Source organism: Mugil cephalus, chromosome 19 (genome assembly GCF_022458985.1).
Source record: "Mugil cephalus isolate CIBA_MC_2020 chromosome 19, CIBA_Mcephalus_1.1, whole genome shotgun sequence".
In the NCBI taxonomy this organism is placed as follows: Eukaryota; Metazoa; Chordata; class Actinopteri; order Mugiliformes; family Mugilidae; genus Mugil; species Mugil cephalus.
The window spans coordinates 4,898,984-5,043,162 of NC_061788.1; the positions used below are offsets into that span (position 1 = coordinate 4,898,984).

Sequence of the window (144,179 nt, forward strand, 5' to 3'; positions counted from 1 at the left end):
GGTTATTAATTGTTTTACTCTCAGGGCCATTACCCTTCACACAGAATAAAAAGTTCAGATCTCTGGCGGATGTTTCCGCAAGACTGACCGCGGCTCTGCAGATTTTTAACTGCCGGATCTTTGCAGCAAAGTATCGCAGCTAGTTGCAGATCGGAGCAGCAGACAAGTGCAATGATGTGCCAAGGAACAGTAGGTTCCTTGGTAGGAATTTAACACCATCTGTGTGTCGTTTGACTCTTTTAAGGAGGAATTATAAATGCTTGGAGGACGACAAATCATCTCACACAGCTTCTCCTCGAATGTTAGCTTTGCACGTGCAGATGAGAAAATGTGCATCGCGCTGCCCCCACCAGACATATTGTAAATGTGGTTGGGATGAATTGGTGTCTTACGCCGCCATTTTTTTCTTGCTTGCTTGAGAAAAGTGAGTAATGATGTTGTATATGAATGTGAAAATGGAAATATAAACATTGACACAGAAATGGAAAAACTTTGGTTGATTAGACATTTTTTGTATATGTTTTTAGTAATTTCCCCCCACAAATTTAAATGTCTTTAAATACACATTAGCATGAATCCAACATATTTTAGCAAAGGAGTTGGAAAACGTAACAGCCATGGTTTAACTGAATTAGACTTTTTTCTTAAATGCTACACCCTTCGCCTTTCTGCATTCACGCACACACAATGAATAATGAAAACGTCATCCACTTAGAAAGGAAGTGGTGTTTTCATCCACATTCAAAACCAGATCGAATAAATTACCGATTCCAGGTCTTGACCGTGAGCCGACGCTGTGGTCGTTTGTTGTAAATTCATCCCTTGTATGGTAGGGCTTTAAACCACAGAGTCTGTGGTTCCCTATTGCGTTCTGTTACTGTAACCTCAAGGTTTGGGTGCTACGGCGTGTTGTGCTTTTCCTCAAATTATGAATGACATGCCTGGGCTCAGTTAGCATGCGTCTTAGCGAGGCACCAGGCTGAAAACACCAGCGGAGGCCAGAATGATTGGCAACAGATACATTTCCATTTGGTGGGAGAGGCAGGGATTCTGGTGTTCCTTTGTGTTGTCCTTAGTCTGAGGATGGTTAGCTTTTCTCGGTCAGTAGCCTTGATGGAGGGTTTCAACACATGGCAGCTCTGTTTTAAATTCCATATTGCGGCAGCGGCGCCCTTTGACGCTTTCAGCGGGGCCCGATCAATGCCATACTCAGCCTGATTGGTTCAAAACATTGTTTAGCTGTAAAATTGAACAAAACAATTATCAGTTTTACTGAACTTTACTTCTTTGGTTTTACGAGTGGGACTGGCTCTCATTTTGAGGTTGCACACGCTACAACATAAATAACCTGAATTATTCTCTGGGGTATGAGAGAATATTTCTGTGTAAGAACACAGAAACCGAGTTAAACTCGTAGCAGGAGGAAACGTGGAAGCTGTGACTGTGATGCTGTTCAGCGCGCAGAACGTCTTTTTATGGTTGATTTAAGCTTTTGTTTTTGTAAATCCAGAGAACTGAGCATTGCAATAAATGGCAGTGATAGCTTATGGTATGCAAATTGCACCATCAGAGAGGAATACAACACATTTCTTTAAGTTACGGTCATTTATTTTCATATTGATAAATGATAAATAAGATGTTGCTCTGCATTTCTTCTATATTTTTAAGCTGTCGAGTAACATTCATCTAAGGATGAAGCTGAGGAATATTCTGTTTGTGTGGTTTCGACAACATTACAACTTGTGCCTCCAAAACAGTTGTGGACTCATCAGAGAATGGATGTGGGCCTTCTGAGGGCGTCCTGTGGTGTCTGGAAACAGGATGTTGTTAGTTAGTGGGGGTGCTTTGGAGGGTCCTCTGCGGATCATCCCACAGATACTTAACCAGTTTTGGAGCCGTTTGTTTGAGTTGTTGCCGGGGATGGCTGCTACTATCACGGAGTCTAAGTAACATCCACATGAATGAATGCCAGGTCCAAACGTTTCCCAGCACAATCGTCACAACATGGTCAGCGTTATTTACTTCTCCTGTCAGTGGTCATAATGTTGTGGTTGATTGGTGTATACTGAATTTAATGATCCCTTAAACTGCTTGCAACTACATTTTTTTTTCTTCCTTTTAGCAAACCAAACTAGTCATAGCGTCTTTTTCAGCCAAGGGCTTGATGTAGTTATTGAATAGCTATCACTTTCTTGGACACCAGTGGAGCGCTGAGGCACAGAGCAATAAAACACATCAGGCAGATGGATGCGTAGGCTCAGATCATTGTTGGATTTGGTCTTTTCTGGGGATTTGTGGATATAACTGCGCAGAGCATTACCAAAATCCATCCTTTTTAACTAAGAGTTCTGTGTATTTTATAGACTACCGGGAACATTTCAGGCTTTCAGTGAGCTCTCCGACTATTTCAGAATAATGTAAAGATAACAAAGAGACCCCCGTATTGTAAATTTATGGCCAGAGAAACCTGCTGCTCATTATCGCCGCTCACTGATGTCAGCTTTTCATATGACGTAAACACAGTTTAAGCTGTTAGCGTTCATGTGTGCAATCAGTTTTACGATCCTCATCACACGGAAAATGGATGACACTGTTGTCACCCACCCTCCACAGTTGGTTCATACTTGACTGATGGCGTCTCGCGCTGGGCCGCTGCACGCGCATTCGCGTCCTTTAACGCGAGCGCAGACACGCGAGGACAGCAGGACGGACGCGCGCTTGTGTGTGTGTGTGTGTATGGAAGCGTACTGTAAATGTGCCACAAGTGATTTAGAAAGTCGTATTTTTCTTGCCGTTGACCAGCAACATGTGGTGCTCATAGACAGCACATGAAGCGGGACATAATGGATGCTTTCAGGATGGCTTTGTCGAGAGTGGTTCCTTCTCTCCTTTTAAAAGTTAAAAACACACACACGCACAAAACATTTCCTTAACCATAATTCAGCCGGACCACCAGCTAAGTCGAGCGAGAGCGTGGGCCACGCTCGGCATTTAACTCGCACCAATGTTCCTCTCACATTATGAATTATAGCGGCTGTCGAAAAAGTGAAGGAGAGGAATGGAGAGAGCCTCTCCACCCATCGTAATGAGCATCATCCCCACTTTTTCCTAACCATAATTGGATGAGACTAATGTCAGATGAGTATGTGCACGAGGAAGATTGATCACGTTTAACATCTTGTTTGTGAACCAGGCGCAACGCAGAGCAAAAAAGATTAATTTCCTTCTCCAACAACGAAAATACTCTTAGCATTTGATAATGGTTTGTGTACACGCTGTTGGACTGATCACCCTCTCTGTGAAGTTTTGATTCATTGGTTGTTTGTCCCCCCCCGCTGATGAAAATGAGCGTCCTCTTCCTCTTCTTTGAATTCGCGCTCTGCGGCAAAGCAGTAACATTCTCGCCTTTTTTGCGCCACGATCTTGTTGCATTCTAAATTGCGTCTTGATGCGTTTTGATTTGCACCGATTTGCGGGGGCCGATACCAGGCAGCTGAGGAACATTACCGCCGGTTAACTGCGCATTCCGCAACATTCATTTCCTACTTGTTTACATATTCCTAGCCGTTACGCCGAACCATTAAACGTCGTAAAATCTACATCTAAAAACAACTCAAACTTTAGCGCAATTTGCTCATTACGTATAGGCAACACAAACCCTCTTTCACCGTCTTGGAGGTGGTCCCAGTCCACCTCAGAGCAATCCTGGCTGACATGAGAGGCTCGTCGGCTAATGCGGCTCACCTGGGCCTTCCAGGCTATAAAAGCTGCCCCATGTGCTCGGCTTTCTTTTCCGTCTTTGCAATTACAAGAACTCCACTGCACACAAACACACATGCACATCAATCCGCTGCCTGTACTGTTGCAGTCGTTGGCTTTCACATTCATTGTTGCTTTCTGTTAAATTTAATTAACTATAACTAAATTAAGTCAACGTATTGTTTGTTTCTGCTTTAAGACGGTTTATTGCCGTGTAAAGTAGAACGTGCTTATCGTTTGACATCCCCCCAGGTGCTTATAATGGCTTGACACAACAACGGTACAAACATCTGGTTACCTGACCTAGGACTGACTCCGGTTAACTCGGTAGAATGACGCCGATCTATTTTGTTGTCGGGTGATTGTTTGGGCGGTTGCTAATCAGATGTATTTGCGAAACAAACATTTTCTAACGTCGTTATATTAAGAGAAGAAAGGCAAAGAGTCTACAGTGATGCAGCTAACGTCAAATCCCAAGAGCTTGACGCCACGACGCCTAGAAACCTGAATAAATAAGAGAATAATCCTCCAGTCCGGTGGTTTGAGAATCATGCAAACAATGTGAATCAGTTTTAACAGTGATTTCCACCGAGGCCAGAGCTGAGCTTTCTTTTCACCATGCAATCGTATCATGGCTGCCACAAGTATCCTGCATCTATTTGGAGCATACAAGATGCATATGAACTGTAGGGTCAGTGTCGTTGCCTTAAGGGCAGAGCCATATATTAGAGTCTGGTCAACTCAAATCATGGGCGCCATGTTTGCTACATCAGAGGGAAGATTCTACAGTGTAACCCTATGGGGTGGATGTGCTATGATGAAATAAATGTCTTATTTTCACCATTAACGGGCCTATAAATGTTATAGCCAATGTGTGTCAATATGTAAAAGGTCCTCACTTAAATATCCCTCCGTCTACTTCTTTTAAATATCTTAAATGAGCCTGAATGAGCCTCATGTTCCTACATGAACACATGGGTTTCACAGTATATATGACGCTAGCTGTCTTTGGTCTAAATAACTAGCTAACATAAGGCTAGCATAAGGTTTGGTTAACTTCAAACTTCATTCATTTCAGAGGCACTGACATTCACCTCACATAATAGTTAGAAATCAGTTGACATCCAGTTCTTCCTTTTAATCTTCTGCTCCCATGACTTTCTCTTTTTTTTCTTCACTGGGGAAACGATGGGTTTCAACACATGGCTGGAGCCCTGTGGCATAGTTTAACTTTTAATCCAACTTTATTCTCTGTTATTGTCACTTCTCTATGGGTGAATATTGGTTAGATGTAGCAAACATGGCGCCCATGAAACGTGACCAGCTGAGAACCATTCCCTCGTTGACCAGATTCCCTCTAATATACGGCTCTGATTAAGAGAACGGGACTGGATGAGCTTATTGACCAAATTTGGGGTCTTCTTACTGCTGCACAGTGACAAGGCACTAAAAAATAATTATCAGGAACAAGTGTAAGACCATTGACTTGATCACCAGTCCGCCGAGGCCAATTTCCCACTGATTAATAAAGTGTGTGAATAATATAAAAAACGTTTTAAAACGGTGTGGCCTCTAGAGCAATCCTCCACTAACAAGGGTTCCACGTGGGCAAATATGTGAACAATTACGCTGACGACGCGGCCGGTCGTTACAGAGCATGTGCATCTCTCGCACCATTAAAATGCTAAATGAAGACATAGGTTTTGGAATAATGGCATTCATAAATCCAGACGGAGGCACCAAAGCTGCTCTGAAGGCTCACAGAGGCCTATTTTATTATTATTTTTTTATTTTAATTCGTCCGTGTGTTAGAATCTCACTTAACAAATAAGTCTTTTGTTGAACACATGATGAAAATACTCTGTTTCCCATAGCGATTCAACGAGTATATGCCCCTTTATGCAACAGAAAATCTAAGAAATGACCTCTTCGCTGTGGAAGCACTTCAATTAAGAAGCAATTAATTAAGAATCTCGAGCTTTCAGACTGTTTATAGTTTGTCAAATTTCATTAAGAGCGGGCCGTTGCCATTGAGTGATAGAGGGTTAATCCAGACGTGGAGTAAAAACTCCTCCGAGAAGCCTGTAGGTGACACATAAAGCATGGGAAAACTGCCATCGCTGTAGGTGGGGTCCATGAAGTAGCCCCCTTCCTGCCAAATTTGCTGCCGTGCATGCTATTAATATCGTGCAGGTTTTATGCCGCTGCGTGCTCTCGCCGTGCACATGCTCGTACGTAATGGGAAAAACCACAACTTAAGGCGACTATCACTGGGCTATAATTTTTCTAAATTGTTTTAAAAGCCACATAATGTCGAACGCTTGTATAAATCCAACCAGAACCAGACTCTGGGGGTATTTTAGCGCAGCCCTGGGCCTAATTATTATCTATCAGCTGGGGAGCACGCAGCGAGTGGGAAACCCCTGTGGCACCACCCGCATAGAATACAGCAAGAGTCATTTGCGCAGACACAGGTTGCCTCGTCCTAATGAGAGCTGGGTGGGTGGAGGGCGAGCGACTTGCTTGGCCTATGTGTACGCGGCCCACTGCACCCAAACTAAAGAGGGGATGGTGGTCTCCGCCATCGGCAGACATTAGGCTCCAGTGGGGAGAACGAGCCGGCTGCATCAGGTGTCGGTGGGTGCTCGGCGGCTGCGGAGGTCAGCGCGCAGACGACCAGCGCTGGTTAGATCCCCGCTTATCAGAGAACGAGGGCTCCGTGGTCAGCGAAAGAGCCCGAAAGAGTCGCCCTGATCCAATTAGGGATGATTTTGTTTGCGTTTGTGTGTGTTCCTGTGCGTCTCTCGTGTGCATCTGTCTCTTTATTTTCGTAAGCCGTAAATCCCTCGCAGACCAAAGGCTGCTCTTTTGATTTCTCTTTTAAAATAATCAAACAGCGTTCCCGTTGTTTCAGCTCGTGCTGCGAGATGCAACCGAGGCACTTTTTCGCAGTTAAACAGGAAAATAACAAAGGCACTTGTGTATACCAGCCCCACCGAGCACCGTGGGATCCAAGGCGCATTTATTTCCCAAACCATCTCTCTGTCAACATCGAGTCGGTCACACAGTAAGCAAAAAGCCCTGCCAGATTTCCTTGTGTGTTCCTCTCATCAGATAACCACCTCAGTACCCCCGAACATTCATGAATGAAGGCCCAGATGTGCGCCATATGCAGATTTGTAGCCGCGGAGGGTGGGAAACGCGTTGAAGTCAATGACTGGCGAGGGGGGGAAACTCGCATACACGGAAACACATCTCCTCTGGCAAGGGTGATTCTTGAAATGGCTAATTAGGCTACAGCAGCTGGCAAGGGAGAAAGCTGGCAGCCGGGGTGGCCATACATATTCGAGGCGTTCAGTCACTTCCAGCGATCGCTTCGGTTTCAGTTTCTGCTGGTTGCGCGGCACTTGTGTGGGGGGGGACATCATTTGTTGAGGGTTAAAACGCCACGGGTCGACATGCGAGGAGGCTAAAAGGGGATTCTGTTCTCAACTCGCCTCGTGATGTAAAACATTTTTTTTATATATTTCATTTTAGGGCCCATCACTCAACGTTTTCCCGACTTAGGAAAGACCCAACTTCGGAGCTCATTAAACACCTTAGACGGCTAAAAATGAGAACTTTTTTACAACCTTGTTACAGCTCGAAAGAAACGCATCCAAGCTACACAGAGACCGAGAAAGAAAACTCTAAAATCATGCACAGATGCAGCCATGTGCACACGCGGCGTTGTTTTCAGTGTGTGACAAACTGCAGACGCATCTGTTCTATTTTATTATGTTTCGACTTTTGGTCTCGTGATTTTTTTATTTTTTTTTTTCTACGTCGACCAAAATTACTTTTTTTTTTTTATAATTTAGCACCTATCTGCAAGGCAGTTTTTCTTCAAAGTGCTTTAAGACTGACTGTCAGTGTTGCCAGAGTTACCACAATTATCGTATCTATAGAGTGTATGCACGTGACATCACAGCAAGATGATGTCTCCATGGTTACGGCCACCGAGTGGCAAAAAGTGACAGTTGAACATGGAGGATAGCAGCATTAAGTTGAATCATAGGCTTTAATAGCATCTTAATTATAAAATGAACTTAAAAGTGGTGAAGAGCTGTTGTGTGATTGACTGAACCAACAGATTTGAAAAGCAGTTGGATTTATTTTTACAGATATCTGTGACAAAGAAAAGAGAAGTAAATGTATCGCTGGATTAGGAAGAAACAACTGGAATCCAGGAACAGAAACCTGGTGTTGTGGTTCACATTTATTGTCAGGTAATATTAATTTATGCTGAATTTTTTTTTAGATGAAGTCAAACCTTAAGTTACTTATTAAGTTACATTCGTCATCCTTTTAACGCTACAGTATTTTATGGCTAACGTTACTTCTCATTAAAGCTCTTAACATAAGCATCTTTTATTCAGCTACATTTATCATAACTTAAATAAAACTAACTGAAACTGAGGCTAATCCACTTTTCCAAATCCATTCTAGTTGGTATGGATCATGTTTTAGTACGTACCATAGTTTGGGTCAAAATACCATCATTTTAAAGCAACAGTATAATATTTGTCCATTTCCCATCTGACAACACTGCTCCTGTGTAAAGAGAGAATGTTAAGATCCTTCCTGACAGACAATAGTCACAGCGACTAGCAATAATGATCACTTTTGACCTTCAATCACAAGAGATATGCTGTTGAGTTTTCTCGTGCTTCGTGAAACTACGAATTCATTCATCCCACTTCTTTCTCCATCTTCGCTATCGGGACAAACTCCAGATTGAAACCTGTCCTCAATTTCGGTCCCTTTTCTCCACCTCGCCCAGGCCCTGCACCTCTTCTCCATCCTGTTCAAGAAAACAAAGCCGCACAACGGAGCCAAGCACATTTTCTCTAAGTACCTCTATTGTAATTTGAAACATACTTGAGTACTCCACCACCACCACCGCCACCGCCACCGACGCCGCCTCCAACCCCACGGCTTCCCTCCACGCCCATTGTCGAGAGCAGCGAGACAATTAAGACCACATTAGATCTTTTCAAGTACTTGTAATTTCATAAGAGAAGGTTTTCTCTTTTTTCTTCTTTTTTCCTCCCCTTTTTTTTGAAAATGAAATGGGGCAAACCCGCAGTTCCTCAAGAGCCACTTGGAAAAGATGGGAAACAGATATTAACCCTGCTGGTGATGGTTCTTCAAGAGGCCCCCCACCCCACCCCAAACCCACCCCACCCGACTACAACCAGCACCTCCGCTATGAGACCACACACAAACCAGACACCTGCGCCTTCTGAGACCCGCTCACAAACACACACTCGAGTCTAGGGCCCCCGTATTGAAACAGAATGACACGAAACTCCCTTTTCAGTTGTCTGTTTGAAGAAGAAACGGCAGCAGATCTTGACTGATTTCCTGTCCCACGTTGCCCGGGATGTAATCTGCGTCTACGGTTGCACCAATTAACCAAAACTAGTCATGTTTTTGTTAAAAATAATTGCACGTGGTCTGTATATTTAATACGTTTGCTTCATTTTCCTTGGCTTACACTTACCTCATGTTGGGCAACCCGGGCCTCTCCATTTGGTCCCATTCCACCATGTGAAATGTAAATGATGTATTGTCCTAATTAGATGAAAAAATATGAGTAATCCCTCTAGCATGCAGCACTTCTGAGGGGGTTTATTATTGTAGCCGAAGGTGCTACTCTGTTTTATTTACTTTGATCCTGCATGTTTCGGACCCTTTGTAATCAGGGGTAGAAAGTCATTATGTTGTTATCACAACTGCAGCCACGCCGGCCGAGGCTTGACACAAGACGTTAACCCGCCCGTAATGGAGAGGCCTTCCCTTGCTCAGCGGCGCGGCCCACACGGCCCGCTGCCTCGGAGGAACATACATCAGAGAGGGCGAGGACTTCATTACAACCCGCCCCTGAAATGAGACCAGGATCAGCAGAGGTGTGGAGAGTGGCTGCGGGGGACCCGAGGGGAAAGAGGAGGGTGGGGGGGGGGGGGGAGTCAAAAGTGCTGGCTGGTCTTTGAGGATTGAACCCTGAAAATCAAAAGAGAATGAGCGATGGGTGTGATTTGAACCCATTCCTCCTCGCTCGGCCTTCGCCGTAATCACCACTTTAAATCATCGTGTTTGAAAAAAAAAAAAAAAAAAGGAATATGCCCAGGGATTTCTGAGCCCGCAGATTTTCATTAGGAGGAGCCCCTCCCAGAACGAGTGGAAAGTCGCTCGGCTTTGTTTGTTTTCGCTCGGTTGTGTTCTGTCATTCCACTTCCCTTCCCCTCCTCTCCCCCCTTTTAAGAGTGGCGTTGCGTGAGTGGCAGCCATTTCACCTTGACCCGCCTGATTGACCCCGGCGACGCCGATGAGAAAAAAAATAAAAACCTCATCAGTGTGAAACGTTGCCATGGTTTCGGCTGAGCTAAAAAACCCCTGGCTGCTGGTAACAGGGATGGTGTTTTTTTTTTTTTTTTTTTTTTTTGTGGCACCCCTCCCCTCTGCACTTTCCCTCTCTCTCTGCCTGTCTCTTCCGTGGCTCCACGCCACGGCCATGTGGGGCAGCACCACGTCTACCGGCCTTCTCACACGAACTAAGCACTATTGCGTGCAGAGGCTGCGCTGAGAGCATGGCATTTTCACCCGGCTACCTTACGCTTGAGTAGGCCTGGGAGGGGCCGAGTGATAGAAAGAGGGGGGAGGGAGGGGGAAGAAGGAGCGGCGATGTGGATTGATGGCGGAAGGATGAGCCACAGAACAAAGGTCGCGCAACTAGGTGAATATTCGACAAACAAACAAATGAGCGAGAGATTAGAGGTTCAGACGAGCGAAGGGGGACGGGGATGAGAAATTAGAGAAGAAGGGAATCTCTTGATGCATTATTCAGCTCAGGCACAGACAGTGGGTCGAGCACTCTCCGAGGTATTACACACACACACATACACACACACGCACAGTATGAGAGAATGGTCTGGCACTCAAACCACAGACAAAACACTGTACACACATGCTTCCTTTCTCCCCTTCTCACACAAAGGTACAGTTACTCACCCACCCACACAAACACACACTCACTGCAACAGGAATTCAGAGCTAACGGCAAAACACACGTGCATGCCCACTCTTGATTTATGTGTTTCCAATTTTGCCTTCAAACACACAAAAAAAAAAACCATCTTGTTTTAATTGTGCAGTTTATATCATCACATATATATATATATATTTCGATCCCTGCATTTTTGTTTAAAATTTATTATAGCAGGAGTTACAGTATACAGTATGTGATGTAATCGTGATGCGCAGAAGCTAGCTTGTAAGGTTAGCTATTAGTCTGACATCTGGAACTGCTACATTGTCTGATGCCCAGACAAAAGTTCCTGTGGCTCGTCTTAAACATGCAAAATGCAATACACGACCGCGTGCGTAATCCCACAAGGATAGGCATAATGGTCCCAGTTAAAATGTCAGCATCCTTGCGACTCCTTGCTAAGCTGGTAAATACGTTTACCAGCTTAGCTTTGGCATTATAAGATTGCACGGGGCTTCGCTTCCAAAAACACACAGTACCTGGCAAACGGAGGACACGCAAACGCTTTTCTGATTTTTGCTTTTCCAAAAGTAGAGGATTTTAAGATTAGGAACAAACAGTCAGTTTGGCAAGCGAACTTCAAATACAGAGCCGAGAAGCTACTCTGTATTTCCTTTGGGGAACACCGCCACACACACACACACACACAAAGCATAGCGGGTTATGTAATCTAATATAATCTGTAAACCCACAAAATTAATGCAATGTTAGCTAATATGTGCTCAGTGGCCTTTTTGGAGGAGAATTAGTGTTAGTAAACGAGAATTACCGGATATGTTTGCAGCTTAGAGATACTAATATGCAGTATTGAACCCAAAACTGATTAAAATCCACCCTGTGACTTCTGGGGCTGAAAATGCCGAAACATGCAGTTTCACTGCTTCAATGAAAATGTCCAGTTGAAATAAAGATGCTTAAAGCCAAAGCAAAAAAGAAAAAAAAAAAAAAAAAAAGTTTGGGTCCATTTGGCTGATTTAATCTGGGTCATTTCAGGGCGTGTTTACTTTGTAGCGATAGGTGGAGGCCATCATAGGTCGCTAGCGGTAACCTCAGCGGTGCAAGCATTATTAAACATGTTTACAGCCTGGTACGAAAAACGATTTTGGTCTCAATAGTTTATTTCACTATTCATGACAACTGTGCAGGGGGTTAATTTTTTCATTTGTTTATTTTTTCATTAAGGTCTAAAATTCTGTATAATTAAGGGCTTTGAGTGACAAGAGATAATGAAGCTGATCCAACATGGCGGCCGCGGGTTCCACCCACATCGGGCTTCTTTTTCGAGGTTCAGAATCCAATGGGTGACGTCACGATGGGTTTGTCCATAATATATACAGTCAATGGTTGAAAGCTGTCTCCCATGACATCACACTTTCCCCATTTTTCAATCAGCGGGGGAGTCAATGGCAAGATGGCGGCGGCTAAAGACACCACACTGAGCTTCAAAACCAAAAAAAAAACGTTATGGAGGGTTCATCTACTACGTCACCAAGCACACCTCTTTGACACATTGTGTTAGATTGCCAGTGGTTCAATAATTGGTTCATTAATTTGAAGTTAAATTAAATTTATTAGAGGCTAAGCTAAACACATCTGAATGCATGTGATAAATTCTAATGAACCGTTCCGCACAGCGTTTCACCATCACAGCGTGACAGTTACTTGTTACTGTAATCCACCAATTACCTGCACTCGGTGACCTTTTAAAAACGTCTCTTAAAAAGTTCGGTTTTGTTTTTTTGCAGCCTGCCACATCTGCTCGAGAAAAGGACGGGCAGGTGTTACCAAAACCGTCACGTTGCTTTAATTGTGAGAGTAAATGAAACACCACGGTGAATGAGTAATTTGGCAGCCACCGGTTAGTACATGTGGTTTCTTAACATATCCTACCTCCTCTTTTTTCTCTCTCTTTCTTAAGTGTTTTTTCCACCATTTGCACCACTTTCACCCCTTTAGAATAACATTATTATCACAAGCATGAAGAGCACCACAATTATTCACAGCCCGCTCTTTCTCAAGTTAGGAAATCGCCTTGAAAATTGGGCAGGCCTGCAGAGTGTTCGCCACTTAAGTCCCCGGTCCTGTGCTTTTGAGAAGTGTGTGTGTGTGTGTGTGTGTGTATGTGTGTGTGTGTTTGGACATGGAAACTCCACACCATGCATGCTGTCAGATCTCAAACCGTAACATAAACCAATTTTCAGCAGTGTTTTCTCCTTTAATCTTGTTAAGTGACAATAACAACACTCTAAGAAAATGTAAGTGTACTAATAATTTCATGACCAAAATGGGGTCAAATGCAGGTGGCATATATTTTTTTTTTAATTGTAAAATTACTAAAAATGACGTGGAAGAGATATAGAGTTACTAATCCCGCTGTTGGTCTGGAACTCACTCAAATCGTGGGTTAGCTTCATGATCATACCTTTTTAAAGTCCAGTCAGAGCTTGTCTGGCTAATACGGTGTCCAGATAAATGGTTTGACTTTTAAAACTGTAAATAGGTTTTTTGGCATACCAAGTTTATACACTGACCAATTTGGGAAAGTCTAAACAGCAAACAAAAACACACAAAATCCAATATCTTTGCAAAGCAGCACTACTGCTGCTACTCTGCTTTTTAAGCTTGTTTGAAATGTGACTCCATTAACATTTCTACAGACTGACGGTTCAAAGTGTCTTTGGATGCAACTTCAAATCCGGACTGACATGAATACTGAGAAGTATCCCCTCTGCAGCTCTAGTAATGGAGCCAATGGAGGACAACACGGAGAACAACTGTCTGTGGACGGACGCCAACATAAATTGTCTGCTGGCTCTTTGCAGGGAGGCTTCTGTACAAGCAAAGCTGGGAGAAATCTACAGGAACAAGAGGGATGAGAGTGTGAAGCTTTTGTAGTTAGTTAACAACTGCCTCGCTGGGGTCCAGACTCATGAATCCGATCTGATTAATTCAGGATTAATTGCCTTTAGGCTTTGAAAAGTCTACCTGGGAGTTAAGTGTGGTTTATACACAGTGTAACCTAACCATTCGTATAAATGAGCATAGTCATTCATACGAATCAGTCTGACTCGCTCTGTAAAAACACCACCCAAACACCAGTGGGCGCTGTGTCTTGGTTAATTCTTGTTTCTACTTCCTGTTTCACTTTCAACAACGGTGAATCATACAAATGTTTATATCTCCTATACCACTGTCTTATGTCAGTGTGACCTATTTTAACTGATGCAAAAGAATCAATTCAAAAATTGCGAAGACGGAGAAGCGGTCGGAAAATACTGAAGCAGAAACAAGCTAATATCAAGCGGACCAGTCACAGCTCTTGGGGTCTGTGTTGCTGTGATGCGTGGTTACGTTTCTGGGAAGGTGCACGTCTGTGTGTGGTGCTAGGGCTATTCAGTACCCAGCTAAAATCCCAGGGGCATGCTGCAGTATTAGCAGAAGAGAAGCTAATAGCGCGGCTAGCTCCCATCAGCCAACTACAGAGGCCAAGAGGGATCACTAAAAACAAAAAATAGAAATTAAAATGAGTATTTTAACTTGTGTATTATTTGAGTAGCTTAATATTGAATGCAAAATGATATAATAATAATGTATATTTATAATTTGCACTAGGCAGAGTTTAATATAGAACAGCTGGTAGGGGAAAACATTGAAGACCCCTGCAGTAGAGCAAATAAAAAATCTGTACTTATGTAAATTATTGTGTGTTTGAGTGTGTTTTTTCTTTTAACCTTCAATGTCTTATTTGCCATTTTCTGTATCAGGCAGCAGGTGCTAACAATAGTAGCAGTACTGATTTTATTGATTCTGCTTAGTTTTAGCTTTTACTTCCTTCTTCTCTAACCTTTTCTACTTATGTATTATTTTATAATCTCATTTGAAGCTTTTCTTTACTTAAATATCAGATATTATACAGATTAAATGCTTCTGCTAACTCCTCACGTTACACTAACGTCCGTAAAAACGCAACTTTTACATAACGTGGATTTAATCTACAGCGTCACTTCTTCTTGTATACGTTCCGGCAACACATTCATGAAGTGATTCTTGTGCGTCTGATTGATGGAGTGCTTCAGTCTAAAAACATAACCAATAACTTTTTCTACCCCCGCCGCCCTCTACGGCTATATTTCATATCTTAATGCATTTCCACAAAACCACACACATGCAATAAACACATCAAGAGTCCGCGGCTCGGGACAATCTGTTTGACTTTCCATGTACACAACAAAGAGAGCCCTTTCCCACCTTACGAGTTCACAGGCTCTGCTTCGACAGAGCTGGCCCCTCGTTGTTTAGAGAAGGGAGTTAAGTTGTATCCCTTAACTTCTGGCACGGCGCGACTCGACTTTGGATTCAAAAGGAGAAAAGCCGAACAGCGAGGAAATGATGTCACGCTGCGCGGCGAGCTATTTGTCGACAAATCATAAAAACAGAAGACAGAAAGCAGAAATGTGTCACCTCCCACAAGGAAAGCAACGAAGCACACAGCTAATGGGTCACAGAACCCAGATGACTCTAGTTTCTCTTCCATGTTTGCGCTCTTTTCCCTCCGCGTTTACATCTCAGTGGCATCTGGTGAACCGACGTTTAACCAAGAGTGTTTATTCGGAGTACGGACACTTGGATCAATATTATCCTTTAGATGTGATTTTTCACTTTTTTTTCTTTTCTTTTTTTTTTTTTTTGCCAAACTGTACCCCGCATAGTTTAAGGAACATTTACAGAGATGTGAATCCAGTTTTGATTTCTATTTCAAACAAAACAGCACAAATAAACAAGACGTTCTGTGCATCAGGCAAACACACATTCACTGTGGTGTGTGAACCGGTTGCAGAACAGAATGTGTTTGAACTCCGTAGAGCTTGATTTCGAGATTTACGCTACAGATTCACGGAGCTTAAGCAAATAAATACGATAATGCTCATTAAAACTAAAAGAACACAGCCATGCTAGCAGCTCTGCGAGTAGACATGGCAGCTAAATGCTCAATGTGCTCACAAAGGTGATGCTAATTTAGCTAGCCACAAAGTGTTGACGGGTTACACCGATCAACCACATCATTAAGACCACTGACAGGAGAAGTAAATAAGATTTAAACCAGGGGTCTTCAACATTTTTCAGGCCAAGGAGCCCAAACTGATGGAAAAGCCTCATCCTAGTGCTATTTATAAATATACATTATTGTCATCATCATTTTGCATTCAATATTGAGCCATCCCTTATCCCTTTACTAAAATGTGTTGGATTCATGTTAATGTGTATTTAAAGAATTCCAATTTGGAGGGAAAATTAATTTTTTTTTTTATATAAAAATGTCTAATCAACCAAAGACCCCCCTGCAGTACCCCCTAGGGGTCGGACCTGGTATTAATTCATGTGGATGTTCCTTAGACATAAATCACCCACCTAGACAAGACCAGGCGCCAACAATTAAAAAAAAAATAAAATAAATGAAAACAGGAGAAGGTGTTGAACTGGCCTCTGAATTCACTAGAACCCAAACTCATCAAGTATCAGTGTTGATGATCCACAGAGGCCCCTCCCCTCAACACATAGGACCCACTAACTGGAGGATACCTGCACAAAATTAGGCAGGTGGTCATAATGTTATGCCTGGTTATTGTGTTTTATGTGTATTTTTTTTCATGAACCAAAGTCTGAATGCAGTATGTGAGATATTCACTCAACACGGTTACTTTCTCACAAATTGCCTGATAATGTGTTCACTTTAACAACGTGTCCACGGTTTATGGTCCTCGTGTGGTTTTTGCTGTCTGTCTGAAAACTGTAAAAGCACTTTTTTTTTTTTAAATCAGAATAACGCTTTAATGTCAGCAGTTTAAAGTTTCCTGCCAACATTTGGCCTCTTTAAAAAAAAAAAAAAAAAAAAGCAAAGCACATTTTTTTTCCTCCTTTTGTTATTAGCGAGGATTCAGTTTGTTCTCACCAAGGCCTTTGTGCATCAAAGAGATAAAACGGGCCATCGTCTTTGAACTGTGACCAGAGACGAGAGCTGAAATGATTATGTGAAGCAATGAAATCCTTAATGTGGCGAATGGATGTCCTCCTGCTGTGTTCATGATTTCAGAATAATACCGGGCTTGGATAAACACACGCACGCACACACACACACACACACACAAACACAAACACACATTACTGCATGCACATTTCATTTTCTATAAGGAGCTTTTTTGCAAGAAAAAAGGAGGATAAATTAACAGTTTTTGACCACGTACATGCACAAATATTTCCACACACACACACATATTCGCTGTCTGTCTTTTGCTCCCTCACACACACTTAAACACACATTGTTCCTTTGGGATCTGAGCTTATTCATGAGTCTTATTATGCCGCGGTTCTCAGGTTTTTCCTTTTGATGTGTCATTGTGCTTCTCAGGCCTTTTAGGTGGTTTTCTTCTCTTCTGAGTAACGTTTCATGAACACCCCTTTCCACCACCACCACTACCATGCACACACACTTATACACCCCACTCCACCTCCCTAACCTCCACCGCCCTCAAACGCCCACTTCACCTCCACTATCCCTTTTGGCACTAATGATGCCATGTTGTGCATTTGTCTAATTTTCTGAAACGTTCCTCTCCCCCCTCCTCCCCCCACCCCCCTCGGGGACCCGAGCTCCGGCAGGTTCCTTGCGTTGCTCCGAGTTGACTGATTCCAGATTTCTAGAGATGAATCACGGTCGGTTGTGCGTGAGAAGAGCCGGCCGTCGGTTAATTTGTTTCGAGGTTTGTTTGTCTTCCTCGTCCATGTGCGCCTGTGTGTGTGTGTGTGTGTGCGAGGCGGCAGCAGCAGAATCCAAACAGTGTGTGTATATTGTAAATATCCCCTACATTAAAAACATGTCTTTGAATTTATGTAGCGTTACACATTTATTACACATCCATTCGCTCCCATGTGGGTTCCCCCTGAAAGGCTCTTAATTTGAAAATGACTGCGAAGGACCGACTTCTTGTGAAATGTGTTTTTGCCTTCAAAATCGGAATGCTTTATGATTTTTTTTTTTACACAATTTCAAGACATCATTCATACTGATTGGGCTCGTGCGACCGCCACCGACATCAATCTGCGGACGGAACCAAAGCGAAACGCGATCTCCGACACTTTGGAGTCTATTGATGCACATGTTGCAGCTGAACGACTCATCGGGATCCCGCTTGGGCCTCCTCCTGCAAGATGCATATGCACATGAGCTCTTGTGAAAAAAAAAAAAAAAAAGGCACTTGTGGTGAAGGGTCTGAAAAGTCTCCTGAAGTGGTAGACTCCGCGGCCTAATTAACATGCCATAGGTGTTAATTGGCAGCTGGCAGCAGTCAAAGCAGTAGCAGGTGAGCGCCGGCGCTCGTTGAACTCGGACGCGCTGAATGGCACGAGGAGTCAGCGGAGGTTTGCGTGGCAGAGATTTGCAAATCAATGCCCACGGCTGGAGGTTAATTTGGATGTGGAGAAGTCTGACATCATGTTTTCCAACCTCATCCGAGAGGTTAAAGCAGCATATTTGTGCCCGGAGAATTCGATTAGCATTTTAATCTGATCGCTTTTCGAGCACGGGTTGGGTTGAGTTTTTCTTAATTAAATCCGGGGAATATTATGCTATGTGGATTTTAATGTTGAGTGGCGGGTCAGACTTGAAAAGAAACCTGTTATTGGGAAACAAATCTCTCACATAAACTTGATTTTTGTGTGTGATGTACGGGAATAGCACTCAGTGGTGCAAAAAAGAGAGAAAAAAAAAGCCCTTTAGTCCAGAATAGTCAGAGAAAGGCAAAGCAGAGGCTTAGTAGACTCTCATTAGGAAGTAAGAAATGCATGTGGACTGTTTTGAAATGAAACTTCATATGTTATTAAATCCATTAAACACAGATTCATTTTATAGGACTTGAAAAGAAAGATGTCCTCCTGAGCCGTATTACTGATTTGGAAGCATCAATAGTTTTATTTATCTCTGAATTCTGTGAAACTGTGCAAAACAAACAAACAAACAAAAAACATTATTATTAGCCTCAAACTGCAGGAGTGATTGAAGATGAAGTAAAACAATCAAATTATTAAATTAACCAGAGATAGTTTGTGTACATGAAGCGCCCCCTGTGAGCTTCACCGTTGCTCGTAATTTACAGTATTATTATTATTATTTAGTCTGTATTTAATTGTCACTTCACGGTATCAACTTTCATCCGGGGTTTGTCTGAGTTCTGCCTCGCGGTGTCTCGGTCTCCTCCTCCACGGAGCCTCGGGGGAGCTGTGGCCCACATTCACCCACATCCACAGCCTCCCTGTGGACACCGAGCTCTGCGACCAGTCAATTAGGAGAGCAAACAAAAAAAAAAAAAAAAAAAAAAAAAAAAACTAGCTGCAACCAAACACAGCTATCGCGTGCAGCGCCAGCTTTGAGCCAATAGACGCACTCACGCATGCGTCACGTGGATCCTGCGACAGTGATTTACTTTGAGCCGCGACCGTTTTATCTCATCACTCCACTTCATTTCGGTTTGTTTTGACACTAATAATAGGTATATATTTGCTCCAAATTAGACTTTCTAAATGTCTGTTTTGGCTTGTAAAGGCAAATTAAAGTACTTTAAATGGAAGAACTGATGCAGAACTTTTAATTTACGTGGAATATATATATAGCCTATATATTATATTATTTAAAAATACAAAAAAAAGTTCTATTTGTGTGCTAGAAGCTTAAAGTTTCCACGTTACGCGTTTAAGTTAATGCATTTGGATCGAGATTCTTCAAAAGATAAATTTATGTTCGTAAATGACCGAGACAAGTTTTTCCCCTTTACAATGTTAAATACATCATTTAAGGTTAAGCACACACACACACGGACTGTGGGATTGTCAAAATAAAAAGAAAGCAAACTAATTAGGCCGGACAATGTGTTGTGATGAAAAAATACCCAAAAGTCATTCATTAAAAATAAATAATTAAATAAATACAGCGACTAAGGCTGGGAAACAACAACAACAAACAAAAACACAAACAAACAAACACTAGGCCGGGTCACAGATGTAATTACTGCAGACACGGAGCTTGTTGCGTGTCTTTCTTCTTCTTCTTCTTCTTCCTTTCTTTCTTTTTCTTTTTGTTTTGATCTGATGCGAACAAAAAAAAAAAAGTGAGCCTCTTTACAGACGGTCGGTGAAGGAGAAGTGGGGGAACCGCTTCCTTAGCTCTGGGGCAAAACACACTCGTTCTCTTTCGTCAATTAGCCCTACCTCCCACCACGACGCGGGGGCCCCCACATGGAGTTTCCACCCGTAACATATTTAGCTCAGAGCGTGGCAAAACAAAACATCCATTTTTAAACAGATTTTTTCATCAGCTTGACTGTTCGGCATTAATATTTTACTTGTGATGGTAAAGCCAAGCAACACAGTTTAGACCTGCGAGTCAGATGTGTTTGCCTCCAAACATATGAGCCTGATTGGTGGTGGTGACGGTGGCGGCGGTGGGGAAAAAGAAAGAAGGCGCATTTCATCGATTTATTTAATTGCAACATTATTTTTTTGCCAATCCCTTTGCACTGAGAGCATTGTTTCGCGATTCTTTTCCTTTTCTCTTTCTTCCTTCACGGGGCATTATAATAATCAGAGGCCTAACACACAATCCTGATTAAGGGACACCGGGAATGACCTGCTCCGCGCTGAGGAGCTTGTGCCAATGCCAAAACCAGAAACCATAAACTATAAGCAGCTGCGAGAGATCAATAATTAATATACACCGGTCGCGCATGGGCGACGCTGGATGTGGATGTGTGCCCCCCACCACCCACCCTACCCAACCCCATTCTGGAAAGCCTCCCGTGAGCCTGTGGTGGTGGCGGTGGAAGCATTCAGATTTATTACATAAAAGCAGGAACATCCCACTGCGTAAAAAAACTCCCGTTACAAGTTCAGAGACTGCCACCAAACTAAACCTCTCTCAAGCACCAAAGGTTTAATCCCTCAGCGGCAGCGTAATTAGTGAGATATCATTATTTATCATTTCATCACGCTGTTATTCATACGAGAAGTTGCTTTTCGTGGTTTGGTCGAGACGAAAAGGAGCTAAATTTAAACGCAGGGAGTAAAAAAAGTGGAATATTTCTCATCGAAATGTGACACGGCACTGGAGTAAATACTTGAGGGAAACATTTAATAAACGAAAATCTGAATAGTGGTGTGTGTTTTATTTTCTCAGTGTGTAACATAACTAAGAAAAAGCAAAAAAATAAAATAAAAAAATAGAGGAGGTTGAGATTCTTTTCTTTTAGTTTTTTAAAGCATGGATAAAATATATCAGGATATGTGCAATTCTGGCACCTGAACGCACCACTTTAACGCTCCGCCAACGACAGACGTCAGTGCGCGTATGGTAACTTTAATAAATATAAATTTTCCGGTTATTATTCTTCGCGTGAGGTGTTAAAATTTTAATCTAGCCCCTTCTAATTAACTTTTTGACATATGTTGTAATTGGACCAAAGAAACATCCAAACCTGCTTGGCTCCCCTCCCTTAAGAGCTGCTAAACTGTTTCTAATCAGGTCAGTTTGCAGAGTTTTAGCTGGAAGAGCTCCAGTCCGCGGGTTTACCTCAGATGAACTAAACGATTCCGTGACTGCTCCTGCTCCACCTCTGGAGAACAATTCAATAAGTAATCTTAACAAAAATCTTGTGAAGAAAATCCCACGTAGGTAGGCAGGCTGCAGGGGAATATTTGTGAAAGAAGGGAGAAAAAAAAATGACTTGGGAAACTACAGGCACGATAAGCTGCTTTGTGAATCTAAAGCACTAGTTTCCACTTTATCCTGAAGTTTAATTCACAATAAAATCTTGAAAGGTTTTCTGTGATTGCACCGTTTATATTTTAAGAGTTCGCCTACAAGTGCCACCAGGTGTTTCTTGACAGAAGGCAGCGATGTGTCTCTGTGATTTGTAAGACACTTGTTTCCAATTTCTGTCACACGTAAACTGACAGCAGCGGCGATTCTCAGCCCTCCTCTCGGTACTGAAGAAAGTTTTTCGGAGGTGGGTAAGAGGTTAAAACAACTCGTAAAGTGAACGTTTTTGCTGCGCGCACACCCACAGAAATCCAGAGTTTTTTTTTTTTTTTTTTTTTTTTAATTTCTGTCCGTGCACTGTGATGTTAAAGTCGAGGCTGTGACAAAGCACGGAGGAAATTCCATTTTCCCCCGTGGGAGCCGACGGGTGCCCGCTCACAGAAGCGATCTGCTGTAGTTTGCAAGAAGAAACGTTCCCAAGATGTTTATCGGTGAAATGATCCAGTAGATGCAGCCCTGCTCAGCAGATGACTTCAGACTATCTGATACGTTTGTGCAGCCTAAATAGAACCGTTGTCGGCTACTCGTCTGAAAAGATAAGGTGCGTTTGGGAAATGTTTGTTTCTGTGTTTAGTCAGATTTAATGACAACATAAACTTATCTTGAAAACCATAATGAATGGCCATTACAACTACAAAGGTTTCCAAATGGTGCGCGTTCAAGGGAATATTTTAGTGTCATATCAAAATTACAACTCGAGTAAACCAATTTTCTCCACACAGGAATAAACACAGACTCAAGTGAACCGCAACGATCAAGCTCAGGGAATATCACAAAGTGTTTTCCAAACTGCAGCAGACTTCTTGAGCAATTAAGAGCGTTTGGCTTTGAATGGTAAAGGAAATAGCTTTCCTTGCTGTTAAATGTCACCAGAAACGCGCCCGGGGCATAAAGTGACCACTTTGTTTTTGTTTTGTGTGCTTAAATCCCTCTCACTTAACAGAGATGGCGACAGGGGAGCGCTGGTGTTGGGTCAAATCAATGTCTGCCCGGCGCGTAAAGTGGATTTAATTAACCGATGGTGGGCGACTAAAGGTGAGCATTAAAATAAAATAATAATAAAAAAGCATTTAATTAGGTTATGGCATCAAAATATCTTTTTTGTTTGCACAACAATCCAAATCATTTGAACTTTGACACCGAGGGTCAAACTGCCCCCCCTCCCCCTCTTTCTTTTTCTCTAAGCCCGAAGTGTGTGGAAATAATTATGAGACTCTATTAATGTCTCGAGAAACCACAAGTGTGCTGACTGACTTATCAGAATGACAATGCGACGAGATGAGAGCTCAGACACAGACTGAAAGGAAATGAACTGGAATCCGGTAAACTTTGGCACCAAGAGTGACTCTTTTAAAGAAGAAAAGCATAAAAATGAAACTTGTTTCTTGGTGCGTTCACTCTTTTTTTTTTTTTTTTTTAACACCACTTTGCAACAAACTCGGGTCACGAGCACAAAGAGAAGTATCTGCGGGAATTCCCTCAGGTCAGGGAGAAAGCTGTGTTTGGAGGACCTTCTCAGCAGCCTTTGCCTCACTGGCCTTTGACCCCGGCCAGCCCTCTTTCATGAAGGAGCATAATCCACCTAACATGGATTTAAACAAACAGTGTAATCCATAACACTCCGTGGCCGTGGCTGTGGCACACCATCTCTGCTCTGGGTACGTGTGGGTGTGGGTTTCTCTCGTCCCTTGGAAGCAGGAGCGGCGTCACCGTCAAGCGTGGTCCCTTGCAGGAGCGTCCGATTTAAAAAAAAAAAAAAAAAAAAAGTGCATCCGTGATGATATTGAGCTTCGGAGCGACTTGAGAAGCCGTTCTTTCATTCCTTCCCAGTGGACGGCCCGGCTGGCTCTGTTTGCTCCGGTACAGCTGTGTTTGTGGCCCTCGCACCTTTGCCCTCGGCTGCCTCCCCGCCGCTTCAAGCCTCCCCCACCCCCATCATCCCCCCCAACCTCCCTTTAAAAAAAAAGTTCATCAATATTTTGCCCGACCTTTGACTTGACCCGGCGCAATTAAACAATGGGATTTTGGGTACACTAAATGGCCTGGCTTTGCTACAGAGGGCAGACTAATGAGAGGATGTCGTCTTTAGTTTATAGCTGAGTCCAGAAAGCAGCCGAGCGGAAAAACAACCCGACGTTCCGTTAAGCTGCCTCACGCAAACTTTCAAAGCCGGGGAGCTCGGAATCAGGCTGAGCCTTTCCAGCGGCGACGTTCACCTACGCTCGTAAAAAAAAAAAAAAAAAAACGAGCCAGTTCACGTGCCTCCTCTGCATCATCTGGGTTTTACTTGCTGGTCCAAGAGAAACAAATATATTGCAGGTTTATGTGAACAAATGGTTTAGGCAGCATTGTGGTGCATGTGCTATCTTATTGTGTGTGTGTGTGTGTGTGTGAGTGTGTTAGAGAGAGAGAGAGAGAGCGATAGAGGGAGAAACAGACCAAGGCTGTTTTTTGTGTGTTTAGCTGTGTTATTGATGTGCTTTTCCCTCGGTCTCATCGGTGCTGCTTTTTCAGTCTCTCAGCTGGAGTAACAACTGACTGCTGCGCCATTTTTTTTTTTATTAAAATGTGTTTCTTGACCAGCAGTCACACAGATGTGAAACTCCAGAGCAAGTAGTAAATAAGTTAAGTAAGTGATGAGCGTATTTAGGACATATTAGAGACACTTTTTACTACTATTGTATCCAACTTTGTACATATATTTCACAATATTTATGAGGTAAATGTGGTAATTCTTACTGAGTAGAAGATATATTATTCTATAGTTTTTTCTTTACATCATAAAAGCCCCAAATAATTTTGGTTTTCCAATCATTTTTGGTCTGTTGAAGATTTTATCCTCCACATGTGACAACTTTCGAATCGTTTTAATTGTTTTTAGAGCATTAAACTGTAAGATGTGTATTTCAAACGCACAAAAAAGCTACTTATATAAAACCATGCAATTAAAAACATCCTTTTTGTCACAAATCCTGACTAGAGGAGCCTCAAAACTTTTTTTAATGACCACATCAGGAGTCTTGACCCTCAGATTGGGAACCACAACATTAAGTAGCCCAAACCAACAGCTCCGGTGTGTGACTTTTCTGCACAATGTGTCCCACTGGGTGTTATCGTTTTATTTTGAATGTGTAGATTTTGTGGCAGACTAGTTGGAACACTTTAAAATCACTTTAAAAGTTTTACAAGGTGGACGCGCGATACGCACGAGAAGCTTCGGCCCCACGGAGTTGAACCTTGCAGTGAACCGCGTCTGGCCTCAGACTCGCTTTAATGGCACAAAACAACCATGTGTTCAGCTGGAAATTTTTAAGGTGGGCGCGGAAGAAACGCGTCAGATGCGCGTGGAAAACAGCTACGCGTTCATCAGTGTGCAATGCTGAAATAAACTTCAAATTTGACCAAAAAATAGACCAAATGGCCTGAATGTGATCCCGTTCCCTCCATTCATGAGGCTTTGAACTCAGGCCTGTCGCAGAGCGCAAACGTGGAGGATTGGTAACAGAAAAAGAATAAATATGATTAAAATGTTTTTTGTTTTTTTCGCAGGAAACCGGTTTCAGATCTCCGCACATGAAGAGCGAATTTAAATTTTAAAGCGGTTTTGATGTGTGCGTTTAATTATTCCGCCGACAAAGACAGTTTTAATCTGCGCAGTGTTGCAGCTGCAGTTCTGCGCGCCCAAGGTTTTCAAGAATGAAGCTGAGCAGGCCCAGCTCTGCGCATAAATGATTTATTAGCGCATCGGGCGCGTGTTTACGCAGCATAATGTCAGTGAATCTATCACTGTCGTAGTATTGTCACAATGGGAACATGTGTGCTGCTGTTATATATCTGAACGCCGCTAATATTGTAACTACTGCTGCCCCTCCCCCCTTCATATAAACACACACTCGAACACACACACTAACCCTATGTTGCACATGCACGCACTGGCTTCGTCTCCGTCCGCGGGTTCAGTCTTTCTAGGAACCTCCTCCCAGAGACAGACTCGATATCTCTCGCTCTAATAACCTCTCACAAACGCTGCGTGTGGCTATAGTGTCCCTGGGTGCTCTACGCACGAGATGGCTCATGTGGGACTCACCGTGCGACCAAACAAACGCACTGTACGCACACATGGACATCACGCCAGCCAGCCCACGTCCTTTGGATCAACATGCCCGGGACTAGGCGGCAGCAGCGACGTCGGCTCGGCCGCGTCTTTCATGATATCCGGTGAAACACATGCATTTGCTCATCTTCCTAATGCACTTGAAGGCTTTTATTCACACCGGGATAAAAGCCCCCGGAGCATCACCTGATGCGTTAGCCGAGGGGACGGGCAGCATGAGAAACAGCGGCGACAATGGCCCGAGATGAATGGGTTTTTTGGAGAGGGAGGACCAGAGGGGAGGAGGGCTGTGTCACGGACGTGGTTGTGTGTTGGGAGATGAAATGGACAAGACGCATTATGGGTATTCTTGGTATTATGGGGTGCTGGACTAATGAGGAGGGGGGGGTGAGATGATTTGGTCGTCTTGGTGCGAGAGAGTCTTTAAAAAAAAAAAAAAAAAAGAGATCATCACCAACAAAGCTCGAAGGCAGAACAGATTCATGAATATTAAATATTGGACAGAAAAAGGTGTCTTAAAAATAAGGAAATGTGTCTTTTCTTTTTTGGTGCGTTGTGATGCGTTCAGGGCTTTCAGAGTGGATGATTTACTGGTGGCTCCGTGCTCTCTGGCTCTTTGCCCAAGCTAGGGGGTTCATTACCAGCGAATCAGTTACAGCAGACTGACACCCAGACTTCAACTCACTGCTTGGACTCCTCCTCCTCCTCCTCCTCCTCCTCCTGAGACCTCCCTTTTTCATGCATCAGGCAGCTTACAGTCCTGTGACCTCTGAGCCAAGAAACAAACACCTAGAAGTGAACGTAGACTGGAGTATTTATGTCAGTATTATTTATGAGGTAACAAATTCAGAGGTTTGAAAATACACTTATTCGCCTTCTTGTTGCAAGTAACGATGAGGACGTGCCTGTCAGCCATGTGATGACAAGGTTCAGAGAGATGCAGCAGTGACAGGCGAAACAATCTTGAACTGATCTCAAATTTGGCGTCAACCGACGTCTGCGTCCAATATGTTTGGCTTAAATATGGCGCAAGCCTCAAACAGAATCCCCGGACATTAACCGGAAATATTGTCCACAACTTTGGACCCTAATCAGACCAAATTCACCTCGGACTGATGAGTGGAAGCAGCTGCGTTTCCATCCGTGCACTTCAAGAAATCTAATACTTCTACGTCTACTAGTGACCAACCACCGGCTGCAAAGAGATCAATATACACAGATCAGCTCAGAGCAGACCAGATACCCCCGCTACCCCATAGCAATGACACTCCTCGATGGCAGCAGCCATCTCCAGCAGGATGCAGCCTGCAGGGGTGTAGGCGTAGGGGTGGACAACAATAAGATTTTATTGATAATGATGCCATTATGGATTCTGCTCATCGATCTGATTCTTTATCGACTAACTTATCAATTCCTCCTGTGAGGTTTTTGGTCTAGAAAAAGGTGGTTTCGTGTAAACAACAGCAGTTTTATTGAGTTATTGAGATTGTGTAAGAAAACAAATAGGAAATTGGACAAATTATTGTATTTTGAGGAAAATGATCGTATACACCTGATCTGACGTTGCTCAGGACCATCTGCTACAGTAAAACATTTCCACAGACTGTGTGTAGTGTAGCTTATTACGCAGTTTCACCTCAGTAAATTAACCGTTGTGTTTGGTAATATCCATGTATTGAAGGGGTTAAATTATTGTACTTTATGGGATTTTTGGAACTACTGATCGTACGTCTGGTAATGCTGGTACTCGACGCTTCGACGTTAACATTCTTCTTCTTCTTACACTTCTTTCGTTTTATGGCAGTTGCAAACAACTTTTAAGTGCATTACCGCCACCATCCCGACTGGGATGTAAAGATTTGGCAGGAAAAGCATCGATGAGGGGAATCAATAAGCATGAACATGAAGGCCAACGACATCGATGAGCTGAGCCAGTTGGAACCGGTTATCGCTGGAAGTGGTATCAGTCTTTTATCAAACGACGAGCACTGGGTGACGGCCCAGATTGTCACCGTGAGGTCGACCTTGGCCGGACGGACCGAACAGGCCTGCAGGAGAACCTACCACCAAGCATAATAAATGAAAACATATGCAGCGGGCCTGTTAGGAGGGGAAAAATGATTGAGGGCCGCAATTGAAAGAGGAAGTAAAGAAGGTCAAAAAGTGATCCTTATTTTCTTAAGCATCCTTACCTCTGCTATTAGCCAGTGGTAGTTTCTTAACCTTTTTGGTCTCGTAAAAAGGGCCTGTTCAGTTGAACCCACGCCCCCCCCCCTCCTCTCACCCCCCCCTGAATGGAATTAGACTAAAATTACAGCATGAGGTCATGGCTCCCTCCCAATGAACTCAACAACTGAGAAAAAAAGACGTTCACTTTGAAGAGCACGGCTTCTTGGTATAGAAATAATCATAAAAAATAAAGCAAATTATATTTACCGAAGTATGTCAGAGCGCACGTTAAAGCCAGAAACCTCAGAGTGGGAGGACTACAGCAGGAGTTTTATAGAAGCGGCCAGTTTAGGCATTCTTGTGATATTCCCAAGAAGCTAAAGATAGCATGGGTGTAAAGCCCACATGAACGCTCGTGTGCAACAAAGACGTATGCACGAAGTACCTTATAAGTTACAGTTTGTTCAGATAGGTGCCTAAAATATCAGATCTGTTTCATTGTTTTTACAGTGACAGCCACTCGCCTACTCATTATGTGATCTTGCAGAATGATTGTGGTTTTGCATAAATTGCACAGTGTGAGGACGGGAGTAAGCAGGAGAAAAAAAAAATCCTCACCGTCCCCGCGGTGCTGGTGCACGATGGTGGGAAAGCGTGTTTTTTCATTGTGCTGCATCTGGTTTTTAACAACATTAAAGTGCAGGTTCCTTTGCTTTGCTTGTGGTTTGTCTTTGTCCAACGGCCTCACTTATGGGGATTTTAAAATAAACATCCTGGGGCATCACTCACCGCAGCACCTTCTTATGCAGCGGACTCTCTCTCCGGAGAGCGGTGGAGCCCTTCGCCGACTTCCAAGAGCCAGCGTCGAGAAGGAAACGGCCTCACGTGTTTACTTAACTGGATTCACCTCGCACCGAATCCTCGCTGCAGAAGTTTTTCTTGGGCTTTGAGGAGGATTGTAACTCATCGGCGGTGCGATGAGTGCTGTATGACGACTCCCGCAGAGCCGATCTGCTGCTGGGCTGGAAGAATGTTTTCAGTGCTGTGGCAACATGGCAACGCGCCCAAAGCGACAACGAATTCTACGTGTCTGCCGAGGGAAGACACGGTGGCACTCGTCTCCTTATAAACTGTATGTAATGGTCAAGTCACTTTAAATGAAGACAGAACATGCAAAAAAAAAAAAAAGAAGAAATATAAGTAAACTGGTTTGAAGGACTCCTGTCAATGTAAATGCTTTGTGGTTTCAGTTCATCAAAGAAACATCAGAGGAAGTAGATGTCACTGCCACTTCTTTACTTGTTGCATCAGCTCTACAATATGAGGGATCTAATGTATCTGCAGGCAGGTCAACACCTTGTGCTGCTCCCTTTTTTTTTTTTAAGTTGTTCCTAAAGCATCCACATGAATGAATGAACGCCAGGTCCAAAGTTTCCCAGCAGAACTTTGAATTGTCAAAAGATGGTTTAAATGTTATTTAATTCTCCTGTCAGGGGTTTTAATTTTTTGCCTGATTGGTGCGTATTTAACATGACAAAAAAAAGTAAAAAGAAAAAAGCAGCACAACAGTTTAAACACTGAAACGACTCAAAGACATGTGATGGTAAAAGTCCTCACTGTCTACATTTTATAATATATATTATATCCAGATATTCCTCCATATATGTTCCAGAGCGCTGTTATTTTTTTTGTATATTTTTCAAATTTGAAAAATGGCTGCAACACACTCCACACTGGCTGCAGTATGGAGTGTGTTGGATATATCTGGGTTATTTTTTCTTATTTGACTTAAAACCATAAAAACATATGAAACACGATCCACACCACTGTTGCTATGCAACAGACCAAACAACCGCATCACCCTGGACACTGTTTTACCAACTACTTCTGTACATTGATTCATAATGCTAATTCTGTATTTTTTTATTTTACTAGATAATATTTAATTTAATCTTATTTTATCTTTCTTGTGGTTTTTAACAGTGTTACTTTTACGTGCAACAAAGCTACTGTGACCAAGTCATTTCCCCGGTGGATCATTAAAGTCTATTAAAGGATGATTTGCACTGCAGATGCTGTATCATTCATAAATCGCTGCAAAAGGAAGGAGAACTCTTCACGTTCTCCCTATTTAACATCAGCCCATGTGCATTTCTGTGACCATCTGGATGGTAAACTTCTTACCTCTCGCCATCGTTACGAAAACATTTTCTCAGCATCCCTCACCGCGCCGCACTGATTGATGCGACGTCAATTTGTCAGGAACACTCAGACCGCGCGACGTAAACAAACTCATTAAAACGTATCGGCTCCGGCTAAAACGAATGGAAAGTTTTAACTGAACAAGTCCTGTTTTCCCCGGTTGGAGTCGAGCTCGTATCAGGTTGTAGACAGGTCCATTACAGCGTGAGTGTTGCTGGAAGTGCACGCTGTAATGGATGTTTGGGTTCATCTCTGCCGGTGGTTGTTTGGCCAGTGTGAACAGAAGGATTGTTAAAAACAAAACAAGACAAAAAACATCCTGCTCGCGTTACTCATTCCACCGACTCCTTATTATGTTCCTTTTATTTGATTTACCGTCACCAAGCAGGGACGTAAAGTACATTTTGTCTGTGGTCGTATGACTTCGTTCTCCTCTGCCTCGCCGGCTCAACTTCAATTTAGTTGTGGTTTTCCAACTCCTAAACAATTTATCTGAAATGTTTTGTCCGATGTCGGTGCCTCGTAAGGAAACCAATGTTCTCATATTTTGAGCTGGAAAAAGTAAATTACACTTTTATTCTCTAAATCCTAGACCTCCGTAGCACAAACAGAAAGTAACTCGGGTCTCTCAGTTATAATTTACATCACACTACGGGCCAGAAAAAATCTGAGGCCAATCCCCAACACAGATCAGGCTTAACATTATGATCACCTTCCTAATACTGTGTAGGTCAAAACAGCTGTGACTCATCGGAGAATGGACGTGGGTCTTCTGAGGGCGTCCTCATTATGTCCCTGTGACTCTTCCGTCCATCGCCACCTAAAGCCCACCCACGCAATCTGACTGCACAGACAGATCTTTGCCGGCGCATATTCAGGTCTCAGTGGAGAGACTCCAGGCCGAATTACCACCACCGACAAATGATCTGACCGAGGAGATGTGTCTCGCAGGATGACTGCGCACATGAAAGCGTTTTTTAAATCTGACTGAAAGTCTTCTGATCACATTCCAATTTTTCTGTTTACTTGGACACTAAATTAAAAGGACGTGATATTTGCCAGAAGTCGTTTTTTTCCCCAACTTTACTGAATTCATCGACACTTGTTTGAACAACTGGCTGCTTTAACTGCCTCGGTGCCTCGGTCCCTCCTCCAAACTCATCGGTCGATGCATAGAAGTCGTGTATTTATTCCAATCTAAAAGAAACGAACAGATCAAGCGTGTAGCTCATACTTTACTACTGAGCACAGAATCAAAGGTTTGGACCAAACCTGTGAATCTGACTGACAGACTCTTCTAATCGAGCCAGTCTGTTCTCGTTTAGATGGGTTACGTGAGGCATTTTTATTCAGATTATTATTATTATTAAGTCATTTATAGCTGCGTTTCCATTGTATTTTTTCGCAAAATAAATCTCGTGTTTCGATTGAATGAGCTGTGAGTCTTGTTAAGTCTTTTTCTCGTCACGCGAGACTTCACTTTCAGGAAGACTGACTTCAAATGAACCGGTCACATGACTGGATATAGATATAGATATCAGAGATTCTTTAAAATGTAGGTATTTCCGTTACCGGTTTTTACCGTGTTTTGCGCATTTCTGAGGCAAACGCTCACACGCTCGACGCGTTACTTTTGACTGAACGCGGTCAGACTCACGTCCAGCGCGCTTCTTTTTGGACGAAGCGCGAATGCGGACGCCGCCGATCACTCGCAACACGATGCACATCAATCGTTCACTCGCTCTTGCATGTCATGCGCTTGCAGATTGTGTCCCGCGTATGCGAATCTTGCCTGGAGACATCACCCACCCTGCTCTGCACGGCTCTGCTCTTTGTCTAATCCTGCACGTACAACTTTAATGACCTCAGCTGTAAAAACAAAGCGTGTACGCATCTCCTCCTCCTCCTCCTCCTCGCCCTGTCCTACGGCAGCTCCCCGGAGGCCGGTGTTGGCGAGGGGGAGTTTGCAGGAGTCAGAGTTTGGAAGGTGGTTGGGATGGGAGGAGGAGTGGTGGCGGGGGTGGGGGGTTCCAGATGCTTGGTTCGAAGGAAACTAAATAACTTCAAGGTTCACTTGGTTAAGCGCCGTAAGACATACTTCAACACTTCCTTCACTTTCTCCTTCTCACTCTCGGTGGGTGCGCCTCAGCTGTATGTTTGTCTAAGGCAGTGTGAGAGAGCGAAAGTTTGTGTTATTCTTCGGCGCGTATCAATCCTCCTCCATTTATGCGGCCAAAAGATGTCTTGTTGAAAGAGAGGATATCAGGAATCAGGTGCATTATAACACCATTTTAGGGCAAAGAGAAGAAAAACAAGCAAGCACTAAAGGGGTGAACAGAAATGTTATCGTGTGTGAGCAGTTAAAGGCCTCCGCCGCGCTCTCCTCCGCTCTCCTCCAGCCCCTCAGGCTCCATAAAATGGCAGTGGATAGGGGTCCGTCCCTGCGGAGCATCACTAGGATAAACACACACTCATGAATGGCCCGCATTGAGCCCAGGCTGGAAGGGGATGCAGGGGGATGCAGGGGAATACAGGGGTCAACTGTGGACCCCTCCTACCGGGGAGAGGTCACCACACTGACCGCCCTCATAACTGCGCCACGCAGAAAGCCAAAGACAAGGAGGATAAATTCTTTGTTCAGGCCCTTCTCTCTGGCCCCTCTGCTGCCGTGAAGCCCCGTTCCCCTCCATCCCGACCATCTGAAGGGAGAATTGATAGCCTCATGAATCCCGCTGCTCGGCTACTGAGAGACTGATTATTTGTTTGGACTGGGAAAGTCATTAAGAATTAACGAGAGAGAATCAATCTGTCAGGCGGTTTAACTGCCAGCTTGTGCGGCTCTGAACTGGAAGTCCGGTAACAACAGTGGAAAGTGGTCGTGTAGCTAAATATGCACACGAGTCGATTTGAAAGAAAAGCAATGTTAACGAATGGACCACTCGGTGTCTTCTAAAGGCAAGAATGGAAGAACAGACTCGTTGTCAGCGAGTGAAACTGACACGATACGATTCGAAGTGAAGTAGCTACCATGAAATTACAGGTTCAGTCTCCCTCTGCGTCTACGTCCAACCACTGAATTCCCCCAAGAGGCATTAATCAAAGAAAATAAAGGACAACAGCACCGATTTGTAATAAGTACTATTTTTAAAAAACTCTCCAAATAGATCTGGTCGTCATTGTTCGTCAGAAACGTAATGCTCACATTGAACAGTGTTTGTGTGACTGTACATTTAGCCACTTGTGTTAATGCACAGTTTAAAGATACCAAGCAAGATAAAAGGTGATTAAAGTTCTGGTTTGATACTGACTTCAAAAAAAGTGAATTTGTGGGCGGTACGACCAAATATATCACGATATTTTTCTAAATTCTGATGGTATCACTGTATTTTTCTTTTTTTTTCATGTATAATCAGAGAGAGGAACTAATGCAGTAGGTTGACTAAGGATGGACTATTTTCATGTGATGATGAGTAAATATTGTAGAATAATCCCACACTAGTAGAAAAACAGGTGATGATGTGGAAATCCGCAGACCTTTCCAGCTAGGAAATAAATAAAAACAAAACAATTAGGTGTTGTTAAGTAAAATGAAAAAACAGGGACAACTACAGTTTAATTTATATTGACATATTTAGTCATATTTAAACTGTTATGTCTGTAATGTCAATAGCAACGCAACAGGCTACCGTAATAACTGTAGTCTGCATGCAACATTTTTTTTCTCATTCATAAAAAGATAAAATTGGGGACATTTCTTTCTTGCGTCTGTACAGACATGGGAAGTGTGAATAATAATATCAGAGTGTTATTTTTGTGAGCTTCACCTGTGCTGGAAGGATTATTGTTTTGTGCCTGTTGTGCATCACCCTTAAATCTGAAGGCTAACAACCCAAACCTAACCATCAGTACGTTTACATGCACGTGAAAAAAAAACAAAAAACTAATTATTGCCTTAATCCGACTTTAACTGGACAACTTAAGAGCATGTAAACACGTTACTCCGACTAAAATCAGAGTTCTCCTTATTCGATTAACACACTCAGATAATGCAACTGGAAATCAATTTTCTCTGGTATGTATACGCCTTAATCGGACTTTAACTGGATAATGTGTGCATGCACTGGCATATGACCCTGGAACATAAACATCCAAGAAAGCCGGTCACAGACGAAGAAGGTAAACTGAGGTGGTAGAAGAGCCGCCTGAGGGATAGCGGCCATCGATTTTCTCCGTTGCATGTAAACTGGGACATGGGCCGCATTCAGAAAGTCAAATTTCGAGCAGAGCTTGATGTAAATGCACTGAATGTGGACTTAATTCAAAACGTCTGAACTATTAAAACAGATGGATGTAAGATTTCAGCCAGTAAAACAGTTTAAATGAAGAAATGGCTACTGTAATGCACATCAGGGTGATCTCATTAATGTCTAAATTTGCAGATGGATCTACGAACATAACTTTTTTTTAACCTTTTCAGAACATTTAAACGCTCTTATATCTTATAAATGACCATGAACTAAGTTTTCACTGCGCTGCATTTTTAAACTGGACAAAGAGACACGTGGAAGAGCCCTGGTACATTTCATTTCCTCAGAATACGAAAAGAAATATAACCAGTTTACCAGGTGCCAAAGGAAGATGTGAGTTGCGGGTGGGGGGGGCAGACTAATGACCAGGGTTCAGATTTATGCGTTTGCTCTGCGACCGTCCCGGCACCGTCCGAGCAGCAACTGCACTTCGCAACCTCTTCCCTCATCAGCGCGCGGTAACCCTATCCCTTCTGGTGACGGGCAGAGAAATGGGAACGCGCTGATCTGTGTAACACATGTGCTCGCGCTGGACTCGGAGACTGCGTCCCGGACCCCCCACCCCCCAAAAAACTCCCCACCCCTACCGCCGCCTCGTCCCACCTGAGTGGAGAGTGACGAGGGAGGATGGAGGCATCAAGAAGAAGAAGAGGAGGAGGAAAAGGAGACCGGTTAACGAGCAGAGAATCAATTAAGCTACTGTGACTGCTTGGAGCTGGCAGAGAAGCCACGGTTGCTGGAGCTGGTGCCGTTTCAGGCTTGTTTCTGGGCTCCCTTCAGCAGAGCGGCATTGCTCATTAGCGAACACGGGGGTGGGCTCCTTCAGATGACTCTCAGGAAATAAAACGAGAAGGCTTCACTCTTTTCAAAGCCGTTTTCCTATAAGCTGTCTTACTCAGACTTCTAAACTATGTTTGTCTGGCACCTAATTTCTTTGCTTTTATAACAAGAGCTCACCATGTAATCCAGTTTTGCTGAAAGTTTCCAAATGTATTATTCTACCGTGTTTGAGTTGGCTTCCCGACCTGCAGCGCCGTACATGAATCAGTAAAACATAAACAGCCACTGAAGACCATCCGGGGCATCGTTCGAGAAACTGCCACGGCTAAAGAAACAAATACAGACTTTAAACAAATTAGATGTTGTTTTCTCAGGCTTCGTGTACGCACCGTAATTAGTGAGGCACTGCATATGTTCAGCATAACCCACTCAGAATATTATTAGACAGAGATGAGGCCATGTCACATTGCCTTAGATGCCATATATAGTTACAATTCAAGTTGTGCTCCATTTGGCGAGCTGCATGCGCTCTGGAGTTTTTCTTCTAATCTTTCATTTTACTTTTACACAGTATGAGAACCAAAGAGGAGAGTTTAAAGGGACTAAATCTGCTCAGAGGCTCGGTTTTAAGAAGGGCTGAGGTCACCGATCCTTACTGTTCGGGTGGCGACACGTCACCCCCCCAAAAGCAATTCTTTGCTAGGAAAGCATTTATTTTACACAAATGCACTTCTTTTTAATCATTTCTTTTCGAGGCCTCCACTGCAGTCGTCTCTAAGGTGGAATATTTAAAGAACACTGTGCAGCATCGCTCATCTGAAAACGTGTCGTTGCAAAATGTGCGCATAAATATAAGATTTGCTACAAACAAAAAAAACAATAAAAGAAACAAGCTGATGATCAGAATCCACCTGCAAAGCCAGTGTTATGGAGGAAAACATTGATCAGCCATAACATTATGACCACCTTCCTAATATAATATAATATTCCTTCCAGGTGTGACTCGTCATAGAATGGACATGGGCCTTCAGAGGGTGTCCTGTGGGGTCTGGCAACTGGATGTTAGTGTGGGGGGGCTTTGGGTCCTATGGGTTGAGGGGAGGGTCTTGTGTGGATCATTCCACAGATACTTGATCAGTTTGGAATCTAGTGAATTTGGAGGCCAGGTCAAGACCTGGTGCCGTTCTTCATGTTTTTTTGAATTGTTCCTAAAGTGGGAGTGTCATTGCTATGGGGTGGGAGGTGCCTGATCTGGTCCAGGTGGGTGCTACATGTCTCAGTAACATCCACATAAACACCAGGTCCAAATGTTTCCCAGCAGAACTTTGAATTGATTGTCACAAGCTGGTCACCCATTTACTTTTCCAGTTAGTGGTTTTAATGTTTTGGCTGATCGGTATATACGCCACATGCCATAAACCTTAACACCGTTAACTGTTGCTGTGTAAATATGGAATAAATCAAGACAACTGGTGGCTGGTTGCATCATGAGTAATCGCACCGATTTCAGGTAAAACATATTTTGCTGTTTTGGAGAAAACTAAATGCATGAACGACGGCGCTCATTCACCATTACGGGATGGTGGTAATTAGTCTCGATGTTCCAGTTTAAAAAGTGTGTGCGCACCGAGAGGTATGTGGGTGTGTAAAAGCCACTTTCCCAGCTCGTACGCGTACGCGAGGGCAGGATGGAAGCGCGAGAGAGGCACTCTAAGCGTTGGAGATGTAAAAACACGTGAGCTAACCAGAGTGACTGGAACACACGGAGCAGGTTCAGATTGTGAAAAATTCAGTCGACGCACGGGATGGGCCTCGTTACCGCTCGCTGAACCGCTGCAGTTGAGCAGGAGAGCAAATTTTTATTTTTTATTTTTTTTGCTCGCGGCGCACTTAGCTTAAACAAACGGCGGGATTGCATTTAAAAGAAAATCCGCGGAGTAAATTTAACCTGTGCTAACATCAGAGCTAGGCTACGTTTCAGCCGGTCTGCCGCACCCCCTGCCGCGCTCTGAATATTCACTCCGGCTGGGGATCCGGTTACCTGCCGGTGGAGCCGCATTTTTTTTTTCCCCTGCAGAGATCGGCTCAGAAATGGCGGGTTCGGCCACCCTGAAGGAAGCACAAGGGGGGGCGGGGGCGCTGCGGGGCACCTCCCGCGGCGACGTTATACTTTGACAGAGGCCCCTGAAAATGTTGTGACAGAGAACAGGAAGTGCCTACCGCCTTGGGAGGAAGTATCAAATAAAACATCGTCCCGGCTTTCGGCGGGACCGTGCCAGTTGGACGTTTTTTCCGTAGGAGTTTTAACGCTGGCACTCCAAATAGAAAGGGAGGCTTTCAGCAGGATATACAGTGTTTTTACAGTTTCATTCCTCCCTTTGAGAGAGTCAACATTGTTGTTGCACACTAGGTGTATGTTTTCTTTCATCAAACCTGTGGAGGAGGAAGGAATGGAGAAGGCTTTGGTGTCCTTTACTTCCGTCAATCTCCCGAAAATTGCCCTAATATGACGCGGAAGATTGACTGCAGGCCACCGGTGAGACCTTTTTGCGCGCACGCAGAGGAAAATAAACCTATTTTCACTCAGTTTTGCTCTCACTGACTTCTTAATCCGCTCTTTTTCTTTTTTCCAAGCGTGACTCAGAAGACAGCGGGCCATTTTAGAAGCTCTAGAGGGGTGTTCCTCACCTCGACGACGGCGTACGTAGCATCGGAGCACATGATGCGCGTCGCGGGGAGTCTTTCATGTGGCACGCAGCCACGGCAAAGGCCGCGGCCCGTCGGCGAGCTGCGAGGCGGCTCGTGCGTGCATCCCGAAAAACCTCTGAATCTAATTGCGGGTCGATCCCGTCGCTGAGCGAGAGGAGCACGTCTGTCAAGCGCCGAGACCGGCTCGGGCGGTCTCCCAGAAGCCTGAGAAGACACAGAGAGAGGCGGGGTGGCCCGGGCCGACCACTTAAACGCTCGGCTCCGGCGTCTCCCCGTTCCTTTTAGGGATCCGAGTCATCTGCCACGGACACTTTGTGGTCGAGTCAATGAGGCGGAGAGCTGGAGAAAGAGGAGGATGGGAGGAAAGAAGTATACAAACAGAAGGGAATGTTTGGGGGAGGATATTTAGGGAGGGAAAGTTAGGAGTGAATGGGGCTACATGGGTGGCTTCCAGCGGTTCTTTTTCCTCGTGAGTGACACGGCCATCATCGCTGAGAAATCAGTGACATAACGCAGGGGACGCAGGCTGAAATTTCAAACTCCTGCACGGGTTTTAGCCGCCTCTCCGCCCAAATGTTCACACACGCACATTAGCGCTCTTCAAAACGGACAACACACAGGCAAGACCCTTTCATCTGCGGGGGTCTGCTGGTGGCGGACGCTCTGTTTTTCGCCGTGCAGACTGCTGGCTAGTCTGTGTTTAGAGGCGAGTCCCGCTCAGAGGAAATGTTTGGGTTCTGCCTTGTGTCAGCTGCAGCCGTTGGTGTGGATTACCTGTGGGTGTCACGATGATGAACGGGCTGCTGGAGCTCGATGAAGTGTTTATGACCGAGAGGCGTTGTTGCATGTAACTAATCAGGCCTGAAGCTGGTAGGCAAGCGGCGCTTCTTTGGCAGACCCCCCTACCGGACGCTGACGCGACGATGCTTGATGGCGTGCGGGACGCGAACAGTCAGCGGACGTCCCGGTGACATCACGGACCCAGAAGTCTGTGGAGTCACCGGGGTTTGGGGACTTTCCTCAGCGAGGCTGTGCGGCCGCAGGCAGCCACTCTCCGTTCTATTTATTGTTGTAACCTAAGTAGGAGATGCCTAGGTAACCTCTGTACTTTGTTTCAAGTGGACAGAATAATAAATCCCGCTGTAACAAATGGTTTGTTTCAAGCCGCCTGTTATTTTATCATCACATTCTGCACAAGCGTGATGGATAAGCTACGGGCCCTGGTTGTTTGTGTGAGTGGCTAGCATGCCAAAGCAAACACGTGCAGGGCTAAAAAAGTGAAAAATGCGGTGAGAGGCAGCAACATAATTCTGCAGCAGATCCCGGATCTGCGGGTTCACACCGAGGTGAGACAGGCAAGATGTAGAACAAATAAAAACACCCCCCGAAAGTCTTCAGCTAAATAAATTATGTGCAAGGACATGTAAGCTTGAACTTCATGAAGTGGTGAAAGCTCAGAGTTTCTCCGGGGCCTGTCTGGAGGGAGGGGGGGCCTGGAGCCAGAGTCTTTAATTCCTCTGTCAAACAGCACATCATGCGTCTCTATGGCCGTTACTGTAACTGTAAGTCTCATCATGTGGACTCGTCACTGTGTGTCTGCAGGGTCAGATGCAATGCATGTATACACACACACACATATATATATATGGCCCCGGTTTGTTAGGCATTTTCAAAGAAAGAACGAAAGAAAGAAGTAAAGGAAAGAGCAAAACGATGGCATTACAAAGCAGAATCTCTCCCAGAGCCACTCTTGTGTAGCAGGTCCTTACAACTCTGAGCAGCCTCTAATTAGGGTAGTATTCAGGGGTGGCATTAGTTCCCAAACTTTTTAATGGGGTGGAAAGCGGAGCTCCTTTTAGAGAGCGGGGATAAGTGTAGCGACTGTTCCATACGCTGAATAGAAGATGGAGAGATTCTGCACCTCCCTGGGAGGTATTCATCCTTTATTTTATTTAAAAAAAAAAAAAAAAAATTCCTTGTACCCCCCCACTCCACCCAAACTCATTTCCAATTGCTCTCTTTTTTTTTTTTTACCCCCTCATCTGTTTTCCACACTTTTCACATGGCACAAAGTTTAGACACATTCGGTTTTGTAATTCTGGAAGAACAGATTTTATTTATTTATTTATTTATTTATTTATCTCTGTCTCTTGAACATGTAAAACTTATTTTAATTCAATCAACAAAACTTTAAATATTTTTTTTTCCTCAACAGGGATAAGACACCTACAACAAAAATATTAAAAGTTATAAGTTCAAAGTTTGCATCAATGTACTAGAACACACAGAAAGTCCTTTTTTTCTAATTTGCTTTAATTGAAAAATCTGTAATGTAGCTTTTAATTAGATTTTTCTTAAACTTTTATTCAAAGAAATTCTTAATTTAAAAAGACTGGATATAAAAACCTTATCATTTTTATAGCCAATAAATATTTAACACCTTTGAAAGTTTTATGAGGTAAATAAAAGTGATGATAATGACGACAGCAGCTCTCATTGTCATCTTATTATTTTATGCAATGAATGAATGAATAAATAAATAAATAAAAAAGCACCTGGTTTACTTCAGTAAATACTTCCAGTGGGATATTATTTTACAGAGGCATTAAAACACAACGTATAACTTTTATGATGTTCTGTAACGTGTTTTTAATTAAATTTAAATCAAGCTCCAACGGTCTCGCGGCTTAACCTGAGTTTATTTTTGCAGCAAACAGATGTGTAGCTGTTGGCATTTTTATAACGCTGCCTGACATTTTTATTTATCCGAAATTATTAGGTCAGAATGGATTTTTTTTCCCCCTCACACACAAACAAAATAATAAAATAGATAATAAATTTAAAACCACAGATAATCCTACTTTCTTTCCCAGAATTTTGCCACATCCTGGCAGCTGTATTTCTACCTGTATACGTTTTAACACAGAAAATGATTATAATTTTTATTTTTATACTGTGAGACACTTTAGATCCAAACTGTACAATCATCAGATTCATCCCAAGTTCTTTAACGCCTCCTTAAAAGATGATCAAACCTGAATAAGCGTGAGGCTTCAATGAGCACATGTCAAGGTTGGGAGTGACCTGATAAAATAACCTGCTTACTGGCCTGCAGTCTGAATGGAAACACAGACACACACTCTACACATTTCGCCCAGAGCCCGGTGTCTCTTTATGGGCTGAGTGTTGTGCTTTATCCCCTCTCCTCATGACCTGTGACCCGGCAGGATAAACTGCTAACTGAGCTTCAGTCATGCTCAGGGAGGCTGATGTCCACATGATCTGTGACATCTGACGAAAGCCTCTGCTTCTTTGTCTTTTTTTTTTTTTAACTGCAGGAACGGTGCTGCAACTCATGACGAAATAATTTATTATTCTGGACACTTTAATGTGAGCTTTAGAGAAAACTTTTTTTTTTTTTTTTGCCTTGTCATATTATTATTCAAAGCAGCAACAGCATCTTTAAACATTTCCTGATTCCTTTTAAACAATTGTGACCATCTGTTAAATAAACCCTACTTCAGGAGAGAAATAGTGTTACTGTTACCCTAATAATTTAATAATTTAGTACTAGATAAAAAAGAGAATAATGTATTATTGGATATTCTTGCGCATTTTCTCGCACTGCGTCTTTATTCAACCTCCGACTTCTAAACTGCATTGGATCTTTTACAGGAGAAGCCTGGCGGTCAAAATGGCAGCGTAGGCCACAGTCAACAGAGAGTCACAACATGAATAAATCATCGTTTATAACATTCACGGAGCAGCACGAGCACGCCAACACAGCCCGGGAGCTGGGGGAAGGAGAGGCCGTCTCAAGCCCGTGGTGAAAACTGAGCCGAATGTGGCGCTTCGATGATGAAATGATCCGAAATTTGTTTTTTTTTTTTTTGTTTTTTTTTTCCATAAACGACCTCGACGAATCTTATTCGATCTCTCTGCACGCGCACGCGAGCATTAACGAGCTCCGGCTACCGTTTAAGGGGCATCGCCAGAGCAATTACGCAGAGACGGTGGGTGAAAAGGGCAGCTAAACTCACTCCAAATTTAGTCGCGCCCTCGGGAAATTTTCAAGAATATCACTGGACCCACATATATATATAAAAAAAAGATGGAAATATATAATAATATACCCACTATAGCATCCACAATGGAATAAACGCATATAATAAGCACCCTTTGCGCACTGAAAGGCAACAGACGGATGTCATATATAGGCAGACACCATAAATACGACGAAGGCCCCGGTTACAAGCCACTGATAGCTAACCACAGACACAATGTAAATCCCGTGCTGGAAGAAATCCATCGCCCTCGCACGAGTTAATATAAAGCGTCTTATTGCATCATTTGCTGTCTTTCCCCCTGTTTAGCCTCCACTATTTGTAAACAAGCCCTTATAGTGTACAACTGACCTCCTTCCACGCGGCTCTCCCCCTCTCCAGTGTGCGTGTGTGCCCGTCTGTCTCCCATTGCGTGTTACATCATCACGCAATAGCTGTCCTCTCGTGGCCTAGTGAACTGGCTCTAAGCGCTGCACCAATTTAGCCATCTACTACTACGCACACACACACACGCACATACACACACGCTGCTTTGAATCAGAGGAGACAGACACACGCAGTCGACGGGCGCTACACATCCAGTCACGGAAGCAGCGAGGGCTGCTCAGCGCAGGCGGCATACTCTACAGGGCTGATGAAAATTTTAACATAAGAAGTCTGACACACGAGGCACCGCGACGGCATGTGTGGTTCTGCGCACACCTGCTTTTAAACATTAGAGATCATAATTAGACGCGCACTTATCTGCAGCTTGTGCGTAAAAAAGAAAAAAACAGTTGCGCGTAAAATTAGGTGTGCGTAAAAGTATTTGTCGCTCCTGACAAACGGCCACGCTCTTTTTCTCCGCAGGGCCAAAGGAAAGATGAAACAAAGGTGAGCAAACAGTCAGAATGGTGAGTGGATTACGCTCCCTGTCCACGAGCCCCGGTGACCCCGTGGCAAGACTTCAGACATCAACATTTCATTTTCTCCCGGAAAAGAAGAAGAAAAAAAGGGGAAGAAATAAGAGCAGATAATGAAATGTTGGACGAGGAGTGTTTTCTCAAGAGCTGCAGCCAGCTGTCGACACCAGCGCCGGCGTAATCACCGACCTGAAGCAGGCAAAAATACAGGCCCCGTCTCACCCCGCTGACACCCTCCTGTCCGCTCACCGTAATTACGAGGATGAGTGTGAGAGAGGTCAGATGGACACGCAATCCCCGTGTGCGCATGTCCCACAAGTGCACAACATTAGAGGCGTGCAACATCTGAACAAACAGTGAATATTTTTGCAGCACTTTTTTTTGAAATTTCTCAAAGCCACGTTATTCCTTCCTATATTCGCGTTCTTCACGTAAAGTTAACCACATCAGTGCATATTTTTTAGTTTTGTTTTGCAGCAGCATGGTTTCGCCTAATTTCTACAACCAGGAAGCTCAGCATCTGATCAATAAATGTATTCCCAAACAAATTCACTTTTTTTTCTTTTTTTTTTGCAAAACGAAATTTATTCTTGTTTGAAAAAACAAACGGTGTAAAAATATCACACTTCAATTACACAAAACTTGCCAAAAAATGTACAATGTTTTATTACTGAAATAAACACACACTGCATATTATTATAAATGTAAGACTTTGCTCTCTCTCTCTCTCTGTCTCTCTCTCTCTCTCTTCTTATTTTAATACAAAGTTCAAATCAAAAACTCTGATTTGTTAATAGAAAACATGGATGTGTTTGACACAAATACATTAATAGCCTATTTTTTTTAAACATGTGATCATTTATAACCTGTCCATTAGGTGGTAATCCTGAGACGCCCTTAACAGTGACTGAAACGAAATCACTTCATGGAACAAACAAGGAAAGTTCGTGCTCGAAGAGTCTGATTCACACCGAAACAAACAAAAGAACAAAATAACATAAATATATCTTCATAAACAGCATGAATATAGGCACAAATAGTGTGTTTGTATGTCCATCATTCAGCTGCGTGCTATCAAATAAACATACAAAAATAATCCTACCTTCAAAGAGGGGCGTTTTTTGTTTTTGTTGCTGTTTCTTTTTTTTATATATATATATTTATATATAAAAGTCTCTCGAAAAGTTCGTAGTTAAGACATTTAACAGGCGCTAGTGCCGCTGACCACTCTGCTCGGGAAGTTTTCAACCGGGTGTAAGACAGCTCCTGGGTGGCTGACGGCTGGAGCCCCGAGAGAGGACGCTAAGACCGGGACAACGGCCGGAGAAGTCCTGGAGGGGCTCAGCGACCCTCCGATGATACTCTCTATGGAGAAGGGAGACCGCTGCACCGGGGAGCTAGACTTCTGCACCGGGGACGCAGCCTGTGCGCTGGCTGAGCCCAGGCTGGAGCTGAGCTGGGGATAAAACCTACTCCTGGATAAGTCCGTGGTGGTGGGCATCAAAGACGGCGAAGGGATAATGGTCCCCGTGTGTGAGTGCCTGGAGTGCTGCTGCTGCTGCTGTTGTTGCTGCTGCTGCTGCTGGAACGCGAAAAGCGCCGAGTGCGTGTGGTAGGACTGGAGCTGGATGCCGTATCCACCGCAGCCGTACGGTCCGTACCCGTACGCGGCGGCGGCGGGGATAAAACTGTTGTGCTCCCGCAGCAAGTCCTGCGTCTGCTGCCGCTTGAAGCGTTTCCTCCTCCTCAGAAAGCTCCCGTTGTCAAACATGTCAGCGGACTCCGGGTCCAAGGTCCAGTAGTTGCCCTTCCCGGGGTTCCCCGGCTCCCTCGGTATCTTCACGAAGCAGTCGTTGAGGGACAAGTTGTGCCTGATGGAGTTCTGCCACGCAGGGAACTTCTCCCTGTAGTAAGGGAAGCGGCTGCTGATGAAGTCGCAGATCTCGCTCAGGGTGAGCCTCTTCTTCGGGCTCTGCAGGATGGCCATGGTGATTAAGGCGATGTATGAGTAAGGGGGCTTCACCAGGGTGTTCTTGCCCGCCGGCTTGTAGGCATCCCTCGAGGAGGTGGAGCTGTCCAGGCACGGAGGAGGAGAGCCGGCCAGGAGGATGCCGTCGTGCATCTGCGCCACCTCGTCCACGTACGAGCGCGTCTGGCTGTCCCCATCCTCGCCTTCGCCGACCACGTCTATGTCGGTCTCTTCCGAGAGGATGGAGGCATCCGACATCTCTGAGCTCAGAGTCATGGCTCACTCGCGGCTGTGCCCTCCGACGCCAGATGAGGAAGACGATGATGCACAAGCTGCCCTGCCCTCCCTCTTCAAAAACTCATATGAGGAGGGGGAGAGGAGAGGAGCACGTGTCGCCGCCGGTGAGAAATGTCCCCCTGGTTTCTCTCTATTTCCATATGTTTTCAGGTTGTTGTTGTTGTTTTTTTGTTTTTTTTTAATCGCCAGTTATGAGGAGAGAGCCCGAGTCGATGCCAGGCTGAGAACTGAGCCTGGAAACCTGCAAAAGGGCCAGACCTGAATCACACAGGGGGCGGATCTTCTCTGCGTATTTATACCGCCGCCCTGGTCACATGACGAGGAAACGTCACAGAGGAAAATGAAAAGACAGAAAAAAAAATGAAATAACGAAAAAAAAGGGTCTTTGAAAATTAACTGTGAGTGGTTTTTTGGGGAAAAAGTTTGGCGTGGCATACATCCTTTCTAGTGGTCATCCACGGTGGCCTACGCGCACTCCGCATATGACTAATCTGAAGCTTTAATTCCACGCAATGTTTTGCGCAAAAATAGATTTTGGAAGATTAAAAACCTCTTTTGGGAAATCTAATTGCCGGGGCGGTCCGCTCCTGAGATCGAAGCGGATATTTCGACAAAGTTTTTATTTTTATTTGGTCACTAATGTGACATAAGCCTGCACCGAGGTTCCTATATTTATTTTATTTATTTATTCATTTATTTCAATTTACAGGGAAAATGTGCACAGAAGCAACAAAAATATGCAAATGTATATAATTAATATTTTTAAAGACTTGGTGGTGTTTTACTGGGAATGTAAGGTTAGTTTGGAACTGCTACCGGGGACTCGTGCACCACATCCAGGCAGCTCAGTTTGCGTGATCCGGTAGTTATCTAGATTATCCGCGAGCCATTTGTAATGGAAAAGAGTCAGCTGTTAACTCGAATCAGTCACGGGTCACGCAGAGCATGCAAGCCCCAGATATAAGGCCTCTGCCGCGCGTCTGGAGCACGATGTGTGCGTGCGTGTGTGTGTGTGCATGCGGGTGCACATTTCTGTTAATGCCTATTTATTTTATGGAGTTACATGGAAGTAATCTCATTGTTGTGTTTAACAAAGACAAAACATAATGTTATGCTTAAATTATAATCTTTCAAAGTGGCCCAGAAACATAAAGAGGAGATATTATTGAGAGACTGTTAATCTTAAGGTGATTAAAAATTGCACAAAGTGTGTGAGCCCCGTTAAAGCACAATAATGTATAATATTCATACAATAACTGGATGTTATGTGAAAATTACATTAATTACAACCTGTTTATTGGTTTTAATGCATTTGTACGGGGCACATTTTCTAGTCAATATTAGATGAATCATTCAAATTGAATATGAGTGAGTTTTTAAAGTATGAACATACACATGCACATAATAATTCCGTTTTTAACTCTGGCCGGTCACGTTTCACTTGCTCTGCCTTCAATTATTTTTAGATGGAAGGATGCCACTCTTGTCACTCACTTGTTCTCATTTTTTTTAAATTGTCCTTTCTTTATTTTTTTTTTATTTTTGGCTAATTGATAACGTCAGACATGCAAATAATTCATTCATAAACGAATGTAAAATGCAAAATGTTTTTTAAAAGTTAAGAAAAAATATATATTTACGTGAATTTCACCTGCAATCCACACTTCAGGATACAATTCAGGTGTCATAAAAATAAATAAATTAAAAAAACACACACACACCACAATAATAGAACTCTTTTTGTGTTTAGAAGCTGCCTTTAGTGGCCTTTCTGGGAGTTTTCATTGGTGTAGCACCATCTAGCGGTGAACTTCCACTACTGGCCCATAAAAAGCTGTCAACAGCTGTACGCGTCACATGCAGAAATATACACGTATTTTATATATATATATATATATACACACTCCAACTACTTAAACAAAAGTATCCGAAGCTTTAACATTTATTATATTTATTTTTATATACAAATTTTGCATCAGGCATTCTGAGGAAAAAGTAATGTAAATGTAATGTAAAGTATTTCGACCACGCCCTGATAGCAACCGGCCGGGCCTCTTCAGTATTTATGACCTACACGTAGCAAATCAACGTTTGCGTGGATTAACTGTATTATTTTTATTACTGAGGAATTACCGTAACTACAAGGACTCGTCAATAAGAGTTGTTTTTTCAACAAATCTGAATCAGAATTTCCATCCATTCCCCTCATCGCTTCACTAATGAATTAGTAAACACTGTGCCATGATTTCATTATTAATAATACGGGTTTAATAGCTCCATTATGACAATTAAAACAAACGAGTCAGAAGTGGGTGTGCCACTTAGTGTCAGTTAAATAAAAAAAGTGATTTGTGTGCATTAAATAATTATAATCAAGATGCGTTAGTCCTCTAGAAATATCGTAATCACCCGATCAAATGCACGGACTTACTGGTGAATGACTCACTGATATTTATATATATATATAAAAAAAATAAAAAAATAATAATAATAAAAAATGTGGAGTCTGAAACCAATGTGTTTTAGTTTATTTAAGGAATAAAGATTATTATAAATCTGTAAACATTAAAACCAAGTGTAGCCTATATCTATATTAAGGCAGTAAAGTCAGATATTTAACATTTAAAAGATCAATTTAAGAGTGTATGCAAAACTGATATTATCAACAGCATTAGGTGAATGAAACTTGGGCTTTATTTTATTTTTCTGTTCTTTTATTTTTACTTGACCAGACACTTAACAGCAGCAGCCCTCGTGGTAAACCACCTCTAAAGTGTTTCTAAATTCCCCCTCTGCGCTCCGAGGGAGTCTCCGTGCCACGGGGTACCAAGAAAGCACTTAGCTGTTTAAACGCAATCCCTGCCTGCCTGCCTGCCTGCCTGCCTCCGACTATAATCTCCCCCGGGTGTCACCAACACGTCTGAGAACGGTCCGTGGGGCATGTGATTAATGTGGATCACATGCAGAAAAGGCGAGACGAGGATACTGTGCGTGAGGAGGCCTTGCGAGAAGCTGCACCGGTGCGTCATCGCAGTCAAAACCCAATTAAACACATAAATATTTACCTTTAAGTAAAAATTCAAAATGTAATATTTGAGGAATTGTTGCATTTGAACGTATCATCTCAAACTATTTTGACATCTCCAAAGTATGGGACAGATTTATCTCGACGTGCAATCATGTCGCACAGGACGCGGGCCAAATTCTGACTAAACTCATATGATTGATACCAAAAGAGTTGATGGCTGTGATTGTAAAACCAGCTGTGGGGGAAAAATATGTATTTGCCTCGAAATGCCTTTTTTTTTTTTTTTTTTTTTAACCCCATCCATGGGGTAATTCGGGACAATTCCATATTTCTTATACGGAGATACTCTTTTTTTATAAAGCTCTCAATAAGTTCCTCAAACTGTCACAACACAGCCTCTGGTCCATGATCAGTCAGAGGGCAGAGAAGCCATGTGATTATCATGAGGATGAAAGGGAAAAAAGATCTAAAACCTGTTGTTATTCTACACTGTATTTATGAATCAATCTATTGTAGATGATGTCTCCCACATGCACCTGCAAGTAAGGTTTATTTTTCTGTATATAACTGTAAAGCAGTGGTGATATTACGTCTTGCAGGAGGTGTATCGCGGTAATTTATTAATTATTTTGAAGTTAGATTCTTTGAGAATACGTTACCATGATTTGGGATACCCGTGTCCTGTGCATGTGTGTGTATTTAATTAACAAAACAGCTGTATTTACATATAAACTATAAGCAATGACTTCATGTTCCAGTGACAGAATGAAAGCAGACATCCTCCATTACTGTTGTGTTTTTCCGTGCAATATTATGCAATTATTTTCCAAAAATACACACCCTACCCAAAATGCAATGCAGGCATTTGTGCATAAGATCCTGTGTTGGAGTGAAAGTCTGTTTCTCCAGCTCACCTCTGCTTCCCGAGCAAACCGTGTCCAAAGCGTTGCTGGAAGCCGTCCTGAGACATCAAACCATTACCTGGAGGATAAAAAGCTGAAATTAATTTAAAAGTATACACAAAATCATTTAAACATTTTTGCAAACAGTCGACTTTAGATTGAATACGAACAGTTGATATGATGGACGCGAGATGATTTATGTGCTTAATGTGGTTTATGGATATTAGAGCTTCACACATCATCATCGTTAGCTCATCATCATTAAGTTACTGTAATGAAATACTCCATTGGACAAGGTGGAGAGTTCCCCTGGCCCAAAATATACTCACTTGCAAGTTCATTAAGTTCATTAGTGAGAACTGAATTCATTTAACAGCCCTGCGCCGAATCGTAGCTTTGTGAAGCTTGTGGTATTGAAGATTTGTTTTAAAGCAGCTAAGAGAGCTGTTGATTCGACGTCTTGGAGGCCGTGGTTTGAAGTGCTACTGCATGTTTCTATCACATTTAAGCCGGTGGGCTAAACGGCAGAAACACTTTTTGTGTTTAATTCAATCCAGTCTAACAGCGCCCTCCAAAAGTACCAAACAGTTGAATTATATCCTCTCCGATGCTGAAATGAAGAATAAACTGAACATTATTACAGACATGAAGGGTGATTTAGCGCAGGACTCTCATATAACTTCATGCTGATGTGACGTGTCATCGTAAATCACAGCGTAAATCAAAACTCTTTATTCAATTTAAAGGTCAACACAGGGTTTCTGAAACATTTTGAAACGGTGTTACATATAACGTTTACTGTGTGTTCTCGAATTACATGATTTACTTGACTAATAGTCATTGTTAAAACACTTTATTTGGCATAGTCATCATGCAAAACAGGAACAAGCACAGCAAAATAGTAGATGCTGCCCCTGCACAAACTACTACTGCTACAAAAATACAAACCAAACAAGATGAGGGATATGTTAGCTAGCCTATAGCTAAACCTGAAGATGCATTTATTAAAGAATAAAGATTTTCCCAGAGTTCCTGTAGCAGCTTTCCCCTACAATTAACCACCCTGTGTTTTCTGCAGAATTACACCTGGAGATAGAAGCGTTTGTTGCTTATCTTTGTATTTCTGAATGGACAAAAAGCCACATAGGAGTTGTTTTTTTGTTTTTTTTTTACCTGTCTGGAAGAGGTGTTTACCTAATAGGATATACTGCCTGAGTGTAGGCCATTGGTTGTATATATACAAGGTACAGGCAATTCATCGTAATCCATTAACTTTGTTTGCAGATTGCAATGACCTAACAACAGAAAAATAACGTGACTTACCAGCAAACAATCAGTAATGCTTTCTGGTATTTCTTAAACATATGTGCACCTGCTTGAAGAAGTAGCACTAAATGCAATCCGTGCATTAAGAAAGGCTCTTTGCTGTGAGTCTGATGAATGACATGAAAATTCACGTTTGCTCGAGTTGAGCACATTTTAAAATTACAAGCAAACCTTTGCTGGTGGGTTTTATGGGGGGGGGGGGAGTGGTAATGCAGTTTGAACCTGTTGCAACTGCCTGCAAATCCAAACTCAGGGCAGGAAAAAACCCGCGCCAAACGCGTTCTTCTTCCTGTCTGACGTCACTTCCTCCCTCCTCCTCTCTCGCTTCCATCTTGCTCCGCGCATGTGTCTGCTGTTAGTTTACAGGTCAGTGAGGAGCTTTAAATACCTTCTTCCCTGCACTGTTTCCCCCCGATACGACGGCGAGAGGTAAACGAAAGCCTTTTCTGACTAGATGGCTGGGAACTGGCGCGGTGTGACTCTAACCGTACTGACTGTTTAGTGTTGGCGGTGGGAGAGGCTGGGGCTGACGGGCCGTCCACTCCACGGTCTCCACCGCTAGCCGCTAACGGGCTAGCTAAAGTTAGCGTGCAAGTTCTGGCACCAAAAGCTAAACCACACCTTGTTGCTCACCTAAAACCTACATAGCGTTGCCTGGCTCCTTCTTGTGTTTGGCCTACCACAAAAAGCTTCTGTTGTTTGGCTGTATTTGCTCGCTTATAATTCAAACAAGCAAAAACAAAACATTAGCTTTTGAAGGCTAGTTATGTACCTAATAACGAGATGGATACAGTTGCAGCAGCAGTGTGCAGGCACTCAACACCATGAATAATATATAACTAAAAAACAAAAACACAGTATGCTATATACATAGCATTTAAAAGATATATAAATAAGTGTATTGTGTGGTGGAGAGGGCGGTAAGGGTTATTCATGACTGTTGGTTACTGTTGATTGTGGCACTGACAGCTACTCACTTGCTTTTTTTTTTTAAATGTCTGCTTACGGCTTTGGATATGATCTAACCGCTTTTTACCACACCCAAACCCAAGCTACATCTCTCTGCTTGCGTGTGTTTACATGTGCATGTAGATGGAGTTGGTTTGTCTCTCCTCGTTTGGTCGCACATTGTGTGCATCATTTGTCAATAACATGACTTTGTTGTGAGTTTGGTAGAGATATTGTTAACTTTTAAGGGTTGTCAACCAATCGGATGGAAGTATTTGCAGTTTAATAATTGTAGAGCTTATTGGTCACGTGATAATCCGCACCTAATTAAAGGCTGTTTATAATTTTGTTCATTTTGAATGGTAGTAGGTTTAAATATAGTAGGGAAATGTTACCAAAATGAGTTTATTGTGGCTGTCGCCCTTAATTGTTACATGTTTAAAGGTTAAACCTGACTAAAGGACTACGTATAATCAAATTAAGTGGAGTTTTAAGTGCAAAAAAATATGCACGAGTCTCAAACTTAAGTGATTCTGGTGGCGTGCAGGTGTATCAAGGCCTCACGTTTATTTATGGCTGTAGGATGAATATTGACATCATGGTGTTTGTACTCGCTCCATTAATGCAGCCAGAAAGTAAAGCCTAAGATTGGATTCACGTTTCTTTTTCCATTATGCATGTTTATACCTACTATTTGTGTTCTGCGTAAAACATACCAACAAAGCTCCAGTTTGAAGCACTTGCAGAAACAAATAAATACTAGGTCAAACTAAACAAACTAACAGGAGTTACTTTGTGAGTCACAAACTCGCTTAACTTGCTGCTGCAGCTTCATCTCGTTAATCAGAGACCAGACATGTGTTTGCAATAGCTTCTTTTGCAACAATTCTTGTGAACAAGGGCACAGCGGTCTGAGATTCTTGTCCTTTACTCGTCTGTACGGATGTCAGTCCTGCTTGTGGTGTGATCTTATGTAATGTCCGTCCTTTTTTTTTTTTCAGATGAAAGAAGCAATTATGAATCAAGAAAAGCTTGCTAAACTACAAGCGCAAGTCCGCATCGGCGGAAAGGTAACTGTCAGAAATAATGCATCATCACAAAATATTTTTGCAAAGCACTTTCTGAATGTTTTCAGACGTGCACAGTTTGTTTCGATGGTTCAAGATGGAGATGTCAAATAAGTACGGATTTACATCTTTAGCTGTGACAACGAGGAGTTTGATGTATAGTTTCATTACGAAACAGTGTACCTCATCTATGAATAGATTCAGAATATACACACTTGTTTGGCCCTGCAGAAGATAATGCATTATTGTCAAGACCCGGAGGTTCACACTGATGTTTGCGTGCATGTCCCTGTAGGGTAGTGCTCGCAGAAAGAAGAAGGTCGTACACAGAACAGCCACCGCAGACGACAAGAAGCTCCAGTTCTCCTTAAAGAAACTCGGTGTCAACAACATCTCTGGTATTGAAGAGGTAGGTAGGCACCAAGCTCTGAGAGAAGTTGAATCTTTGTCTGTTGCTGTCTTGTTGTTTTCCTGTTAACCTCTTATCATTCCAGCCTTTTTGCAAAAAAAAAAAAGCCTATTTACGAACATAGCCAAAGTAAATTGAATGCTGTTCATGAACATTTTGTAGCTCATTCCTGGTCTTGGTCTCTTTTGAAAGCTGAGACCTTGAAGTTTCTATCACAAAAGTCAGAATCACTTCTGAGTTCCTGAGTTCCTAACTGGCACGCAGTTAAAAAAAATAAGAAGTTGTTGGGTTTGTTGAATTCTATAATGACTTTTATAAATGAAACCAGAAGAAAATGACGTATTGCATGCAGAATTTACTCAAACACAGCTTGTGTACAGAGCTCTGATTGATTCAGAATCTACTGCTGTCCCATATATGACCCTGCAGAATGTTACACTGAATAATTTGTTCTTTTCCAGGTTAACATGTTTACAAATCAGGGAACAGTCATCCACTTCAACAATCCCAAAGTGCAGGCCTCCCTCGCTGCTAACACCTTCACCATCACTGGCCACGCTGAGACCAAGCAGCTGACCGAGATGCTGCCAGGCATCCTGAACCAGCTGGGAGCCGACAGCCTGACGAGCCTCAGGAGACTCGCCGAGGCTCTGCCCAAACAGGGTCAGTCACCTCGAAAGCTATACCTCATATCACACTGTGGACTTATCGCTTTTAATGAGAGAACTCTCTCGGCTCTCAGGACGTAAGCTTAATTGTTTCAGACCACTTCAACCTGCTCACTGATCTCTTCTCTTCTCTTCTTACAGCTGCAGATGGAAAAGCGCCAATTGCAACAGTAGAAGAAGACGACGACGATGTTCCAGGTGGGTGATAAAATGCCAGCGTTCTGACTCACCATTAAAAAATAATCCACCCCTTCTGCAGCCTTATTTAGAAATGCTGCTTCTCGATTGTTGCTGCAGGATTTCTATCCGTTCTCTCGGTTAAGTGCTCGTGGCAGGTTTGCTTTTCTTCGGACGGGGTCACGAGAAGGGGATTCATCAGTTACGTGTGACGATGGTGCAATGCGGGGGTTTCGTGTTTGAATCTCATGGTCATTGTTTATAAGATTGTAGAATTCCGTTTGCTTTTCTTTGCAAAGAAAATGGACCGAGCACATGAGGTTGCCATTACAATAATCTCAGCTTTTCCCAGGGCTTCTCTCCCTTCTCGCTAATGTAACAAACGATTACATATGTATTCAGCAATTGGAGCATTTGAAGCCTGATGGCACAGGGGTTAATAGCCGTTGCCGTCACATTGTTATTGAAGTTAAGTTCCCTCTTTGTTCTCGAGCTGAAGGAACATGTTTGCTCAGACCTTTTGAATTGTTTCCATTTTAACCCACAATAGTTTGAGACATGACTTGGATAGACAGATTTCTCACATTTCATAGGATAATTGACACCAACTTTCTTTTTGATGGTCTGTTCTATAATTATTCCAGCTGCTTTCAGTAGTTTTTGGGAGCCTCACATGTTGAGCACATTGGAGAGATGAGCAAAGAATTGGGATTGCATTAGGTCGAGTATCGGGTTTCAGATAAACACACTTTTCCTGAACAGTGCTCCGGCACCTCTCTCTCCGGAGACGGCCTTTCATGCAGATGGACCTGCTCTTTTCTTCAGCGCTCAATCAATTCACCGCTCGATCTTTTGTTGTTTCAGATCTGGTGGAAAACTTTGATGAAGCGTCTAAGGATGAGGCCAACTAGAGGAAACGAGGCCGTCTGGAGCGTCGGAACTTGACGGGACCATGAAGGGCACAAGATGTAATTACGTCTGCTTCAAGAGGTGGAAAGTCAACGGCTCAAGTACCTGAGAAGACGTGTCAACTTTTTGGCTGCGAGCAATCTGTAGTATGCGCAACACCTGGGCTAAGTACTTGAATACTCTTCGGAGTAATTTTCTAGAGTCGTCACTCTGATGTATTAAAACAGGCAGTATTTAAGTGTAAGGTGTTCAGTACTCATTCCACCTCTTCTTCGCCACCAGACTGTCCAAATGCTTGTTGTGCTCTGTGGTCTTTCTGTCCAGTTAGAGTGAGAGATTGTGTAAAAATGTGGTGTTTAAGGCCCCTGCTGTACTTCTTGTTTCCTCCATGTTACTGAACCTTAACTCTGTGGCCTCTCTGATACCCACCGTATCTGGAATAAATCTTTGCTACTGTCAGCGATTGGCTAAGATTAGTTTCTTTTATTATTATTATTATTACACAGATCAGATTGGTCAGCTTGTTCGAGTCTAAATGTCAATCTTAAGATTGTTTATCCCATCAGTTTAGATACAGGAGCGTAATTGAAGGGAAACAAGATTAACTGTGGTGTTAAGGTATTTGGAGACATATGCTACGTGCATGAATCGCCTAGAGCAACTTTGATAATCCAATCAGTTTTAATTTAGTGCAGCCTTATTTTAAATGCCTACAAAACTAAAAATGTAATTGGTCTATAACAAATGGCTGCAATTCATTTATTCCTTATTTTTCACTTCTTCTCCACATGTGTTGCCTAGTGACGATGTGTTAAAACAGCCCAGACTGCTAAAAAAAAAAAAAAAAAAAAATCTGCTTTTTTTCAGGCATAAATTGGTGTGAAGACACTTGAGTCATCTTTTGCAGTTTTACATTTTTGTAAAACTAAAAATTGAAAAGGCTCCTGTATTTGAAGGTAGTTGCCATTTTCCACTGCTGCTTAACGTATCCCTTCCAAACCTATGACACATGTAAAATGTACCTTTTGTTAAGTCCTAATTAGCTCCATGAATATGATTCAGAAGAACAGTTTAAAAAGATTTTTAATTCCACTGCTTCATTTCAGTCAGTATATACAGTGTGTTTTTTATGTTTTGTTTAGTTTTTTACACTTGCAGTCTGATAAATATCTGTACAGAAAGATTACTGATGCTGAGGTCAATACAAGTTATTATTCGATACACCACTTACTATGGCTGGTACAAAAGACAAGTATCTTCATACAGTGGCAAACAGCACCACAGTATCCTTGTAGGATATTCGAATGCAGTGAGAGGTCTTTTGAAATTCAACACAACACGTCAGGATAATTTGTATCACTATACACAGAAACAAAACCGGTGTAACAGTCTAAATTATTATAATAAATAAATCCAGTATGATCAACAACAACAAAAATCCACAGTTAACGGACAGCAAACAAACAACTTGGCAGCTTCATAAAATCACATTGTCAATGTGCGTCAGATATATGTTCACTACGAAGACCACAAAGTGTGAACAAGAGGCAGCTTGACATTTTACATTAAAATTAAAGGACCAGAGTGTAGGATTTAGTGGCATCTAGTGGTGAGACTGCAAACTGCAATTCCCCCTTCTGAGAATGTAAAGGCTGTTGAGTTGAACCATTGCTCCTACATTTTCTAGTTTCTTTTTGCATTAGAAATATACACTGCTGCCACCTGCTGGCATGGAGAGTTATTGTCACTCTCACAGGTGTAAAATATTCAGGTTAAGACTCGCGAAAGACCTTTAGAGTAAATATTCGGTTTATATGTTCTGAGCTACTGAGGAAATGTAGCTATGAAACATTCTGTATTGGATCTATCAAATTATGAACAATTATGAACCACTTCTACCAATAGATGCCCCCAAATCATACACACAGCACTTCATAATATAGTAATAATAGTTCATAATAATACGTTAATTGGAAAACAACACAGTAACGTGAGGGGAAAGCATATGAAATAATTGAGACAGTAAAAGATCAACAAAACGTCCATGCTTCGTTAATGAAAAATCAAGCCTACACAGCACATTTGGCAGCGGGTTACAGGTGGAGCGCAGTCCCGGGTCGTAGTGGAGGACTCAACGTTCACGTTGCTTTAAAACCAGTCAGTGAATCCTGATTAAATTTGCTACTCTACAGTCAATATTTTACGAAAGTGCAGAGTTTGACATTTTCGAAAGGAAGGTTAAAAATGTAAATTTCACACGGCACAAACCTTCATGAGTATCAAGCCTCAGAAATAACATAAATATTACGAAGCAACGTGGCTGAAATACCTTCTAAGGGAACCAGTGACTCCTGTGGGCATGCTACATGATTGTCCAGCGCCCAGCAGCGCCCCCTCCAGTATTCGTTCTCCTCAAGTGCAACAGTTCACTCTCTGATTCCCATCAGTAACTTCAGTAAGTGTGCCTCCATCACCTGTTGAACTAACCACAGAGACAAACGGCGTTTTATTGAACACAGACGTGCTCTGTTTGGAGACATATTCCACGGTTCAGTTGCTTTTACCGACAAGACGGATGCACTGGTGTTGCTCAATGTGTACGCTCACTAGAAATTAAAAGTGACGATTCTTCAAAATATTTAGGTTCCCTTGTGGCTATTGTTCACTCTCCGAAACAGGACAGAGGGGAATTGGCAGAAAAATCAACTGTGTGTTTATCTTAGCAGCCGCTTCTATTTTCTTGGATGAATTAGAGATTTACAGTACAAAAGTTCATACTAATAGTAGCGAACTCTTCCATGGCTGTGGCAGGAATAGAGGATCATCAAGAGAACGATCATTGTCCTGTGTGTGTGTTAGTTGCTGTATCTTGGCCATAAATGTAACGATGTTTGTTTTCACTCACCATTTCGATGGCCCATAGCTACAGCCATGTCCATTGCATTGAAACCGGAATCCGACTCCATGGTAGGATCTGCACCGTTCTCTGGTTAACACGCAAACACACCAATAATGTCAGATTCAGCACGTGTTTATTCTTAACACAGGTGGATATTTCTGATTGCAGGTGTTGATTTAAGCAAAAGATTTTGTTTCCTCACCTAATAAGATCTCAACACAGCGGACGTGGTTGCCGTGGACGGCGTACAGCAAAGGAGCTCCTCCATTCTGAAACCGACAACGCTGCTCAATACCAAAAATTTAACCTATTCAAACAGGCATGTTTTCCCACTACATTAGCTTCACCTAACCTGCCGCAGCGACTCACCCAGTCATATTCATTCACATCCACTCCACAGTCGATGAGCATCTTCACGATGTCCGTGTAGCCTTTACTGCAGGCCAAAGACAACGCGCTCTCTCTGCCCTTGGCCAGGAGGTTGGGGTCTGCACCCTACGGAAGTGATCGCACAACGACAGACGGTCAGTTAACAAATAGATCTTGCGTTAACGTAATGAAACCTTGTGATTTGAATGCAACACCAGGACGTACGTTCTGGAGCAGAAACTCGACGACGGCGATTTGCCCGTGTGCGGCTGCCCACATGAGCGGAGTGAAGCCTTCCTCATCTTGGAGATTGATCACAGTTTCTGTTAAGAATAAATAAAACAGGAAGTTAACACGGCAGAATAACCTATAAGTTGAATCAGTGTTTACATAACTAAAGAACTGGCTCCTACCTTGCTCAATCCTGCTGGCCAAAAACACCATTTCTCCTTGGGCTGCCAGCTGATGAATGGACAAAGCTGAGGCGGGAAAAGGTGCAACAATTTGTAACAGTGTGTGTTGACATTTATAGAACCCGATTAAAACAAAAAGTGGTACTTACAATGCACCAAGAGAGGTGTGGAGGAAACCTCGTTGCCGCGATGTTTATTTGTGAGAGTGGTGGATTGCTTGATGGGGGAGAAATGCTTGGTGGTGGACGGTGTGTAAACATGGCGCACTTGTATACCAGGGGATGGTGAAGTCTGAATATTGCACTCAGCTGAAAGGAGGAAAACACGTTTTTAATCAACACAACACCGCGACAAGCCCGTCGGATGATCACTCTGGAGACCGGTAAACATGGTTCCCTCTGGTTCCTACCTTTAAACAAAACAGAAGCCACCTCCAGATCAGAGTTCACCTGGTCCTGGATGTTCTTGCTGTCCTCCTCGTTGAGGGACTTGACAAATCTTGAGCAGACGTTCATATCAAAGCGGTTTGGCAGGATGAACTTGATGCCCATGGCCACATTTTGGGTGTTGGGGTCATCTGGGCCCGCACCCACCGACTGCTCGGTCTTTATGGCACTCAGGTCAGGCATTACACAGATCCCCTCCATGTCCTCGGAGACCAGAGGACACTCTGCGGTCCCCTCTGACAGAGTAACGTTGTCCATCCTCTGATCGGTCACTGAGTTATCACACCGAGATTAAACCGAAGTCACTGCACGCCTGAAATGCGGAGGTAAAATAAAGTGAAACCACAAATCAATTTAATTAACCAAAGTCACTTTTTACTTTTGTTTGGACAATAACTAAAACCATATAAAAATGCTAAAAAGCTACGGAAAATCCTAAATGTTAAATGTCCAACATCGACCGGCTGTTAGCCACCAGTTAGCACGCTAGCTATTGTTATCGTAACCTTCCGTTAGTCATTCTAACTCTCTGGGGGTGATATTTAATAACAGTCAAGCACATAGCTAGGAAATAAATACACATTCTTTACACGAAGACTTACTCGATATGACATTGTTTTTATTTAATATCCCCATACAGCCATCCCTCTTCTGTCGGTGTTGTGATAAATGTGCGCATGCGCAATTTGTTTGGCGAGCAACTTGGGTGCATCCACATTTAACGTCCCCACTTTTCGTTCCGGAAAAAAGTTCTTACTTTGCGATCTATTATGTAGAGGGGCGATTCTAGTGTCGGAGCTTTGGGGGTGCTGTGGCACTTTAAACCACACGCTTTCTACTATTGTGATGATTTTTTTTTTCTTCATCTTATCATAGTCAAACCTTTTTTATTCATGTTTTTGCTGGGTGCTGTGATAGAGTTTAGGGTTAGTCTATCTATGAGTACTACTACCATATATAAATATATTGTTCTATATTATTACCATTATGTGCAACTTTACATAATATTTTGGCCGTTTGGGTGGTCGTGCCAAACCACAAACAAAAACATCATAAATAATCTTCCTTGAAAGAAAATGTTTGTTTAATTGTTTGACTCTTGTGCATGGCACACAAAACTAACGTGGCAATTTCTAAATCAGTGTAAGGAATATAATGTAAAAAAAAAAAAAAAAAAAAATCAGTATGACCAAACTGGACTGAAAATGAACACCCACTTTTAAGATTCAGATTTGTATTGCCTTTAATAAACTACAACAAAGTAACACAAGTTTTGCATTAGATAAAATAATCCTTTATTTTTCTCCACCAGTGAGAGAAGAGGATTTTCCACAACACATTTTGAAGTTTCCAGGTAATCTTGCATTCAAAAATCCAGGTTTTGCATCATAAACCTCTCATTTACTGGCAATGTACATGCCAATGTTAAGTAATGACTTAACATTTTAGTCAACTACAGTATAAGGAAATGTAAAAATACATGACATTGAATTACAATCTGAAACTGAGTACTTACCACTTAGAGCAGTTTGGAAAGCAAACAAAACAGAAGCATTCTGACCTTGTTTGATATCCCTTTCAGCCTTAATGACTATAATTTCCTTTCAGAATTAATCTCTCTCGCAAGGTTAAACTTGCAACACATTAAGCTGATTTAGAGTTTACTGTGTGTTTGATTTTGTTTTGTAAAACACAGATTTCTTAATGTTGTAATTAGGCTTTGCATGAGAAACGGTATCCAAGCCCCTGAAGTGTTTATCCCGCTCATTACTGGCCCTTAATCAAATATTCAATTCAAATTTTTTATGTGAGTTCTCTGTTTGCCTTCACCAATAAACAAATGAAAACCACATACAATTGGTTTTCAGTTCTCCGCTGACTCATCAGCGCTATGCCGCGTATGACTCACTCGATATTTAAATGCAGCCCAACCTTGAAAAGCTGTAAATTTCTCTTTTCGCTGAAAGTAAAGTAAGAGGAAATAAAGTCAAGAATTTAAAGGTTCATTTTGACCAAAGGGCAGTGAATTGCAAAACTCCCTCCGTGTAAGTTTAAGGGCTGCATTTTTATGATGAGTGCGTTTGAGAGGTCACGACCGCCGCTCTTGTAAAAAAACGACCACACAATGATTCCTAAGCTGTTTTTCTTGGACTGTGTGTGGAAAATCTGTGCCGAGGAGGGACTGAAGTGGCCGTGTTCTTTTTCTATTTATTTCTTTGTATCTATGTCACATATTAATGGTTTTGTTTTTGTTGTTTGATGCACAAAGAAGAGACACAGATATTAATCTTGAGGCTTGTTCCTGCTGTTGTTATTTCTGTTTTGAGTCTCTAATGAGGCTCTGATGATACATCGGGGGGAGTCTCGGGGAATAAAAAGCTTCCAGGGCAATTGTATAGAAGTCACCTCATCGTATGGAGCTAAAGTTTGCAGGTTTCCGCCATCTACAGGTCCAATGGATCACCACAAAATACACCACCTGACTTTAACCTGATGCACGTTAGATGTTATATAAAAAACCTTCAAAGGTACAGTTGCAGTTGCTTCTTTTGCCAGACGATGGCACCATAATGCCATTGCTCATACATCCTAGTAGGCTATCAAGATAGTTGCAGGCCTCTCATGGCCCAGTAATCCTTTTATTCCCCCAATTAACACAGACAAAGGTTTCCAGTAGCCGCAGTAAAATGAACTGAGATTGCTGACTGCGTCAAAAAGCAAGACAGTATTATTGTATCCAGTCAGCTGCAACCTCATTTCATTTAATCAGCTGCTCGTTATCAGTCCTGGGAGCGGGAGGCGGTGGGAAAGTGTTCCTCTCGTTCATCCTGATGCGTCTCTGTGTAACTATGTTTACGATCCAAATGAGGAAGTGTTGCATGCAAAGTGAACACGGCAGATATAAAACAAAGCTGTCTTTTCCCACTCAGCGAACGTGTCATTTACTTTTGTCCGAGCCTATTAACTCCGTGAAGAACATGATTTATGTTGTAAATTTCAAAAGTCCCAGATTAGCTGCAGATGTGAGTAATGGAAATGCTCAGAAGTCACCAGCGGACGACACTGCATAGACGTGTCGTATTTGAGAGGGTGGTTGATGCTAAAATTATTTAGCCCAGATATAGAACTTACTCATTACCGCAGAACCCTACATCAAGAACAGTAAGCCACTCTAAAGTTAGACCGTAGCTGCACAACATCCGAATATAGTTTTAGAAAAGAAAAAAAAGAAAAGAAAACTTTTTCAGTTCAACTTCTTAAGTTGCTTTTATTTTTATTTTTAGATACACCATTTCCTGAATGAACCAGAATCATTGGTTATCCAATCTAAACTTTATAGTTGTGTAACACCAAATTACTGAATTGTAAGTCAATCTGATCATCTCGCCCAGTTCACACTAATAAAATTAGTTTATCGCGACAAAACTGTCCATTAAACTGCACAAATATGCAAAATCATACATATAATACCCACCTAATGATACGAGGATGCCTCTCGTTCATGTGTGGTTCATATTATTTTACAAACTAAGCCAGACACCCCATTCAAAAAAAAATTTATTTGTCCCTATGGGGCAATTTAAGGCGCATGTGAGCAGCATGACACTTTTAAAGAAACAAAAAATAGAACAATACACAATATATACCAATAACTATGCTATAAATGTTTGAAACTTTTCAAACCATGGATGTGAACAGGACTGTTTGAATACAGTGGACAAAATGCAAACAGGGTAAGTGTAAACAGGAGTTAAAATGATTATATATGTGTGTGTGTGTGTGTACATGTGAATGCAGAGGTACTATGGATAATTAATAATTATAAATAAAAACAGAGCATTTCAGAAACATCAAAAATCAAGTGAAAATACTCAAGAACATTAAAAGTAAAGAAATCAGAAAATGTACTTTGTTATTGAAAGGTTGATTTATGGACAATACACCTGTAAAGTAATACCATACCTCATATTTTATCAATAGAGACTCATTAGTACTGCTGTTTCTTCAGCTCAGCCCAAAATAACATGATAAAAAGTAAAAACTGACAAGTTAATATTCATTCCACTCATGTTCATTCACAATTTATTTTAGTTTCTTCTTCTCCTGATTATTATTATCATTGTTGATAGTAACATTAGTGCAACATTAGTATTATTACGTAATTTATTGATTCAAATTGAGAATCTGAAACGTAAATTGGTAAATTACTAATCACTAAACCTATCAAACCCACGCAGTAGAGTTAATAATAGTACTTCCCCGAGTAGAACACTTAAAAACATCCTTGACTCCAGCTGTAATCAACTAAAAGTACTAGTTTTCGTTACTTTTCAAACCGTCGTTTCTTTGTGTACAGGTACGAGATGAAGGAGGTGAGTGACGTCACTCCGGCGACGTCTCTGATTGGAGGAAATTTAAAATTACAATTGAACGTATAGAATCCCACGACGTGCAGTCTGAATAGAAATAATATACATATATAAAGCATTAACTAGTATTATGAGCTAATTCTTAAGTTGTAAGGATAATTTAGGCACGTGTTATGTGGCTCCTCTGATGCAGATCAGTGTGTGTGTGTGTGTGTGTGTGTGTGTGTGTGTGTGTGTGTGTGTGTGTGTGTGTGTGTTTGAAGGGGGGGCTGGACCAGAAAACCAGGCTCCACAGGAGAAGCACAACTCGTACGACACCTGCAAACAAACTCCAACCGACTCTCTCCTGGAGCAGAAAGACGCGCGGAGCTGAACCGAGAGTCCGAGAGGAATTAATGGCGCAGTGAAATGTGTTGCGAGTGGTTACCAGGCACCAAACACACAAAATCGCTTTCAAAATAGAAAGTCGACAGACGGATCGGGCTGCAGACGGGAGCTGAGAGGCAGAGAAACGACAGCAGGTAATGGCAACCTGATTTCATCCTCACTGGGAAAAGTTGTGCGCCTAACAGCTTTTTAGTTTTAGACAAAGGGAAACAGCGCTGTTTGCAGGAATGGTGTTAATTTAGACACGAAGAGAAATGTTCAGTGATTCATAGGGCGGATCAGAATAATGGTGCCCTCGCAGGTAAATCGTGAAAGCAAAAAGAGGAAGCGTGGAGTGAATTATTCCATTCATTAAATGTTAAACAGATGCCTTTTTAGATTATAAGTGTCAAACATGCGGCTCGCGGGCCAAAAGCGGCCCGCCTGGGGGGTCTAATCTGGGCCGTAGCATGAATTTGGCAAAGTGACGAAATTACATAGAAGACTGCAATTTTTTCAATGAAAGTAGCTCCGTTTATCCACTGCTTTAGAAACAGAAGTGGACAGAACACAACACAGAGAAGCAGGACTAAACAGCAATGAGCCCAGATTACACTTATTGTTCTTAAGAAATGTCATTGTTTTTATTTTATAGTCTATTAAATGCAAACATTCTAATTTACTTGTTCTTCTTTACACTAAAACAATTTTAAAAAATCTGTTCTGTCATGTTCCTGGCACTGTTTGTGATCACATTGGGCTGGGACTAAAATGAGCTCGACACCCCTGGTTCAGATCTATCTTGGATGATGTGTTTCCTGGCTACACTCGGCTGTTGTGTTCATGGGTTTCACTTCCCCGTGAAAGCGGCGGAGGTCATTTACTGTTCCTGAAGGATGCGTTTGAGTGCCGAAAAACGTGTGTGCGAAATCCTGTTTTCACTTCTTTGTGTGACCGCAGCGGAGATTCTTATTCTCCTTTAATAGAAAGAAATTAGAAATATCATGGTTTTCATTTCAGAATTAAAGATACAGCCAAAGTGTAGTTTTTAATTGCTAAAAGAAAACTTTACAGCTTTGCACGCCCCGTGGGTGAGACCAGAGCTTTGTTCCTGGTCTCCTCTTGACCTTGTTGGACATCTTCTCCTTAAAATACGCAGCACATCATCAAGTACTTAATGACTGGCAAGCTGAGAATATTAAAAACGCATCTTTTCATACAGCCTGCCTGCAGTATGATTGCAACTTGTCATGTGAGAGGAATTGTATTATTCAATCACGCATCAGCTGACAAAAATCTCGGGACAACAGGATGTGCTGTTCTTCAGGTCTCAGAAATATTTGCATGACATATATAGATGTCAAACTATTTCCCAAATGCTCTCTGACAGCGTGCGTTCTCTCTCTCTCATTCTTTTTTTTTTTTTTTTTTCTCACGCTCAGCTCTGGAGTGCGTGGCCTCGAGCCAGGTCAGGTTTCTCTATCGCGTCGAGCATGTCAGCAGCCACCAGAGTCGAGAGACAATGACTGTCAGGAATTCTTTGCCGGGTAGAAAAACTAGACCATAAACTTCTGCATTTGACGCTCATCCTCGCGGGCGCTGTGCCTTTATTTACTGATCACCGTGTCCCGTATTTTGACTCAAAGAGGCAACTTAAACACGGGAGAATACAATGGATCTTGAATGTTTGGTTTCGGATTATGCCTTTGAAGCTTTCGTTGGGGAAAGCTGCGCAGAATAGTCACCTTTGTTGACCCGACGGGGCGCAACCTGGCAACCTGGGACAATGTTTACTCTAGAATATGACACGTAAACCTTCTCCATTTCCACGTTACAATAGCGTAGCCCCATTGATATGAGAAGGATTAAAAGCAAAGATAAGACGCCCTAGCCTGTGGTGTTGCACTCATCTGTTGATGACGTGTCCCGCGGACAAACTCTTACAGCGTCCCACACGTGACAGTGATATTACTGTGAGATAAACCCTCAGGACGTCAGTGGGAGTTTTTACAGTGTGACATAACAATGGATGTTGTTCTTGTTGCTGGTCTGTTGAGTCACTTCATTATTTTCGCAAAGTAATATCAAGTAAATTTAACACAAATCCAGAAGATGGTGCGTTGTTTTTATATTTAATTTTTGTGCATTAACATCTTTGTGTTTTAGTATTAGTTGATTAATTAACTGTGAAAATGACCTTTTTCATTATTATATACCCATTTATTTTAAATTAGTAGTTAATCATTTAGTCAGTTGAATTAAAATGAGCCTGAAACTGTTTTAATAATAGTTTATTTATGATTCCAGCTTTGGGTTTTTATCAAAAAAGAGACAGAAAAGTGCACTAGGCAACATATTATTGATTACACCAATTCAGCCACAACATTATGACCACTGACAGGAGAGGTAAATAACATTGAGCATCTTGTGACAGTTCTATTTTCTGCTGGGAAACTTTTGGACCTGACGTTCGTTCATGTGGATGTTACTCAGACATGTAGCACCCCAGCTAGACCAGACCAGACACTCCCACCTCATACCAATGACACTCCTAGGATGCAGTCTGACACACACACACACACAAATATTTAGGAACAACTAAAAAAAAACCAAAAAAAACATGAAATACAGTCCTATCCTGTCCTCCAAATTCACTAGATACCAAACTGGCCAAGTATCTGTGGGATGATCCACATAGGCCCCTCCCCTTAACCTCTTGATCTACAGTGGAAGTCATTTTGCAATCAGCTGGCCAGTCCAAAGAAAATGGTTCTCAAGATATTTCTGATAAGGAATTAATTGGGATTCCTGCATGACTGTTGTAGAAACTCCCTATAGACAGCTGCTTTGTAATGTACAGTATAGATCATAGGTCTTTAACAGGGGGTCTGTGGAGGTGCTGCAGCAGTGTTGCAAAATGTTTGGTTGATTAGACCTTTTTATTTATTGTTTTTCATTAAATTTATTAAATACACGTCAACATGAATTCACCATATTTAATAACGGAGGCAGAAGACGTTATCTTTCAGTCAGCACTTCACTCATTCAGTGATACAGGAGCTGCCTCAACAGCGCACCAGTTCACACAGGGCGCCACACTAGACCTAAGCAATCAATCTAAGTCTCCTGTGCACAGTAGGACACGCCCCCATCGCTGCTGAGCCAATCACGAGGCCGCATATTGCACGCACACTCTGTCAGGTTCCCTGCAATTGGCCTGAGAGCCTGTTCAGTCCCCAGGTGAAATCCAGAAACATGCTGCAATATTAGCAGAAGAGAAGCCAACAGTGCAGCTAGCTCCCATCAGCCAAAATGGATCGCTTTGTTTTATTTAATTCATCAAAGAAAAAGCAAAGAATAATTGAACCTGTGTATTATTTTAATAGGGTAATATTGAATGCAAAATTATAGAATATAGTAGCTAGGGAGTCCCTACTTAATCTCTCATCAGTTGGGGGTCCTTGGGCTGAAAAATGTTGAAGACCCCTGGTATAGATCCAAAAACCACCAGCATCAAACTGTAATGGCTCGCTGGACCGGGCCCCAGTTGTGTCTAGACAAAGCGCAGCCTGCAGGGCCGACGCTACCACGCAGCTTTGAAGTCATGCACTATTCACAGCTGAGAGTGAAGTCACAGGGGATCAGGTGTGGTGATACAGTTTCCTCCTCTGCTGCTGCTGCTGCTGCTGCTGCTTCTGCATCTCGGTGGCTAATACGCGCAGCATCATCTGTTGTTGTTATTACACTCCTGTCATGGACTTCACCGATTGTTAGCACATGTTCAGTTGGTTCCGAATGTGAAACATGACACACTGCTGCACGTTTTAGCCAAAACAATTAACAAACAATGGTTTATGATTTTCTGTGCTAACGTGACTGTTTCCTCTTTAGGTTTTTGGTCGATGGAGAGAAAATGGAGGTGAACAGAAGAGAGGCACCTGTATATGTAAGTGACCGCGCTCTGTTGTCGGTGTCTGGTGGAATTGTTTGGGCTCTTCCCATCCAGCCACCCCTTTCCTCTCTCAGTCCCGACCCTCCCTCCGTGCACTGGTTGACTGGTAGGCCTTGTGTCGCAGGTGAAACCCAAGCCTGGAGGCTTTCAGTCCCCAGGGGAAGCCAGGCCTTACACAGCCTGTTCGCCAGATGACAAGGGCCTCTGAAAGCATGGCCTCCACACTCAACATAATTTGGTTCTTAGATGTTTTAGGACTACACAGCCCCTCGTTTTTTTTTTTTTTTACGAATTAAATAAATATACTTTTGGACGTGCGTGTGGGCGCAGGTGTGTTTGGATTACGTTTCAGAACCTTTTTGACATAGTAGATCTTTGTTTCTTTCTTTTATTTCTTCCATCTGTCTCCCCTTTCCCCCCTCCAAGCCTCCATATCTGCCGTCTCTCTTTCTTTTTGTCTCTCCTGCCCCTATTCTCTCCTCTGTGTGGAAGCCTGGGTGGGCCAGTCACTGAAGCGTTGCCAGATTTCTGGTAGGCAGAGTGTCTACTTGTTTTGCTGTGTCACCAGTTTCGGAGCGTGGGGGGGAGGGGGCTCGCTGCGAAAACCCTCCACTCTCTCACGGAGACGGGCCGACGGAGGACCGGCCTGAAAACCCAGACATGTGAATCATTACGGACTCTTACCACTTACACATACACCTCTCCATTAGGAGGAAGTGGCGTCTCCGCCCTCTAAGGTCACAGCTCAACGGCGGCAACTCTCACCGCTGAATGAGATCCAGATTTCAATGCCGGGCTTTGTGCGGACAGGCCGCGGCGCACCGCTGCGATATAAAGGCTGCTATTGTAACACGCCTGGTAAAGTTTTATGGTGCACCTCCGCACATGCAGCACGGTGTCAGGCCCCGGAGCAGATACCGTCGGGGCAAGATCAGTGGATAAATGGCCGCATTGAATTCAAGGCAGAAAGTGTCGGAGTTCCTGTGTTTAAGGAGGTTTTATTGAGCTCTCGAGCCAGACTTCATGTCGAAGTGATTTCGTCCGTCCATGTGTATACGAGTGCGTAAAAGTGAAGGCCCCAGGCAAGAAGGCTGCATGCTCGTGTCGGTGAACTTTCGCTGTTTTAGTGTTATCCATCAAACGAATTGCCATGAAATTTTAACAGACATTCATGTTACCCAGAGGGTGAATCTGGTAAATCTGTTTCCCTCAATTTACCTCAAAAATTCTTACTTTTCAGCTAGTGCCATTATCAGGTCAAGCGGTTAAGCGTGTGTACTAATTTGTGAGCTAAGACGTAAAACATCATCCTTTCTAAACATCAGGATTGTAGCAATGTCGCTGGACATTCATCAACCTTCTGAGACCTGAGCTTTAGTTTGGTTTGCATTTATTTGGGATTAGTAGGATAAAATAAGCATCGTCTTTGGAAGTAGGAAGTAGTTTTTGGGGAAGAAATTATTTCCTCATGCGTGGACACGGGGATTATTTCACTCGATATTATAATAAAGTCACCGATATGTAACGTATTACTGTATGTTAATTTTCATGTCTGAACATGGCCGTGCAAAAAGCAGAATTTCAAATAATGGAGTTCCAACGTCCTCAATCGAGTACTATTATAATTAGCAAAGTTGTAGCTTCTTACTATTGATAGAATTTGTGTGTAATATGTACATTTGTACTCCACTGTTGTCATGTGATCGGCTGCAGAATGAATCCATGTTTTTACACCAACTAGTAAAGATAGAGCAGAATAAGAAGCTGACACAAACCTAAAACTTAATATGAGGACACAGGGTCTCAGGAAATATATATATATAAATATATACAGTGATCTACCATAACATTATGAACTTCCTAATACTGTGTAGGTCTCTCTTGTGCCTCCAAAACAGTTGTGACTCATCAGAGAATGGACATGGACCTTCTGAGGGTGTCCTGTGGTGTCTAGAAACATGGGTGAATTTGAGTCCTGTGGGTTGAGGGGAGGGGCCTCTGTGGGTCATCCCACAGATACTGATCAAGTATCCTTACAGCCCACACCCCTCAACCCACAGGACTCAAATTCACCCATGTTTCTAGACACCACAGGACACCCTCAGAAGGTCCATGTCCATTTCCCAATACATCGAAAATTGTGCGAGACAAACAGGAGAACTGAACTGTACTAGTATGGTGGTTCTAATGTTGTGGCTGATGAGCATATGTGGGAACTGCACCTCTCTTACCATAGATGTCAACGTTGTCTTCTGTGTGACATCAGGAGAAAGTTCTGGGTGGGGATCACTGGGCGTCACTAACTGAGCTCAGCTTGTGATTTTACTCTGGAATGTCTCCACAGACGCCCACGTTCGAATCCTGTAAATGCACAGGCTTAAAATGTCATCAGTGGACCATTGGTTGAATGTTGTGTTTCTTGCCCCTGGCGATTGAAGCTACAAACTACTATCTGAATGGAGTACAGCAACATTTTCACAAATGGAGGTGGATTATGTGCGTCACTGCTTCACTACTCAGTGCGTTTACATGCAAAAACAAATACAATGCCTTAATCTGACTTTAACTGGACAATATAACAGTATGTAAACACTAAAACCTTATCTGACTTCTCCTTATCTGATTAAGACATCAAGATAATGTGATTGGAAATCCATTTTTTTCCAGCATGTATACGCCTTAATCGGACTTTAAGTAGACAACGCGTGTGCACATGCTCCACAACCATGTGACACCGGAACAAAAACATTCAAGAAAGCTGGTCACAGAAGACGAAGGTAAACAGAGCCGGTAGAAGAACCACCTGGGGGATAGCGCCATCTTATCTTCACCATAAGTAGCGCGCACATTACATACGAGATTAAAAAGCTGAACTATTATCCATCTGGTTGTTGTTTAAAATGTCCGTCTGACACATGAACGACTCCAGTTGTTTGTTATATGATATATTAGGTCAACTGGAAAGGGGGCTGTTTTAATGTGGTATTAAACTGCTGTCATGATGCATATCGCCACCTAGTGTGGAGGAGGAGGACGTGTTCCCGTCAGTTATTCGATTTTCTCCGTTACATGTAAACTGGGACCAGGATCCGATTCAGAAAGTCGAATGAAGCTGTGCATGTAAACGTACTGTGTGGTTTGATAATGTTATCTCAGTTCTCTTTGTGGTTGCAGGTATCTGTGTGTCGCCGTTTATGACATTTTTCCCTGTAGGTGCTCGGCTGATTGTGTTTGCTTTGCTTTTCACGTGTAAAAACCAACAGAAAGAATGTGCCTCAATGTGCCGACTGTTTATCGATGCAGCGCAAAAGTCTCATTGCGAACCAAAACCGAGGCTCAATAGTTATTAATTTCCCAACTGATTATGTAACAGAGTGGCACTTTTTTTTTACTGACAGCCCTTTCTGACACGCGGTCTAGTAGTTAATAGCATCGCATTTGCACAGCAGATTAAGTCAGAGGTATGTGTCTCAGCTGAGTATGAGAAAAGGGGGACTGGCTGTCACTCTCGAGCCTCCAGCGAGACTCTGGAGTTTATTTCACCTCAGATGTTACGAGGCTTAACTCGTCACTGTAGCACTGAGACGCTTACACACTTAGACGTAGAATTAAGTTTGACAAGAGCTTTGATTGATGTCTTAGCGTGTGTGCGTTAAAGTTAATGAAATTATTAGATCATGTGGATGGGCTAGGAGATCGTAACTGAATTGTCTTTCGTGATTTCCCATGCAGCAGGCTTCATTGTGCCTCGTTTCTACTCGCTGAGGAGAACCCACTGTTATTGGAGCTGTTTTTGTTGTTGCACCGGCTCTGATCTTTCTCCCCTGACGTCACCCACATACGTGTTGCACTCAGGAGATCATGGCAAAGAGCTGATGATGCCGGTTTCCTGGAGACCGGGCTGCAGATCTGATGTTGTTTTTTTTCTCCCCCTCCCCTCCTCTGAATGGACAAGCAGAGATTATAAAATCATGTCAGTGCTGTAATCACTGGATTTAGTGTTTTTAATAAAAACACTTACCAGGAATCATGCTTCGATTATCCTAAAAGGCTCCTCATGGTTATAGTCCGTAATTACACAACCTTGAAACATGTGCATATGGGAGGCATGAGGTTAGACCACAAGGTGTTGAATATTTCATTGTTACCAGATCAGGTTGTGTCAATGATTACGCTCTAGGGGAAAAAAAGGCCATAGATCACAGCGGTCTGACACTTTATCGCCACCCCAGGTCGTCCTCCTTCCTCTCCCCCAAGGCTCTTGGTGCACAAATTTGGATGGGGCAAATTTTCTGTCTGATCAAATTGTTTCCGTGTAAAGCAATATCATCTGAGGCCGCAGCCGGACAAATAAGTGGAAGCTATAGCCTCCCTCGGAGGAGTGGAAACTGAACCAGAAGATATTAGGAAAGAAATGTTCACACATGTGTCTGTCGCTGACGTTTGAAATGAACAGTTTAACGGATGGGAAATCGTCTGCTAGCAAACTGTTACAAACGACAGTGGGAATCCCCCAAAAACGCAAAAGATAAATAGGTTTAATTTTCTGTTGAATTCCAGCACTTTAAATAGCTTAACTTTACTTTTCTGCCCAGTGACCATAGGAACTCAGGAAGTCTGCGCGAACCACAGGCTGACGTCTTATCTTTTTGTTATGCGGAAAAACAATCAGCGATAACAGAAGTGAGCACTAAGTGGTACCGCGGCTAGCCACTTAGCGCACACAGCAGTGCTGAGAAACTGAAGCTTGACTCAGACGTCTTTATCGGTCCGAAGCAAATGCCAGGCTTGTAAGCGGAGCTCAGCTTTTTTTTTTTTTTTTTTTTTTTTTTTGCTATTTCTGCCTCTAAAATTACTATTTACTGTGCGCAAGTAGTGATTCTTGGAAATCTTAAAGAGCGCAGGAACAAAAATGATTAAATAAAAAGGAAAACTGATTCCCTGCTATTCGTGATTTGCCGGTGTGGAGAGAAAAAGGGGGGGGAGGTTGCATTCTTTCAGAGTTAAACTAAGCTGATGTCAGCATTAAAAAGCCATTAAAACATGATGGATGCCTTGGGCCTAAGTATTACAGTAAGAACAAAAGATACCCCCCCATGAAATCTTGAGATAAAGACCCAAATCTGAGCATGAGAGAAAACAAGAAGATAAGGATATTGCACAAGCGTGGAGCTTTAAGTATACAAAGCCAGATTAACTGAGCGATGTAACCGTCTCGCAATGAATGCAGAAGAGACAGACTTCACCTTGAGATATTAGGATCTGTATTGATGCGGCCTCTCCTTCAGCTGATATGATGTTATACACCGATCCGGCACAACATTATGACTAATTCAATGTTCTGCTGGGAAACCTTTGGACTTGACATTTATGTGAATGTTACTTAGACATTTACCACCCACCTAGACCAGAGCAGGCACTCCCACTTAATAGCAATGACACTCCTTAATGACAACAGTCACCCCCAGCAGGATACAGCCTGACATAGAAACAGATAGAAACAGACAAAAACAGTTAAGGAAAAACTACAAAAAACATGAGAAACAGCAGAAGGTGTTGACAAATTCACTAGATTCCAAATTGATCGAGAATCTGTGGGATGACCTGAATGCCCCCACTAATAGCATCCTGTTTCCAGACACCACAGGACACCCCCGGAACGTCCGTGTCCGTTCTCTGATGAGTCACAACTGTTTTGGAAGCACAAGGGGACACCTACACAATATTATGGTCCGTTCCATTTGTACTCGGCTCCGAGTTGGAATTTTCAACTGGATCGCCCCCGAGTTGAGTTATCAAGATGGCCGCCCTGTGTGTAAACAGAAATTAGAAGCTCCTGTAATATTCCGTTTATTAGCACTCCTGATTGTTTTGGTTGCATTAAAGGTCGTACAGACAGTATTTTTCGACATACATACAGCCAAACAGGTAAAACCAAAACGGTGCGAAACACCATCGTGGCAAACTGTGATTAACAGTGTATCTTTTTTTCTACATTTACATTAAGCAATTTGAACTTTTGAATATTTTTTATAAATTTCTGCCTGGTGTTGTCCTGTAGATTTCATCACTGTAAATAATTCTAGTTATTTTCAGTCTGGTTCAAGTTATCTGTTCGATTGACAATTTGTGTAGCTTAAACAGCCTAAATGTAGTTTAACATTATAACAATAATATCAAGAATTAAAAAAAATAATAAGAATTTCACTCTGCACTTAAAATGTAATAATTGGGCCATCTAGTTTTCCGACTTCTGTAACTGAAACACTGATAACTCAGGGGTGACGTCATTCCCAGAGCCGGATTCCACCCTCCGAGGTAAATGGAACGCGGCATTAAAAAGGTGGTCTTAATGTTGTGGCTGATCGGTCTACATGCTTTGTTTGCGAGTCGGTGTTTGTTTGCTCCTGTCTTCACCTGGTAGACACTTAGGAATATCTTTTGATGCCCCATTTTAGTATGACACCAATATTTGTTCATCCTGAATGAGACGCTTTGCTTAAAATCTTTCTCCTTCTCATCTCAGGGACAAGTGGAAGCCCGTGTGAGGTTACCAGCGAGAGCTCCCAAAGCTGCAGAGTTCTACGTTGTCGTACGAGGCTCTAGGCTTTCGCACGTCACTGCAGCGAAAAGAGGCGACGACGGCCTGAGTCTCTGCTTCACAGTTCCAGGTAGGTCCTTCATCACGCTTTTCCCGTCATCCCACCCCCCCTCGGGAGGTCTCTGATAGTTTTCCGTCTCCCGCAGGCCACGACCTCGCAGAAGCCGCCTCCGTTACGTCGCACTGTTACACAGAGGGCCGGGTCGAGTCGTGTGAGGGCGAAGCCTCTCTTGAATACCTCAGGGATGTTGCCCAGGAAGCGGCAGAGTACCTAAATGCGAACAGGGACCGGCTCGGCCCCCAGAGCCACCTGGAGGTCCTGAAAAGGTTTCCTACGTGGGGGCAGGCGGCCGACGACGAGGAGCTCGGTGCTGGACGGTCGGACTGCGGCGAGCAGGAGGTGCAGCTCGGACGAGGTTCAGGAAGTAAAGCCGGTCTGAGGGAGCTGGATGAGAAGATCACACAGGCTCTGGCGAACATGGATTACCCTCGGCAGTGGAAGAACGCCAAGGACAGTCAACCCAGAGAAGGTAATGGAGCAGGTAGTAGGTTTACATATTGTGCAGCATTAGCCATTTAAACTAAAAAAACAAATTAGCTCCAACAGAGCTCATTCAGAAGGTCTGTGAGGACTCATTATATTCTCTCAGAAATAACCGAGGGATGTTTCCAGGATGCCTCAGTTGGCGTCATATCCCAGCATGTGTTCTTCACTTCCTGGATCATCCACAGGGGTCAAATGTCAGGGATTCCCCTCTGCTCAGCAGACATGAGGAAACTTTTTTTTTGTAGAAAAATCTGCAACTCTTCAAGTTCCCAGGGTTTATTTTTTTTTCCCCCCGTCGTTGTCACGGTATTGTGCAGTCGGGACGTTTGCCGGGGGCTTGTTCGTCCACGTTATAAGACAAAAGAGTTTCTGTTTGTCCTCTTTTTAAGGTTTGAACATTAAAACATTTTCCTAAATCTTCCTAATTTTAATACATCCTGCAAAATGGTGACCAGTAGCACAATTGTTTGCAAGCTCTTTAAGTTGAGGGCAGAACTTGGCACTAAATATTATGCTAATGCTATAAGTATTCAGCTGTGTCATAATTTTATGGCAGTTGCAAATGTAATTTTTCACACAATGAGTGAGGGATGTCAGGTAAAGTAACGAATCCTAAGTTTATAGAGAAACAACTCCATATGTAACAACCTCAGATACCTCTAACTCAGGCAGATTGCACCTTCTGATCTTTGTAGCTTCGTTTCACGTGAGGAAAGTTTCAAACCCAGATGTGATCTGACTGTACAGTCCGGCTCTTTCATCACATGACGCACAGGACCAGTCAGCCGGCGTGCTCCAAAGACAGAGCAATTACTGCCATTATTCCTCTTTGCTCAGATTAGAGTTGCCCTACAGGACTCTGGGTCTGCTAAATCAACTCCCACAACCTTCCTCTGCACCACACTCGCACTCCTTTAAGCCGCAGCTGTGCTCTCTGGCTTCTGATTTAGTTATTTGATACCTTTTGTTTGTATAAAACGGGGGATTCATCTTCTTTTTAAGGAATTATGTGAATACACTAGTGGATATTTAAGACTTTGTACAGCCTCATAGAGGGAAGTGCACTGACTTTGTGTATCTTTGTCTGCGTGTGCATCACGTCATCAGGACATCAGTGGCGTGCGCCTCATGGCTTCGCTTAGAATAGAGCAAATTTCCATGCAAAACAGAAAGCAAGGTGCATATGCAAAGTAGCCGTCTGCCCCTCGCCCCTCGGTGGCGACTGCTTACTATAACAACAGTCCGACAATGACACGCTTGTTCGGTGAACTTCGTATGAAGGGCATGTTGGGTGAAACTGGGTCACAATTAATGGCACCATTGTGGAGGTGACGGGGCGTTTCGGTTCATCCCGGGGTTTGGGGAAAGACACCGGAGGGAGGCGAGGGTTAAATTTTTCTGCTCATTGTCTCCGGATTCCGAATATGATACCATGGCAACGGTCACTTACTGGGAAGTGCTTTTATTTCTGTGTTTATGACATGAAAAGGACATGCCAAGTCGCTGCTGCTGCTGCTGCTGCTGCAGCGTATTCGCCTCTAGAACTGGATTGGTTTATGTGCCCTTGCACTTGCTGTTTACACCCCAGTGAAGAGGTGGCGAGGGTCAGCTTCACGGCAGGTGTCTTCCACGAAACAGCCCGTCTTCCAGGTAGTGTTATTGTTGATGCGCTGCGAAGTCCTGCGTACCTCGGCGCGGCTCATTCCTCCAGCCGCTGCTACGCATTCCATACATGCACGGGAGATGATGTGTGCACACATCTGCGTGGAGTTAAGGTGGCGTGTGTGGAGTGATCTATTTGACGGCTCGCGCACAGGATGACTTTACATAAGTCAGGGGCAGTACGGCAGGAGGTTCAAAGCAGTGATAGGTTGATATTTGGGAGTTTCCAATAGTGATATATTGAACGAAAGTATTTCTTATTTTTGAACAGAAAATAAATAAAAAAATCTTGACACAGATCCATCAGAAGATCCATACTGAGCAGATGCTTATGCACAGGAGCTGTTATTGCCTTTCTGAACGTTGTTAAACTCGGGTTCATGTTTCTTTTTTTTTTTTCTTCTCTCCAGCTGCCGAGCTTCACCCCAAAGAAACCCTCCTTCACGTCGCGGTGCGTTTAGGGTTGGTCCGCCTCGCTCGTTTCCTAATCTGCCAGCCCAGAGGTCAGAGGGCGCTGACCTCGCCCAATCAGGAGGGAGAGACGCCCCTGCAGCTGGCTCAGAAGGATGCACAGCGCGCCATGTTCAGGGTGCTGGCAGCGTAAGTCTAATCATTTTATTAGCTGTCCGGTAATCTCTCTAATTTCACTTCTCATTAAACAGCTTTAATTGCCTCTGGGGGCCAATTTAGGGGGTGGAAATTTTTTAATTCTGTTCTGCATGCAGTGGTTTGCATGGTGCCTGCGCCCTCGCGGGCTTCCTGCAGGTGCTCCCGGCTTCCTCCCGCCGTCCAGAGTCATGCATGCAGCAGCACCACCTGGCAGTATTTAGTGTGACTAAATTATATTTCTTCATCCGAGAAATATTCTGCTCGAGGAATGCGTTCTCCCCGAAACTGCAGAGCGCCTCAATACAGAGCCCTTGAACCGAACGGCGTATGAAAAGTTAGACAGATAAGCTGTCGCTTTGTGAGTTGTGAGTTGTGAGGTGTGGCGAGGTGGGCCCCAAGTGCAGGGCACGAGGGCAGGTGGGTGCAGGGAACAAAATAGCTTTAATGAAAAGTTACTAGCAAGGAGGACAAAAAACTAAAAGCTGAACAAGAAACAGGAAAACAGGGGAGCACGAAGAAACCACAAAGGGCTATATACTACAGAGGTTCCAGAAACACAACACAACATGAGCAGAAACGTTGTTGGTTGGTGAGTTGTAGGCGTAGCTCTGTGGTCGACCGGCAACCTGTCCAGATGTCCCTGATGGAGAGATTAAGTAGGGACCCCCTACCTACTATATGTGTTCTACCTTAAAATCAGCCTAGTGCTACTTATAAATATACTTTATTATAATCACTTTGCATTAAGTATTAAGCTATTTAAATAATATACAGGTTCAAATTTGCATTTGTTTTTTAAATTTCATACGTGCAACAGTAGGGTGGCTGTGCAACTGCCATAAACAGATATATATATATGTACATATATACACACAGTGCGTAATATGCATCCTAGGTGATTGGCTCAGCAGCAATAGGGGCGGAGCCTACTGTGTACAGCAGGCTTAGATTGACAGGTCTAGTGTGGCTACGCTGAACTTAAATATGCTGGATTTGTGTTAATATGTATTTAAAGAAATTTCAATTTGTGGGGTAAAATTAAAAAAATATAATATATATAAATAATCAAATAAAATCAAATCAACCAAAGATTTTGCGACCCCCTGCAGTGCCGACCCCCTGTGGAAGACCTATGCTGTAGAGGACAAGCATCTCTGGATAATGAATGAATATGGTTGATGCACTTAACTGCTCTTAAGATTAAAAACATGCAAGAAACAACACAAGTTCCTGATACATGTCGATTTCATGCTGTCAGTCCAGTATTTGGTGTTTCCGGCTGCTTCTCCATCTTTAGGATTTTCGAATTGATTGTTTTGGACCAATAAAGATGCAACACATCGAGGACACGTTAACTGAGGAGGTTCGGAGATACAGACATTTGTGTGATTCCACCAAAAGTTTCAGTCGCGTTGTTGAAAGTGAAGCAGGAAATATAAACAAAAATTAACCCGGCTGTTTAAAAAAACAAAACAGCGTAGACTGCACGCATAAGCTTTAACCTCAGGGTATTTTCCCATTGTTAGAATGACATATTTACACACACTACTCAAATCTGTTCAACCAGGTAACTGTAAACACTGCACTAATGCTGGCTTTGCTTACACACAATCAGATCTACTCGAGCAGCAAGAGGAAAACAGTAGAAAGTCGCTTCATGTCAGATGAGAGGTCACAATTTAGAAGGAACTGGGAGGAAGGAAGTGTTAAAAAAAACAGGGGGAAAATTCACAGGACATGTTAATTAATTAAAATGTCAAAGATCTCTTTCATGCATGATAAACCTGCAGCACTTCCGCCCTTGGTGATAAAGTTGTACAAATGCAGCATGAGAACTTGTTTCAGGAAATAAAACACTGTAATGATATGTGAACTGGAGCACATGATGACTAATAGTGATATGGCCGATTCATACAGGGTTTTTTTTTTTTTTTTTTTACATTTGTTTGATGTTCTCATTAAATTCACTGATAACATCACCTTCACCCGCAGTGTTCCACGTTCTCAGCTCTCCCTGTCTCTCCCTGTGCTCATCAGTCCTGCAGGTCCTGCCGCCGTCGGCCCCGTTCCCGGTGTGTGGTGCGTCTGGTCCGACAGCTCCTCCATGCTGAGATTTTGTCCAGGGACGGACTCTCTGACCCTCACGGTGCAGCAGGTTTCCGGTAGCCTCCCGCGGGACGGCATTACGGCCCTGCGAGAGAGACTGGAAGACCTCGGCGTTCTCAGTCTGGTGAGGTGGAAATGCGGGGAGCACTTTTTATTTACGATACCTGCTGCAGTTTCAATCCGTAGTGTTGGAGAAAAGTGGCTAATGTGCTCCCATGTGATGTGTGTGTGGCTGTTGAGATAAGGCCATTTGGTGTCACTCTGTAAACAGAAAGTCCTTGACTCCCATACTTTTGATAATTGGTAAGCAAATAACAGTAAACAGACCAGGTGCCATGAAAAGGAAAGATCGGTGGAGGTGCAGCGATAGCAGCTTGATGATCTCGGTGTAGTTCATGTCGATGCATCTTTCTGTTCAAGATCGGCGTGCTCAGAGCTGCCACTGAGGTGGGAAAGAAAGACGACGATGAAGGCCTCCAGAGAGGTGAAGGTAAGGTGGCCTTTTCAAATTAGCATCTCTTTCATATGTGTGAAGGTTCCCAGCCCAACAGGAAACATCTAATATGTACTTTGTAGTATCTAATTTATGTTTACACTACAGTAGCCATGTTTTAGAAATACAGTGGTCATGTGCACCAGCATCACCCACGGGAATTCTGCACATATGATGCAGTTAATATGGATGATGGAACAAAGGAAGTAGAGCTCCCCCTGGTGGCTGGCTGCAGTATAGGTCATAGGCACTCGCGCCAAATAAAAACACTAAAATACATTTTTTGATTTGGTTTCTGTCATTTTACGTAGTTAATTTAATGTTTATTCATGTTCGAGTGTCAGTGTTTTGGATAAGTTTCGTTAGTTATTTGACGCTGTAGAAACAAGATGTGACCTAATGCTGACTAGCAGTTGCCGTGCCAACCAGTCTGCAAAGCAGCCCCATTGAAGTGTGAGAGTTGTTAAAAAGAAAAATAGAAAAAACAGTGTAGGTGGAGCAGAGTGTTGTATTAATTAAACTAACTCTGGCCAGTGCAAACAAGTGGCGACATGTTGTCCATATTTATACGGTCTATGGCCTCAACTCATTTTAACTTGAGTGTCTATGGGGAATTGCTCACTTCAGCCTCAAGTGGCCATTTCAGGAACTGCTGTTCTTGTCACTTCATGTTTTTCTTATCTGAAAATAAAATGTTCTAGGTATGCACGTACAAAAACGTACGCAAACGTCATTACAATGATCTACTAAGAGGGCGCAATGAGGGTTGTGTCTGTCAAACGTGCAAAATAGCGTGCGCAGCATATTAGCGTGTTTAGGTTTATGAATATACAGATACTGTCGTTTAATACATTTGATTTTGCCTTTATATACTACCTTATAAAAATGTTACACATGTTTTGGGTTCTTTTTGTCTTGACCTGTATCAGGGGTCTTTTTCAAATTTCAATTTGTGGGGTAAAATTCAAAAATATGTATAAAAAATGTCCAATCAACCAAAATTCTGCGATCATCATTCTTTTTTTCACTTTGGCCCCTCCCCCCAATCAGATGAGTGGCATCAGCTGATTTGACCAGTTTTTCTTGAAAGAAACACTGCCCGTCCCATCCCGTTTGTACGCACACAATTTTACACCCGAATTAATATTTTTGTACAGTCAAACTAGAACTATCTCATCTTCGGTTTTACATGATTTGTCAATGTCAAACAAAAACTGGGAGAGAGATTTAAATGAATTTGACAGCAGCAGCTCTGCAGGTGACCTAGTTTGCTCTGCTAGCGTCGCTTTGAAAACGTCGCACGATCTTGATCACGCCTCCGGGCCATTTTTAAGCCTGTTTTCTGACACAAAAATAACAATCAAATGATTATGCCTAATGTTTAATCATTAGGTGAAGCTCTAGTAATGCCATCATACTGGTCTGTGCACGCACAAACACCTCCTGATGTTAATGCCTGTGTGTGACGGCATGCGAAACGCTGAGGCTTCACTGGAAAAATGAGACATCCACCACAGATTCACTTGAGCAAACACCGGTTTCAGTCAGACATCCATCACTTGGGACCCAAAGAGACTAGAAAAACACCTCCAACAGACGCCATAAAAGGCGCCCTCTCCTCCACACGTGTGTTTGCTCTTCCTCCGAAAGGTACAGATTGTTTTTCTTTTTTCCTCCTGGGGGTGACAAGCTCAGGCTGGCACGCAACCACACACGGAGAAAAGATCTTTGCAGACCTTCGACGCTGCCGCTAATTCCTCCCCCTCTCACAAACACACACATTCTGTAGCTCCCAATTAACCGGCGGCCACTCTGTTTGGTAACCGTGGAGATGGCAGATGCCAGTATCGACTCCTAAGGGAAAGCAGGAAGTGTACCTCGGTATTGACCTTAACCCTGTCCAGACTTAAGCAGCCCGTCCATTAATCGTCCCCGAAATAACAGCTTCACGGTCGGTGGGAGGGAGGGAGTGTGGAAGGGAGGGAGGGTGTTGTGGCGTCCTCTTCCTCTGGACCTGCTGGTTTGGACGAGCACACGCATCCCGCTGGTTGGTTTTCCATTCCAGGATGGCGCATCCCAAGAACGTGATGTCGCCCGTTTAAAAAGAAGGAGGAGGCTGTTATTGTTTCAACTTTTGGTGATGTGTTTTTCTTTTGCCCAGGTGTCGGCAAGGAGCTCCACGTGGACGAGCATGCGCTGGTGGACAACGTGAGCACACACACACACACACACACACACACACACACACATGGTCATATGTCAGTCTAAGGCATGGACGGTGTAAATGTTTAAAGAGTTGCCTGTTATGCTTCCTCCTGGTTTTTGAATCTGTGGCATTTTCTAGTAAATGATGACTTCATTTTAAGCCGTGCTCTCTGTTTTTTGTGTTTTTTGTTTTTCGCCCCGTGGTTTGTTTAAAGGTCTTTGAGGAACAGCTTGTTCTGTCTTTGGATGATGACGAAGAAGAGTGTCCGTCCTCGCTATTTGGTAATGCTCGTCTCCTCTTTTCTCTTCTCTTGGGTTTGGCTCCGCAAACACAATAGCAGCTTATCCAAACCTAAAATCCCTCCCTCTCTCCCTTTCCATTTTAATATTATGGCAATAACACTCTGGCATCTGGCTTAAATGATGAACGGGTAATCCATAAAAAAACACAACAACATATTTGTGGCTGCACCGAACAGCAGGGTGTGGGAACGACGCATAATAAGCTGGTTGAGAAGCCCTGACTGGGGCTGTTTTCTCTCGTGGCGCTGGCACCGTATGCAAGAGCTCTGTTTTCAATCACATCATTGGAAATCAATAGATCTCCTGCTTCGTGGACACGGGCGGGGATGCGCTTCTCTTTTTCTGAGGTAAAGGGTTTTTTTTTTGGTTCTTTTTTCCCGGCTTTCGCCTCCACAACGATTCCGTTTAGGAGCCAAGGAATCTGCTCCGTCACTGGGACAAAGGCAGGAATGGGGTCAGCCTCGTCCCACTCAGACATGGCCTGCGCTGGGAGATGAACCTCCTCTGGCTTGTCGCGCTGCCATCCCTTCCCACCCCCTCCGTGACTCCCCCCCAGGGGTCAGACAGTGGAGCTGTGTACTTGAGGCGGGGAGGTGGAATGTTAACAAGCGCGAAATGTCCCCCCGTCTTACAAAAGCTGACATTTTAGACGAGACACACCGACGCACATTGACCTTGGATTGTTCCTTGTTTTTTTTTTTGTTTTTTTCAAAGATTATGTAATTTCAGGAGAGGCTAGTAAAAAAAAAACTTTGACAAGGATGCTTGAACGTGTCAGGTGTTACCACGGTTACAATGCAAGTGGCGATTTCCTGTTTGTTGCAGGCGGAAGAACGAAGTAGTTTGTCGTAAACTCTGGAGAGAGCTTGTAAACTGCGCGTCCATTAACTGAAGTGTGTGTATGATAATGTGTCTTTGCGCTAAGTGGAAACACATTGATCGCTTCTGTGTTGCTCAAGTTATCGTTGAGCTGAATGCTTTTGTTGTGAAGACATCGCCCCGAGGCCACCGCCGGCCACCGCGCCGGCAAAATTATCATCCGGAGTGATGGTTATTTTCCAGATCTGCTGAAATGATCATAATAGTTTCTCTGCTTTCGCCGACATAACTCAGCGGTGTCAGTTATTGTTGGACCTCGCTAGTGTGAAAATGAGCCTTCCAGCTGCGGCTGGCTTCGATTTATCACCCTCCTCTAAACTGGATGTCATATTTTTGTGTGCCGCTTCGATTCGAGCGCGCAAGTCTGAGGCAGTGCAGGCAGAGGCACGTAGAAAGAAAACTGGATAAGGGTCATGAATGGGTACGAGTGGGTTCGGCCTTCATGTTAATGTCTTCGCTGTGTGAGTGCAGCGAAGAGGAAATGCCTCTGTGATGCCCAGGATTTCCCTTACATTAGCACAGACATGGCTGGTCCAGACATCAAAGTCTGGGTGGAAAGTGCACTCATCAAGGGAGGCAATTTTCCACATTGTTATAGCACAAATACCAGCCACCACTCCCAGAGATACGCAGCAGTGGCACGAGTACACATCATGCGCATGGGCTGCACGCGTTTACTGTAGTCAGACTGCACATTTTTGAGGTACATGGGGTTGTAAATATTATTGGGGGGACGTTGTAACTTTTTAATGCACTCGACAGCCATTGTTCTTCTAAATGTTATGCGGTACACCAGTCAGGCATAACACTATGACCACCTTCCTAATATTGTGTAGGTCTCCCTTGTGCCTCCAAAACAGCTGTGACTCATCAGAAAAGGGACACTTTGTTCTTTTTTTTTTATGTTTTTTTTTTTTGTTTTTTGTTTTTGAGTTGTTCCTAAAGCATTTTTGTGTGTGTGTCTGTGTCAGACACTGTGAGAATGGCTGCTGCCAGCAAGAAGTGTCATGCTATGGCCTGGTCTAGGTGGATGGTATATTTGTCTAAGTAACATTTCCCTGTCAGGGGTTGTGATGTTGTGGATGATTGGTGTATATATATAAATGGCGTGTTGTTATGCTTTAAATAAGGTAATAGTATTTGCACCTCAACAAGCTATTAAAGTACTACACTGTAACTTTAGCTTTACGTTAAAGGCTAACATGCACTAGGTGTAAATACCAGAAAGTTTACCGTGTTCTGCCTTGCTATGCTAACATGCTAACATCTGCAAATAGCCACTCAACATCTGACCCCATGATGGTTAGAGCTATGTGACACTATCCCTAGAACTGAACTGTTAGCATAAGTAAAATTTTGTCATTTTAAAACTTAACTGGGCTAATGTCTGCCGGCTAACATGCGCTAGGTGGAAATACTAGAGAGTTTATCATGTTCTGCCTTGGTATGCTAACATGCTAACATCTGACCCCATGACTGTTAGAGCTATGCGATGCTATCCCTATAACTGAACTGCTAGCAGAAGTAAAATTTAATCATTTTAAAACTTAACTGGGCTAATGTCTGCAGGCTAACATATGCTAGGTGATAATACTACAAAGTTTATCATGTTCTGCCTTGCTATGCTAACATGCTAACATCTGCAAATAACCATTCCACATCTGACTTCATGTTGGTTAGAGATATGTGATGCTATCCCTAGAACTGAACCGCTGACATAAGTTAACATAACATAATTTTAAAACTGGGTGTTAAAATCAAGATTAACCGTTACCCGGGCCACGGTATATCTAAAAAAACTAAATCCAAAGGACTTGTTTGAGTTTCCTTGAAGAGTAACCCAAGTGGCTTCTTTAGTTCAGTTCAGTTCAGTCGTAAAACTGGAGAAGCCACTTGGTGAAAGGCCTTCGACAGCCTCTCAAACAACTCCAGATGTCTTTGTTTACGCTAAGTTTTTATAATATCCTGGTCTTTATTTTTGAGTATCGCAAAGAGAAAGCAGGACGTAAACACTGAGCAGGTGTGTTGAGTATGACTCAATAGCCCGTCCATTAATAAAACAGGCGGCCGGCTGCTAAGGATGATATGTGGAGGTTTCTATGAAAGCAATCCCTTTAAAGGTCAAACGGGAGTAGGTATGCAGTATCTCATCACATTTTCCTTTCTTCAGTCTAAGCCTTGACATTTAACCAAAGAAAGATGGATGTATTATGGTTAAATAAAAAAAGATGATCTCAAATTACCAGAATGAAGCGAGAGAGAAGCCTGAACAAGTAAATATGACCTAATGTCTGATATTACGACACATTTGATCATTTATTTAGTATTTTTTGACATTTATTCTTGATGTGTTTTTCTATGCTTTATAGGATCTGTTAGGAAATCTCTTCTCTTGATAAGTTGTCCTGCTGTTTAATGGATTGTGAAGGCTGGGTTCTTTATTCAGGCATTTAAGTGTCTGGCTGACGGTGGAGAGAGTTATAAATGGTAATAAAAAAAAAAAAAATGGCCTCTCCCAAGCATGCAAACAATAATGCAGATCTTAACTGGGAACGCGGATGGAGAGACAAGAAGTCTGTTGAAATGGCTGTAAATGGAGAGTGTGCTGTTTGTTCATCACAGTAAATGGGCACCGCATGCAGTCCGGCGGAGTCCAGGGCCAGTTCACGCAGCCCGCTACGGATCCTCAGCTCTCCACGATCAACAGCAGCGACACGACCATCAAACGGCTGACACAGGTCACACCCCAGCCTCAGTTTAAACCCAGGATTATCGTTTTTGCTTTGCCGCTCGTTTGATTGATCCCTGCTTGTTATATTTTCACAGGTGGTGGATGACGTTAAGTTTAGCATCGGCGGAGTGACGAGGGCCAGTACGGGGACGGATGGCGGCGTGTGGGACACGGTGGACTCGCGGGATCTGCTTCTAGCCACCGACACCCCTCCACCGTATTCAGAAGACTTCTACGCCCCCTCTGTGCCCCGCTCTCCCCCGGTCTCACCTGTAGACCAGGCCCTCACCAGGCTGAACCGTCCAACCTCCTCCTCCTCCTCCTCTAACCGGAGAGACAGCCCGCCGATGGACACCTGCGACCTCAGGTCATTAGAATAAATATCCGAGAGAGTTCTCTCCTAATCTGTGCATAAAACTAAAAAAAAAGTCATTTATCGCTGCAGCCCCAGCCTGGTGGCTCTGGAAGTAGACAGTGAAGAAGAAGAAGAAGAGGAGGAAGAAGAAGAAGAAGAAGAGAGCACTGAGCCAAAGTCTCCACTTTCACCGCTCTCATCAGATGTTGAGAAAAGTGACGACAGAAGGGAAACCTTTTGCCCCCCTCCGGTTCTTACTTGCACTCGCAGCCAGTCTGCCTCAGCATGTGAACCCACCTCAAAGGTAGAACGTCATCACAGACGCTGATGCTTTGTCTTTTAAATGTTTCCGCTCTAAATCGTTCTTCTCTTTGTGTAGGAACTGGTGGAACAGGGGATTCGGCTGCGCTCCTATTCCTACTCTTCCCCCAAAATCCCTTTTCGTCCCGCTCGTTTCGCCCGAGACAACCACGTGTCAGACATCAGCCCCGGTCAGTAACCGTCACTCAGCAACGCTAACACGTAACTAACAACGCTTCCAACTACCAGCTTCACCAGTTTATTCCTGTCACTAATGGGGCGGCCTCACATACAACTGGATGGAGCTGATGTTGTTTTCTGTTTACGTATAGTCCACTAATCTTCAAGTATTGATAGCATTGTCACTAATATACAGTACAGTCAACTCCAAGTAAAGCAAAGTGTTCCTACCATCACCTATAAAGCTCATGTAAATATGTTCCTTCCAGACTTAGCCAAGAAATAGTCTGATTCGAAAATAGATTTCTTCAAATGCACCAATCAGCCATAACATTATGACCACTGACAGGAGAATTAAATAACTTTGACCATCTTGTGATAATTCATGGTTCTGCTGCAAAACTTTTGGACCTGGTATTCATTCATGTGGGTGTTACTTAGACTTGTAGCACCCACCTACACCAGACCAGACACCCCCACCACATAGCAATGACACACAAAAATACTTTAGGAACAAAATATGAAGAACAGCACAAGGTGTTGACCTGCCCTCCAAATTCACTAGATCCCAGACTGATGAAGTATCTGTGGAATGATCCACAGAGGACCTGCCATCAACCTATAACAACATCCTGTTACCAGACACCACAGGACACCCACATAAGGTCCATGTCCATTCTCTGATGAATCACAATACACAATATTAGGCAGGTGGTCATAATGTTATGCCAGATAGATGTGTATTATTTACTTCTTACAAAGCCAGACAGTTTTTTTTCTATTCATGCCAAAGAATCTTGTGACCTCATGATTAAGATACAGACGTTTTATCAATCAAGAAAGTAAAGGACTGCACAAAAATAAAGAACTGCACGAAACGGCCCGGAGGCTGGAGTTGACTGTACGTGGTGATAGCAGCCTCTGTCCACTGTGTCCTGTAGATGCCGTGCTCCACAGCGTCAGCCACAGCCGATCTCTCCTTCAGGCCCTCTCTCTGTCTAAATCTCTGTCTCTGCTCCACCCTGGTAGTAAGTACCGGACACCTGCAGCCGTCACACCACCGTGCTAAGGCCCAGCACAGACGGCACGCCGCCGCCACCTTCTGTCGCTCGCTTGCTTGTTTGTTTGCTCCCTTCTTTCAAGAACTTCTCAGCTCATCTCTTTGGTTTTGGCTTTTCATCTTCATTTCCAGATGCATGCAGCTATTTTTTGCACAAAATGTCAAGGAGGGTGTTTGCATTGTAGGACAGCAAGAGAGGAAGTATTTCATGATGACAGGAAAGAACGCAGGTAGTGCAGACACGAGAGAATAACCACAAGGAAAACATGAACTCTGAAGGAAGAGGAAAAAGAAATGTAATGGGAAAGGCGGGGTATGTATACACACACATGGGAAAACAGAGAGGAGATCCAGGTGAAAATAATCAGGGTGGAGCACGCGAGGAAAAACCAATAAAGCAATCAAGAGAGGGGAAAACATGGGGAGTAACAGCCGACAGGAAACCAAGGAACCTGTCAAAATAAAACAGGAAACTCAAAACATGCTCCGATAAACAGACCGTAAGCCAAGCATTAGTGATGATCCACGGAGTAAAATTCAGGCTGATATCGGATACCGATACACTCTAATGTGTCTGGTAAGCTGAAAAAAAGTAGCGTATTTCAAATCTTAGCTTCATAAAGAATACAAGACATCAGAGTAATTCATTTATTTATTTTAAACTCTGGAGTATATTGAGGTAGAGGTATTTGCTTTATAGCCGAGCTGATGCAACAACAGACGCAATCACACAAAATATGTGACAGTTTCAAACACTAAAAAGAGGAATAATAACAGCATTAAAATAAATTACTATGAAAACTTGACGTACATCACCTCCAATGATTGAAGTATCGAAAGTATCAATATCTTTAGAATCGATTTTAGACCTGGTATCAATATTTCAGTATCGATTTGCACATCACAACCAAGCACCATCGGGTCTGGGCAAATGTAGCAAAGCATTTACTGTAGGAGCAAATTAATGCTACCTAGCTAGCAGGCTAACCATGCAGCTGTAATGTGACTCTGGTGCCTGCAGCTTTAAAACCTGTTGTTTTCTTGTAGGAGGTAGAATGAAATCTCTAGTTTAATTAGAAAAACTGTAATAACCTTGGTTTTCTGAATCACGACGCAGCTTTGTTATTGCCAGGAAGAAAAAAAATAAGTGATTAGATTTGCAGTGGTGAAATGAAAAGATACGTGATTGCTTTGCTGCTGCTTGGTGACACATGTGGGGAGTCTTTGAAGGGTCAGCTCTCGGTGTCGGTCTGTGCCACTGGCTTTTGTGTCGTCCCGCCCTCATTAAATATCTGAATGCAACTTTGTGAATCTCTTTGTGAACCATTTTAGTGCTTTTAATGTTGCCTCTGAACAGCCTAACGCCTTTCCTCTTCACTTTCTTGTGCGTTCGCAGAGCAAAGAGCCTCCAGCATATCGGATCAGTCGCACGAGAAGAGGTATGAAGCGCCGCTCTCATTAATTCACTTCTCTGTGATGTACTCCAGATGTGTGCCCGTGTTTGAGTGACTCAGCCTGTCGCTTTTCTCCAGACCTCAGTGAGGATTTTCCCCTCTCTTGCGTAAAACCGCACAGTACGTTTCATCAAACTTGTAAGCGAAGGCCGACGTATATGTGCGCGTGACCATGGCGACCGGGTTGCTTAGCGACGTCGGCGGCGGGTACTCTGTGAAGTTTGCTGCTGTTTTTCTTTCTCTTGTTGTGCTCGTGATGCTGAGCTGATTTTATTTTACGTGTGTCCTCGGTGTTTTGATCCTTTTCTTTACTCCCTCCTCGCCCCCCCCAACTCCTCAAACCCACAAACAACAGAGGTAGTGACGTACAGATATTAAAATGACCCTGATCTAATTACACCTGTTTTGTTTGTGTGTGTGTGTGTGTGTGTGTACAAGGCTTGTTTTTCAGCTATGGATTACAAGCTTCGCCGTGGATGTGGTTGCTTAAGTGGTTCCATAATTTAAAATTTAAAAGTGTAGATTAAATAGTGTGAATAGGCGAGGGTTTCCACCTCCTGTTTACTTTTTGCCTATTTTCACATTTTCACTCCGTTAGAGATGATGACCCCACTTACATGTACACCGATCAGGCATAACATTATGACCGCCGTAGGTCTCCCTTGTGCCTCCAAAACCATTATATTTATATATATATGTATGTGATATACATGTTAATTTCTTGCACTATTCAGCTCAAGGCTGCATCAGCCACTTTATGTATATTGTTGTGCGCTATGCCATGTTTCTCTCTTTAGTCTACTTTGTACGTACAGGATATATTTTCATAGTTTATATATTCCTCAACGTTTGCACATAGACAATAAAGTTGATTCGGTGTTATTTACTTCTCCTATCAGTGGTTTTAATGTTATGGCTGATCGGTGTACATGTTCCTACATTGAACTGCCACATCTCAGTAGCTCCCCCTGCTGGCACACACCAGACAAACTGTGCGGCTGAAAGACTGTGATCTACGTCTGGAGCGAACAAGACGACTTTTTACCGTCCCACCTTTCCCTGACTGTCTCGTCTCCTCCTCGGCAATAAAACATGAGTGTGTTTGGGTGTGTTCGCTGTTTCTTTGCAGGGAGATTAGGTTCCGCAAACGCGCCCAGTCTGCCGACGACGAGGGCAGCGTGGAGCTGGCAGAGTCCCTCCAACATCTCACGCTGTCTGAGTTTCTCAAAGAGTACGTCCGTCCGAGCTCGCCCCAAAACTAACCCCGGACAGAAGCCGTAGCACGTTCACCTCCTGACACCAAACCACCTCTTTCCTCTAACGGCAGCACAGTCACAGAGATGTCACTGTCTTCGTTGCATGTCTCTCCTTCGGGTTCTACTAATTGTAACTTGCTTTCACAGCACGCACGCTTTGAAGAAGAACCCCACTGTCTTAGACACAAACTGTTTATTGTGAACTAACCACAAGTGCATGAAGCCGTAATGTACATCTCACCTCTGCAGGCCTGTCATGTCTGGTTTTCTTGTCACGTTGACTCAGGCAGACAGAGATGGTTGTGACTAATTAATGTCTGGACAACCCTTTTTTTTTTTTTCTTTTTTTTTTTTTTAGATAAAATGTGACGAAATGGAGTGACTGTTTTCGCTTTTTCTGCAGAATTGAAGAGGAGGAGTTGGATAAGTACAGCATCCCAACCAAGGCAGAGTCCGACAAGTACAGAGTCATCCGCACCTTCAGCTTCCTCAAGAGCAGGATGTCCAGTACACGCAACAAGACCAAGGTAAATGCATCACCAGTCCGAAACAAAAGTCCAAAATAAAGCGAGAATATAATATAACAATTGGCCTATTTTAAATGTGTTGTTACAGCAAATTAAAGCCACATTCACATATGACACTCATCTTAATTTAATAGCTTCAAAGTGCATGCAACACTTTCGTATTCGTGCCCTCATAGATGCTGTGTAATCATTGATCGGTGAGTGGATATTGAAACTCTTGTAAGGAAGTGATTTCCAGGTCAAGATTCTTTTATGTGATACGTGACTCTCTTCTTCCTGGGAGACACAACCAGGAAACGTTTCAGGGGAATGACTCAAGGTCGGAGTGACAGACCAAACATGGTGCCCAGCCTCTTTCCTTTCAATGATTAATCCCCCCCCAGTCGTTGAGTCAGCCCCGGGACTGGAAACCCTCCCATACTTTGCATCTGTTGTTTACGCCACGCTCCATTTCCTCGTCGGTGGACTTTCTCCGGGGTTGGGAAAAAAAAACCGAAGGATTCCTTCCGAGGGCTCATTTATCTGCTCGCACGCGGAAGAGTTCACTGAAACTGAAACTTCACCGAGGGACCCGAGCGCGGATTTGTTGAACCCTGATTTTTGCATTGACCCGAGTTCGCAGTTGTTTTGTGCATTTCTGCCTGTATGGCCTCTTTGCTTACACCTATGTCTCTGGCATGGTTTTCAAAGGGGAAAGGGAAGGACCGGGAAACCAAGGATAGGCAGCTGAATGGGCATCGCTTTGCCACCGGCTCCTGTTTAGGCCCCACAGTGTGCGTGGTGTGTGACAAACAAGCTTCTGGAAAGGATCTCCTGCACTGCTCAGGTAAGAAAAACTGTCACTTGAAGAACTGTTATAATTCCTGTGAGAAATTCCTCCAATAAAATGATCTTTCTTCCTCAGGTTGCACTGCTATTGTCCATAAGGGCTGCAAGGATTCTCTCCCCCAGTGTCTAAAGGTGAAGGAAATGTTGTCTCTACTTGAGCGTGACCCCTCTTGTGTTTGTCTTCTAACCCGTCTGCCTCATTTGTATTACTTTAGAAACTTCAGGATAAATACGGCGTGGTGAAAAACAGAACAGCATCCCTCCCGCAGAGTGAGTTTACAATGGGTCAACGTTCACCGGCGATTTTTTATTTTTATTTGTTTACATCTGGTTCTGCCAAGGATGATTATTTTCTTTTTTTTTTTCCATTCCCTCAGACTTCACAGTGAGAGACAGTCCATCTCAGGCCACCATCCCCGTTTCTACCTCTCTACCAGTCATGACTCAGAAGGAGAAGAAGGACAGCGTGACACAGTGTCTGTCCAGAAGTTTCCCCAGCAGCGACAGGTTATCAACTCATCTGACGTGCTTCATTTAGATTAACGTCGTAAAAAAAAAACGGTGATAACGCGTTTATCTCCATGTTGCAGTCGGCTCAGCGAGAGCTCGGAAACGGAGTCCGATGGCCTGAAGCCGACGAGCCAAACGGAAGAGCTCCTCCCGACTCCGGTGTCCTCCACCTCCACTGACTCATCGTTTGGAGAGGGTAAGAGATGAACAAGGCTTAAAGGTTTAAAAGCAGGAAAATTAGAAAGATTAGTTTCTGTCTCTGTGCATCCGAATGTTGCTGTGTTTCTTTTTTTTTTTTTAAAAAAAGATGCTGACTAATGCAGTTTCCAAAATCTCAGAGTAATAGCCCAGTTGCAGAAAAAAGAAATGATTCTATTCTATTCTATAGACCCCTTCACAGTTTGTAAACAGTGTGACGTATTTTGAGGGGCGGGGCTTAGCTGGAGGCAAAACATTTCAAACGCTATAGCCTGTAAATGCCGGTTAGCATATTTCAGCAGACTGTTTTGGCTGGAATGGACGAGGAAAACGCATATTATGGAGAATATATCAATACGCTCGCTCTCCGAGACCGTGAGTGTTATTTTAAAAAAACGTTGACTCTGACTGATGGGACAATATTCACCGACCCCTACACTCTCGCTAACTGGATGGACAGTTTGACCAAAGGAGGACATAGAGAGGACAAAGTCTGGTCTGTCTTTATTAAGTGAAGCCTCTCCTACAAGTAAGCGGAACCATTGTGGAGGGTAACAACGCCCCTGAAACATACAACTAATGTTGTATTAACTAGCCTAGCAGTTAACATTAGCATAGTCTCACACCAATCCTTTCTTTTACTCTCCTTCAACCAAAGTTGCTTATGACTGGCAGTGGCTAGTAAGCAATAAAACTCCAAGTTAGTATTTTTATTTTTTATTTTTTGGTTTTGGCCACAAAAATACGGCATCACAACATTTTCGTGGTTGACAGTGTTCGCCTCCAGCTTCCCTCCGTTGCCTCCAGCTAACGCCATAATGACATCACATGACGTGATGTAGGCCATGAAGGGGTCTTTTCCATTCTATTCTATTCATAAATAGATTTCACCCATTTAACATTCAAACTACACTTTAAATATTTACACTGATCAGGCATAACATTATGACCACCTTTCTAATATTGTGCAGGTCTCTCTTGTGCCTCCAAATACTAATACTAAATTGTTGGTCAGAAGTTGGATACAAATCTATTGCATGTTTTGGTCAAACATTTCTCTGTTTGAAATGAGGATATAGTAAAAATAACAATAATACATTTGTATATTTGTTATTTAAATACGTACTGGTTCAGGTTTAAAGTGAATGATAATTAATTTAAAAATCCATGTGCAGAATACAGACGTTTAGTCAGTCTGATTTGTATTCGTCCCTAAAATCGTTCTAAAGTTGTGCAAACACGACTGCATTTTAGTTTGATGACTAAAGAAAACATCTCTGAACGTCGTAAATCACTCACAAACCGTCAAAAAATGTAATTTGCGAACCGCAGGGCACGACATGTCACCAGTGATGAAACTAATATTTCTCCGTATGATGCAAGCGAGGAAGCGGCAGTAAATCTTGACGGGTGAAAGTAGACAGCCTCGTCTCTTTTCGGAAAACAAAATATCGTAAACACAGATGAGTGAAGCTGGCCGTTTGGATTGAAATGAGCTCTCTTTCTCTGCGTAGATTGCGTGGACGCGTACATCCACGGCGACATCTCGGCCGACTCCGCGGACTACGAGGCCGAGTCGTGGAGTCTCGCCGTGGAGCACAAGTTCTGCAAGAAGCAGGACAAACGAGCTGTCAAGAGGCAGGATGTAATCTATGGTGAGCAGATGTCAACGTTGCGAAAGAACACCACTGGAATGTGTCGTTTTCTGCAGATATCAGCGTTTTGTGTGTAGAAAATTGCTGCAACCACATGGAATTGTTTTAAAATTGCTTTGACTGCAAACCTTTTTGGCACCACTTTTTTATTTTTTAACGTGGCACACTCTCAGAGCTGATGCAGACCGAGCTTCACCACCTGCAGACTCTGCACATCATGGCCGAGGTTTTCCGGCGAGGCATGAGGGAAGAAGTGCAGCTGGACGCCGAAGCGGTGGAGCGGGTTTTCCCCTGTCTGGACCAGCTGCTGCTCTTCCACCGCGCCTTCTTCCTCGCCATGAAGGAGCGGCGGCAGAGCTCGTCGCAGCCCCAGGGACACAGGAACTACCTCATCCAGCGGATAGGAGACGTCCTGCTCCAGCAGGTCAGCCGATGACTGTCCGCGTCCTGCCGTGTTTGTCTTGTGCGTCTGCAGGTGAGAGTCACCGGTTGTGCTTTGCTTTGTGCAGTTTTCAGAAGAGAACGGAGAGAAGATGAAGCAGGTTTACGGAGAGTTCTGCAGTCGTCACAATGAAGCCGTCAGCTTTTTTAAAGAGCTCCAGCAGCACAACAAGAGATTCCAGAGCTTCGTTAAGGTATTTAACACGGGAAAAAGCACAATGAACATCACCTATATTTAACAGAATTAGTTTAATTCTTCATTTTTCTCTTTAAAGCAACAAGGTAATAACTCTTTGGTGCGACGGAGGGAGATCCCAGAGTGCATCTTACTGGTGACTCAAAGGATTACAAAGTACCCAGTGCTGCTGGAGAGGATCCTCCAGTATACTCAAGGTTAGTCATCTGCTGCCACCTGCTGGCGGCATGGGTGTATTTCAATTAAACCCAAGAGCTGTCCCCCTCTTAAGTTTACATCTGAAATTTAGAGTTTATTTTATTTTATTTCTTTATACGTACAACAACACATTTCATTTATCTCTTCTTATCTAATACACGTGCTCTCTTCTGCCCTCACCCCTCAGGGGAAACGGAGGAACACGTGGACCTCGCGAGAGCCCTCGCTCAGATCCGAGAGGCGATAGCGGCAGTGGACCTGAGGGTCAGCGAGTACGAGCGGCAGCAGAGGCTGCAGGAGGTGTGGAGCCGCATCGAGAACCGCAGCGCGGCCAAGCTGAAGAACGGGCACACCTTCCGCAAGCAGGACATGATGGGTCCGGGACAGATCCTCAAGCACCAGGGCCTGCTCCTGCTGAAGACCGCCGCGGGCCGACTCAAAGGTCAGCGGGGCTTTTTTTTTTTTTTTGCAGTTTGCGTTGAGGAGATGAAAGAGATTTAACGCTTGCCCTCGCTTCCACAGACGTCCTGGCGCTCCTTCTCACAGACACGCTCATCTTCCTACAAGAAAAAGATCAGAAGTACACGTTTGCCACTGTGGTAGGCAACTACGAATCATACCCAAACTGTGTCTGTCATAACCCGTAAAACATGCCAAGAAAGAGTGCGTGTTTCTCCTTTCAGGACCAGAAGCCTCCAGTCATCGCTCTGCAGAAGCTTATAGTTCGGGAAGTGGCGAACGAAGAGAGGGGGATGTTCCTGATCAGTGCCTCGGCCGCCGGGCCGGAGATGTACGAGGTTCACACGTCGACCAAAGACGAGCGCAACACCTGGATGAGGCTCATCAGGGAGGCCGTGGAAAGGTGCGTGGGTTCATTTGTTTCACGTGTAAACCAGGGTAAAAAGGAACACGGTGGGAGCTGTAGAATACTGAGATTTTATCCGCTGCTGCTTCTGATAAGCTGTCCGGAGGAGGAGGAGGAGGACACGAGCGAATCTGAAGAGGAGAAGCGAGCGGCCGAGGCTCGTTTTCAGAAGATCCAGAAGTTACAAGGTATGAAGAAACCACTGAGGTTCTTTTTTTTTTTAATTATTAAATGATTTCCTTCACCGAAGAACTTGTGCGTAACAGAGAGTTTGACGGGCCAGGACCAGCAGATCTGCTCTCGCCTGGAGGAGAAGCTGCAGATCTACGCGGAGCTCTCCGTCCTGAGCGGGAGGACGGACGCTTCGCTGGTTGAGGCGCGGCTGCTGGTCCAGCCGCACTCGGAGGAGCTGCCCCGGGCGGCTGTGCTGCTGAATGCAGCCCTGCAAGAGGGTGAGACATCATGCACAAAAAGACTCGAAAGACTCTCTACCAACCCGCGGCACTTGCACTCAGCAGCTTCACGTTTGTATTTATTTATGTATGTTTTTGTCTTGCAGTTGAGAACCTGAAGGCCATATTGTCATCCAAGGCCTGCTCCCCCTCAGCTCAGAGTCGACACTCTGACTCCGTTTTTCCTGTCAGTCCAGCCGCCCTCGCAGAGTCCTCCCCACCTGAAAACCCTGAGGGCACGGAGGCGCGCTGGGCCGAGGTGTTCACACCCCCTCGCTCCCCTGACGACTTGCAGAACCCCTTTGAGAACGACACCGACCTCCAGGTACCTTTTTTTTTTTAAAGCAAATTCAGCTCTAAGCGATTCTTCTGTTCATTCACGACACCAATAGAGATCGTTTGAGTTAAATATTGATGCGTCTATTTGGTGCGACGGTTTCGCCCAAGCACTGCGGAGGTATTACAGGTCGTTACAGTCTCCTTCATCTGAGGCGCCACCTCTCTCCGCGTCCTTACAGATGTGTGGCGCGGGCTTGCCAACTGTTGTTTTAATAATTCAGCACCAGTCTAATAGAAATACGTTTGGGTCTTAATGTAATGAATCTTTGATGAGCCCATAATAAAGGAAGTCCATTCAGTCCCCGGTCGCACTGGCGCATTAAAAATGGATACGGAGACGTGTTCCAATTACAGCGGCACGGCCGCGCTACTGTTTGCAGCTATTTTGTGACCTGTGAGGTAAATTACCCTGATAAGACTTGGGAATCATTTTCTAATCGACTTCCTGAACAGTGTGGTGGAGCGGCATGCGGCCACCAGGGGGCGCAAATGCAGCGTGGATCCGGGTTAAAATTGAGACTCGGTTGTGGCTCCAGTCTGCTTCCCAAACACAGACATGGAAAAAACACAGACTGATTTATGTTAAAGCCACTTTATATACAAAGATCAGGCCATCTTGTAACAATTTGTTTACAATGTGTTTTGGACCTGGTATTCATCTGTGTGGATGTTATTTAGACATGTAGCACCCACCTAAACCAGACCAGACACCCCCACCCCAGAGCAATGACACTCATTGATGGCAGCAGGATGCAGCCTGATAATCAAAAACTCCGAAAAACATAAAGAACAGTACAAGTTATTGACCTGGCCCCTAAATTCACTAGATCTCTGATCAAGTATCTGTGGGATGATCCACCATAGAGCCCCCACCCCTTAACCCATAGCACCCAAAGGCCCCCACTAACAACATTCTGTTACTAGACACCACAGGACACCCTCAGAAAACCCATGTCCATTCTGTGATGAGTCACAACTGTTTTGGAGGCACAAGGGAGACCTGCATAATATATAGGTCATAATGATATGGCTGATTGCTGTAACTGCCGGTATTTAGCACTTACTAACTGTTTGTTTGTTCATTTCACAGGTCGCTCAAAGCGTCCAAACCCTGACGCAGTTACTGTACAGTCTCCAGGTGAGTTCATTTCTCCACACACGGCCAAACAAACAGCTCCGTACTCAGCGTGAACAGACACTGCATTAGCGACACACACACACACACACACACACACACACACACACACGCTCTTCCAGCTCCAGTAAACAGAGAACCAACGTTCCACCGCTAACTCTTTGAAGCAGAAGAAGATCAGTGGGACGAGCTACAGGAGCTCGTCCCACTGATCTTCTTCCGCTCAGAGACACAGGAGGGTCTTTTGTTTCACTACGCACACACACACACACACACACACACACACACACACACACACACACTGCTCCCCTTTATGACATGTAAATTTGTGTAGATAGAGCATGCGAGTATTTGCATATGACATGTGTGTGCTCGCTCCCGCCGGTGTGTGTGGGCTTCAAGGTTTTGATCGCGACGTGATTTTCATATTCAAAGTTTTATTTTGCTTCTGGTGAATGAGAAAAAACCGCAGCAGCTGCAGCAGCAGCGGGTTCCTCTCTTCATGTAAAGAGATGCTGTTGCGTTAAAGTCCAGCCTGACCCTTTGAAATTTTTTACAATTCAAATCGATTCTGGTTAGCAAATGTGGTGGAGACGGAGGCCGAGCTTTGCCTTCCAGACTCTGAACGCTCGCCGTTTGTCCCAGGCTGCAGTGACCATCCAGGACAGCTGCTTGGAGATCCAGAGGCTCCTCCTCCAGGAAGGCGGCCGGCCCTCGCCCCGCGCCCAGCGCCTGCACCTCCCCAGCATCCGGGCCAACACCTTGCAGGAGCAGGAGAAGCAGCGCAACCTGGAGAAGCGGAAGGAGGAGGTGGCGGCGGCCCAGCGGCTCCAGGACCAGCTCCGGCAGGAGAAGGAGCGGTGGGAGCGCGAGTGCCAGGCCAAGGAGAGCCAGCAGGTGGAGCAGGAGAGCAGGCTGGGGGAGAGGGAGAGGCAGTGCCAGCTGGAGGCGGAGAGGCTGAGGCGCGAGAGGGAAGAGCTGGACGAGCAGCTGGAGGAGTACCAGCTGAGCCTGGAGCGGCTCCGGGAGGGCCAGAGGAGCGTGGAGAAGGAGCGCGAGCGCCTGGAGGGTCAGCAGACGCTGCTCCAGACCTGGAAGCACGGGCGGCAGAGCAGCCTGCCCGCCGCCGTGCCCCACATGGTCATCCCGCTAGACGGGCAGCAGGTAGGGGCGGATGTTGAATCAGAGGAACGTGAGGTGTTCGTGGACTCGTTCTCGCCGGTTCACTCATTCACGCGGAGCAGCTCAATCCCCTCCTGATGTATGGCCCGCGATAATGAGAGCAATTTCAGCGCCATTTGTCTCAGTGCTCCAGCAGCTCCGCTCACCAATAAACATCTCAGTGATTGATGATAATTAAACTTTCACAAATAAAAGCTCAAGACGAAATAATTAAAACCAGAGGCGCGCCGCCGGAGCAGGCAATCAGTCGCGTTCAAGGGGTCTTAAATTATTGACACGTTGTTCAAAAAGGCACTACAGTCAAATCCCCCCCCCACACCTCCCTCCCCCCAAGACACACACACACAGACACACACAGCACCGCAAGGGCGCACTGCCCATTTAAGTCCCAATTCATCTCGTACAGAGCTAATAAATGCGTCCGCGCGGGCCTCCGCTTGGTCTGCTTCAGCAGGTGTTCAAAGACACACGGGGAGCTCTTGAGCTCTTGAATGGGCCGACAAGTGAGCAGCCGACTCAGGTTACAATATTCCCCTTCTCCCTCATTAATTTACACACCACCGTGGGCGTTTTCAGGCGCGATGAGGCTCTCCCGGCCTTTTATTTTTTGTTTATTTTTGTGGCAGCCGACTTCTTTTTTTTTTTCTCTTTCGTCTATTTCAGTCGGTGCGGAGGCTGCACTAACAGCAGCGCTTTGACAAACGCGTGCAGAGGCAGTGGAGGTCCTAATGTTCCCTCCTCTGCTGATGGTTTTTAGCCGGAGGCTGCAGTTCACGGGGTCAGAGACGGATTGAATGGCGCACGCACACACACGCACACACACATATACCGGCTCTCAGGTCATTTCTAATTAGCTTCCACACACCGGAGCAAAAGGCCGCGTTGACGTGAAGATGGGACAAGAGACAGAGAGGGGACGGTGGGAGAGGACGGGACGGGAGGGAGGCGACGGGGCTCTAAGAAATCTGCAGCGACACCTTTCCCCATATTTCAAAGGGTCACTTCGCGCCACATGACTGTAAGCGTTGTCCTAACCAGGCCTTACCCGTGTCTTCTCATGCTTTTTTTCTACAGTTTATTTTAGTCGCGTTTGTTCAGGTTTGAGACATCTGTGTCTTTGCACAAATACAGTGACAAATCTGGGTTAAAATATAAAAACAATACGTAAAAATTGCTGGAAAATTGTGGAGGAAAATAAAAACATGTATATATAAAAAATGTCTAATCAACCAAAGATTTTGCGACCGCCCTGCAGTAACTCCCCGGACCCTCTAGGGGTCACAGACCCCCTGTTGAAGACCTATGACTTAAAGCATAAAGAATAATTGTCTTGCACAAATTAAATACACATTAACATGAATCAAACTTGTTTTATTAAAGACATAAATTGAGGCTACCGCCATCCTAGTGTTGCACATGTTTGAAATAAAAACTATTTCAAAAATATGAAAAACACTGAAGACCCCTGACCTAAGGAGTCTTTTACACATAGCCAGTTATATTATTAAACGTGTTTCCTGAACCCTCATGCTAATGCATGAATGCGTCTCAAAGGGACACTGTTGAAAGCTTCCACAGGTGTGGACACCACCCAACCGTCAACATCCGGGCAAGAAGAACGCAAACGTCTTCTGAATGTGTAGTCAGTCCTCACTGCTCGTGTCCATCTTAAGCTCTGAATTTAAACCGTGTCGTTTGCCCTGTCTCCCCCCCTCAGGACTCGGGACAGACTCAGTCCAGAGACCACGCGGGCAACGGCTCCGTGTTCGTGAACGAGGCTGCGTTCGCCAGCGCCAGCGTCAACAATCGGCACGTTCACCACAAAAGGAACGACCCCAGCGCGCACAACTGCCTGAACTCCCTGCTGGCCAAATCCAACAGCAGACAGCCCCCGATGGCTGCGACTCCCCACGGCCAACACTCAGACTCCCAGGAGTGGGTCTACAGCCCTGCAGGGAGGCTCGGCCTGCAGCATGCAACCAGCGGTGAGAGTAACCTCTGAGTGTCTGGAATAGAGGGGAAGTTTAGAGCACAAAACACAAACCCAACAGCAGCAGCGCCCACATAGAAACATAGCATGTTTACTTTTGCAGTTACCTGCTGTTATAATACCTGTGTGCCTCAACCACAACAACTATGGTGGCTATTTTATCATTTTGTGAATTATATTTTGGGTCTAAAAATGGAAAAAATACATGAGTGAGTTTCAGTTTCTTCAGCCTAGGGAACATTTTTAAGATTTCCCCAGCAAATATTCTCATTAGATTTTAACTAAATATGAAGATGAACAAACTTTTTCATTTTACCATTCATAAGGTAACTGAAAAACGGAAAATTGACGACAGTTGACATGAATGGAGAAATTAAATACAGATTTTTCTGTTGTTTCTTTGCACTGGTCTGTTGACATTTTTATTTCCTTTAGAAGAATTGTGCATTTTAATATGGAAGTCTATGGAGATCAATTCAATTTTTGAGTCAGCCTCTAGTGGTCATTTGAGGAACTGCAGTTTCTGAGGTCGATATAAAAGACGTTCGTTGTTTTTGCGTGAAAGATGACATAAGTTAATTAATTATCAAGGTGGTTGTTGTAACTTTAAGAACAGATTTAAGGTCAAGAAGTTTAATTACTGAAATTCATTACTGGAATATAAGACTGGGTGCAAGGGGCAGAACGAGAAGAAAAAAAAGGTGCTGTGTCAGTTGTTTTTTTGTTTTTTATAGGGTGACCAGATGTCCCAGATTTCTGGGGACAGGTCATCCAAAACAGGGACTGTCCCCAGAAATCTGGGGATATATATGTTTAAATATGTCACTAATAAATTGAACCGTAATTGTCACCGTTTATTCATTTCATCTAGATAATATTTAATTGTTTCTGGATTTCCACATCAGCAAACTTGTTTTGGTGTGGGATCATTCTACAACATTTCTTCATCATCACAGTAAAATAGTTCATCCATAGTCAATCATTAATTCCTCTCTCAACCAGTAGAAAATGTTGTAAACACGTGATTATGCATGAAAAAAAAAAATACTATGATACCGTTAGAATTTTGAAAAATACTGTGATATTATTTTTTGGTCACACCACCCAGCCCTATTAGAATATACTATATTACGTGGTGTATTTGCCTGCTGTGTTGGACAGTGGCGTGCTGTGTTATCAGGCTGTCGACACAAATGAGAAATCTGCTGTGCTGTGAGAATGTAAACATAGCCGGAGTTTGCGTCGGTTTCGCCCATGTCTGTGAGAGAGCACTGTGCACACAAACGTGCGCCGCGCTCTCAAGGCCGTGTCCCCGGTGAGGCCTTGTCTGTCCTTCCCTTCGTCCACCCGTCCTCCCCGCCGCCTCCACCTCCACCTCCACCTCCACAGACCCGAGGCCCTGGCCTGCCTGCCTTCCCGCCTGCCTTCCCGCCCGCCAGAGAAAAAGAAAATCAATGCTTTCTCTATCTATCGACTGGCAGGGCAGACAACGGCATGTGAATCACAGTTCACAGGCGATGGGCTGACTGATTGGGACATCGATCTAAAAAAAAAAAAAATCTTTACAAAACTCATTACAGCGTGACTTGTCATCGCATCAAGCGCGAGCTGGAAGTGGGAGACGCAAATTAATCCGTGTTTCACTGTGAAAGGCGGCGGCTACGTTCTCACGCTTCGCCCATCCCCATTCCTAACCCGAACGTGTCCGTTCTGATATTCATCCGGGGGAAAATTACAGTTCACCTGTCGTTCAGCCCTTGTTAAAACGGGGTCAGCGTTAACTGCACGCCGATGCAGAGTTCCCGGTGGTTGTTGTGCAGCAGACAAGCGCCATCTCTACCTCATTGATCGGCTTATTAACCTTTCCTCGTTATTGAGCACGCGCAAGCCCCAGCGCAACCTGAGTCACTTGTTAACAAGCCCCGGGGCGGATACAGTCTAGCACTCACAGCGCATTCCTCACAGGGTCCCACTAGGCCCGATTAAACGATCTTAGCCTGTAAATAACAAGCCCACCCCAAACCTCCATGAGGAGGCTCTTTCATTTTTTTTTTTTTTTTTTTTTTTGTGCAATCTTGTTTGAGCTCTTTTAAAACAGGCGAGAACTCGATCACACGCTGCCTGGTATGCGGAGAAACCTGGCGTCTCTTCTTCAGAAACCGGGCGTCCCCTTCCTCCCATTCACATGCAAATCGCCCATTGTTCTCTCAGTCCCACGGATTCCAAATACGAGCTCGGCTCTCATCATCATCACACCTGGGCATGTGAGGATTTTCTTCCCGTGCACACGCGCTCTTATAATTCTGCAGATTTCCATAATCTGCACGATGTAAAAACCCAAAAGGAAGCAGTCGGGTGGAATGATGAGCTGTATCAGGTTTTTTTTTCAGTCGCTCACCTTTTTTCCGCACAAAAGATGAGTCGGTCGAGGGAGAATAGGAAGATGAAACCGGTGCAGTTTTAAGTATGCGGAGAATTCAGACCTCGTACAATATGCTGCCTGATTCACAAACCCACTTTGTGGCTTGTAACCGATACCGTGAGCTGAAACTGACTTTTTTTTTTGTCCCATTAGAGCAGGAAGTGTCTCTGTGTCTTGCAAACCAACATAAAAAACAAAGCAAAACAAAGAACAATAAAAATAATACTTTTACTCAATGCACTTTTGTTTTAAGTGAGAAAGAGCAGCTGCTCACTGACTTTAATGCAGACAAACAAGTTCCAAAAGTATCGAATAGTATCTGTTTTTAAAGACATGACACCAGTATGAATGTTAAAAATTTTGTTTGTTGTAAGTTTTCAGACGTTTCACATGATTATTGCGACACAGTTAAGAGTGCAGTCGGTTAACACATCAGTTAACAAGTCACTCACTGGTTTGTGAACTCTCCGACTACAAAGGACAGTTCACTCTGCACCTCTGCTCCATTCAGCCAGTAGCTCCAGGCTGCGTTTTTACCCGGCAGGAATCTACAGAACTGAAAAATGAAGCCGTTGTTAAATGTGCCAAAATTGCAGTTTCACAAATGACCACTAGAGGCTGGCTCCAAAAGTGAGACTTTATCGATCCACGATGGAAACTGCTTGGTCTCAGTAGCCAAGTAGTTAAGATATGAGTTTTGAGATGTGTTTTTAGATACTTCAAATTATTAAAAGGACACTATGAAAAGTATAATCAGTGAACTGATTAACTCACAAATTTAACTCTGGTATTTAAATTTGAAAACTCTGATAATAGTCGGAGTAACACGTTTATATGTACTGAAGTTGTCCAGTTAAGGTTGGATTAATGTGGATGTATTGTTTCCACGTGCATGAAAACGTTCTGAATGTGGAAAGTCCCAAAGCCGTAGTTCCAAAAATGACCACTAGAGGCTGGCTCCAAATGTGAGTCAATCCCTATTGACTTTGAAACACTCTTGAAAACCAATAGTAAAAAGAATATTTGATGTAAGACGGTTTAAAAAAATAAATTAAAAACAGTGTAAGAAAAAATATAAAGCTCCAAACTTACAGCAGAAATAAATATATTTACAGCCTAGTGCACAAAAAATGGTTTTGAGATTTTCTGAATTTATTATATGACTCTCTTGTCAAGCCTTAAAGTTGCATGACCGTGGCCTCACAGAAACTTGCAACTATGTTCATCTTTATATATTGGTTATTGATTTCTCTACTGGCTTAAAACACAAAGAATTGTGAACGAACTCTCAGCAGCCAAGTTGCATTGTGGGCAACTGAGTCAATTTAAGTATGCATGCGATCAAAAAAGATGACATCGTGTTTTTTACTGTATTTATTTATATTTCATCCAAGCTCAGCATTACACTCTTATGATATAGAGTGTAATGCTAAATTGTAGGTGCTGTCTTTTTACAACATAAAAGTGGGATAGAAGTATAAGATTGTTTTAAAGTCATATAAATCAGTTTTCCCGGTTGGCATGTTGCTAGATTTAACACAATTCTTCATACATTCTTCATAAACTATTTCTGTCCTGTAGTTGCATATCAGATAGAAACTAATGGCTTCCTGTAGAAGCATTAGCTTTTGGCTAACAAACTGATATAGTTGCATGTATTTTCTGCCCACGTGTCAGTGTGTTATTACTGCTAAAAATCGTTTTACTCCATGAATGAAGTTGTGGGGCAGAGATTGAGTGTTTTCACGGTCCGGCTGCGCGCTGGCGTCTCATCTATCACAGGCCACGCCCATGTGGCGGCTAACAGAGCTACTCTAACACGCTCCCTTATAATTAATCAAACGGAGACACTTTCCTACAGGGACACAATGAGGCAATTTATAGTTCACGCCATCTGTTACCATGACAGCACACCTGCCCTAATGCAGACGGCACCCACCACGCACACAAATGTGAGGACGCAGACACTCGGCTTGATACCGTCCACAGTAACACATCCCGCCCGTCTGAACGCCGTTTTTATTGGTCCTTGAAGGAGTCACCCTTTATTGTGATGGTAAAGATCAAATTTTCTTTAAAGCCCCCTGCAGGCCGTGTGTTTACCAAATCCTTGTTAACATCTCATTTCTTTTCTCCCTTGTTCCTCCATCTCTTCTTGTGAACCATCAGTCGCGAGGTGTCACCGTATCTGGACGATTGATCACGTCGCCAGAGATAATGATAAAAGCGACAGCCCCACGTACAGAGGGGGTGATTGATAGCTGGAAAATCTGTTTTTGTTTTCATTTTTTCTTGCTCCGGTGCAGCAGCAGCAGCAGCAGCAGCAGCAGCAGGCTGAGCTGCAGCAGCTGTGGTTGATCTATATGCTAATAGTGATTAGATGAGTGGGCTGAACAATTAGGCCGAGCTCATTAAACATGTGGCTACAAGTCCCATCTCGGTGATTATTTATCAGGCTCTTACTAAACGATGAACTCTCCCCTCGCTCGGCGTCGCAGCGTTTTAACCGGTAGCTGGATTTCTTCTGCTCAGAAACGTCACATAACGTTTGTTTGTGTGTTTGTTTATCTGCTCTGCGCCCACTCAGGTCACGGCTACAACGGGGAGACCTGGTCGTCAATAGCGAGCGGAGCCGACCCGTACCTCCCGCGTCCCGTTGACCCTCAGCTGGACCTGAGCGCGCTGGTTTCCCTGGAGACCGACAGTGACGCGGAGGAGGGCAGGGAGGAGACCATCGTGTATCTCTGAGTGTCGGTGCGTTTTTGGAAAGCCGACGCAGCTCTCGGTGAAAGACGTTAACGGAGCAGAGAAAGTTTTTTTTTGTTTGTTTTTTTTTGTAAAGTGAGGAATTACTGGAAACGGAGTTTAAAGAACTCTCTCTCACATTCATCATGCACCTTAGCTCGAGGCACCATTTGGGTGTTCGGTGTCTCCTCCTTTTCTTTTTACGTGTGGTCATATATTGACTGTCTCGCATCCTGCACCTCTCTCTCTCTTTATTTTTCCCTTCCCACACATCTCCTCCCTCGAGCTCTATATTTATTAAATTTGCCACTGAGGGAGGCGAAAAAAAAAAAAATATACAGTATATATATATATAAGTGAAACAGCAGGCTGCATTTCTCTGTTGGGCAATTGTCTTTCCACAGAGCGGGATGCTCCTCTTTCATTTACCAGACAGGTGCTGTTTATTTACAGGACGAGCGCGGGACATTAGAGCTGAAAGATGAGGACAGCGCTGAGCTCTTCCCGCAGACGCGCTTTATTTCTTGTTATCTGAAGCATGTTTTCCTTGGTAAAAAGACGTGGTTGGAAAGAGAGATGTTGCAGTTGCTCTAATATGTCAGGGAGCACTTGAGAACTTTCCCTGACGAATGTAGTCGAAAGACACAGTCGGAATAAGGAGCCAGCTCGGATCATTTCAGGAAGTTATTATTTTAAGGGGGTCGGTCCACAACTTTGGCCCCTGAAATATCTTAAATGCCATTTGATGGATTGCGACCCCCCCACACCCCCACCCGAGGATAAATCCCATTTGACATTTGGGATTTTGGGTGAAATGTCCTGACAGCCACCGGATGGATCGTCATGACATTTGGTACAAACATTAATAACCTGCTCGGGGTAAATTGTAATATTGTGGTCCTTCGGCTTTTTAAAACATTTAATTTGACTTTTGATTCATGAACAAATACCTGCAAAAGCCTCCTCGCCTCCTGTACAATCAGTTTAGTGCTAATGTGCTAATATTAGCATGCTAAGACAGCAAAATATGGTAAATGTAATACATGCTACGTGCATATCATTCTGTAAATAGACCCGCGTGCCAAGGATTTAATCGTCCCCTGTTTGTTTTTACAGACACCGTAAAACTGAATTGGCTGTTGTTAGTTCATAATATAAGAGAATGAGGCGGTGGCAGTATTTTGATGTGATTTTAGTGCCCTGTACATAGAGTTATAATTTGTGCTTTTATTTATTTATTTGTTACAGAAGAGATGTGATGTCTTATCGTGCCGTGTGAAGGGTTGTATTGTACATAGATGTGTTAACTGATTGTTAATGTGCTATATATAACTGCACTGTTAAAGAATATGAAACACTATTTTGTTCTCCGGGCTGTTTAATGGGGTTTTTTATGGGCGATTTATATGCAGTCAAACAGGAAATTAGTCGAATATAAATAGAATGACCAGACTAGGTTCAAATGTCGCTTCGCTTTATGTCCCCGTGCAGCGTTTTCCAGCAGTGTAAACACACTAGGTGCGTGAATGTCAATGATTTCCTGTGCGACTGCGCCTTTGAATTGCAATTCTATCGCCGCTGGATGGACGTGATATGTTGTGTGACAAGAAATGCCACATTTCTGGGGACGCATAACATTTGTGGATATACCAGGACCATTATGGCTGTAAAGGTTCCCAACAATAAAAGTGCATCTCTCGAGGAAAGGCTTAAATTAGACCTCAACTGGAGCTTCCGGGCTGTCTCCTGACAGCACTTAATACATTTCATACGCTCCACCTGTGTCTTCGTTGCCGTCTCCACTTTAGACAGAAGACCAGATGTCAGTGATCAGCAGGGTCCTGCTCTCCCCCCCAGTACGTCCCCAGTCTTTATTAAATGTTGCTTTATTAAATGTAATTCTCTGGGAGCCCTGAGGGGGAGTAATTCCTGATTATATTAGGATCCAAATCAATTACATTTATTGACTTTAAGAATTAAATAGATTAAATCTTTTTCTTATTTCATCAGCCACCTTGCAAATTCAGTCTAATGAATTAGATTAGAGTGAATGAGAACTGAAGTAAGCAATCTGTTCTCGTCCTTCGGATATATCGCCTCTGTTTAAAATGTTTTGCTTCTTTGTCGATGATAATGCTCTTATTCTGCATACATTTCCTGGCTGCTTTATTACTCTATACACTGAAATATAATCCAGAGCAACTGGTCTGCCACGTATACCATGTTTACAAAGCTCTAAAATATCTTGATTTAGTACAAAGTCGACTTCAGCTAGCATACAAAGTATAATTCAAAGTAAATAAATAAATAAACTTTTCTTTTTTTTTTGTATGATGGACTAAAGCAGGGGTGTCAAACTCATTTTAGTTTAAGGTCACATTCAGCCCAGTTTGATCTCAGGGGGGCCGGACCAGTAACACAACCATATTAACCTATAAATAATGTTTACATTCAAAGATCTGCATTAGAGAACATGTAATCAATCGATCAAACTTTATTTATATAGGATTTTTCATGCATAAAAGATGCAAAACAAAGGGCTTTACACACACACAACACACCACACATGCATACCACCCACCCCACCCTAAGCCCTAAGCCACCCTTAAGATAAAATAAAATAAAATATGGACCAAGGACCAAGTGAGGAAACGCTGTTCTTTGGGATATGTCCACACGGAGAGGTGTCACAACCCATGGCTACAGAGCACACCACGACCCAGACACACAGTCCCTGGAGGGCTGTAACACTTCTCAACAACGGGACATTTCTTAATAAAAAGTAGTGCAATTTCTGTATCGTTCCAGGTCTCAGTCTTGTGTTATGTCCATAACTTGTACTGCAACTGTGTGACACCTTGGAATAGCAGTTCAGTTTATTGGTAAAATTGCAGTTAATGTCTTCTGTATAATTTCTGCTCTTTCCGTATTCATTTTGCGGGACAGATTAGACCCTCTGGTGGGACGCTTTTGGCCTGTGGACTAAAGTTTATGGGCTTCTTTGAATAGGTTTTACAGACCACGAACAAGTGCGCATGCGCTTAAATAAACACAGTACGCATGCGCAACGTCTTAATTGGTGATGAAAGCGGTTTGTTTAGTTGTCATTTGATTAGCCGTTTAGCCAAATACGCTATTAGCTCGGTATTAGTTTGCAAGACGAAATGTAAAGGCGAAATTAACTTTTTTTTTTTTTCCCACAACAGGAAGACATATAATATGTATATATTTTCTGTAAGAAAAGCGGCTAACTGCTAGCTTCTCCATGAATGTTTTGTTTTGGTTCCGGTAGGAAGGCTTCAAGAACAAGCAACTTTCTGATGGGATTATTGAAAATAAAAGTAGCAGGAAACCTATAAACAAGGCAGCAAATGAGGCAGAGACCAGCCAGGTATGTACTCAGATTATGACCCGTATTAAAGGTAGGTTGAACTAATTCTTCGTTCTCTAAAGTTGTTTACTTATTTTTCTTCTCTCTGTATGAAAAGATTGATTTTTTTTTTTTTGTAAAAGCAGGTACTAGGACTAAATGTTTAAAGACCAAAACACTTCATCTAAGTGTATATACTCTAGCAGCTACCTTCTGGGAAAGCTTTGCCTTAAAAGCTAAATAAATGTACTGAAGCAGTCTTTTATCTGTGCACAAATAGTCTGGAACAAGTTAGTGGGAGATGTGAGGCCCAAACCTCTAAATCATTTATTTTTTTCATTTTATTTTTTGCACTATATCTTTAAGTATAAATATTCAGTGCATTTTGATATACACCAATCAGCCACAACATTAAAATCCTCTGGGGAAACCTGAGTTCTGGCATTTATGTGGATGTTACTTTGATACTAACCATCACCTGAAACACTGCTGCAGACCAAGCACGACTAATACCAATGGTGAGGGGATGTTTCTTGCATTGTGGAGCCATGTTTTTCCCAGATAAGCGATGCATAGGCCCCTGTTCATGCATATATTGCAAGTGGCATAATGATATGTCGGACCAGGCCACCTTCCATTGGTCCATTGTCTATTTCTGATCCTCACATGCACATAATAGGTGCTTTTGTTAGTGTAGTCTGTGACTAAACAACCCCATACAAATTAATATCTGATGCACTTATCTGTTGGATTGCAACCCACACACACAAATTATGACCTCATATTTGAGGTCATAATGTTATGGCTGATCAGTGTAAATGGTGTCATACTTGCATACTTGACTTTCTCACTCTCCGGCACCTTGCAGTGGAAAGCATGTGGACATGTAATCAGACCCATATGTTTGATTCTCCTTTTTTCTTCTGCTCAGTCGGTCGAGAATTCATTACATTTATCACCTCAGCTGCTAAAAAGGGAGATTACGCTCTCCTCATCAGGTCTTTGAAATACTTCGCCTAATAAGTTTTTTCAAACACTTTGCACGCTTCAGTGAGCAGCAGCTTTTTTTTTTTTTTCTCAATCATTTTATGGCCCGTGCAGTTCCGTATAATCCCGGTGTCTTACGTGGCTTCTCGGTCTCTCAGAGTTCAGGTTTAAAGGGAACTCGAACAGCTGGTTGAGGTGGAAACGTTTTGTTTTGTGCGACAAAAAGCGATGGTAGGAGGGTGTCGAAAGAGACGGCGATAGCGCATTTTAACTGCGCGCCGAGCCTTTGTGTGCGTGTCATGGAAATGTGCCTGTGTATGTAACTGTCGGTTTTGTGTTTGACAGCTGTTGTTACTCATGTGGCCGCACGTGCCCCGATAGAAATGTCACTCAGCCATCTGGCAGCCGAATTCCACCCTCTAATATAATTCCCCGATATTATTTCAAAAGCTTTTCATTTCCTGGTGGCTTCGCAAAGTTATTACGGAGCAAATCGATTCGGACTTGTTTTTGCAGTCTGTGAACAAAAGTGTACTTTTTTCTTTCGGTATACCTTACTTATATTGAAATACTGTTAAATACTTAATAGCTCCTTAATGCTTGAGTCCCTTGGCTTCCCTGTGTGTGGATTAAATAATTAAAAGTTGTTCCTTCCTCATTACGCTGTAAAGAACCCCCCCTCCGGTATGTGTGGCCTCTGTCTGTCTCCCCTAGTTGTTTTTTAATGACCCCTGTGGAAGGTAACCAATAACACCGAAGGAAAAACCGATAAAGGGGAAACATATTATCGCTGAGTCATCTGCCAGAGTGAAACACGCCTTTGCCGCAGCCTTTCCCAAGGGAAGGTGTAATGATTTCTGTAGGCGCACAGAATAAACCTGCCCAGCCCAAATATAAATAACGGCCATTAAAGCCTATCCCAGTGAGGGATGCTTTTATGAGAAACCTGAACAATATACAGCATATATACAGTACAGGTTATTAGATTTCTCTTGGGGTGAAATACGGTGACAGGCTAGACTCAATATAGATGCGGACTGTTCACGAGCATGACTAGGAGAGGGGAATCTACGACTCTAACAACCTAACGCATGTTTGTTTGACTTTTAGTTTTTTTTTTTTCCACCTTTTACCAAAAATTTCACAATGCTCTCGACACGTCTCTGCAGGCTTTTGCTAAGTCTCACTTTTGAAGTGACGTTTTAAGCAGCGCCTCCTCTGATCTTTGCTTTTGACCCCGGTTTTTAATTGGTCCCACCCGTCGCACCCCTCAAAAGTTACATTCATGTCCCGCAGCTGCGTCTGAGCCGAGCACGGCGCTGTTTACACTAAAATAAATGCTAATTATGGCACTTACGTGTCACCGGTGTCACCGCTGCGAGTCTTAGCCCGGTGTTGTTTTGCGTCGGGGCCACAGCGGCAAAGGTCACCGCTACGTCTAGACATCCTTCATTACTTTTTCACTCACAAACTAATTAAATACATTTTCTGCAATTCCTCTTGGGTCTAAAAATATATTGCACGCCATGCCCTGCACTGAAATAATGATATTTGGTTTGTTTCAGGCCAGTAGGAATTAAACAGGCATTGAGCTTAAGTATTAATGATTCTCTGGAAGTAAAGAATCAGGAAATAAGGCTTTAAGTGCCCCTTTTTTTTTCATGGTTTAACTATGGTTCACGCAGGCCATTTGTGTTTGTTTTCTTTTCGCTCAAGCCAAGACGGATCTATTGGAGCTTTAGGAAAAAAACGGTCCGAGTTACGACTTGGATGCTGGTTTTACAAGCTGGAAAATGGCAGATACTGTACTTTCCTTTTGTGTGACGCGAACCCGGCGTTCCCCCTCCGTCATTGTTAACTGCGGCAGCGCTTTGCGAGCATCCAGTAGCCTCCATCAGCAATTCTGCTAATTATTTTTTTCTTTTTCATGTCTATCCATTTCCAAGTAAACATCCTCGCGCACACAGCGTGCGGCGTTTATGTCATCCGATCGGAATGGAAGTGATTATCCGACACATTAACAGAAATACTGACGAGGGGCTTTTCTGCCACATCTGAGGAACATCTGCATCTGGTTTCCCCAGATTTAGGTGGGGGTTGCCGCTACAGACGAAGTTCAAAGAAGATGGTGTGACACAGGGGAGAATACACAAATAATTTCCTTGAGTAAAAAAACAAATCACGAGCAACGTTCCTCCATTTTGCTCTTGAAATATCCTAAATTATTCTCGCGGTGACGGATTTTTTGAGATATCTCTGCAGCTCTTTCAACGCTGAAAATGCGAGAGCATTATGACACAATGGGAGTGAAGATACATGACAAAAGCACGCCGCGTCTGTCATGCCACCTGTTTGAGGCTGTTTCCGCCGTGAACGGTGGATCGTTTTACATCTCGCGTTGTTTCCATTCGAGCGCGCTCGCCGCCCGCCGTCCTGTCAGCGCCGCTCCATTCTTCCTGTCATCGGTGTCATCCGTCGTCCCTGTGATGCTGTTGGCATAGCGGCGTCACGCAGGAGCACGTGCGTGTGTGCGCCTCGGCGTGTAATGGGATGGAGAAAAGTGCTTTTGTGCGGTTTGGTCATCGGTTCCCTGCGGCGCACACAAAGGACGTAAAAAAAAAAAAAATACAATACATGAAGATGGAGAATGGCTCTTTTAATTGGCGTCTTGGTGGTTTCGCTCAAGGGGGGGAGGCGAGCTACCTCTCAATCTCTCAGGCGCATTAATAGACACCAAAAGCCCCTACCTGTCAGCACTTGAGGAGTGCAGGACACGCATCGGATGCCGTTCGTGAGAGCGCCGGGGATGAGCTGTTCACTGTGATCCTGCACCGTGACAGTGGGCTAATCCTCCACAATAGGCTCACTCATTAGTTCAACCCACCCACCTGCTTTCTCAATGGGACCCTCATTTTCCTCCTTTGTCCTCCTTGAATTACAGAGGGCCGTCAGATGTCCGCGAGTCGTGAGCGTGAGCAACAGGCTGCGTGATTATTAGGTAACAGATAAGGGATAATTAGGGTGGTGCTTGGGCTGTAACCGCTAGGATCAGGTAATGTAACTTCACCTGTGGTTATGTAATAGTCCCAGACGTTTTGTGACCTGGAGATGGTTTGGTTGTGCAGCAGCACCTCCCAGAATGCAATACTTCAGTACTATCAATTATAACAATATGACTAATACCAGTGGTTTTGTTCTGTTTGTTGTTTTATGAACTCCTTTTACTGACACCTTTCTATGTTTATTCCAACTAATCACAAATAACAATAACCAACACAACATTTATCTGACGCAACAGATAAACCAATATTGTTAATGTTAGCCAGCAAGGATATCTGGGATTGCACCAGTTTATTCACTGATTCCAATGGACGGCCAGTCAATTAAGGAATATCTTGTTCATAAAGTTAATATCTTAAAGCTCAGCCTTTGTTGTACCTAATCAGACCAAACTTGGATGTTATTTTGTTGTATGCATGCGTTTTGCTAACCATTTATAACAATATGGGTGATACTAATGGTTTTATTCCATTGGTTTTTGCTGTTTTTTATGTTATGTACTCCTTTTACTCCAGGGATTTACTCCCATGACATCGGAATGATTTTGTTTTCAGACACATTTCTCTTTTTATTCCCAATAATCACAAATAACACAACCTTTCGTTTGCACAAAATCTATGTGATGCAACAGATGAACCAATATTGGTGATGTTGGTCAACGAGGGAGTGTACGATTGCACCAGTTTATTTACCAATAAATGAAGTAATATTTCTAGGCTGAACTCATCCTTTGTTGTACCTGATGAGACCAAACTTGCTTTGTTATTTTCGTAGCTTGTCATCGGCATGTGTTTCGCTAACCAGTGTCTTTCTACAATAAAATATAATAAGGCCATTGATTAACTAACACTAGCAACATTTGTATAATAAATAATAGACGATTATTCAAATGATAACCACTAATAATTAAACCACTTAACTTAGAAGTAAAACATCAAGTGGAAACACATCGCCTAATAATCCCACGTTGCACAGATGGACTGTGTCAAATGGGTTTGCAAGCATTCAGGTCACCACTACAGTTTGCAGCCTGTTTATTCTACAATTATGAATATTATACTATGAATTATCATGTTGGATTTCCAGTTCTAAAAATGACAGAAACTCATAATATGAAATAGTTTTAAAACTAGTCATCCAACCTCCCATTTTCTTCCTATTTAATTATTTTTTTTACATTACCAGATACTAATAATGTCATTCTTATATTCTGAGATCTCTGCAAAAAAAATGCCTTCGCAGTGTTTTTTCCACGTCTAAATGAGTATCAATTTTTAGTAATCAGATCAGAGCTCTTCATGCTGCTTCCCACAGATAATATTCTCCCTGACACGAAGAAGAAGTGGCAGCAGTTAAAAGTAATCGTGCCAGCCCTCCTAGATGAACACACGGCCATTAAAAGAGGGGAAAACAAGGTCAGTACACACCTCCGTCCTCCTGTGCACAAAGAGGAAGCAATAATTATAGCTTTCAGGGGTCATTTGCTCTCAGTCACGCACGCAGCGCCCATGCGATCAGCAGAGAAGACTGGAGTTACTGATGCTGAGCAGATTGTACAGGTTACACGCCCGTGGCTAAAATGGGTCATCGTACAATCGCTGAGACCCACCGCTCGGAAGAAAAGAAACTCTTCCTCGCCACCGAAGCGAGACGGAAACGTCACTGCGTCTTATTTCGCTTGTTTTTGAAAGGTTTATTTTTATAGTCCACGGTCACAGTTGCGTGCTGAGTGCAGGACGAGTTGTCTTTAGCCATTATGTCAGCACGAACCAGCAGACTTCTAGCAACAGGTTGGGCGGCCGATCCTAAACATGTCGCTTGCATATTGTTTGTATTGCAAAGCGAGTGGCGTAATGCAGAGCTCTTTGTTTCGGCAAATGCATTTTATCCAATGTCGCACCCTCCTGAAATAAGGGTGCACGGAGGATTTGTTAAGTGGTGTGATGGCTTTGAAAAGCTGAATTGATGATGATAATAACAATAATAATAATAATAACAACTGACGTAGAAAGCTCGTAGGGCGTAGGGTTCCAACGGTACAAGTCCTGAACTGACTTTTACAGTTGTCCCGTTTCGTCCTTATGTAACAATACCTTACATACCTAAAACCTTGAATAGTCGCTTACTTTGATAGAAAGTACAGGCATAACATTATGACCTTCATGACCAACATCAGTTGTGTTACCAAGATGGCCGCCACGTGTGTAAACCGTGGTTAGAAACTCCTGTAATATTCAGTTTATTAGCACTTCTGATTAATTTGTTGCATTAAATCGGTCGTACATGTGGTATTTAAGTTTTTCCTGTGTTATATGGGAACTACAAGGCCATGTCGCAGCTAAAAACAATAGCCTGGTAAAACCAAAACAGTGCGAAACACCATCGTGGCAAACTGATTAATGGTGTATTTTTTTCTACATTTAAATTAAACAGTTAAAGTGTTTGAGTATTTTTTTTTATAACTCATGAGTTGGTTCAAGTTATGTGTTCGGTTTATAATTTGTGTAACTTGTTTAAACATTATAGTAATAATATTAGTTAATATTAAGATTTTAAAAAAATAAATAATAATTTCACTCTGCACTCAGAAAATGAAAATATTTAAAACACCAAGTTTCCACCAAGTTATATTTGGACGAGACGAGAGCTTTCCTGGGCCCGGTGGCCAGAATGTGGCCCCTTAAGGGAAGTTTCTGACTAAGATGTCAGCAAATCGCCCGATGAAAACATTTCCACGTTGTGCAGTTGTGCTTGTCTGCTAGCTTAGCACAGACGTATATCACCAGCGTGCTGCTAACGTTAGGCTATTAATCTTACAGCTACGTGACACCCATTAAATCATTTTCGACACTTCCTGTGAGGATAAATTATTTTAGTTGTTGGCAGCCAATTTACTGTTTTTACTGAAATTAAATTGCTTGTTAATAATGAAGCTCACTGGCCTGGAAACTGGAAACGGCTCATTTTGATTTTATACGCTGGTCATTGTGTTTCATAGACCTGTGTGTCTGAGCTGTGGCTCAGTAAAAGCTTTAAGTGTGTCAGGTGTGGTATGATGGACACAAAGGTTTGTTCATTCAGAGTTCAGCTGCAGTTCAGCATTAATAATCTCCAGTGTATTTGGGTTATGCTATATGCGGCTGGTTGTGTGAAGTGATGCTTATTTGGCCTGATATTGATACTTTATGATTTGTGTCTTTTGATGTCTTTGATGTGATCTCTCCTCCAGAGGAAACGTCGGTCCTTCCCTTTCCACCTCAACACAACCGCTCAGAACTCGCCTGCCTGCACACACACACACACACACACACACACGGTTTCATCCATACCTCTGGCAGTCAGGGCATGAGTTAAAAGGATTCGGTCTCATTAAAACATTTTGAAGGATATAGAGGAAGAGGGATCAGACTTTATTTGATAGCCCGGGGCTGAGTAGCAGAGTACTTCAATCACAGAACAATTGCTTTAAAATCGAAGCCTCTTTCTGTGTTTGCTTTGCCCTCCCCTCAGCCCGAACTACTGAGGCACGATGTGTGTTTGTTGTTCGCTCTGCCTTTTATGATTGATGCTGGTGGCTCTTGCGCTGCAAGGCCATAATCAAATGTTGTTTCTCTGAAATTAAAAACGCATTTTAGAGCTTTATAGTCCTGAAACTGGCATTTATACATCTGTCAGCTGACAGTTGTTTAGACGCACTTTTGAGTGATGACTGACATCATCAGTCATTCAATTTTGATGTATATACAGATTAGAACACTTGCAAAGGGCATTTCATATGTGCATGAATCTTTATTCATTATTGTTTTGACCAGTTTGTCCCATAGACTGATAAATATGGACAATGTGTCCCCAATTATTTGCATTGGCCAAACTGAAGCTATTTTCCCGAGGATACTGGCGACGCCATCTTACTACTTTGGCGATATAGATGACATGACTCTGCCAGACTCACTCTAGTTTCTTTCAATTAATACTGCGTTCTGCTCTAACTCTGCCATTTACAAGGAAATGTTGGATTAAATACTGTACTTATTTTTACATTTTTTGTTTGGAATGTGGTAGACACATCCTGTTTATTTGGCTTCAGATAACTAACTAAAGGTAAACTCATCCACAAAAAATGGTATATTAACATAATATTAACTACCTGAAACCATGACAGAAACCATCCTTGAAGAAAAATATATATTTGACATGTATTTTAGTGTTTTAGTTTGGCCCAAGTCCCATAAACTAACATGGAGGATGCGGAGCTAATGACCTATACTGCAGCCAGACACCAGGGGGAGCTCTACTTGCTTTTGCTTCGCGTTTGAGGAGCTGTTCCACCGCTCATCTCACATATAAACGATTAACAGAGTAAGCACCAAACTGAACTAATCTGAACTTTAAGGGGACGACTAATGAGAGCATTCGACACAATTGATTGACGTATGATGCAAACACCAAGTATTTACCACACGGAAACAACCTCATGCAACCATGGTTCCTATCGCCCAATTCACTTATGGTGTAAGCGCACTCGGAGCATCGTGTGAACCGGGTGTAACGGCAGCATCGCTGAAGATATTTTGTGTCAAGTGGCGTCAAGAAGAACAAGGATTATTTTTAGATTCTGCTTGCTTCTCTCTGAAACGTTCGGGTTTTGGAAATATACAGAAGAGGGTTACCATAGTAACTGGAGACCGACAACAATCGAACATTTTTATAGGAATAATTCTGCTCAAGAGAAAACTGCTCATGGAACATTTTTTCTACATCCTTCTTACATCAGTAGCTATGGAACCACCACTGCAGCAACGTTAGGCAACAGAGTAGTAATGTAAACTAATTCCAATGTACTAAGTACTTTATTGTGGTTAAAGTGTAAATGTTATGACGTTGAACAATCTAGAGATTGCATATGCGCATGCATTAAATAAAAAACGTTTTACTCTGTAAAGTAATACAGCTAAGTTGTAACACTAATGACAGTTGATTTGTCTGCTTTGGCAGAAATATGTTTAGAAACTGCGACAATAAATGCAAAGTTGACCCACTTACAGAAAGTTGAGTTAGTGATACAAAACTATTCTTAAACAAAGCGGAAATGAAGTTCACAGGTAAGTTAGCAAGTATCGATGTAAGTATTAGCACAGACATGTGCAGCACCACCTCACATCATTTTAGTTTAATAAATAACAGGCCTCGGGTAGATACCAGCGTTTCTATCCAGTGCACAAGGCCAATCCTGTACGCGCCCACAGCAATTAGATCAAAAACTCTGTCCTTAATCAGAACAAAATGTTGTTACACGGCTGTAAAAGTAATGCTCTAAAGAGAAGAAGAAAAAGTGCATGAAGGAGAGATTCTCACTTACAATGCCTGGCTTTGTTTCTCAAAGAGTGCGACTCCAAAATAAACAGTCAACCTGAGCTTTGGCCTCAGAAATAGAGCAACTAACAGGATATGAGCGATACTCGAATGACCCAGGAACTGTGGGAATCCTCCTCAGGGTCCCTGTAGACAAACACTGGCTGTGGGAAATTAGCCACTGACTGATAACACTCAAAACCCACAGAGACTGAGACGGGAAGTTAACAACGCTTAATCTAATTTAAAATGTCCTGTTCTGAAAGGAAGTAACTGAGATTATATGAGGGTTGACACCTTGTCTGACTTGATATTTTAGACTCTTTTATATGGTGAAATTTAAAGTGAGAGCAAGAACAAATGTCATGGGTTAGAGGAGCAAGGCGCAAATGTGGACATCAATCTCACAAGTTGTCCTGTTTGTATAGATAACACAATCTGAGGTTGAGACCCTTCGTGTTGCCTCACTCTATCTTGAAGCTTTGTGGCGAAACTAGTGATGAAAATACATTCTTCGGGCAAAGCGTCCAAAAAATGACAGATAATTAGACTTCTCAGCTAAAATAACTAAATTAGTGTCAGTGTTGAAACATATTCGGACTCAACTGTATCCGCGCTCATAGAGACGTGCAACACATCACTTAGCTCTGAGCCCTGTACAAATTTCAGTTCTAAATGAGGCAAAGCAGCGAAGTGCAAATTCAGACACGATGCCACAATTACACCAGCGTAGTTTTCAGATTCAGCTTCCCCAATTAGTTGTGGGAAGAGCAGTGGAGGAGAATCTTGTTAAGCTTCCTTTTTGCTAACAAGCGTCGGTTGACAAAGCTGAAAGAGCCGTGGGCTCCGTTCGGATAATTAATCCGACAGTTTTTAAATGTTTGATATGGAAAAAAACAACAAAAAAAACGTCTCCTGTTATCCGTTTCTCACATTAAACTTGTAAAGATTTTAACGACAATGAGCTAAGACCCTAAATACATTTTGTTTACCGCGAGAAGGCCCGAAACCCTTCATGGGAACCCTCCCACCGTGACTCATGCGTCCGCTTTAAATCGCTGACATTTAATGAGGGAAAAGCATTTAACACTCCTCGTCCTCTACCGCAGGAGGAACTTTGAAGTCGTACCCTATTAAAGTTTTCTCACACACTCGCTTATTTATAGCAAGTGGACACACGCTCGGCCACGGATGACTGAACGTTCCCGTCTTTAAAGGGCGAGTTCACGCACCTCCGCCCCTAAAAAGGGAGAAAGAAAGGAACAATCATAACACAATAATCTCAAAGTGGTTGAAATGAAAAGAAGAATACGACTTGTTCTCTGGCAGATGTGAGCATGTGCATTGAAAAGGCTGAATGTCTTTCTCTGAGCCGTGAAATTTGTCCTCTTGAGTCGCGCGGTGCGATTCGTGTCAAAGGTTGACGTTCGTCTGTCTCAGCCCGAGATGACTCGAGTTGTGGCCGGCGCTTAGCGGGACAACATTTCTGCATTTCATTACACCGAAAGAAGGCATGAAATCCAATAGCATGTTTGCCTCTGAGGGTGTCTGTGTGGACGTGCGCACCTGGTGCACATTACATGTTTCTGCTTTTTGGGCCTTGTTAAGAAAAACACATGGACGGCTCCGCTGCAGAGAAGCATTGTGTGTGCACGCCCTGCATTCCTGTGTTCCCGTGTTTTACTTTTACGCCCGAGACGGGAGCGTGCGGCCCTGGCAAACAGATTTATTCACCAAGAACACGATCGGAGCTGTTCCTGAGCGTCCTCGGTGCCTCCGGTCGCTCGGTGGAGGAGACGCAGATGGATGCCCTCGTTCCGAACGGGGGGGTGACTGACGGCTCCCGTCTCCGTCTGCATTTCATTTACGCTGGGAACCATCTCACGCCGATAACTCCCGGCGATGCGATCACCAACGGAAGAGAGGGAAGAGAGGGAAGAAGTGTTTAATTCTGATTCATCGGGTGGTCACTCAGCGGGCTGAGGCTCTCCGCTCCGGTTGCGGGAGAACAGGTCGGCCCGGGCGCCGGCCGATAGATCACGGGTAACGAGAGTGTGAGAAGTTCATGTGTCATACAAGTCATCAGGACCTGCCTTCCCCCGGAGTTGGTGAATCACCTCCTCTTGTGTCGCGTGAAGAGGAAACGCGGCAGGAGAAAGACGCTTCCATTTAATTTGTGACTTAGAGCCTGTGATCCATCAGCTGGGGGGGGGGGGGTCCGAGCGCGGAGTCGTAACGTCACACGTGGCTCAGAAATACAGAACTCGGCCGCGTTGGGTACGTCAGCGCTTACAGCGCCACGGTGCTTTATTTGCACATGTAGTCCGTCTCTGCGCCTCATCATGACTTACCTCCGGGCACCTCGCCGAAAACGGAAGAGGCGCCGCCGTGGAGTCTGGAGATGGGAGAGCGTGACTGATAAATCAAGCGAGCAGCGCACGAGGATGAGAAAGTGGTGTCATCGATCACCTCTGCAGTGTCATAGCGGTGCATTTAATGAGGAAATCTGGCCAGACGAGGGGCGGAGGCAGCAACCCGTCACCGTGGGTGGCTGTCCGTCAATGTCACACTCAGGCGTTAAGTAGACGCTCTTATCAAGTGTGGTTTAGTGTGATAGTCTCGTCTGGCCGCTCGTGTTTTCTTTTAACCACATGAGAGTATGAGATTCCCAGAGGACAACGATTAAGTTGATGAGCGTTTAATGTGATCACAAATGGTAGGACTGGCCAAATAAGATGTGTAATAAAGCAGAATTATCATTCGAAGAGTACTTTTTATTTTGCTTTTGGGTGTTTGCCTCTTAGCCCATTTATTTTTAATACTGATGAGGAAGCAAATGTAAGAATGAAAGAATTGTGTAAAAAGGGGTTTAGGGCCGTTTTATATCGGCCACGGCTCTGCCCAAATCGGAATAAATCATTTTAACGAGCGCACGAGGTGGTGAAAATCATTCGTCTTTTCTGCTGAGGGAAGTTTTTAAAAAAAGAAAAGGGAACGTGATGTAATTCGAGCTCCGAGGCCTCAGGAGAGTCCGTAAACTGAGGAGCTTTTATTAAAACTGTGGAAGAATAAAGCGTAATACATATAATGTGGAGCGGTTTTGACAATCTTGCGCACTCCAGGTAATAGGATCCTGCGTAGCCGCGTCGGCTGTGGGAGTGGAAAATGAGTTTTGGAGGAGTCATTATAACAAGGGCTGCTCTGTGTTTTACCTCCATACATGACAGGGATGACATACGAAAAAGGGACGGTAATTGCATTCCCCCCTTCGCCTTTTCTCACCTGCTCCCTCAGTTCATATTACAGGAGAAATATGAGAGGGTTGCTTGTGTGAAGGGTCATCTGTGGCAGCTTTGACAGCCAATTTAGTCCTGCAGAAGCAGGCCTGTCCCTCCAGGACTCGGGGCTAGCACTGTCACACGTGCACTCAAAAGACCTCTTTCTTCTTCTATATTTTTATTTATTTATTTTTTTTTAACCATCCCCAGCCGTTTCTACAGTCACTTCTTGATTAGTTGATTACTATATATTACTTTTTTTCCTCTTCTGTCTGGATCATAGCTTTCTCGAAACTGCATTTGTTGAGCAATAGTACTTTGAATTTATTTGACTAACTCATACATTTTTTTTTACATAGAGCAAAAGAGCTGTGATTGGTCCGCTTGGTAGTGGCGTGTTTCCGCTTTAGTATTTCTGGCTGCTTCCTCATCTGTGCAGTTTTAGAATGGATTGTTTTGGATCAATAAAGAAAGTTAACTGAGGAGGTTTAGCGACATAGACATTAGTATGACTTGTGTTCCATGCACAAATAGGGCTGGGCGGTATACTGGTTCATACCGAATACCGGTATTTTTTCCCCCTATGATATGAATTTTTAATATACCGTTGTGTCTATGTAACATTTACTCATCATGGCAGTAAAATAGTCCATCCTTAGTCAATCTACTGCATTAATTCCCCTCTTAATGAGTAGAGGAAATGTTGTGAACACCTGAATGTATGAAATGATGTATGAAAATAAAAACAAATACGATATTGTCAGAATTTTGAAAAATGTGATATGCATTTTTTGGTCATGCCGCCCAAGCCCTAGCCACGAGTATAAATACATGCATGTGTAGGTTACTACTAGATCCTGCAGTAAAAGCGCCTTTCGTTCCACATTTTGGGATGGAAGTGTCTTAGCTTTTTTTCCTGAAAGTTGGATTAGATGTTTATGGTGCTATAGGAGATGTGGCTGAGGGTTGTTTGCCTACTATAAGGACCTCCAACAGACCAACAGAAGAGGGTTGTCAGTGGATAGGTGCCCATGGACACTAGGGTTTGTACATATTAGTCAATTTATTGACTTCACTGCTGTAACGACTAGTCACTGATCACATGAGAGGTTCATAAAAAGAGTGGAAGTTCTTCACTACAGATCATGAGGCCATACTACAGTAACTCAAATATCACAAAAGTAATACTGCAATGCACACTCCTCTGAAAATGCATCCACTAACACTAGCAGAGGAATGGTCCAAATCCAAAAAAATCCAAAAATGATTAGTGGACTAATCGGATCATGTATAAATTGCAGCTTATTGCAGCAGCTTGAAGTGTTTAAGGTATGTGCAAATTAAAAATAAGGACAATTACATTCATTCCTTTTCAGATGCTCGTGCATTACTTTCGTTGTTAAAGTTATTAGAGCTTTAGCTGCAGTACATGGAAAAGGCTTCAGACACACTATTAAATGCTATTGATGGAACTGATTTGCTGCCTGTTTTTATACAGACTATACATATCTGCAGCACACAATGTGTAGCGCGTGAGCTGTGTTCTCAACATTTGTATTCAGGTCAAGAATATAGTTTTCATCTATACAAAGCATTATTTTGCACTGCGTTTTTATTAGAGACGTCACCAGAGACCAGTCAGTGTCGACTTCACTTTCATCACATAAAAATTGACTTTAAAAAATCTGGTCATGCAGCTCCCTAATGGAAACCAACACTATTTCAATCATTCACATTTGAGATTCTAACTCACACGATCATGCCCCAAAACATAACATCCCTAATGTTGCATTGATTCCTGCTTTCTTTTAAAACTCGTCATATTATCTGATGTTTACCCATCGTGGAACAAATAAGTGCAGAAAGAATATATTCCAACCAGAGCGAATTGATCAGATGAAGCGGTTCCACGGTTATTAGATTATATTCTTTTCCTATTCAGCAGACGACAAACACGACCTCTTCTCAAAAACCTCCTTCTGATCCGTTGTGATCGAGCTGGTCACGCGAGGCACAGTCAGTCAGCTCGGACTATTATTGTGAATATTACTGTCATGTAAGCGGAAGATAGCGTCATCCCGTGTGGCTTTTCTCCTCCGGCCTTGCCCTCCTGGCGAGGTTCCTATAAATATTTGAGGGATGAGATGGAGATACTTTGCCTCCGCTGGATACAATGATGCATTAGAAGTATAAGTCACTGATTTAGAGATCTATCCTTTTCATTTGCAGAGCCCCCGCGACGCGATGAGATACGGCCAGAAGTTTATCGTGCCGCTCCGTGGCAGAGTGCGCCCGCCCCAGCTGCTGTAAATCAACAGGGAGGTTAGAAAAATCACATCGCGGCATCAGATAGCTCGCTGTCCTTGGCTAACCTTCGCCGAGTGTGTTTGTGTGCGTGTGTGTGTGTCCTCCGTGTCCTGCACACATTAGTGCACACCAGGCAATTACTACGGAGCTTTGTTGTTTTCCAAGATATGTCACCGCCGCGCTCATTATAACCCCGCCCGAGTGAGACATCATCACAGTCTCCTCTGCGGACGCAGAACCCTACATCGTGTCGCAAATTAATTAAGCGCCACACACACTCGCCGCCGGGGGGTCAAAGGTCGGCGAAATCGCACGCTGCCCTGTTCTGAAAAAGCAGCCCTTGCTCATTTAGCCTTGTCAGAGTCTGTAAATGTGCCTGCAGCTGCATACTTATGTGCCAATCATCGGCGCACACTGCTGACACACACGAAGCACGGGCGTGTGCGCACATGCACGGACTCGTACAGCGTCAGGAATAGGCTTGTTTTTATTTATTTATGTATTTTTTTATTAAAAAAAAAAAAAAAGATGCCTTTGGTTTTTTGTTAAAGTGAAGCAGAAATCCATAGTTGCACCCGTGATCTTTCCAAACACCTCTGTATAATACACGGGCTGTGTTCGAGTCTGGATTCAGAACGCTGGAAGACAGATTTTTTCCTGCGCCGACTCCGGTTTCTATCCAGGAGTAAGCCTGCTCTCAGTAGCTTACTGTAATACACTTTTGTTCCTTCTTAAGCAGCGCTACTGAATAAAACACAAATCCTGCAGGCAGGCTACGAGAACAAGTTGCACTAGAGACTACACTCTGTGACCTCTGCTTTTTTTTCTTCTTCTTCTTCTTCTTCTTTTTTGCTACTTCTTCCCATCTTTGGACGGACTAAAAGGAGAGTCAGACCTGTTGGGCCGGCACACAGACGGTGCCTGCAGCCCACGGCTTTCTGCCTCCAGCAGGAATGTACCTGAGCTGCAACTGAATAGCTTGAACACAGTGGCCCGCTGCTGATATTTATCTCCGCACAACAGATGTGCCAGCAGGAGTATCTCTTGTCAAATTACAGAAAACTTTTTCTCGCTTCTCTATTCACGTTTTGCCCGAAACCCCCAAAAAAAAACAAGATTATAGAGTTAGATGACAAGTTTTAAAGCTATCGCGCAGCACAGATATCATCGTTTCTAATCTTCACACGTTTAATAAAGTGAGGATTGTGTTTCTGTTACAAGTAAACAAGTTATGCAATCGTCGAACGCCCATCTCAGGAGGACGCGGCACAAAGTCACACTTGTTCCCGTCTCTGTTCAAAAATAACATTTGCGCAGAAGAAAGTAGAGCGTTGATGCCGGCGTATGCACTGTGTGGGGATTTCTTTACTCTGAAAGTATATCAAACAACTTCTATAAACCTTTCATACGTGTCCACAGTTGTTGACGATTGACATGTGCGTGGTGGAATTTAAATGTCGGGTTCTGTCTTAATAGACTGCCTGTTAAAAACATGTGTAAGGATTCCTGGAGAGTGGTTTCGATTCAGTACGACCTACCTACCTTATAAATGAGCAAACAGGTGGAAACAGAGGAAGCAGGCTGATGATGTCTAGGCTCAGAGCAGCCTTAATTATATGTAACTTGAAGCTTGAAGTTTCTGTATCAAGCTGTAAACATGTTCGTTTTTGCTGTGATTTTAATTGTTATCATGGATATCTATGGGGATTGATTTGCTTTTGGACCCGGCCTCAAGTGGCCGTTTGAGGAACTGCAGTTTTTGTGCATTGGCTTCATTTTTCAGTTCCCAGGTTGTTGTTGTTGTTGTTTGATTTTTAATACGTTGGCTGCAAACACGTTGCGTAGCTTTCATGTCTCACAGACACACACACAGAATCCTATCTCTGCGCACAAGATGGAAATATTTGCCTTTAGCTTCGAGGTTCAAAGCGCTGCTCAAGTAAGTGTGAAGTTTACATTTCTGCATTAGTTATAGTGTGAAGATGTAAAGATTCCCATATTTGTTCAGAATTACGCTGATAAGGAACACCATCACGACGAACCTTCGTAATATTGTGTAGGTCTCACTTGTGACTCATCAGAGAATGGACATGTTGTGTCTGGAAACAGGATGTTGTCAGTGGGGGTCCGTGGTTTTAATGTTGAATAGTTCGATACGACGCACTGCTACGCTTTGAAACGTACATGAGTTTTTATCTGCATCATCTGCAGTGAACTTAAATGAAAACTATCTACACTATATATTGCCTGAAGTCATTCTGACTGCAACACAAGCAAACGTCCCTGATGTTGTTTGGAGAAATAGCATTCGATGTACAAACAGCAGCCGCATATTCAAATGAGCTCCGTCAAACAATAACCGCCCACACGCGTCTGCACCGCAGCTTCAAGGACGGACGGAGCTGGAACGACTGAGTGAGTATGTGTGTACGTGTTGCTTCTTCGAGGGCCTTGTTTGCTTCTGAGAAAGACAAGAATACCTGTGCATTTTGCTGCACACACGCACCAGAGAGAGGTTAAATAAGCAAGATGATGCGTTCGCAGTCGTCAAAGGCGGTTTTTGAGAAAACCTACAGACGAGGCTCGTTCAGAGACAACAGACCCTGGAGAGCAGAGGTCTCACGGCAGCAGCTCAAGCTGTTTTCGACCTCCGCAGCGCAGCGTCCAATCAGTGATGGCAGAGATGAGAGATTTATCTATTTAATTCAACTTTTGTATTGGCTCCTGACAACTCTATTCTACCGCCTGGCCGGAGGCCTCAGAAAGCAGAAGAAGTGGTCCTCTCGTTTTCTCCCGAAGGTTGTTCCACAGGCGACGGGCGGCGGCGCGGTTTTTCTTTTATTTATCTCGGTCGTCACCGCGGTTCGCCAATAAAACGGCTTCTGTGCGGTTCGCACAGGGAATGGATTTCAAAATGGGTCATAAATCCATCCCGCTGCCCCATTTACAGCTTCGAGATATGTTAAAATAAACAAATCCAGTTACATGCTTTGAGTTTTTATTTGAAATTTAGTTTGCAATTAATGTAAAACAAGGCAGATGTGATGTGAGACGATACGCCTGTGCTGTTTACTCAAGGGGCCGAAAGCAAGTCAAAAGACATTTATGTGGAAAATGTGTTTAATGTTAAACCGCGAGCCCTCTAATTGGTGATGTAATGTGTTTTCTTTGCAGTCGCGCTGATCTAAGACATGACTTCATTATCACCGTTCCAGCATCGGGCCTGCGTTCGCTGCAGCGAGTTCATCTGCTGCCGCGCGGCTTTTATTTGCTGAATTATTTACAGTAAACTGTCATCCGCTCCCATTGAGACTACTTATAGCAGAGAGCAAAGTAAAATACTATTGAGTTAGAAGTGACGGGTCGGCTCATGATGTCACCGGATCGCTCTCGCAGGGTTGAGTCACTCGCGTCTGCCGGTAGTCGAAGCTGCACCAGTAAATGAATCATCCTCTGAGCTTATTTCACACTTTAACTTCTCAGAAAGCTCATAAAGAATATGGATCACATCAGCGTCGGGGGAAACGTGCAAAATCCGGGGTCAGAGGTCGAGCCGGTTGTGATGCAGCCGCAGACGTGTGTGTAATGGATTGTCATTCAAACGTCAGGAGGACGGCGCGATGCGCGCAGAAAGACGTTTGAATTTTTTTTATTTATGCAGAGAGGAAAGTCCAGAGGGGAGCGCAGGTAACGTAGAGTCTGAGTGACCTTCAAGCTGTGCTGTGCTTTATTCATCTGTCTTTATCTCTGCGCCCGTGCTCGCCCGGGCTGGTTGAGTCAGAGGAGCCGGCTTGGTCACCTTCTCTGTTTGACAGGTAGGATGAATAAATACATGCTCTGGAGAAACCTTTCCAGCTCTGTGGAGGCAAAGCGTTAAGGCTGTTTTTACTCTGAGATGACGACCGAAAAGAAAAGGAAAAAATAAAAGATTTCAATGTTTTTAACTTGCAAACATTCGCGCCACTAAAACTCAAACTTCGCTCACAGTTTTGTTAATTAATTAAAAATCCAGCAGATTCTTTAGATTAAATATATGCTTTGTAAATGGGTCACTAGTCTGATTCCACGACAAACTGGGCAGAATTATTTTTAATGACTCATTGTTGGAGGGTGTGTCAGATTAAAATAGCACAACCATTTGCAGTGGGTTTATAAGCTTGCATTAATGAAGGACTTATTATTAAGACATTTTTTGGTAACCTGGCAACACAAAAAAACATTTACCTATTGAGACAACGACAAGAGTCTGTTTGAGTTTAGGGAGTAATTGGGATCATCATCATCATTAAACAAACAAAAAAAAAAAGCTTTGTTGACCATCCAGCCACCTCGACCTCCTCCTCCTGCAGATCATGTGGCTTTATAACCACGTTTTACTTCTTCCATCACCACACAGACACTTGATCATTCTGGGATCTATTAGATTTTAGGCTGTTCTTCATGTTCTTTTGAGTTGTTCCTAAACTGTTTTTGTGTGTGTGTGTCAGACTGCATCCTAGGAGTGTCATTGCTATTGGGTGGGGGTGTCTGGTCTGGTCTAGGTGGGTGCTACATGTCTAAGTAACATCCACATGAATGAATGCCAAGTCTAAAAGTTTCCCAGCAGAACATTGGATGGTCGGTGTTATTCACTTCTCCTGTAAGTGGTTTTAATGTTGTGGCTGATCGGTGTTTATATCTGATAACTGCTTTAATGTGACACACACACACTCCACGTTTATTTGGATTTATTACTATTTGATCTTAGTAAACTTTACTCAGAAAACTACTGAGCTTTTCTATCAGCTTTATTTTACCCAGTGCTCGATTGTCCCCCTTGAGGAGAGCACAACTCATCGCGGACGTCAACCAACCAGTAATTGCTGCGTCGTCCATAACACCATCCATCAATCCGTCCACCCATCCATTCATCCATAAATCATCTATTACCTTTTATCCTGCGCGGTCGTCTCCGGGGGGCTGGTTCCTATCCCAGCTGTCACTGGGCGAGTTGCAGGTTACACCCTGGGACAGGTCGCCAATCCGTCATACGGCTAACGCGGAAAGACAAACAAACCGTTCACGATGGCGTCCACGCCCACGTCTGCGAATTTAGAATCCCCAATTGTCCCAACGAGCATGTCTTTGGACTGTGGGAAGAAGCCAGAGCACCTGGATGACATTCCCCATCCGGGAAACCAGTTCAAACCCAGAACCCTCTTGTTGTGACGCGCTAACCACTGCGCACTCATTAGTTTCGACGGCTTCATATTTTAAAGTATTTCAATATTCCACCCTCGTGATCAATTTCCTTCCATCTAATAAGAGGAAGCCACACCACAACATTTCCGAACACAATCAGCGATAACGAGGTCCGCTCCCCGCCGACCTTCAGGGTCGCAGAGAAGTGGTTGTACGTGCAACAGCTTTTTATCAGCGTCCCCTCTCACCTCTGCTGGGGAGCACTCACTGCCCGTTTCCACCCCTTCACACCGCGGCTCTTTGTTTATCAGGAAGCGTAATTCATTTCGGGAGGCAGTCTGCAGCGCACGGCGTGGGGGAGAGGCAGCTTATTGAGGCTGATGAATGGGGAGCCACGGGGATGCTGACAGGGTGCCAGGCTCAAGGTATTCATAAGGTTTCACACATGCATACTGTTCATATTTACCTCTTCCTTTAAGGTAATCAGGTTTTTATTTTACAAATGTCTCTGTGAAATCTTGTAGACAACATTTTAAAACTTTTAAATAAGAATGAATGGAATTGCTCAAGAGGAACGTCGAGTCAATTGAACCCCCCCTCCCTCCAAAAAAAAAAAAAAAACTGCCTATTTCCATATTTCTGCCTTTCAGCTCTGCTGCTCTAACCTCACGCTGTGATTACCACTTGACTCGCTTTCTGTTGACATTTGGAGAAATGTTTTTTGGGTGATGAATGAGCTCAGTTTTCACGTACAAAAAGGATTCCATTAAGAGGTACACTGAAGTTTGCAAACATACCGCAGGTGGCACTACCAGATATGTACTAAACCTGCAAAGCTTAAAAAAAAAGCTTAAAAACATATTCTCTCAGTTAACAGCGTCCTGTTACTAACGGCATCCTCCACTGAAAAATTGTTGACAAAAATTAAATTTAAATAAGAATGCAGAAAGAAAAGCTCTTGAAACGTGAGCATGCAAAGAGTTGTGGTGACATCATGGACCTGAATCCCAGAGGATTAAAATAGAGAACCATCGGAGTCTAGGCACCGGTGGTGATGGAGAAATGGGACTTAACATGACTTCACCACTAGATATTTCCGCATTTCTTTCTCTGGGCTCCAGGGAAAAGAGTGGGGCGAGGCTCACCTGGAAAGAGGTGATGTCACTACACTAATCATAATATGGCTGCGTTTAGAATTACAAACTGATGACAGATATCGTAATTGATTATTTTACTGTTCGATGCATTAATGTCGATGACATTTCACTGGGGGCGAATTAGCCCATTTCACTAAAACGAGGAACTAAAAATCCCTTTTGGATGCAGCCGTTCGAACACGTCAATGTGGGTTGTTCTGGAAAGTTTTACACACTGGAAAAAGATAACAAACACGTTGAGAGTTTTGACCTGCGCACACATAAACACAGCAGAGACAGCAGCGCTATCACAGCTGTTTCTTTGTTATCCGCACTTTTACTGACAGTTTATGGTTTGTCTCATCATTCCGATACAGTTTCCTAATGTTAGGACGTCTTTGTGTAAATACTCTTTGCGAAGCGGAGCTGGGATCAGTCATAGGTTAGGTTGGGTTGCTTACTGATTATTTGAGCAACCTTTGTCTGTGCCTGTGCCTGTTGTGATGTCAGACATGTAATAGGTTAATTGGTGATTCTAAAATTGGCCGTGGGTGTGCACGTTTCCCAACGCCAGCTGGGCGAGGTAACCAGCTTCTTGTGTAGTTGTTACATAACCACGCAACTACGTGTCCATTATGCCTTAAAACCAATGTTGTTTCCATTGCCTTAATCGCTAACATTTAAATGTTCTCTTGTCTTTCTCAACCTCTGTAAAATAAAACGCCAAAGTTATGGCGAGGCGCCGCGGCGATTTCGTCATATCCCGTACTGCTCCTCGTAAAGAGGACAGATTGATTGTGCCTTTCAAGTCGGGGTAAATACATTTTTCCACAAACACACGATCCTCTCCCTCGGCATGAGCCATGCAGGAAGTCACTGATGTGTCTGCTGATTGGGATCGAGTCAAGTAGTCTTTCATGATGCTCCTAGCTGTGTCTTGGTTTGCCGCCTTCGTCTGCGAGTGCAGCGGAGCTAATAAAGTGACATTCTGAATGAATGCTCACTTTGAAGGCTCTGCTTCTGTCTCTCACACTATGCCTGAATTTGTCTAGTGCGTGAATTTATACTGTATACCACCTGTGAGGTGTGTGAATGTTGAGATGAACATGAAAGCTATGTACATGATTCTCTGCGATTCTTCAGAATAATCATAATACATGAAAACACCAGCGATCTGTGCATCTCATCTGTGGCCTACACCAAGAACAAAAAAAAAATACTCATCAATTAGTGCGCTCCACAGAGTTTGGTTCATTTAAACAAATATAATATTATTAATTAATAAATGTCAAATTACTGTCTGTTGCCAAATGAGGTAAGAAAATGGTGCGTGTGTCACAGATTAAATTATACAGAAGTCCTGACATTTGGACCAGAGTGTCTAATGATACTGGTTTAAATTTCCACTGATAATCTGAATAATAGCCCAGTCAGTATAAAACTGTCACATGCAACCACCTCAATCTCGACCGACTGGCCCAGGCGGAAACAATTTTCAATCAGATTGTGTGAGGAGCAGTGCCGACCAACATTGTTTCCTCCGAGGACGGAAACCACAATGGTTTAAATGTGTTTCAAAACATTTTCAAACATTTAATTTAGCGTCCATGTAAACAGTTCTATTGGAATCAGGGTGGTTTCAATCTGTCTGATAGTGATGTCCTGATTGGTATCAGGGATGATCCAGGCTCCTTAAAAATGATTGGATCTTTTTTAGTTATTTGTTTTGGGTCTGCCATAAACCAAAACCATGTCCGTGTAGCGTCAAAACTTCTTTTTCTTCAGTTTTGATGGCGGTTGACAGGGGTCAAAGCTGCCAAAAAAAACCAAGAAGAAGACATAGAAGCAGCAGAATAACGTGATTAAACACGTCTGCTGGGTGGGAGAATTTTACTCTGGAAAATAAAATCAGTCAGACAACTATTTCTAAATTGTGCAATGTGAATATTTGGCGGGGCGGTAGTATCGAGATCGTTATTCAATACTACTGAGTTGATTCACCACTTCACAATAGAAACATCTTAACCTAATACAGTGAGTAAACTCAGGCAAAGACTTAGACTTACTTACTTAGACAGACTTTAATGATCCACAAGTAAAATTAACTGGTCGTAGTAGCTTAATTGCCACAAAAAGATGAGCTGTTATAAAGCTGGATTGAGTAGTAAGGTCTGTAATGTTCACTATGGCAGCGGAGCTGAATCAGTCTACTGGAGAATGAGCTACTCTGTCCCTCTAGTGCTTGGTGTAGTGGACAGGATGGATTGTCCATAATGGAGAGCAGTATATCCAATGTCCTCCTGTCCCTCACTGAGACAAACGACTCCAACTCCCTACCGATCACATGTCCAGCCTTCCGGATCAGTTTGTTGATCCTACTGATGTCTTTTTTTGCTATTACTACTCCCCCAACAAACACAGCAAAGTACAGGACACTCACTACAACAGACTGGTAGAAAGACTCTAGTAACTCGCTGCATGCATTGAAAGACCTGAACTTCTTGAGAAAGCAGAGTTTACTCTGGTCCTTCTTGTCCACAACATCACTGTTGTCCCTCCAGTCCAGTCTGTTGTCCATGTAGACTCTCTGGTACCTGTAGTGGTCCACTGCTTCCACCTCCAGGCCCTGGTGTCCTCTTCCTCCTGAAGTCAATAACCAGCTCCTTGGTGTTGGAGAAAGGACAGTCCCCTGTGGTGCCCCCACATTACTGACAATGGTATCTGACAGGGAGCCCCCCCCCAGCCGAAACAACAACTAATACTGAACACTTAAAAGAAGAGAAACGTTTCCTCAAAACAGTAGCAAGGTAAAATATATTACTGACAGGGTTACAGGGTTTATGGTGTAGGATGCTCATTAGTTGCAGTAGTAGAAAAGAACACTATTGGAGCTTCTGGAGCCAAAGTACACTCTCACGCCCCCCATGAGATTGGGACTTGGATTGGCCGACACTCATTATTTACTGATCAGGATCGAACGGGACATCCTTCCTGTCTGATGAAACATGTCCATGTAAACATAGCCGCTGTTCAGATCCTTCAAAAACAAACCCGGAGTTGCCGCTTTCATAAAGCCATAGGTATTGCCAAAGAGGACAAACCTGAGATATTTTGAGATCACTTGCAGAGCTGAGCCAACCATAGTATGGTTGCTATGCGCTGATATTTCAAAAGCTGAGAATTGTGGGGTTTGGCATAATTGTATACGTCAATGTCAATGTTCTTGTGTGTTTGCATTCTATTGCATTGCCATATCACAGGCTTGTTTGGTCTTCCCATGTGCATGTTCCTAGGTGTATATTTGAGTTTGTCCTTGAGCACGTCCATAAACTGCTTCTCTCTGACTACACTATAACGGCTTATCATGACCTTGCAGTCTCTTGGCAGCAGGTTGAGTAAGTGCTTCATTATGAAAACCACCAGCTGCAGGTCCCTCAGTGTTACACAAACTGTCCATCCTAGAGTCTAAATCACCTTGGCGCGTAGGGAAAGCATTTAAGCCGTCTTTAATAATGATTAATACACCTCCACCACAACACAAAATAGGCCCCCGTACACCATCATCCATCACCGGTATGAAATCCCCTATAATACTTAAATTGCATTCATTAGTAAAGCCTGGGGCTGCCTGGGAGGTACCTTGGTACAGGAGTAATTGTTTTTATATCAATCAGTGATGTGGTTGGAAAATAAAACCAAATAAATTGGGGGAAAAATGAAAATAGAAGTTGGTTTCCTGACAAATCCAATCAACGCTTTGAACGAGCAGGAGAGCAGACACTAATACCTTCACTTTCTGTACTACAGACCTGCATTTCCAATAATACAGCAAGACTCACATGGGACCCTTTTTTATATATATTTTTTATATAAACCAGTGACATTGCCGGCTACTTTGTGGTCACACAGTTATTTTTTTAAAAGGAACTCTTAAACTGTTTACAGCTCACTCTTAAAACCACATCCACACTCTTCAATAAACACACAGTTATTCACCATTGATTGGTACACAAATATACCCGTGGCTGTATGTGGAAATGTTGTAAATTATGCCTACTCAAGCAGTCTTTATCACTCGGTGTAGGGTCAAGGGAGGCATGCATCACACAAGCACACACAACCATGAACAGAAAAAAACAGAATCATGCATAATAATCTATCATCCAGGGGTTGGATGATAGATACAAACAATGTTGGAAAAATGAATCCGAAGGCCGTCGGTCCTGCTGACAGATTACACCTAAGGCGATGTGCTGTATTATTAATCCACGCCCAGCGCTGTCAATAATGTGTGCTTGGGGCGTCAGTGGTCTGTCTCTTTGTGAACACAACTTCAAAGATTTTCTTCGTAGAATCCTCCCTATACAGATTTCTGCCCACTGCTGCATATTGGTGAATAAAACCGAGCAAACTCTTCGGTAGCGCGCGTCCAAATTGTTTAGCTTTCATCTAGTTCAGTTTTTGTTCGGCTCAGCGCCGTTTTATTTATGTTGTGTCTCAAGACACAGAACCCAGAGCCTGAAACGCAGCTATGAGGGAACCCATCTGCTTGAGAACGGAATTAAAAGTTGGAAGTGGGACAGAGGAGGATGGAGGAAAGGAGGGGAAGCTGTGCATGACCTTGATGTCTGGTTAGCGTTCGCCTTTGCATTTGTAGAAACCGATAGCTACCATGGCCGAGTGTGTGAAGTTTCTTCAAAAAACTCAATAGTTGAAAGAGGGGAGATTGATGCATGAAGCAAGTTGCAGCAAGATGAAGGCGTATTAGATTCATTGGCTGCTGGAAATATGTTCAGAGATATCTGTCTAGAAGCTTATTTCTCTGAAAAATGATTCAGAACCTGCTTTGTTCTGATATTAATGTTATTATTGTTCAATATGTCAAACATTTAAATTAAATTTGAAGGGTTATAGTTTATAACAGAGGGTGTCAAACTTTAATTTGATCTCAAACAGGCCGGCCCAGTAACATAATAGAATAATAACCTATAAAGACCAGTTTAGGTCTTCATAAACTTCAGTTTATAACAATGCAGAGCCTGCCAAAGTGCTTTTATTGGTTTACTCATGTTAACTAAATCTGAACTAAATCTCTAAGACTAAAACATGAATTCTTTTTGTCATATTTTCAAAGCCGTATATAGGCGTGGTTGTCTTTATTAGTCTTTATTGGGCACATTTGCCACAGTATGCCATAAGTGGACATGGAAATGCCTGTAGACATTTATTCCTAGACTTGTTAATGACAAGAATAAAAAATAACAAATGCAGTTTCTAACATCAGGCAGATTTTCTGACAATTACACACCTGTAGGTTTTATTAAATATAGATGTGATGTGCCGCTGGTTGTGCTCAATACCCTATATCTGTCGCTCATGGTCATAAAAAAGCAAAGAAAGTGTCTAACAATTGGTTATTTTTGAATATTCCTGGTAATGAGAGATGGCCCACATTTCCTAAAACCTCCAGCCAAGTTCAGTGAAAGACAGACTCTCGTATCTATTACGGGAATCGCTTTGTGCTGGTTTAACAGAGGCTGGTTAAATATCACGCCCAGGTTCCAAATTCCTCAACTTCATCTGGAATCGAGTTGGAGGCACATGATAATGACCTAGAGCATCTCGCTACTTCCAATTAAACCAGAAATATATGGTGGTTCTTTCCCCATCCTTCCGTTTGGGTACATTTCCACAGCTGTTTTCGCCAGGAGCCCCGGATGGTTTGACACCTCCGCCTAACCTATAAACAGCTGCCTACGCACACAAACACAACCCACGACATTCACACTCTTCCCCTCGGTGCTTCCCGTGGCACAAACACACAAACACAACCCGGGAAGACATCCGCAGACAAACAGCCGAGGACACTTGTAAGAACATTCGTATAATCGGGCCAACACATGGTCCCGGTTTGGTCGTCAGGAATGTCTCAGACTTGTGCGGTTTGACACCTCGTCCCTACTTTTTGTTTAATTTCCCCCCCACCCCCGTCCATTTGGTCAACTCAGACAGTCTGTCCTCCTCCGCGTACATGCACCCTGGAAGTTATATAACGCCTCGAATGATTAAGAAACCATCTATTTCGGTTTGGTTTTCAGGTGCAATTTTGATTGCGATTCGGTCAGCCCAACTAGTCCGCCATTGTCAACCATAGGAGGTGTTTTCATGTTCCATTTAAGGAAGCTTTACGTAAAGCCAGCTCCCCTGGCGTTACCGCAGACGTGTTACGTGACGTGGCCCCGCTGACGTAACCCACGGGAGTGTCTCTCTCGGAGTGATGAAAACTCCCATCGTCCGACCACCCCATCAAGAAGGGATGATGTTTACGCTGCCGTTTCCACGGGAACAAACATTTGTTGCGGCTTGTTTTTGCCTCCACCCATTACTGTGGAAAATAATGAGAATGAAAATCTCGTTAGTGATGCGACATAACTCACTTATGTTAATCAGAAACACGCACACACACACGGATCTGTCGTGATATTTATCATCATTTGATGCCGCTGATCTGATTCAGCTGTATCTTGTTTAGTTCTGACTAATCAGCATTTTTGCTGATTAGTCAGAACCGCGGTGCTGAAATGCAATAGTGAAAGGAAATATTGATTTAGATGTAAAACAGGGGGAAGCATCATCGTGTTTGCAGTGCATCGGTTTATGGCTCAATATGAAACATATGAACAAGAGTCTAAATCTGTCTGCTGTCCCATGGCTCATACATGTGTTCACAGAGGTAATTTGGTTCTGGTAATAAGGAATGAACTCAATGCTCAGTCTATAAATAAGCTTCAGCACTGTCTCAGCTGATAAACTATTAACTAGGCAGATGATTTATGACAAGCTACGTGCTACTTTCTTTCTTTTTTGCCATTTTTGTTCCCTGAAAATGAATAATTATTTCCTGTTCATGAGCGGATCAGCTTGAAAGTGCTGCTGTTACAGTATTGCACTCTGAAAATGCAGACTTCCTGTCTTGCCGCTCTTCACACATACTGTCAAGCACATCCCCGTAGCAGTGACTTTAAAAAGTCAATTTTCCATCATATCTTGATGTTGGTGCTGTCAGCCTGCCACGCGTTTATGGATCGACGGCCTCGTGGTAGTTTGCCCAGGAGGTACTGTTTTTAATGATCCTCAGCCGAATCATTATTTATTGACTGTGAAGAAATTTTAGAACGGAATAATAGACAGCTTCTGTGTCATTGAATTAGAAAAAAATACAAAACAAGTCTTCACAGAAGAAGGATGCCATAGATTAGAGCTTTAAGTATCTGGCTGTTTCTGTTTTCTCTGTCTGCTTGTGATCCACTAACAATCAGAATAAATATCTCCTAGTAACCATGCGAACATGTGATCTGATCGCTTCTCTGCACATGTCCCGCCCACGTAGGGTAGACAACATGTGACACGACAAATGTTGACTTAAAAGGTCGACTGAACGGAATTGATGTGGGCAGCAATGATGAAAGCGTGGCTCCATTTCAGTCATCTTTAGATTAAAGGAAACTTTTGGACCTGGCATTCGTGTGGATGTTCCTTAGATGTGTAGCACCCATCTAGACCAGACCAAAGACCACCAGCCCATAGCATTGGCACTCCATGATGGCAGCAGCCATTGCCAGCAAAAAAAACAAAAACAGCTCAGGAACAACTCAAAAAACGTGAAGTACAGTACAGTACAAATGTTGACCTGGCCTCCAAATCCACTAGATAGAGTATCTGTAGGAAGCACTGGAACAATCCTGACAGCCCCTCAACTCAACGCATATGACCCAAAGGCCCCAGCTAACAACATTGTGTGTCCAGAAACCACAGGACGCCCTCAGAAGGCCCATGTCCATTCCAGTCACAGCTGTTTTGGAGGCACAATATTAGGTAGCTGGTCATAATGTTATGGCTGATCAGTGTGTTTCAGACAGATGCTCAAAATGTCGAAAAAGATTTGATTGTGGTTGTTGTTGCAAGCAAATACATATATCCCTTAATGGATAATATTATTTTATTTAACGTCCATGTAAACAGTTAATCGTTTCATTTGGTCTGAAGAAATTTGATTCAATCCCACGGCCACGTACAGACGAAAAAGAAGGAAGAGAAGTCGAACCTTACAGACTCCATCTTGAGGCCGTAAACTGTGGGAAGAAAGCAGTTTCAGTCTCATCCACACTGACGCAGCTTGGGTTACCACTCTCGTACAGGGAAGAGAGCAACATCCCCGTAATCCCTCACAATAAACACAACACCGTAATTGGGCTTTCTATTTCCATTTTCTTTATTTTTGTTTTTTCACCTCACCTGAGCTGCACGCAAGTGTGTTTACTGTCAATCACTGGATGCCCTCGGATAGAAACGGAAAAATAATCCCGCAATACACCTGACAGACGGAAATAAACATAAACAATACACAAACATATCATTATAAAATGTGCTCTTTAAGGGAGTCAGTCTATCCTAATGTTATTCCATATCAATCATTTTTTTCCCCCGCTGTATGTGAATGTGTTGCTCCTGACTGGGTGGGAACTGGAACTGGGAAAGACAACAGAATCAAGGATCCCTCTCTGACCTCCCAGGCAGCGCAGGTCACCGCTCACAGCTGTTTATTGATGTGAGATTACCGGCGGAGAAATCTGAGCCCCATTTTTCCTCAACATAATTTGGACGCGTCACGAACATCCCATATGGAACCAGTGTGTGCTAACAGAAACAAACACAGGCTTTGTCTTCATCCCAACGTATCCCGCGTACATTAATGCCGTCCAGACATTCATGTGAATTAAATATCGGTAATCCAATGCAGAATCCCGAGGAGGAGCCAGGAAAAGCAACCTGCCTCTTGACTCTTTTCACGTTGCTTTTGGAGAAACCTGTCTCTTCAGCTGAGCGTCATGCCGTGCCAGAGAAGGCCCTCCGAGTGTTTTCAAAGGATCAGTCAGAAAATCTGTCTGTCTCAGTTCATAATCTCAGAGAAAGCACCGTGGAAATTAGCTGAGGTTCTGTCATTTCCGACTTTCATGTTGCTGAAAGTGTGGTGTGAGGACAAATACATTATCTCGCTACACACATGTCCAGCTACGTCCGTCCTCCTCAAGTCTTTTGTGTTAACAAGCTCCTCGACATCTTGATTCACTGCTCCGAAAGTGATTGGAACAACCAGAGTAGTTTGTTAAAGGGGGATTGGATTCGAGCACTGAAACAAAACTTTTTGACTTGGCTCATATTCTCAGTAGAAACCCCGCTTGGCATTTAATATAAAACCAAACTGCATCAGTGCAAATTATCGAGACACATTACTTGATTAAAACAAAAAGCTTTCGCTGCCTCAGGAAAATTACTTTTAAAACTGTAGAGGAGTTTCAATCACTGTGTTCAGCTAAGGTAATTCATTTTGTGTTTAACTTGGTAATAACTTATAATGTGCACAATAGACTGTGTAAATAAGAACCCAATTAACAAACACCTCCAGTAGCTTAGGGCTTCAGTTTATTGAAATTTATTTTACACAGGAACACCGCAAATGATATTACCACTGTCCCGTTCAGCGTTTTCCAAGAGGAGATTTAAATTAATGTGGGAATACAGCTGTAGGTCCTTTACACAAAAGCTCTATAAGTGGTCTTAAGGATAGAGTATGAGGTTGATCAGTTAAAATTAATCAGAGTGTTATATACCATAACTATATGGGTCAGAGAAACCTTCTATCACCACTGGGTGGGTTTACGTAGATTTGAGTATGATCCAGTTATCTTTGATGGTTCTCGGTCATTCAGGGTCATCTCATCTCATCTCCTACCAACACTTATCCTCAATAGGGTCGCGGGGTTGCTGGAGCCTATTCCAGCTGTCATCGGGAGAAAGGCAGGGTACACCCTGGGCAGGTCACCAGTCACAGGGAGAACATGCAAACCCAGACATTCTTGCTGGGAGGCATCAGTCAGTGCGTTTACATGCACAGCTTAATCGAGCTATGCTCAAAATTCGACTGTCTGACTGCGGTCCTTGTCCCAGTTTAAATGTAGCGGAGAAAATCGAATAACTGAAGAGAACATGTCCTCCTCCTCCACACTAGGTGGCGATATGTGTTTTTTCAGTGGGTTAATACCACTTTAATAAGGCCCCCTTTCCTGTTGACCTATTACGTCATATAGTAAACAAGAATCGTTCATGTGTCAGACCGGTATCACAAACAGCAACCAGATAGATAATAGTTCAGCTTTTTTAATCTCGTATGCAATGTGTGCGCTTCTTATGGTGTAATAAGATGCTGCTGTCCCTCAGACGATTCTTCTACCGACTCTGTTTACTTTCTTCTTCTGCGACCAGCTTTCTTGGGTGTTTTTCGTTCCGATTAAGTGTTTACATGCCAGAGAAAACCGAATTCTAATCGCATTATCTGGGTGTCTTAATCGGATAAGGAGGACTCCAGAGTCGCAGTAATGTGTTTACATGCTCTTAAGTTCTCCAGTTAGAGTGCAATTAAGGCAATAATTTGTTTTTTTCATGTGCATGTAAACGTACTGAGTACAAACCACTGAGCCACTGTGCCTCCCATTCAGGGTCATGCTATATCCAAAAAATTAAGCTGAGACAAGGACAACGGGACTTAAATAGGTGTATTCCATTTTTATACGTATTTACGTAAACCTGAGTACCCGGTGATTTGCCGTTTGCCAGTGGCTGGCCTTCGATGAACGCATGGTGCTGTAGTTTTTGTGGTGTGTACTGCGTTTTTGACCAAGGAGTTGGTCATTGACTTCAGGAGTTAGAGGACACCAGTGGAGCCCATCATCATCCAGGGCCTGGAGGTGGAACTAGTGGACTGCTACAAGTAGCTGGGAGTCCACATGAACAAGAGGCTGGACTGGAGTGTCCTGTATTTTGCTGTGATACACCAAACACATCTTTTTGTAGCAATTAAGCTACTATAACGAAGCAATTTCCCTTGTTCCCTTGTAAGTCCAAGTCTAGTCGGACTCCCATCGGCAGGTTTTCTACCAAGTAGGAGTGTTATTGGTGTTGTTGGTGATAGAGATCTCTCTTATTGGTTGTTCAGCTTTGCAAGTCAGAGCACAAGAAGACAAGAAGTGAGGAAACTGAACATAAAAAAAGTTGTTTGTTCTTTTTATCTTCATCTAATTCATTCAGATAATCATACTTTAATAACGCCGACACCGTGATCATGCAGAATGTAGAGAGCTGTGGACCGACTGAGAGGCCGGCTCTGTACGACGTTGTGTAGCTGTTCCTGACTTCCTAGCCTTCTAGCTAATGGTAGCTCCTTTTTTTCCCCTTTTGAATCTGTAATACAGACCACTGCCACCTTTGATGAGTTATTTCCTCTTTGGTCCAGACATGGGTGATGTGACACAGCGTGAAATGCCTCTTTTGTTGCCGGTAGTTCTTTAATGTCGGTTTGATGTGTCTGTGCTTTAACAATGGCAGCTATGAAAGTGTCAGTAATAACTGAAATTTGTCTCTTGGCGATGAAAAAAATGAGATGTACTTGGTAATATAAATGTGAAAACGACCTATTAAAGTCTGCAGTTATCAGGCGTTCGGGTCCAAGATGTGCTGTTGAGGAAATGAAACCAGGAGGAGGTTACTTAGCCAGACTAAGTACAGGTGTCTGCACAAGCAGCACGTATTCATCATGCACGAATAAAAACCTTAAGAAAACAGATTTCTCTGTGTGCAGTGTAAACAGCTTATCACCAAATATGATCCAAAACCCGGTTGTTGTGCACGTAAACACAATCACTAATCTTCACAATGTTCTTTCAGTTCAGTTCAGCTGGATTAAGCCGGCATTGTCTCTTCTTGTTCCTCCGTCATTTCAAGTCTTTTCTTCCGTCTCCTCTTACTTTTGAAGTCGAAGCGTTCACTGTTCACTCTAAACCATGTTTCTCAGTAATATCCAAAGCAAACAGCCCTTACGTGTAACCTCGATACCATCCTTTAGATAAGATGTTTATCTAGTCATTGGCAGGAAGTCAGAGAAACATGGCTTCTTAAGGCAAGTGTAAGATCTGATGCTTTGTATTGATTCATGAGCTCATGAATCTCCTGGTTGGGTAGCACTCTTTCAGAATCTGCCCCTTGATCTCGACATGTCATAGACATACTGTATAAATAAAAACCTTCTTGAGATGAAGCAGATATGCATGGAAGCCACGATTTTTCAGGTAAAATCTACCTTGCAATACTCACTAACTTTGTTTTGCACAAACCTTTTAACTGTACAACTTGTCCAAATAAGCTTTTACGGCCTATTTCTATCAGAAGCGTTTAGGTTCTAGACTGTAGACACTAAATCCGACTGGCTTTCATGTTCACGTGTGCCCTACCTGATTGCAATCTTTAGTTTTTAAAGAAAGAAATATAATATTCCACTTTAAACCTCTTGCTCTGCGAAGTCTAAATTGAGAAAATGTAAAATAAAATGCTTATTACGTCACAGAGTAACAGTTAAAACGCTCTTGTAACGCTGTAATGTGAAAGAATCTTAAGTGCAGGTTAGGTTACTGCACCAACAGTCAGTCACTTTTCTAATTATGTTTTCCTATAAGTGGGAGCCTGTTCAAATATACTTGACCAAATAGGATGGAAGATAATTTTCCTTCTGGCTCTTGAAGTATATTAGAAAGGGATCAATATCCCAATAAGCAGCCCGTGGGTTTACCGAGGTCACTTGGCTGGACCTCTAGGAGGACTGTGCTCAGTAGGACTGCTTGCGGTTGTTTATATCACGCCAGGTGACCCTGGCTCAGCGTTGTGTTGTTGGTGGATACACCGAGTAAAACTGCAGGTCAAGGCGCTCCGCTCAAGAACGAGCGCGTACAGAGGTCCAATTTCATGCTGGTGAAAATTAAATCTTTGGAGCAGAACGGCTCCTTACCCCAGAGAAACGAGATGAGATGGAGGAAAGATCCTGTTCCCGACCGTAATGAAAGCTACGTTTGCTGCATGCCACCAAATACAACAATTTAATGTAATAAAAGGAGCGCCTCCTGGGCATGACCGCTTCGTTTTTCATAATTAACAACAAGGCAGGCGTTAATGTGAGTTTCATACACTGCCTTTAAATTTTAGAGTCTGTTTGGTGATTAAAATGCATTTTTTTTTGTTTATTTTTTTTTACCTTTACTTGGGTGAATAAATTTGCTCATTTTGACCATTTCCCGGCAGCCCCTCATTTCCATGTATTCAAATTTAGAAGCAGCTCAGCACAATAACAAGCAGCGCAGTGCAGTGAAGTGCATTGTTTAGTGTTCTGGGAAACAAACTGTAACCACAGCGTGTATTCTCTGGACTCCAACCACCATTTTATTTACTACAACAATTTACGCTCCCTCGCGAAAGCAGTTTTCTAAGAGCAGCAAAGCACTGTTTCATTTTTAATGGATACCTTTGGGGTCAGAACTGAGTAGACTTCACATAATCATTCGTGGGCATGTTTCTATTGTTTATGGATTTTTTAATTTTTATTTATTTATTTATTTATTTTCCTGCCCGTGCTGGGAGTCTGAGTCATTCGTCGGACTCAGCTCACTGAGATCATCTCTGTATATATTGCAACTAGTTAATGCCTTTTTGTGAGTTATTGATTGGT

The 144,179-nt window shown here is 43.3% G+C and overlaps 4 protein-coding genes across 10 annotated transcripts; 2 read left to right on the forward strand and 2 right to left on the reverse strand.

The window, feature by feature from the left end:
- Positions 1-43,553: 43,553 nt before the first annotated feature.
- Positions 43,554-45,500, reverse strand: foxd1 (forkhead box D1). The gene has a single exon (XM_047569008.1). The coding sequence runs from the start codon at positions 45,203-45,205 to the stop codon at positions 44,162-44,164; it is 1,044 nt and encodes a 347-aa protein (XP_047424964.1). The 5' UTR covers positions 45,206-45,500; the 3' UTR covers positions 43,554-44,161.
- A 5,256-nt stretch (positions 45,501-50,756) lies between these two features.
- Positions 50,757-55,119, forward strand: btf3 (basic transcription factor 3). Of its 2 annotated transcripts, none has more exons than XM_047569689.1 (6): positions 50,757-50,848; positions 52,432-52,500; positions 52,793-52,906; positions 53,368-53,569; positions 53,716-53,772; positions 54,616-55,119. In XM_047569689.1, exons 2-6 carry the CDS (start codon positions 52,432-52,434, stop codon positions 54,660-54,662), a joined length of 489 nt encoding a protein of 162 aa, XP_047425645.1. In that variant the 5' UTR covers positions 50,757-50,848; the 3' UTR covers positions 54,663-55,119. The 2 variants fall into 2 exon arrangements, with proteins under 2 accessions (XP_047425645.1, XP_047425644.1); XM_047569688.1 differs by having other exon boundaries at positions 50,765-50,911.
- A 606-nt stretch (positions 55,120-55,725) lies between these two features.
- Positions 55,726-59,533, reverse strand: ankra2 (ankyrin repeat, family A (RFXANK-like), 2). Its single transcript, XM_047569686.1, has 9 exons — positions 59,390-59,533; positions 58,751-59,100; positions 58,491-58,649; positions 58,342-58,407; positions 58,154-58,251; positions 57,929-58,054; positions 57,762-57,828; positions 57,566-57,646; positions 55,726-57,142 (listed from the first exon to the last, which is right to left on the reverse strand). Exons 2-9 carry the CDS (start codon positions 59,043-59,045, stop codon positions 57,087-57,089), a joined length of 948 nt encoding a protein of 315 aa, XP_047425642.1. The 5' UTR covers positions 59,046-59,100; positions 59,390-59,533; the 3' UTR covers positions 55,726-57,086.
- Positions 59,534-63,445: 3,912 nt separating this feature from the next.
- On the forward strand, positions 63,446-107,259 carry arhgef28a (Rho guanine nucleotide exchange factor (GEF) 28a). 6 transcript variants are annotated; one of them, XM_047570134.1, is made up of 36 exons: positions 63,446-63,678; positions 67,415-67,469; positions 74,002-74,146; positions 74,223-74,606; positions 76,696-76,885; positions 78,932-79,124; positions 79,421-79,490; positions 81,655-81,701; positions 81,914-81,980; positions 85,503-85,618; positions 85,707-85,978; positions 86,057-86,270; positions 86,346-86,457; positions 87,388-87,474; positions 88,903-88,945; positions 90,090-90,191; positions 90,620-90,743; positions 91,434-91,569; positions 91,648-91,703; positions 91,787-91,841; positions 91,949-92,078; positions 92,162-92,277; positions 93,794-93,934; positions 94,108-94,358; positions 94,444-94,569; positions 94,651-94,768; positions 94,957-95,211; positions 95,292-95,368; positions 95,453-95,631; positions 95,731-95,822; positions 95,901-96,086; positions 96,194-96,411; positions 97,516-97,563; positions 98,206-98,724; positions 100,460-100,727; positions 105,742-107,259. In XM_047570134.1, the coding sequence occupies exons 2-36, from the start codon at positions 67,437-67,439 to the stop codon at positions 105,900-105,902; spliced, it is 5,331 nt and encodes a 1,776-aa protein (XP_047426090.1). In that variant the 5' UTR covers positions 63,446-63,678; positions 67,415-67,436; the 3' UTR covers positions 105,903-107,259. The 6 variants fall into 6 exon arrangements, with proteins under 6 accessions (XP_047426090.1, XP_047426091.1, XP_047426094.1 ...); XM_047570135.1 differs by having other exon boundaries at positions 85,710-85,978; XM_047570138.1 differs by lacking the exon at positions 90,090-90,191.
- Positions 107,260-144,179: the final 36,920 nt, after the last annotated feature.

What these genes read in the sequence shown, in the direction of transcription:
- foxd1 (XM_047569008.1), bottom strand. Translation starts at nt 45,205, where the DNA reads ATGACTCTGAGCTCAGAGATGTCGGATGCCTCCATCCTCTCGGAAGAG.
- btf3 (XM_047569689.1), top strand. Translation starts at nt 52,432, where the DNA reads ATGAAAGAAGCAATTATGAATCAAGAAAAGCTTGCTAAACTACAAGCG. An exon ending in ACATCTCTGGTATTGAAGAG is followed by an intron (nt 52,907 to 53,367) that starts GTAGGTAGGCAC and finishes GTTCTTTTCCAG; the next exon opens with GTTAACATGTTTACAAATCA. An exon ending in CGAGGCTCTGCCCAAACAGG is followed by an intron (nt 53,570 to 53,715) that starts GTCAGTCACCTC and finishes CTCTTCTTACAG; the next exon opens with CTGCAGATGGAAAAGCGCCA.
- ankra2 (XM_047569686.1), bottom strand. Translation starts at nt 59,045, where the DNA reads ATGGACAACGTTACTCTGTCAGAGGGGACCGCAGAGTGTCCTCTGGTC. An exon ending in CTGTGTTGAGATCTTATTAG is followed by an intron (nt 57,647 to 57,761) that starts GTGAGGAAACAA and finishes CGTGTTAACCAG; the next exon opens with AGAACGGTGCAGATCCTACC. An exon ending in AGCTATGGGCCATCGAAATG is followed by an intron (nt 57,143 to 57,565) that starts GTGAGTGAAAAC and finishes CTCTGTGGTTAG; the next exon opens with TTCAACAGGTGATGGAGGCA.
- arhgef28a (XM_047570134.1), top strand. Translation starts at nt 67,437, where the DNA reads ATGGAGGTGAACAGAAGAGAGGCACCTGTATAT. An exon ending in CGCCGCGGGCCGACTCAAAG is followed by an intron (nt 95,212 to 95,291) that starts GTCAGCGGGGCT and finishes TCGCTTCCACAG; the next exon opens with ACGTCCTGGCGCTCCTTCTC. An exon ending in AGTTACTGTACAGTCTCCAG is followed by an intron (nt 97,564 to 98,205) that starts GTGAGTTCATTT and finishes CGTTTGTCCCAG; the next exon opens with GCTGCAGTGACCATCCAGGA.